The following is a 121,886-nucleotide window of genomic DNA, read 5'->3' on the forward strand; positions in this document are numbered from 1 at the left end:
GCAACCCTGTTTATGAACTCGGGAAAATTCCATCCAGCCTCTAGCCTGAATTTTCTTCTTACCTCTCATCCACCTCCTCCTGTTCCAGCACAGAGATAAAGTAACTTGAAATGTTTAACCCGTTCTCGTTGTGCGCCTGGCTCCAGTCAGCTCTAGGGATCTAGGAGGAATTGGGCAACTATTGGTGATCCAGGGCCGAATGCAACTCAATAGCCAGCCTCCTGCTAAAATCCAGTGTGCCCCACTCTGCTTAGTGCTGGAAGAGGGTGGGTAGGCAGGTGGCCGGAGACAGTAGGACAGCCACCACTTACAGGAGCACATCTCTTGAGCCAGAATCACAGCTTCATAGCTCCGTCCTATTTCAGTGAGGAATAAACTGAGTCAGAGACGTGGAGCTCTGAGTGCAGAACTTCCTGAGTATAGGATGTACGTGGAGGAACCAGCCTGGGACCATGTGTGGAGGACTCTTGGGGCCTCTGTGTGTAAACCTTCTTGACAGCCAAGATGGGGTGGACAAGTGTCAAAGTACACGTGTGGAAGATGGGGACATTCAACATTCGGGCTGAGTAGAAGGAAGAGCAGATACTCCTACTGGATCCATCCGAGTCCCCAGGCCTCTCTGGGGCTCCGTGCCCACCGTTCAGCCTACAGAACTGGTCATACCGGAATAATGATATATTCCTGTCTGATTTCTTCAGGCCACAGTGCTGGCTTGCACTGGGCAGATCTGTGGGAACTGGCTGAAACCTAAGGGAACCTTTGAAAGTCCCCAGCACCAAGTCAAGGCCACACCAGGAATAATTATGTGGTTGACCTAGCAACCTCGTGCAGAATTACATCATCAAGCTGAGACTGGACTCCAGGAAGACAGGGGGCATTTTAACTGTTAGCTCACAAGCAGTGATATAAACGAAATAAAACACAGGTTAACTCAGGATGCATTTGGTGGGGTTGGTGTCACACTCTGTCGGGGAGCTCTGCAGTCGGGGAGAGCAGGCCGGACAGGTCCCCACTGTAGCCAGCACTCTGACATCAGAGCTGGATAGAGACGCCCTAAGGAGGCACAGCTAAAGAAGGAGGAGGGATTGAGGAAGAGTGACCTGGGCCTTCTAGCCAGGCTCTCTTTGTCAGCTGAAGGCTTGGAGTACAACAGTCATGGAAATTTCCATAGGTTTCCTTTCTCAGTATTCAGTTCTCAGCCCCACCTTCTTCTCAGCCCTGCTGATCTAGAGTCCTTAGTGTCGGCTGAAAGGGCTCAGTGAGTTGGGGTTCAGGGCGGATGGGGACAGCTGCCTTGCTCTCCCTTTCTCCTACTGGCAGCTGCTCACCGCTTTCCTGGGGCATGAGGTGCCAGGCTGGAATGAGCCATCCCCAGAAATCCTGCTGCTGCTCATTCTTTGGGAATTTGTCTGTCTGTCCAGAGGCTTATAGGGGAAGAGTGACGTCTGTGAGCATTTACAGCTGCTTGGCCACAGTATCCAGAAGGTTAGTCTGGAATGAGCTCTGGTCTCAGGGTAGTGCAGCTGAGTCTCCAAGCAGAATCAATGACATGTAGTTGGGAGGGTCCCTACCCTTTGTCCGTTGGTGAGGGCTGTGGTCCCCCTTGGCACAGACTTCCTTTTTATTTTTGTACAGGAGCCTGAGGCTTTCCTGACACAACTTCCGCCCCAGAGAAAGCAAGCAAGCCAAGAAGTTACTATTGACCCACATGGGAACACAGAAGTCAGTCAACAAACAAGTCATCATCCCAGGGAGTACGTGCTGGGCAGAGACTGTGTCACTGTGGTCATCATCCCAGGAAGTACGTGCTGCACAGAGACTGTGTCACTGTGGGTGGAGCCCAGGGATGCCTGGAGGTCGAGAGTCCTTGGGAGGAGTGATGCTCTGCCTGTGACTAGAATGACTTTGCTATTTGAAGTTCTGTGCTGGGGCAGGAGTTGGGGGAGGGCAGGGAACATTCCAGGCTTGTTGAATCTGGACAGGGCCAGCATGAGGACACAGGCAGCCTCCATAGCCTCTTCCCTCTCTGTCCTATAACCTATCGCTCTCCTAACTTCAGGACTCCATGTTTTTGGGCTTGGCTCCCAGCGCTGTTCAAAATCAGTGCCTCCCCAGATCAAGGGTGGTCCTTCTGTGTAGGTAACAGTGTCCTTACTCTGTGCAGGTGCCTGGGAGGGAGCCCTCACTCCAGGCCCCATGTCACTTCCCTTGTTCACCCCAACGCCTGGACCCCCAAACCAGTCTTGTAAATTGTGAGGGCATGGACCCTTTCTGTTCTGCCCAGGACACTTTCTACTCTGGCCCCTCATTGACTCCCGTGAGTCCTGCTTATTTCCTTTGTATTTGAGACACAGTCCGTGTAGAGGTCAGATGACTTGTAGGACTCAGTTCTCTCCTTCTACGAAGTAGACAGGGAGGAACTGAACTAGGGTCAGTGGACTCCATGGGAATGTCCTTACCTGCTGAGCTACCCAGAGAGCCTGGATAATGTGACTTTTGGGTGGCAGATATATCCATTGTAAATGAGGGGCATGGATTCGAATTAAAGAATTTCAGGGCAGGGAGAAAAACGTCAAAATTATCTTATGGAACTCTGTTGCAATGCAGGAAATCTTCACTGGGCTCCTGCTGCTTTCCCTATGGAGGGTGTCGTGGGCTTCACAGACCCACTTTGCCTCAAGCCCAGAACAGCTGGGCCCTGTATCCGTCACTGCGGCCTCTGGTTCTCACCTGGCAGTGTCTTAAACACACCTGGCCAAGATCCCGGACATTTCTCTCCAGTAGACTTGCTTCTGTAGGATGACATGCAGTTCTATGAAGAAGGAAGAGGGCTGTATGGGGGTGAGGCGGGGGGACAGGTGTGCAGTATTTAATGAGCATCACGCTGGGGCTGGACAGTCTGGGCCAACATAAATATCCTCCAGAGATCTTAAGCAGGTGACTGAGTACATCAGGGACACAAGAATGCGGATATAAGCCACTTCAGAAGCCTTGCTATTGCTTTAGGCCATTCCAGAAGGTCCATTCAGCAGGCCCCAGGGGCCCCAGCATAGGGGAGGGCTGGCCAAGTACCTCCCTCCCACGGTGCCTCAGATTCAGTGGAAGGACAGCAAGAGCTAAGCCACTCTGGAGAGTGAGTGCTGATCCTGCACTTCACCCACTCCAGCACCCCTGAGGAAAGAAGAGTCGTTAGCTTCAGACACTGGGCAGCACAACACCATTCCAGCCTATTCTGGTGGGATATCCATTCTCAATGCTGCTACTTCCTCTGGAGTGGGTTGCTCTTCCCAACCCCCACTCCCACCCACCCCTGAACTCAGCAACAGCAATGAACTTTGGAGACCCTCTATGGTAGACATACTATGACTGGGTTTAATCTCCATCCTTGTGGGACACTTCTGGACCATTGTCCCATCACAGACACCTCCCAGGGTCACAAGCATACTTCCGGAAGCATGAACTCTTTCAACCGCTGTTCTGGATGCGTCTGTATTTGCTTATTTATATGCTGTTGTTATTGCTGAGGTGGAAGGCTTGCTATGTTGTCCAGACTGGTCTCAAATTCCTGGGCTCATGTGACCCTCTTGCCTCAGCCTCTGGAATGCCTAGAAACTACAGGTGTCTACCCCAAGCCCTGGCTGTGTGTCATACATCTCAAAAGAGCTACCATTCCAGTTTGTTTTGAGACAGAATCTCTGACTCATGCTGGTCTTGAACCCCCTAAGTAGGGAGGATGACCCTGAACTCCTGATTCTTTCGATTCCATCCTTCAAGTGCTGGGATTATAGCCCTGGGCCATCATGCCCAGTTTATATGGTGCTGGGGTTTCCTGCATGCTGTGCAAATATTCTACCAACTAAGCCATACACACCCCTCCTAACTACCTCCTGCTACACCACACACACACACACACACACACACACACACACACACACACACACACAGCTCACTCACATAGTCATTCCTCAGTACACGGGAGCTCCTACTATGTGCTTGGTACTTCTCACACAAAGAAACAGAACATTGGGCCTCAGTGTCTTGGTCTAAGAGCTCTCAGTAGCCTCTTCCTCACAGGGTTTTAATGAAGGATGGAAGCTTTGCATAGGGCTCCCATGTGTTAGAGAAGTGGAATACACTGGTTAAATGTCATGTTCAAGGGATGGCAGAGGGACCAAGGGGAGCCTGGCAGCTATCAGCCAGGGGAGAGAAAGCTAGCTACTCTTCATCCAATACCAACGGGCCCAAAAGAGACTGGAGGGAAAACCCTAGAAACATGACCTACTGGTGTGGACCCAGTCGGAGCCGTTTAGGGTTTGAAGCTGGAGAGGGTCAGAGCCACACCTCTGGAGAATGCCATCTTGCTTTCTGTTGTCAGTCCTCATCCCTTCTCCCTTGGTGTTACCACTGTCTCTACAGCCAGGCCTTCTAGAAAGCTCTACAGACACTGCAAGGCCTACAGCTAATTACACAGTTACTAAACAGCCAAAGGCTCTGAAGCGCTCAGGGCGGGGTCACAGTTGGGTTCCTCCAGACACCTCCTCCCCCAGGAGGCTTCTAGTTAACTTGGAATCTTTCCTATACTTTTTCATTTGTAGAGACAGGGTTTCTCTGTGTAGCCCCATCTGTCCTGGAACTTGCTCTGTAGACCAGGCAGGCCTAGTACTCGGAGATCCGCCTGCTACCATTAGCCAGCTATTGTTCCTAATTTTTTTCTTTTCTTTTTTTTAATTTTTTATTTGATATATTTCTTTACTTACATTTCAAACGTTATTCCCCTTCCCAGTTTCCTGTCCATAAGCCCCCATTCCCTCCCTTCCCCCTCCCCCATACGGGTATTCCCCCTATACGTCCCCCTTATTGCCCCCCTTCCCTAATTTTTAAAAATTGACTTTTAAAAATTTATTTTATGTGTGCTGGGAGGTCAGAGGGCTGCCTCCTCACTCCTGTGGGATCTAAGGCTTAAAGTCAGGCCCAGATTTAACAGCAAGGGCCTTTAACAGGCTCAGCTGTCTCAGGGGCTGTCAGCCAGCCCCTTCCTAAAAAAAAACACTAGAGGAGGCAAATGCAGAAGACAACGAGAAGGCCCAGTGCCTGCTTCTCCTTCCCTGGTTACCTCAGCTCCTGTGACAGGTTGCTGCTCCCCCCTCAACTTGGGATCTGCAATGACGCAGTCAGTTTCCATTCCTGGGCCCAGGTTCTCTGTGTGAAGTGGGCCTCCGTGACTGACTTTTACCCTCTCTCCAGGATACATTAGTTAGCTGTCCAGAGCCCCCAAAGGAAACAAGGCTCTCTCCCATATGACCAACCTCTGCTTCCTTCGTCATTTCTGTAGGTTTTTTTTTTTTCCTGCAGTGGGAGTAGCCCAAATTTGTGCTGCAAACTTAAGAGGTTCACATTGTTCCAAAGATCTTAAAAAAAAAAAAAAAAAAAAAATCAGCCCTGGGAAGGTGGGTGGGTGGATGGGAACTGCAAATTCAGTCTTTAGGAAACAAAGCTGTTTTCTTTGAATAATCTCCTCCCAAGCCCTCAGCCCTTCCCCCTCTTCCCCGCCTGCCCCGTGCCTTACAGATAAGATTCACGGGATGGGACCTAGTAGCACAGGCTTGGGAAGAATGAGTGCCAGTGGACTTGCTCAGTCTGGTCCCTGGTTCCCAGCGCTAAACTAAGAGAAACAGCCATTCCTTCGCCAAAGCCTGATACGCCTTTGTACCCTGCAAGGGCTGGGTGGACTGCAGTGTTCTCCGAGGATTTCTGGCCCGCTGTCTTAATTCTGAATTACTGCTGCTTCAGTCACTTTCAGGGTCACAACTCCTCCAGGCCACAGGCAAGAAGTCTAAAGTCCTCCACGTTCTTTCTCCACCCCTTTGTTTACAGAACCAGCATCATCTGCTGTCTCAACTCTCTGCTTGCACATTAGGAAATTACCACTCCGAAGTCATTGGGTTCATCCCCAAGGTCCCAGGGATGTGTGTCCGCGATGTGCCTGCCAGGAACAGGCACTCGAAGAGCATCTGGTTTTGGCCTGGGCTCCTTTAAGGGGCTGACTAAAATGGCTGTTTCTCCTTTAGTGTCTGTGGTACCCTTTGAGCCAACGAGGACTGCACAGCGAGATGCTCCTTAAAAAAGTAAACAGGAAAAGAGGGTTAGGCATGCAGCTCAGAGATGGGCTGTTTACCTAGCAAGCTCGAGGGCTTGGGTTCAATTCTTAACATTGGGAAAAGAAAAATCCAGAAAAGACCCACTAAACAAACAGAGGCAAGAATCAGAGTGGTTTGGAAACTACTAAAGCCTGTTTGTGAAGTAAAAAGAAGGGGGAAGACAGCAGGCATTTGGGCCCTAGCAATTAAAAATAGGTAGTTCAGAATGTTCTCTAAAAATGTTACTTCTCATGGTGTGATCATTATGAACTTCCTCCCTGCCTTTGCAAACAATGTCTTTTGGGTGAGTTTCTCGAGTGACCCTGCAGCCTGTTTCTCTCTCCAAACCCTGGGACTGGCCCAGTGCTTCACAACCATTCCAACAGCAAGGAAAAGTTTGTATGACCTGTGAAGGAAACAAAACTGGATTTGCGGACAAGCACTTTTAGGGTCTGAGAGAGAGGAAGGTGGATGGCTTGCCTAGTTTACCCTATCTGCAGCGTTACAACAACAACAACAACAACAATAACAACAACAACATCTCTAGTTTCTGACACAGAGTCACGCCTTTAATCCCAGCACCCAGAAGGTAGGCACTGACAAATCTCCGAGTTTCCAGGCTGGCCAGGGATATATAGTTTAAGGACAACTTGGCAGTGAGACCCTGTCTCCAAACAAAACATACCGCGCTATACATTTTAACTTTTTTTTTTTTTAACTTAGGGTCTCCTTTGTCTAGGCTCACCTGGAACTCTCTATGTCGAACATGCTGGCCTCCAACTCGCAGTGAAGCAGCACTACAGTTTTAAACATTGGTTTCATTTCCCTAGCCTCCAGAACGAGTCTTAATTCCCCCCCCTTCCCCCGCCAGGCAAATCAGGAGCAGAAGGTCGGGGGAGGAGAGGGAGGTGGGTTGAAAATGAAGGATGAGAGCCTTCTGCTAGTTAACTTTGCCTAATTTTAGACGAATCACGAATTCCCTAGACTCAAATCCCCGCCTGTAATTTAGGTGACTCAAGTTTTCGTCTTTTCAGAACTAAAATTCTAAAAAATTTCCAGGCCCAAAGCCTCCATCAAGTGTGTATCTAAAGGGAACGGTTTGCACTCAGTAACATTCCATTCTTTAGGGCTTTTTACAGACAGAAAAAGAAAAGTAGGGCAGCTTTGCAAGGGTCAGTTGAAAGCTGCATAAACAAGCCCCAGGCTTGGTAGCATACAGCTTTAATCCCAGTACTTGGATAAGGACCTGAGTTCAAGGCCAGCCTGGTCGACAGAGTGGGTTCTAGGATAGCCAAAGCTACACAGATAAACCCTGTCTCAGAAAAAAAGGAAAAATAAATAAGCAAGTGAGCGAGTTTAAACTGGCCATGGTTAGAGCCCCACCTCAATATAAGGGGGCCTCTCTCCTTTAGTTTTAGGAATAGAGTATTCATGTAATTTCATGTTATTAGTGACCATATCCTCTTAAAGCCTCCCTATTTGCAGGTCCTGGAACGTAGATCTGGGGAGTCGGTGCTGCCAGCCAGTCTTGTGATTGCTAGCTCTGGACTTATGTGTGCCCCGGAGCGCTGTTTCACATGACTCCCATGGCTTCTCTAAAAACAGAGGTAGCCTCCAGCTTACAGGATCAACCCGAGACTCGCTTCCCTTGAAAATTCTAGAATATAGAGTAAACGTAGAAGCATTCAAAGTATGTATGGTAATACTTAATGGATGACATAGAGACCAAAAAAGGCCAGCTCAGTGGGCCCCGTAGGTTGCAATAATGGAGGACCAGGAAACGGCAGCACAGCCACCGGCAGCCGCCCTGCCCCCACACCAGTCATTCCCGCACCTAGATCCAGGCGCTGGGGGGGGCGGGGCGCGCCTGCGCAGCGAAGCTCTGCGGCAACAACTTTGCCCAGACCGGCTGGAACCGGTTAGAACCGGCCGCGCCCGACCGGCCGCCCGCTCCCGATTCTGCGCTTCACAAAGGGAGGCGGCGACTCACGACCTGAGTATCCTTGCGCGCCCCCACCCCACCCCCCTTGTCCCTGTGGCGCGGTTCGCGTTCCTTCCCGCCCTCTCCCTCGCGGGCCGCTTCTCTGCGCCTGGTGATCCTTTCGCCATGGTCCTCTGGAGAAAGAAAAAATCTTTAGTAGCTTCTAGGAACGTCCTTTCCTGTACGTCGTAATTGTAGAAAGGCATGAGAACAGGAAGCCTAAAGTAATGCACATCTCGAAACCCAGCCGCTGAGGGGCTGTGGGGGTCGTGCTCCGCATGGCCGCCAAGGTCACTGTGTCCTCACAAGCAGCGACCGTCGCTTTGCTAGCCTGAGATCATGGCACCACAGCCTTGGATCAGGGGTCGTCTGCTGGGCTTTGCTAGTTTGGAACGAGGACCTGGCAGCCTAAATGGCTGACGTTTGCAAGCACCAAAGCACTCGTTAACCAAGGCTCAGAATAAAGTTCTCGTGGGCAGCCGGGGACTGCAGATCGTCCTACAGGTGGATGTTCTCAGCATCCCGAGCCTAAACCAGTGCTAAGCAAAGTGCTATCACCTCAGGAACAACTCGCAGGGCCAGGTCATTTTCGGAGAAACCTCCATTTTGTTTATGAAATGGCTGCCGCTCCGGGAGTCACAAAATAAAGGAAACTGTCGGGAAGCCCACTTTAACACTTCAAAGAGCAATAAAGAGTATCCACTGTCCTCTCAGGAAAACGCACATCTGAAAAACCTTGGGTTCCCATTTTTAAGAGTTAGTCATGTTTTTCATCTTGTGACTCAAACTTTTAAACTATTTGTACTTGCTGGTACAACTTTAATATTTCTCTGTATTAGCAAGGTCCCGAGGCCCACGCACCATCAGGAAAAATCTAGAAACTTGGAAGTAAGGCTCTATTTTTAACTCTCTGAGGAACTATTTTTCTTCCTTTACCGAGGCGGTGGAGGGTTACTAGGTTCCGGTGGAGTGACGTGTCCCTTCGCAATAAAAGGGGAGCTCCGAGCCTTGCGTCAGGCATTCAGGCAGCGAGAGCACAGGCGGCTGGTGAGGCAGGAGACTCAGCCTGAGGCATTCGCAGATAAGTTTCTATTTAAAAAGATTTAAAAAGAAACTAGAACTCTAAACTTAATAGAGTAACTTACTGAGATAATAATATTTTAATATTAAGGTTTTAAAAGAAAACTATGGAGGTTTATTTAAACAATTTGAAAAAGGAAAAGAAAAAAATTTTTGTACAACCAGACGGAGGCTGACCTGAAGCGTTTATTCAGAGTAGTTTAGAAGATTGTAAAAGGGAGGAATTCTGGAGTTTCAAAAGGTTCTAGTTTGAAGGTCAGCCTTGTTAGGTGTACTTTTAAACGAAGGTTACCTAAACAGAATCTAAATGGCTTTTAAAATTGTAAAGTTGTAGACAGTAGTTTGAAAATGAGATGTAGTTTAAAAAGATTGAAAAAAGTAAGTTGAAGGGCTGTTCTAAGAGTCGACTGACGTACGAAGGCATGAGTTGGAAACACGGGGAATGGAAGTGGTAGGGTTAGTATTTGGAGAAAGAAGATTAGAAAATGGAAGTGGAAAAATGAAGACAAGTTCAGGAAGGTGAAGAAAAGCTGTAGAGAAGATAGGAAAATAGAAGACCGAAGAATCATTAGAAGACAGAAAAGGTATTTAAACACACAGGTAGGAAGAAAACTAGAAGATAGAAAAGAAGCAAGATAGAAAGACAAAAGGAAGTTCAGACAACTTTGGATGCCAGCATTCAAGATAGGCAAAGAAGATAAGATCAAGACCAAAAGGTTGGATAAGGTTAAATCTCAGAAATAAAGTCAGAAGGAAATTATTTTTAAAGCCATAAATTCAAGTTTCTGATGGAGCCCAGCAGTTTAGAAGTGTCTGTAGACAGCCATTTTACAAGAGTGAAGCTAGCAGTCAAAGCTACAACTGAAGTAATTAAAAAGGCAGAATGCGTTTGAAGAGTTAGAAGAATATTAGAAGCCTTAACTTGTAGCTTAATTTTGTTTTGATAACAAAAGGACTTTTGATAACAATTTCAAGATTGTCAGCATTTTGCATTGGACTTGAGCTGAGGTGCTTTAAAAGTGTTAACGACTAGCATTGGCAGCCGACCAAGGTCTACACAGACGTGGATTCAGTGAACCTAGGAAGACAGGAGTCCCGAAGCCAGTTTGGTGAAGCTAGGAAGGACTGAGGAGCCAGCAGCAGCAGGTCATGGTGAAGATAGCCCAGGAAACAGTGCGGTTCGTTGGAGGAAGCTAGGAAGAAGGAGCCGGAATGATGTGGTGAAGCTAGAAAAGAGGATTCCGGGAAGGTGGAGCCAGTTCGAGTTGGTGATGAAGCTAGCTGGCGTCTTGGCTTGTCAACGCGGAGGAGGCGAGCAGGCATTGCATTGTGGAGAGAATAGATAGCGGCTCCTAGACCAGCATGTCAATGTGCAAGAAAGGCTGCAGGGAGAGCATGTGGTGCGGTAACATCCCGTGAGGTCGGCAACGCGGTGGTGGTTTCTGTAACTTGAGGATGGTAACTTGTTTATTTTGCCTTGATATGGGGGAGTTGTAGGCTTCTGTCTGAAGAGAGTCATCTGGGGCTGTAGGCCGCTGCGGGTGTTGGAGGTTTTTCTTTTTCAGGGTTGTGTCCTCTTGCATCTTGTCTGACGCTTTTGAGGGCAGACTGCCAAGGCCCGGAAGAATGGTAGATGGCAAGTTGTCTTAACCCGATCTGAGGGAAAATGAATGGTAGAGCCAACAGTCTCGCCAGTTTTGTAAGACTTTAGTTCTGTGAACAGCTAACCTACTGCAGTCTTCTGCAAGTCTTACTACTGTGTAGGGGAGGTAATTGGGCAAATTGCTTTTGGGGGGGTGTGGGACAAAATATATTTTAAGTTCTTTTCCCCTTAGGTCTGTCTAGAATCCTAAAGGCAGATGACTCAAGGGAACCAGGAAAAAAAGAAAATCCAGTATCAGGATAAGCAGAACTCAACAGGTTTACAGTTTCTAGAAATTAGATGAATAGCTTTCACGTTGCATATGGAGGAGCTGTCCATTGGCGAAATGGCTGGTAGTTTATTCTTTTCCCCCTCCCTTAACAAGACTTGTAAAATTCCTAATCTTTTGAATATTTTTACTTGAAGTATTTGGGAATGGTCTTAACAGGGAGGAGTGGGTGGGGGAAAATGTTTTTTCTAAGATTTTCCACAGATGCTATAGTTCTGTTGGCACACTGGGTTAGAGAAGGCGTGTACTGCTATGCTGTTGGCACGACACCTTCAGGGACTGGAGCTGCCCTTTATCCTTGGAAGAGTTTCCCCAGTGGCCGCTGAAGCACAGCACAGTGCAGCTTTGGTTCACAGTCACCTCAGGAGAACCTCAGGAGCTTGAGTAGGCCAGATGTTAAAGTTAAGTTTTCCAGCACCGTGACTTAAACATTTCATTAAAGGGGAGGGGCAAAACTTAGTTGGCTGTGACCTGTTGTATTTGGGTGGGGGGGGAGGTTAGGTAATTGTTTAGTTTATGATTTCAGATAATCATACCAGAGAACTTAAATATTTGGAAAAACTGAGGAAATCTCAGCTTTCAAGTTGGCAAGTAACTCCCAATCCAGTTTTTTGCTTCTATTTTTTTCCTTTTCTTTTTCTTATGTTTTTGATTTGGGCAGTGAGGAAGATTGCCTTGGGTGTTCCCACTAGTCCAATATTGTGGGCAAGGAAAGTAAATCACAACAGTCGTCTGTTCCCGTGAAAGTGTGTAGGGTTTGGGGGTTGGTCTGATCACTAGAGTGGTGTGGAAGCTACAGTGTGGGGATTCTCTAGAAGCTACCGGATATAGATTGTAGTGTGTGGTTCTCTTTTGAAATTTTTTTTCAGGTGACTTAATGTATCTTAATAACTACTATAGGAACTTCAGAGCAAAGGAAGTGGCTTTAATGACCCTGAAGGGATTTCTTCTGGTGATAGCTTTTATATTATCAAGTAAGAGATTCCATCTCAGTTTTGTATAAGCAAGTCTTTCCTAGTGTAGGAGAAATGAGTTTCCTTGTGACTAAACAAGATGTAAGGTATGCTTATTTTTTGTATATTGTATACTTTGTATTTGCAATTTATAATGTAAGAATTGTGGTAGTTCAGCCTGAATGTCTTTTAGAGGGTGGGCTTTTGTTGATGAGGGAGGGGAAACCTTTTTTTTTTCTGTAGACCTTTTTCAGATAACACCATCTGAGTCATAACCAGCCTGGCAGTGTGATGACCTAGATGCAGAGGGAACAGCTCCTTGGTGAATGAGTGATAAGTAAAGGCAGAAAAGATAATGTCATGTCTCCATGGGGAATGAGCAGGAGCCTGAGAGTCTTACTGCTGATGAAGTCTGCATATGCAATAATTAAGCAAATGAGAGCAACCAGTATAAAGTTATGGAAATCTACCATTAAAAGTTATGGAAATCTACCTTTAAAATTTATGGAAATCTACCTTTAAAAGTTAATGGCTTACCAAGCTTTATCCACAAAAGTAAAGAATTGATGAAAACCAGTGAAGATCAAATGTTCATCTCAACTGCTTTTACAAAAGCAGAATAAAATGAAGTAAAAATTCTACATTAATCCTGGAGTAAAAAGAAGCTGAGCTTACTGAGAGGAGTGGGATCGAGTGGCTTGAGAGGCGGTGCAGTGTGCCAATCTTTCGTTTGCCTCAGACAGGTTTCTCTTCATAAGCAGAAGAGTTGCTTCATTTCATCTCGGAGCAGGAAACAGCAGACTGCTGTTAACAGATAAGTTTAACTTGAATCTGCAGTATTGCATGGTAGGGATAAATATAGCTGTCTTAAGTTAAGAGGAGGTATTGAATGTTACTCACCTGACCCCTTCTTAGGGGGCTCAGAATTGTGAGCAGTTTTCCCATCCAGCCTCTTAAGAATTCTAAGCCTTGTGCCAGTGGGCTTTCATGATGGGATAGTAAGTAAGTAAATAGGCTTTTGCATCCTAAATTTCACCGCAAAAGCCTCAAAACATGATTAGTGCCTGCTTTAATTACATTTTTTACAAAATTAAGGAATCTTTACCTGAAGACCCCATGAAAGGGACATTTAATGTGCTGAAAGTCAGATGTTCATATTGCTAAAATTTAAATGTGCTTGATGTACTTGTGCTTAAAATCATTAAATCATACAAATTAATAAAATACTTCACTAGAGAATGTATGTATTTAGAAGGCTGTCTCCTTATTTAAATAAAGTTTTGTTTGTTGTCTGTAGTTAGTGTTGGGCAATTTTGGGGGGAATGTTCTTCTCTAATCTTTGCAGAAACTTTGGCTTCGAACACTTAAATGGACAAGATCAGGACTTGAGCAGAAGACCGAATTTAACATTCAGGCAGGAAAGACAAATTTTATTCTCCATGCAGTGATGAGCATTTAATAATTGCAGGCCTGGCATAGAGGCCCTTTAACTAAGGACTAAGTACCTTAGGCAGGTTGGAAATGATGGTCAGATAAAAGGTAACTACATATTTTGTTTCCAGAAAGTCAGGGGTCTTATTTGACCATGGCTAAACATCTAGGGTAAGATACTTTCCCAATTATCAAATGTGCATGTTGAGTTTAAATGCTTAGACCATCTCATCCACGTTAGCCTTTTGTCACCTCACTTGAGCCACGAGTTGGGGCATGTGGGTTTTTAAAGAGTTTTCCTTTGCAGAGGCCTCATTTCATCCTTCATGGAGCTGCTCAGGACTTTGATTGCATATAAGCGCTTGCCTCTGTCTTCTGCTCTGCTAGTGAGTGTGTGAGACCTTGCAGTGAGTTTGTTTTTCCTGGAATTGGAGGGAAGGGAGGAGGGGGATGGGGCTTACTTGTTCTAGCTTTTTTTTACAGACCACACAGAATGCAGGTGTCTTGACTTCAGGTCTTGTCTGTTCTTTGGCAAGTAATATGTGCAGTACTGTTCCAATCTGCTGCTATTAGAATGCATTGTGCCTCGACTGGAGTATGATTAAAGTTGTGTTTCCCCAAATGTTTGGAGTAGTGATTGTTGGAGGAGAACCCATGAGTAATACAGGCTGAGTGTTGAGGAAATGGCTCTGCAGCTTTAAGTAACACGTGTTTGTGATTGAAGCCAAGTCCCTTTGCTGTGCTGCTTTAGGTAAATGTTTTTGTTCATTTCTGGTGAGGGGGGGTTGGGAGCACTGAAGCCTTTAGTCTCTTCCAGATTCAACCTAAAATCTGACAAGAAATAAATTCAGACAAGCAACATTCTTGAAGAAATTTAACTGGCAAGTGGAAATGTTCTTAACAGTTCCGTGGTCTTTAGTGCATTGTCTCTGTAGGTGTCTCTCTCCCCTCCCTTGGTCTTAATTCTTACATGCAGGAACATTGAAAACAGCAGACATCTATTCGAGGGCCCAGAGAAGCCAGACCCAGTAAGGAAAAATAGCCTATTTACTTTAAATCGATAAAAGTGAACCAGACATTCCATTATCAATGTGGGGATTGGGAAGCCCTAGTTCTTTCAGATGTACTTCAAACTAGAAGGAGCTTCCAGTTGAATTCACCAGTGGACAAATGATGACAACAGGTGAACAAGCCTTTTCTTGTTTAAGATTAGTTACTGGTAAATTAGTGTTGAATTCTCTTCAGCTTCATGCTGAAGCAGCTAGCATGTAATGTCTTGTTGGCCTTGGGGTGGAGGGGTGAGGTGGGCGCTAAGCCTTTTTTTAAGATTTTCCAGGTACCCCTCACTAAAGGCACTGAAGGCTTAATGTAGGACAGCGGAGCCTTCCTGTGGCAAGAGTCAAGCAAGCAAAGTGGTATCATGGTTGGTTTTGATTAGCAGTGAGGACTACCCTACCTCAACACCTTGCTGGAGTTGAAAGAAACATTCAAAGAGAATACTTGAGAGGCCCTGGGCTTGTTTTAACATCTGGAAAAGCTGTTTTTATAGCAGCTGTTAACAGCCCAAACCTCAAGTTGTGCTTGAAGGGGAGGGAAAAGGGGGAAAGTGGGCAACCAGTTTTCCCTAGCTTTTCCAGAGTCCTGTTACAAGGTCTCCCCACAAGTGATTCTCTGCCACATCGACACCCTGTGCCTTGGGCCTAATCACAGACCCTTCACCCCTCACCTTGATGCAGCCAGTAGCTGGATCCTTGAGGTCATGATGCGTAATCGGTTTCAAGGTAACCATGGTGCCAAGGTCCTGTGGGTTGCACCAGACAGAAAAGGCCATTTTTCCCCTTGCCTGTTAATTTAACATTAAGACCACAGCTCAGTAGCTAAGATGTTTTATATGCATAGCACCTATTCAGACTAAACAAACCAGTCAAGGGTATAGTAATAGCAATGTTTGATACAAATGCTGGGTGGGAATGAGGTCAGCTGAAAGGCAAGCCTTTGTAGGGAAGCTGTTGGGGTGGGATTGCAAAATTTCTCTGCTAAGACTTTTTCAGGTGGACATAGCAGACTTGGCCAAGCTAGCATCTTAGCGGAAGCAGATTCTTCATTAGGGTTGTAAAGGTTTTTCTTTTCCTGAGAAAACAAACTTTGTTTTCTCAGGTTTTGCTTTTTGGCCTTTCCCTAGCTTTTAAAAAAAAAAGCAAAAGATGCTGGTGGTTGGCACTCCTGGTTTCCAGGACGGGGTTCAAGTCCCTGCGGCATCTTTGCTTGAGTCTTAAGATCAGGAGGCCTGTTTTTGTTTTGTTTTTGAGGGGGTTCAAAAGGGTCTGAATATGGGAGCAGACATCACTGGAACACTGCCCAGTCTTAGTGTTGAACTCTGAGTAACTGTTGATAACTATATTGTCTTTTTCAGGTTATGCACAATTTGTGTAGTATTGGGTTGACACATCTACAATACTTGGATTTTATTAAATAAAAACTAATGCTCTCTCTCTCTGCGTGGTTCTTTGTATATGAAACACAGGCTTACGCCTTACTAGATTGAATTTCTGATCTGCCTCATCTTGGGATTGTGAGGCTTTCTTCCCCTGTTTCCTTAGGCTGCATGGTTCTTTCATGCAGATTCTCTAAGGTTAGCTTGGGTGGTCTTAGCCTCTCTTCCTGGGGTGCCTTTCTAGCTGTTTAGGCTGTACTCTGAGTGAAGACATCTGGATTGTCCATGTTAAAGATGTTGGTGCGGGCTGGAGAGATGGCTCAGCGGTTAAGAGCACTGACTGCTCTTCCAGAGGTCCTGAGTTCAAATCCCAGCAACCACATGGTGGCTCACAGCCATCTGTAATGGGATCCAATGCCCTCTTCTGGTGTGTCTGAAGACAGCTACAGTGTACTTGTATATAATAAATGAATAAATCTTTAAAAAAAAAATAAAGATGTTGGTGCTTTGTTCCTGTCTACCTAACACTAGGTGGAGGACGGTAATTTTCATGTAGGGAATACAGGGCTGTACATACATAATCTTAAAAGCCCAAAAACATTCCCAGGGAGAAGAGGAACTTGTGCATGCAATACCTTGTGTGAGTGTGTGTGGAGATCAGAGATCAAACCAGTCCTCAGCCATGGCTCTGTGTTGTCTCTTAAGGCTGTGGGAGAAGACTTGCCATTCCTTAAAGATAAGCTGACTTGGTTAGGTGTGGTGCTGTACACCTTTAAATTTAGCAGACATCTTGAGTTCAAGCCTAGTCTACACAGAAACACTCTTGAAAAAAACAAAAGCAACAGAAAACCCACCTTGGTTTCTCAGGCTTGAAAGGCTGCATGTCTTTCAGATTACTGGCTATTAAAGGACAGGCCCCTAGCTTCCGGGGCCCTTCCTGTTGCTCTCAGTCCTTACTTTGTGGGCAGAAATATCCTGGGTTGATGAAGATTCAGCTCCCAGGGCTGGGAATCTAATGACATCTACCCCAGTTCAAAGGAACTCAGCTTACTGAAGACTAAAACCAAGTCCCCAGATGAGCAAAATGTTCTCTACTCAGACAAGCCTACTCAGTGCCTCTGAGCTCCATCTTGGTGTTCCTGCGGTACAGAACAGCATCACAGCTGAAGTGCCCACCACAGGTCTGCAGACCAATCTGATTTGTGCCTGATAACAGCTGAACTAGACCCTGCCACACACATCTCAGTAAGGGCCTATTCTGAATTTGCTCATGTAAGAAGCTTGTTTCCAGAGCTGAGGCTTTGCTGAGGTGAGGCTCAGACTTCATTGAGCAAGAGATAGGAGCAGAGGTTAGGGCTCACATTTCCTGATTTGGGAGCAAAGTGAAGGGAGCAGGGTTGGGAATTCCCCAGTATTAGACAGATCTAGAGGCTTCACCTTAGCTTTCATTGTGTGGCCAGGGTGACTGAATTTGGGTCTTTGGGCCTCAACTTTGGAAGTTCCAGTGCTGTGCTGTCGGACTGTACGTTTGTGTGCTGTCCATATTGCTCTAGCTGTACAAAGGATACTTCACAAACAATAACTTTCCCCAAACAGCCCCAGCCACAGGCCCCAAAGCAGATTGGTATAGGGCCAGCAACATAGCGTCCTACTAAGACATGAAATGAGAAGGGTTTGGGGAGAAATCCTGGAACATGTGATTTTATATTTTAGGTAGGGCCCTAACATCACCAGACAGGCACTCCTTATGTGGCCCAGCATGGTCAAATGAAAGTTGTGCCTCAGCCTCCTGAGTGCCATTGCGTGGGTGCTCCAGTACGCCTGGTCACCTGGATTGTTGACCCTGAAGCTCAGGTCTTGGCTCCTGTCTCTGGTCAGTTGACAAACTTGAGAATTGCCTGGCTCACAATGCGACCACCATAAGGGTAGCTGGGCAAGTGAGTAGGAAGTGACTGGATTTTGCTGCCATCTAGTGTACAAATGTAGTGCGTGCAATGTTCTTGAACTGTTTTCCTCGTCACAATGGTTTGTTGTTGGCTTTGTGGTTTGTTTGTTTGTTTGTTCATTTGTTTTTGTTTTATTAAATTTTTTAGGATCTCTCTATGTAATTCTAGCTGTCCTGGAATTTGCTATGTAGACTGGGCTGGCCTTGAACTCACAGAGGTCCTGCTTTTGCCTCTTCAGCAAATCCTGCTAGCCTATACTTCCATGATCAGCTAAATATTTTTAAAATGTATTTTAACTGGGTGTGGTGGCATATACCTTCAGTCCCAGAATGTAGGACCCCCCAGGACTGAAATTACAGACACGTGAGCTGCCATGTGTGTGCAAAGAACCAAACCCAGGTCCTCCAGAAAAGCAACCACTGCTCTCAACCTCTGAGCCCTCTTTCTAGCCCCAGCTCCTGCTTTTTAAACACAGGATCTCACTGTGGACCAGGCTGACCTTGAACTCACAGAGATCAGCTTTCCTCTGCCTCCTGAATTTTAGGATTAAAGGTGTGTACCTTGCACAACTACGGTATGTATTTTTATTTCTGAGCAATGTGACTTGAATAAGAATGGCTCCCATATGCTATTATATTCCAATGTTTGGCTCTAAGATTAAAATGGGTAGCCTTCTTGGAGGTGGTGTGTCATTGGGGGTGGGCTTGGAGTTTTCAAAAGTTCATGCCAGGCCACCTTGCTCTCTTTGTCTCCAACTTATCAGATGTAAGCCTGAGCTGCTGCTGCGCGGCACCATGCCTGCCTCCACACTTCTCCTCATGATGATCGTGGACTAACCCTTTGAAATTGTAAGCAAACGTTAAATGCTCTTTTTTTAAAAATTCATGTATTTATTTATACATGTATTAAAAAATTCATAGGGGTTTGGGGTTGAGCCCAGGGGTAAGGCGCTCACCCAGGAAGCCAAAGGGCCCGGGGCTAACCCCCCAGCCCCGAAAAAAAAGAACAAAAAAAAAAAAAAAAAAAAAATTCATGTATACGGGTTGAGGATTTGGCTCAGTGGTAGAGCGCTTGCCTGGGAAGGCATAAGGCCCTTGTTCGGTCCCCAGCTCGAAAAAAAAAAAAAAAAAAAGAAAAAAAATTCATGTATTTATTTATTCTTTTTTTATTTTTTTTTATTTTTTTATTTTTTTCTTTTTCGGAGCTGGGGACCGAACCCAGGGCCTTGCGCTTGCTAGGCAAGTGCTCTACCACTGAGCTAAATCCCCAACCCCGTATTTATTTATTCTTATTTATATAAGAACACTGTAGCTGTCTTCAGACACACCAGAAGAGGGCATCAGATCTCATTACAGATGGTTGTGAGCCACCATGTGGTTGCTGGGATTTGAACTCAGGACCTCTGGAAGAATAGAACAGTCAATGTTCTTAGCCACTGAGCCATCTCTCCAGTCCAGTTTTAGTTTTTTCTTCAAGACAGGGTTTCTCTGCGTAGCCCTGGCTATCCAGGATTCAATTTGTAGAACAAGCTAGCTTCAAACTTTTTTAAAAAAAAGATTTATTTATTTTACTTATATGAGCAATCAGTGCTCTTAACTTCTGAGCCATCTCTCCAGCCCCTGCAAGCATCAAACTTAAGAGATCCTCCTGCCTCTGCCTCCCAAGCTGTTGGATTAAAGACATACCCTACTATGTCCAGCAAAAGTTTTTAATTGTGGAAAATTGACAGTAACAGGTGGATTGATGTAAAATAGATTTATGAAATGGGGGCTGGAGAGGTGGTGCAGCAGTCAGGAGCCTTTCAGAGGACATTACTGAGTCCAGCATCCACAGAGAGGCTACAACCGTCTATGACTCTAGCTCCAGCGATCCGTCACTTTTGTCTGGACTCCTTTGGAGCCAGGCTCGAATGTGACAGGGAAACAGACACCCAGACAAAACACTTATACACATAAACTTTTAAAATGTTGCATATACAGGAGAACACTGTCTTTATCTGATTTTTTTTTTAAGATTTACTTATGTATACAGCATTGCACCTGCATGTACACTTGCAGGCCAGAAGAGGGCACCAGATCTCATTATAGATGGTTGTGAGCCACCATGTGGTTGCTGGGAATTGAACTCATGACCTCTGGATGAGCAGACAGTGCTCTTAACCTCTGAGCCATCTCTCCAGCCCGAGAACACTGTCTTTGTTACTGTTCTGTTGCTGTGAAACACCATGACCAAGGCAGCTTATTTTTTAAAAAAAAGTGAGACCTGATGCCTTCTGGTGTGTCTGAAGACAACTTCGGTGTACTTATATATAATAAATAAATAAATCTTAAAAAAAAAAAAAGAAAAACCCAAACCAAACAAACAAAAACTTTACAGGCAGTGCTACGCATGCCCTTAAAATCAGCACTTGGGGAGGCAGAGGCAGACACAGGCAGCCTGGTCTACAGAGCAAAGTCCAGGACAGTCAGGTCTACACAGACAAACCCTGACTTGAAAAACTAAAAGCAACAAGAACACATATAGTAATAAAGTATTCGCTAATGTTGAAGTGAGCAGCAGTTCTTTGCTTCCGTGCTCTCAAGGGCGCCATACTTGCTTCTGAGCACATCTTGCTCTAACTCTTGTGCTTAAAGCTACATTAAAATATTTTAATAGGGGTTGGAGAGATGGCCTAGCAGGTCAGAGCACTGACTGCTCTTCCAGAGGTCCCGAGTTCAACCACATGGTGACTCACAACCATCTGTAACGGGATCTGATGGCCTCTTCTGGCCTGCAGGTGTACTCGCAGATAGAGCACAAACATAAAATTAAAAAAAAAAAAAAAAAAAGGATGTGGCTGTAAAGCACTTCCTTCCCTCCTTTCTGTTTTTTTTTTAAGATTTATTTATGTATACATTGTCACTGTCTTCAGACACACCAGGCATCAGATCCCATTACAGATGGTTGTGAGCCACCACGTGGTTGCTGGGAATTGAACTCAGGACCTCGGAGGAGCCGTCTCTCCAGCCCTCTGTTTTGTTTTTTAATGAGTGTTCTGTCTGCATGTACACCTGCAGGCCAGAAGAGGGCATCAGATCCTTTCATAGATGGTTATTAGTCACCACGTGGTTGCTGGGAACTGAACTCAGGACCTCTGGAAGGAAGAGCAGCCAGTGTTCTTATGAGCCATCTCACCAACCCCAAGGCATTTTCTTAATTAGTGATTGATGTGGGGAGACCCATCCCTAGGTTGGTGGTCCTGGGTTCCACAGGATCTCAGGCTAAGCAAACAATGAGCAAACCAGTAAGCAGCACCCTCCATGGCCTCTACATCAGCCCCTGCCTCCAGGTTCCTGCCAGTTTCAGTTCTTTTCCTGCTTTCCTCTGAGGATGAGAAGCACTATGGAAGTGTAAGCCAAACTCATTCTTTTCTCACTAGCTTGTTTTTTTTTGTTTGTTTGTTTGTTTTTTTTCTTTTTTTTTCGGGGCTGGGGATTGAACCCAGGACCTTGCGCTTCCTAGGTAAGCGCTCTACCACTGAGTTAAATCCCCAGCCCCTGGATGTGACTTTTTTACTATGATGCCCCTACTGCCTTTCCCTGTCCTGACCTCTTCTGCCTGGCCGTCAGTTGAGCCCAGGATCCTAGGCTCCCATGCACAGGTGCAGCCACCAAGCTCCACGTTTGTGTGTCTCGTCTGCCTTTTTATTTTTAGAGTACTTACATTTATTTTTAATGTTTCTTAGTGTTTTGGTTACATGTATGTATAGACACCACATAGGTGGCCTGTGCCTGCGGAGTTCAGAAGAGCGTGTCGGATGCCCTGGAGCTGGAGTTCAGGACAGTTAAAGGACACACACGTGGATTCTGGCAATTGAATCCAGTTCCTCAGTGCTCTAACCATTGAGCCAACTCCCCGACCCTCAGGTTTATTTTTGTTTTTGTTTTGTATGTACATGTGTGTGCATATGTGTGAGTTTATCTGTGTGGGTGTACATGTTCATGTGCGTGAGAACCGACATTGGGTATATTCCTTGATCATATTTCACTTTATCTACTGAGGCCCAGGGCTTGAGGATTTTGGTGAGTCTAACTGCCTAGCTTGCTCCAGGGAGCGTCTGCCTCTGCCTCCTGAGAGCCTCCAAGCCTACCCAGCTGATTGTTTGTCAAATTGACTACATCTGGAGTCAGCTAAAACCCAAGCATCTGGGCATACCTGGGAGGGATTTTTTTCTTTTTTTTTCTTTCTTTCTTTCTTTTTCTTTCTTTAAGGATTTATTCATTTATCATATGTAAGTACACTGTCACTGTCTTCAGACACACCAGAAGAGGAGGGCATCAGATCTCATTACAGATGGTGGTGAGCCACTTAACCACTTAACCACTGAGCCTTCTCTCCAGCCCCCCATCTCTTCCACCTTAGAATGACTTATTATCATTGTTATTGTGATGGTTTATATGTGCTTGGCCCAGGGAGTGGCACTATTTGGAGGTGTGGCCTTGTTGGAATAGGTGTGTCACTGTGGGCATGGGCTTTAAGACCCTACTTCTAGCTGCCTGGAACCAGTACTCTGCTAGCAGCCTTCAGATGAAGATGTAGAACTCTCAGCTCCTACACTATGCCTGCCTGGATGCTGCCATGCTCCTGCCTTGATGATAATGGACTGAACCTCTGACCCTGTAAGCCAGCCCCAATTAAATGTTGTCCTTGTGAGAGTTGTCTCGGTCATGGTTTCTGTGCACAGCAGGAAAGCCCTAAGACAGTTATTGTGATTACTTTTGAGACGATCCCAGCTTGCCCCTAACTCTCCATCCTCTTGCTTCCTCTTCCCAAGACTTGGGATTATAGGCCTGCCTGGGCCATCATGCTTTGTGCAGTGTTTGAGGATAACTTTGCACATTAGTCTAACACTACCAACTGAGCTACATCCCAGGCCTCAGTGTGCATGGGCGTGTGTGGCCACAGAACAATTGCTGTACCCCAGGAACACCTACTAGCTTATTTTCTGAACTAGGCCTGGACTGGGCTCGCTGGAAGGGAGCTCTGAGGATCTGCCTGTCTCTGCCTCCCCAGCACCAAGGCTTTGCCCGGGTCTATTTAGCTCAGGTCCTTGAGTTACAAGGCAAACCCTTTATCACCTGAGCGCCCCACACCCAAGCCGTTTCCTGTCTAGTTTTTGAGATTTGGTGTCACTGTGCTGCTCAGACTGCTCTGAAGTTCCTGGGCTCAAGGGAACCTTGGACCTCAGCTCCTGGGCAGCGGGCACTGCAGCAGGGGTCACTGTGCCTGCTTAGAGGGAATTCATTCGCTTGTTTGTTCGTTTGTTTGTTTGGAGGGGGGTGAGGCTGGTAGAGCTCGCTCACTGTATAGCTGAGTGTACTGGTTAGGTTTTTTTGTTTTCTGTCAATTTGACACATGCTAGGGTCACCTGGGAGGAGGGAACTTCAATTGAGATGTCCCCATCAGATTGACTTCTAGGCCTGTCCGCAGTGTATGGAAAACAAGCCATTAAGAGCAAGCCAGTAGGGGTTGGGGATTTAGCTCAGTGGTAGAGCGCTTGCCTAGAAAGCGCAAGGCCCTGGGTTCGGGCCCAGCTCTGAAAAAAAAAAAAAAAAAAAAAGAGCAAGCCAGTAAGCGTCCTCCATCTTCTCTGCTTCAGCTCCTACCTCCAGATTCCTGCCTGGACTGATGCCTGATCCCTCCATGATGCACTGGGACTCGGAAGTGTAAATAAGTCTTTCCTCCCCAACCTGCTTTCGGTCCAGTGTTTAGCACAGTACTAGGAACTGGAACTTGGCCAAGGCTAGCTAGAAGCCATGGTCCTGCTGCTTTGAGCTCTCAGATTACAAACATGCTCTGCCAGGCCTCATTTGGAAGGGGGTGAGGGTCAGCTGCCGAAATAGATCATTAACAGCATTTGCTACTGTGGCAGAGGACGTAGGTTCAGACCTCAACACCCAAGAGTCTGTAACTGGGTGTCTGGTGCCCTCTTCTGGCCTTCTCAGGCACTGCTTGTGCGTGGCGCACAGACACACAAGTAGGCAGCAAACCCGTACACGTAAAATAAAAACGAATAAATCGGGGTTGGGGATTTAGCTCAGTGGTAGAGTGCTTGCCTAGGAAGCGCAAGGCCCTGGGTTCGGTCCCCAGCTCCGAAAAAAAGAACCAAAAAAAAAAAAAAAAACGAATAAATCAAGCACGACAGTGGTGGTAGCTGACAGCCAGGGGTTAAAAAAAAATGCCTTCATCTTCCTGGGATCCTCAGGAGCCAAGGCTGACAAAGCTTCCCAGAACAGGACCAGAGCACAGAGGAACTATAGCTCCCTCGTGTGGAAGCAGAAGCCTGAGCCCTTCTCCCTTGAGCTGGAATACTCTCTTAGCTGTGGGATTGTCTGGGTCGTCAGCTTCCCGTGTGGTATCTTTCTTCATCCTTTTCAAGCAGGAAATAGACAAGGACTGTTTGAGTGGATGAAGGAAGGCTCAGCAGAACGTGGGGGTGTCCAAAGCCGGTGAGTATGAGAGTCAGGGGTTCAGGGCCGTCTCCCAATAAGTTCAGTTCTGAAGTTGGGTCTGGAGTAAGTACAATCCTTGGGGAGGCTAAACGTCCTGTGTGGCCAACTGTCGTCATTGCCACTGATGTCCACCAGAGGGCGCATGATGCCCAAGGTGCTGCCATTACCTGACTTCTTTTCCTTGTTTTTTTTTGTTTTTTTGTTTTTGTTTTTGTTTTTTTTTTTTTGTTTGTTTTTTTTTTTTTTTTGGGGCTGGGGACCGAACCCAGGGCCTTGCGTTTCCTAGGCAAGCGCTCTACCACTGAGCTAAATCCCCAACCCCCATTACCTGACTTCTATGCAAACAAGCCAAAAGGCAAGTAAAAGTAGGTGTGTGTGTCTGTGTATGTGAACCAGTCATAAATAATTTTTGTTATTTTTGTTTGTTTTTGAGACAGGGTCTCACTATGTAGCCCATGCTGACTTCATACTCTAGGGATCCCCCTATCTTTGCTTCTGGAGCTGGTATTAAAGGTCTGTGCCACCCAGACTTCCAAAAACAGACTTCTTGTAAAGATTTAATTATGCATTTTATGTATATGAGTCAGATCCCATGATGAATGCTTGTGAGCAACATGTGTTGCCGGGAATTGAACTCAGGACTCTGGAAGAGCAGCTAGTTCTTTTATGCATTGGCCTGTCTCTTCAATCTCCCTCCCCATGAATCCTTAAAAAAAGAAAAAAAGGAAGAAAATGGTTTTGGACTTTGAAAACAGGTTGCAAAGATAGTTTGGCACATCATGTGCCTTTTTTAAAACCAAGAAGCACGCAGGAGGAATTTGCTGTGACATACGATGTTTTGACATTGTTTTCAAGCAAGAACACATTGCTTATTAAACACAACACAGTCTGGAACAAATGGGATTGTGGGGCAGGCTGGGCTGAGTCGGAGCTCAGCTGTGCAGGGCAGTCCTGCCAGGAGAGAGGCGGGGAGAAGAGGCGGGGTCAGGAGTCCATGCTACTGTGTAGGAAACAGGGGTTGTTGGAGGGCGGCTTTGGAACTAGGAAGAGGCTCTGATTGGCTGTGGTGCTGTGGCTGAGGGTAAAGATGAAGCTGTCACTTGATCAGGTGAGATCCAGGGCTTGGAGGCTGGAATGAAGTGGGGCTGGTGGCTGGGTCCCTGGAGTGTGGGAGGAAGTGTTGGTGAGCTACAGATGGGCAACGCTCCACGCTTTGGGAGGAGTCTAGGTTTATGCAGTGGGAAGAGCTGGGTTGGGGGTTGGATGAAGAAGAGACCATAGGGTCTGAGATGGCCTGGAGGTGTCCTGTCCTGCCTTGGCCTGAAGCCAGCTCAGAAGCCCTCTGCTGACAGCCTCTCCCTTCCCATAGCCCGACACCAGTGCCCAGTGTGCCCAGTCAGCCACATGACACCCCCCCTGCACACGGAGCATCCTCCAGCCCCCCTTACCCACCTTTGTTCTCTGCACACCCTTTTTGCTCTTCCAATCCTTCAATTTTTTTCACCAAGAAGGCCCACTAGAAGCTGACACACCCTCAGAAAAGGGGTTGGAGAGGAGAGGAGAGGCACACTGGGCCCCCGTCTCCCTCCCGAGCAGCCAGGGCAATGGGTTCGGGCAAGCCTGGTGTTCCATGACCTTTTCTGGGGACTCTATCCACCACAGACAGACAGGACAGTGGCTGAAGGAGTGATTCCACACAAGCTGGAGAAGCTTGGTGTTGTTACGGTTTGGAGTTTTTTTGTCTTTTGGGTTTTTGTTTTTTGTTCTTGCTTTTTTCCCTCTTTTCCTGAGAGAAATACCTTGAGGTTGGATGGGTAGGGAGGGGGGGATATCTATGAGGACCTGAGGAGAGAGAATATGATTAAAATATAGGGTATGAAAAATTGAGCCAGGCAGTGGTGATCTCACCTTTAATCCCCCACTCAGGAGGCAGAAGCAGGCAGATCTCTGTGAGTTCAAGGCCAGTCTGGTCTACAGGACAGCCAGTGCTATCTGGGTCCTAAAAAAACAAACAAACCATCAACAAAGACAAAAACAAAAACAACACAAAATTAAACACATTTAAATAGAATTACATCATTTCCTGTTCTTGTTCCTCCCTCAAACACTCCCCCCACCGCCCTTCTGTCACTCAAATTCATGGCCTCTATTTGTGCAACTGTGGTGACATATGTGTGTATATGTACACACACACACACACACACACGCACACGCACACGCACACACAATTGGATTGGGGTTACCTTTAGGAGTGCTGGTATCTTACGGGCAGCTCCGTCGCTTCCCCTGAGCAATTGTTAACTGATTGATCACTCATCCCTCTACTTGCAGCCTCGTGGGCACTCTCCCTTCTGCCTTCTACAAGGGACTGTTAGTGACCTGACCTTGTAAGGGTCTTTTCAGATCAGCCCAGGTTAGTCATTTATCTTGTGTGGTAGTCAGAATATAGCAATGTTGAGGGATTGGCTTTCTCCCTCCTCTATGGAGAGCTTTTGGGGCTGCTTCTTGAAACTTGCAGGAGCTTGACATTGGGCTAGGCTAAGGAAGTAAGCTCAGGCGAGGATTTGACTTTGGGCTAGGACAGGGAAGTAGGCTTAGATAAGGATATTTACATTTGGGTTAATCCAGAGCTCAAGGTAAACTCAACAGGGGCATTTCTTTAATATTGGACATCCTGATGAGCCCTAGAAACAGTGATCGTGGGACTTTGTGTATTGCCTTGGTTGTTCCTTGACCTAGAACTGATTCTGTCATTTTGCATGTACTTAAAATGGTATAAAAGCAGACTGGGAAAAAATAAACCTGCTTCAGCCTCAGAACTGGTTGGGCTCATGCTACAGTGTTGTCTAATTGTCCTTTTCTTTTTAATCCTCCCTCTCCCACTCCCTGGAGACCCCATTGGCTTGGTCACTCCTCTCTGTGAGTCTAGGGCATTAAACTCAAGCTTGATGACGAGTGTGTTTACACAGCCATCTTACCAGCCTAATCACAGTTGCTGACTTCAAGATGGTAACAGCTTGGTCATGCCCAGAGGACAAGCATTTCAGATATCTGAGAAGAGAGACATAGAAGGCCAGCAAGATGGCTCAGTGGATGAAGGGTACTTGCTGCTAATCCTGATGACCAGAGTTCAAACCCTGGGGCCCTGATGAAAGGAGAGAACAGTGGCGTATGTGTCTGCACACAGACAAACATACTCAGATTCACAACAAATTAATGTGTGTATATAAAAATGTTTAATGTATAAAATAGATGGAGATATTTAATAAATATTAAAGAGTAAATAAATTTAAAGGGTGTGGAGACAGAGCATGGGGCAGGGGTGCCTCCTAGCCCCATCCCAGAAAAAATCCTGGGGAGTTTGGGAGTCATCAGGTTCCCAGGTTAGCCCATTTTGAAGCTGAGATGGGCCACCCAAATCCCAGATGTCCCTGGGCCAGGGCAGATGAGAGACAAACACATAGTGCTAGACCTGCTTCTGCCCATGCAGATCCAAGCCTGATGGAGATCACAGTGACTATGAATCTATATGAAGGCCAGGTCCCAACCTGCACACTTCCTCTCTCCTAACGGTGTGACAGCTGTCACTGGCTGTCTCTGAGCTAAGATGAGCCCAGATGCTCCCAGCACATCAGCATAGTGATGGCTTATGACTGTTGGTGCCTGGATGTCAGCTTTGGCCCTAAGTGGGCTCATCAGACTTCCTGGAGAAGGTGTAGGGAACCTTGGACACCTAAAGACCAAGTTGTCGGCACAAAGCAGATTTATCTGTCCCAGGTGGACAAAGGGGAGGGGTGAGGGACAAAGACAGGAGACAGAGGACAAGGAAGATGGGAACAAGGGAGAGGGGAAGAAGGGGGATAGGGAGGGGGGAGGGGTATTTGTCCTCCGGATAGAGTGGAGACAGATGTGGTCCATAGGCTGCTGGTGGTTTATAGAGGTAAACTGGAGACCCCGAGTTAGGATGAGGTGTTTAATTTTGATCGGGCGTAGTAATAGGTGAGCCAAGGGAGGTTTTTGATTCCTGGACTTGAATACTTTGATGGCTGACCTCGATAGTCACCTCAGAGGAAGAAATAGCCAAATAAGGGACAGGCCTTGGAGGCTCTCTGAAGTGAAGGCCCCTCTGGAGTGGAGACTTAAGGGTTCTTAGAAAGTCAGTTGTGTTGGACGGTGTCTGCTGGGGCAAACACAGGAAGGAGTGTTTCACTGAAGCAGACACAGGTGAAAGGCTAAGGCAGACTCCTGAGGGGATGTTTTGCTGAAGCAGAACAACCTTTCACCTTGGTCGACTTCAGAGAGACGTTCCTTCCTGTGTTTGCCCCAGGATAGCACCATCCAACACAACTGACTTTCTAAAGAACCCTTAAGTCTCCACACCTCAGACAGACTCACATGAGAAGGTAAAATCATCATGGGGAGAGAACTAGAGGCGCTCAGGAGAGCGCTGGAGACTGTATCCTTAGGGCCTCCTCCCCAGCTCTGGCCTTAAATTTACAGATTTGCCCACCACTGTATCCCGAGTGCTGGGAGCAAAGGCTTGACCATCAAGGCCGGCTTGGTCTGTGTCTACCCACACCTGGCTCGCTTGCTTGCTCTATTTTGTTTGCTTCATGTTTAATTGCACATTTTTATGGAATACAGTGTTCTAGTTGACATAGGGATATATTATTCAGCAATGATCAATTAAGGTAATTAACAGGTTCAACACTTCAGTCATTTCTTTGTTGTGACATCATACAAAATAATGTCTTTGTAATTTGCTTTGTTTTCTTTCTTTATATTTAAAAAATTTAAAATGTATGTGTTTTGCAACATGGCCTGACTATGTAGATCAGGCTGACCTTGAACTCACACACCTGCCTCTGCCTCTTGATTATGGAAGGAATTAAAGATGTGAACCACTGTATCTGGGTCTGTCTTTCTTTGTTTCTTGGTCTGTCTTTCTTTGTTTCTTTGTTTCTTTCTGAAGAATTATTTATTTTATGAATATGAGTCTGTCTTCAGACACACCAGAAGAGGGCGTCGGATTCCACTACAGATGGTTGTGAGCCACCATGTGGTTGCTGGGATTTGAACTCAAGACCTCTGGAAGAGCAGTCAGTGCTTTTTTTTTTTTTTTTTTCAAAGATTTATTTATTTACTTAATGTATATAAGCACACTGTAGCTGTCTTCAGACACACCCAACCCCATTACAGATGGTTGTGAGCCACCATGTGGTCGCTGGGAATTGAACTCAGGACCTCGGGAAGAGCAGTCGGTGCTCTTAACTGCTGAGCCATCTCTCCAGCCCGCAGTCAGTGCTCTTTTTTTTGTGGTTTTTTGGTTTTTTTTTTTTTTTCGAGCTGGGGAATCGAACTCAGGGCCTTGCGCTTCCCTAGGCAAGCGCTCTATCACTGAGCTAAATCCCCAACCCTGCAGTCAGTGCTCTTAAAGGCTGAGTCATCTTTCCAGCCCTGGCTCTTTCTTTTTTTAAGTTAAAAATGTATTGTTTAAGTTAATGTGTCTGTGATTTTATGCTGTGAGTAAATGCAGTGCCCTCAGAGGCCAGAGGGGGCGATGGAACCCCAGGGGCAGGAATTTCAGTGATTGGTGAAGCATCTGATGTGGGTGCTGGAAATCACACTGTGTTCCTCTGGGAGAGCAGAGAACGCTCTGACCAATAGCATGCCATCCCCAGTCCCATTTCACACCTGCCCTTCCCACGACTCTGGGAGCCCATCACCCCTGCCCAGGCAGCACTCGGTGTCTGTTTAGATCTTGCAAATCTTGTCATTAGGTGACAGGATGCCCACCTTCCCCACCTCAAGCCAAAGCTTCCAAGTCTCTTCACAGAAACCACCATCGGGAAAGAGTTTTATGTGCAAACAGGTGCCATTGGATAGACCCAAAAAAGAGGGATTGGCCTGATGCTGTCACGCATCGCCACCTGCTGTGGGCAGGTGTCAGGGTGTGTGGGTGCTTTGTAAAATGTCTGGATTTGGCTTTCCTCCTTTTTTCTTTTCTTTTCTTTCTTTTCTTTTTCTTTTTTTTGGTTCTTTTTTTCGGAGCTGGGGACCGAACCCAGGACCTTGCGCTTCCTAGGCAAGCGCTCTACCACTGAGCTAAATCCCCAACCCCTGGCTTTCTTCCTTTGCATTAAAAGGGATGTGTAGTGCGATTTACCTTGTGTGCCTGGTCTTTAAAAGGATCCCCAATTGTTAATGAATTGGCCCTTTAAGAATTCTTTTTTTTTTTTTTTAATTTTTTTTTCCCCTTTAAGAATTCTTAGGTTAGAACTGCTTGATTCAGTGGCTTTTGGTGTTGGTTGATGCTTGGATTTATTGAGATATAAAAAAAGCCTGTTTAGACCAGGGGAGGTGGGGAGCTGGGCTGGCAGAGCGAGAGGAGAAGGCAGTTGGTGCAGAAGATGCTGTTGGGAGACAGCTGAGTCAGGAGAAGCTAAGCTGAGCAGAGAGGCTGGGGCAGTCGTTATAGTTTGGAGCTGCTGGTATTGGGAAATCTCGGAGAAAGGACTGTGTAATCAGACAGTTGGGGAACTGAGGGAGGAATGGTTGGGAGAAATGTTTGAAGGGGCTGGGCTAGAAACTGGGAGGGGACTGGCTGGGAGTTGAGAGAACTGGTTACTGTTCTAGCATAGCAAGCTGTTTTACAGGACTGTGTTACTTTGTTTCAGTTTGAGAAGCCCTGGCTGTCTAGAACTTGATGTGTAGACCAGGTCCTGGCAGGTCGTGTGGGTAGGTGCACGTGAGTGCAGAGGTGCACTGAGGCACACAGAGGCCCGAGGTGGCCAGGCCCTTGGCATGGAGAGTGGATGAAGTCCTGGCTCAACACGTATTGAATGGCACTGATGTGAGCACTGCCATGTTGAAGACTTCAGTGCGTCAGACCCATGGAAGTGCAAGGCCTTTCTCCCGCCAGGCTCAGGAATTGGCAAAGCCTTCCTGGTCTGAGGAAGTATATTGGTGAGTGGTCCACCTTTGGCTAAACCAAGTGCATGCAGAGTGTCATCTACTGCTTCCTTAGCCAGACGTTGACACTGTATGCAGAATTGTCCACCGTTGCTTTCTCCTCTGTGGGAAAGCTCGGATAATTAAAGTCACCATAGCCAGACAGCCTCTGGGCTCAGCACAAAATGGGAGACTCCTTTGTTACTAGGTTTTCTCCTTCTCTGACCTTGTCCAGGGGAGTGTAAGCACCCTGTCGCCTCTACCTGAGAAAAGTCACAGTAGCATAAAACACCTGGAGTTCTCCGTGATAATGAAGTATGTGGCCAGGCCAATGAGCTTCCCTTCCTGGGCACTCCGTCCTGCAAAAGGTGTTTAATCCCTGTTCACCCTGAGGAAGGTGTGTACATTCACCTTGGCCATCAAAGCATTTTGAACCAGCAAGGACCATCTTTGTTCTTTTCATCAAGGATGGGGGTGGGGGTAGGGGTGCGGGGAAGGTCTTTATTGTAAAGAGCCCTTGCCTAAATCTTGCAGAGAAGACCATCTGTCTTTTACCCAGAGGACGATCTTGGACCTGGGACCCATATTCCCAGCTCCCAGCAGTATGCTAGTGGTGTTCGAGTACAAGGAGGAGCTCGGGAACCACAGTCTCCACTGCAGACTCCACTGTGTCCCATGTGGAAAAACACAGGCTAAGGACTCTCATTACGGACTGTCCTGCCTCCCCTGAGTGGCATGCCCGGGCCACTCCTCCTAGATGACTACACCCTGAGACCCCTACAGAGACTTCCTGTAGAGACAGGCTAACCTGTCTCCCTCTCATTTGGTACATAGTTGGGGTGTGCTGTTAGAGTATCTCCATCAGAGAATTTGGCCTTGGCTACATCCAGGCTCTGAGTAACAGTGGAGAGAAAGAGTGTCAGAAGTTTACCCATTTCTTCCTATTGTAGATTTGTGCGTTTGTGGTGTGGCACGGGCGTGTGTGTGTGTGTGTGTGTGTGTGTGTGTGTGTGTGTGTGTGTACGTGCACACACACACACGCTTGTGGAGGCAACGTCATCTGGGGTCCCTCACCAATCCTGGAGTGTTCCAATTTGGCTGAGATTGGATTGCCAGTAAGTCCCGGGGATCCTTTTGTCTCAGCCTCTTAACCACTGAGCCCCTTTGTTTTTCGGTCCCCCGAGCTGGGGACCGAACCAAGGGCCTTGCGCTTCCTAGGCAAGCGCTCTACCACTGAGCTAAATCCCCAACCCCCCCTTTGTTTTTCAAGATAGAGATTTTTCTGTGTAGCTCTGGCTGCCCTAGAACTGGCCTCAAACTCAGAGATTTGCCTGCCTCTGCCTCCCAAGTGCTGGCACTAAAGGTGTGCGCCACCACTGCCTGGCATTTATATCTTTTACTTTTAAAAACCATGGGCTAGGGCTGGAGAGATGGCTCAGTGGTTAAGAGCACCCGACTACTCTTCCAGAGGTCCTGAGTTTAATTCCCAGCAACCACATGGTGGCTCACAACCATCTGTAATGGGATCTGATGCCCTCTTCTACTGTGTCTGAAGACAGCAACAGTGTATTTATATAATAAATAAATAAACCTTTAAAAAAAACAACATGGGCTAGGGATGTGCTTCAGATGGTAGAGGATTTAAGCGAAGACGTAGATTTAATCCCCAGCATCAAATAAACCAGGCTTGGTGGTACATGGCTGTAACCCCATGCTCAGGTAATAGGATCAGAAGACTGGCAAGGTGGCTCAGTGCAGGGGGGTGGGTGGGGAGGTATTTGCTGCCAACTCTGATCACCTTAATTTGGTCCTTAGAACTCACTTATGGAACAAGAGAGCCCATTCCTGCAAGTTGTCTTCTGATCTCTGCAGACATGCTGTGAGACACACGAACCCACACACATACACAAAATGCATGTGTATGCGTGCTCAGGATAAATACACGAATGTAATAAAAACATTAAAAGAAGTTCAACGTCATCTTCAGCTACATGCTGTGCTTGAGGTCAGCTTGAGATTCCTGAGACTGTCTCAAAAAGCAAGCTTTTCTTTCATCCCATAACAGAATGTTAGGTTTGACCATCACAGCTCCATGAGAGACATTTCTTCTTCTTTTTTTTTTTAATTTTTTTTTTCGGAGCTGGGGACTGAACCCAGGGCCTTGCACTTGCTAGGCAAGCTCTCTACCACTGAGCCAAATCCCCAACCCCATGAGAGACATTTCTAGAAGAGAAGACTTGGTTGGGGATTTAGCTCAGTGGTAGAGCGCTTGCCTAGCAAGCGCAAGGCCCTGGGTTCAGTCCCCAGCTCCAAAAAAAAAAAAAAAAAAAAAAAAAAAGTAGAAGAGAAGACTTAGTTCCTGGCTTTGCCATGCTTCTCCTGGTAGCTTAGTTCAGTGACCAGGGCATTTTCCAGCTCTAAGCTCCTGCAGGACACTGTGGCCAGTAGTTCACCTTGGGGATCTGGAGAGCTTCTAGACATACCTCCTGTCTTAGAGTCACAGTTGCTGTGATGAAGCACCAGGACCAAAAACAGCCTGAGGAGCAGGGTTCATTTGGTTTGCACATCCCAAGGCATAGTCTACTGAGGAAAGCCAAGGCAGGAGCTCAAGCCAGGTGGGAACCCAGAGGCAGGAGCTGACACAGAGGCCATGGATGGGTGCTGCTTACTTGCATTCTCCTCGTGCCTTGCTCAGCCTGTTTTCTTATGGAACCCAGTACCACCACTTAGGGGTCCCCACAATGGCTGGGCTGTCTTTTCTCCATCAGTCACTGGTTAAGAAATGAACTATATCTCCTTCAGTTGCTAATTAACAAAGAGGCTTTACAGACCTGTTTACAGACTTTTCTTTTTGAAAACACTTATTTTGGGCTGGAGAGATGGCTCAGCACTTAAGAGCACTGACTGCTCTTCCAGAGGTCCTGAGTTCAATTCCCAGCGACCACATGGTGGCTCACAACCATCTGTAATGGGATTTGATGCCCCTTTTCTGGTGTGTCTGAAGACAGCTACAATGTATCCTATACCTGAAATAAATAAACAATCCTTAAAAAGACACTTATTTTCATGTGCATTGATGTTTTGCCTCTGTGTATGTCTGCGTGAGGCACCAGGTCATCTGGAACTGGAGTTACAGAGAGTTGAGTTGCCACGTGGGTGCTGGGAATTGAACCTGAGTCCTTTTTTTTTTTTTTTTTTTTTTTTTTTTTTTTTTTCGAGCTGGGGACCAACCCAGGGCCTTGCACTTCCTAGGCAAGCGCTCTACCACTGAGCTAAATCCCCAACCCCAAACCTGAGTCCTCTTAACCCCTGAATCATCTCTCCAGCTCCTGCAGACTTTTCTTTTTTTAAAGATTTATTTATTTTATGTGAGTACACGGTCACTTCTTCAGATACACCAGAAGAGGGCATCGGATCCCATTACAGATGGTTGTGAACCACCATGCGTTCGCTGGGAATTGAACTCAGGACCTCTGGAAGCACAGTCAGTGCTCTCAACCGCAAAGCCATCTCTCCAGCCCTCTGACTTTGCTTATGGAGGCATTTTCTCACTTGAGGCTCTCTTCCTCACAGATCATTCTAACTTGTGTCAAGTTGACATAAAATTAGCAAGCATACTTCCCAAGAAACATAGTTCATTTTCCAGTATGTTCTGCAGGGTCAACACAGCATGTCAGGAACTTCCTCACTTCCCAGTGAAGCACAGCCAGTTGCTTCCTCTCTAGCAGGGTCTAGATTCCAGACTTGGAGGTTGGCCAGGGTCTTTCTGAGACACTATGTCTATTTCAACTTAAAGGCTACTCCCTCTGTTTTTTTTTTTTTTTAATGTATTTATGTATTCATTTAGAGACAGGTATCTGGGGCTGCTCTTCCAGAGTTCCTGAGTTCAAATCCCAGCAATCACATGGTGGCTCACAACCATCTGTAATGGGATCTGATGACCTCTTCTGGTGTGTCAGCTACAGTGTCAGCCACATTCTTCACTAAAATACCACAAAATCAGTCTCTACAACACATACTGAACTTCTTCTCCTCTGACACCTCTTGGGTCAGGCCTGCGCAGTTCAAATTACTCTCAGCAACATCTTCCATAGTCCTACTAGGATGGCTCACTAAATCCCATTTAAAGCGTTTCACCACTTTCAGATCCAGAGTCCCAAAGTCTATGTTCTTTCTTTGAAACAAAAGCTTGGTCAGGCTTATCCCAGCAATATCCCAGTCCCTGGTACCAACTTCTGTCTTAGGGTTTTACTGCTGTGAACAGATACCATGACCAAGGCAAGACAACATTTAATTGGGCTGGCTTACAGGTTCAGAGGTTCAGCCCATCATCATGAAGGTGGGAGCAGGGCAGCATCCAGGCAGGCATGGTGAAGGCAGAGCTGAGAGTTCTACATCTTCATCTGAAGGCTGCTAGTAGGAGACTGACTTTCAGGCAGGATGAGGTTTGTTTTGTTTTTAAGATTTCTTTTATTTATTATATATAAGTACACTGTAGGCTTCTTCAGACACAGCAGAAGAGGGCATCATAATTCATTACAGATGATTGCGAGCCACCATGTGGTTGCTGGGATTTGAACTTAGGAAATTGGGAAGAGCAGTCAGTGCTCTCAACCACTGAGCCATCTCTCCAGCCCAGGATTAGGGTCTTAGTGCCACATCCACAGTGACACACCTACTCCTACAAGGTCACATCTCTTAATAGTGCTACTCCCTGGGCCAAGTATACACAAACCATCACAGGGGGTGTTGGAGCCCCTAAAACTGGAGTTGCAGGAGGTTGTGGACCAGCAGAGGGCGATCGATGAGAGACGTCTCTAGAAGAAAAGGTTTCTAATCCCTGGTCATCATTTCCAGCTCTAGACTCTGGCCAGCACCCATGTCCGCTTTGGAGATAGGGAGTGTTTCTGGACATACTTTTTTTTTTTTTTTTTTTTTTTGATTCTTTTTTTTCCGGAGCTGGGGACCGAACCCAGGGCCTTGCGCTTCCTAGGCAAGCGCTCTACCACTGAGCTAAATCCCCAACCCCTGGACATACTTCTTTAACAACAGTTTTCCAGACCTCTCGGGACAGTTGCATCACCTCTTTCCTGCCTCAACCTCAACCCCAACTCTCAAGGTCTCAAGTTCCTTTACCGTAGTAACTAACTGCTCCTGTCACACTTTCCTCGCTGAGCCCCGAATCTTCCCACTGCCTGGCGAAGGAGCCTTTGGCTTAGAGATAACCATTCTCCTCACTATTCGTACTTTCCCATCCCCATCTTACTGTCAGTAGTAGCCTCTCTTTTCTATCTCTCCATCTCTTTCCAGCTTCCCTCTCACCCCGCCCCCTCTTCCCCGGGTTTAGATGGGCTCTATTGTCACGCTCATTTTGTGGTCCCACCCCCTTCTCATCCTACAACTGTTGCACTCACTACTCTCCTTCACACTCAAGTTTTCTATCTACACAAGGCCACAAGTTCGGAGCATTCAGATGACCGTTTTGGCTCACTCCTCCCTCCGTACTCCGCCCTGCCCCCGGAGGCCTGCCTTCAGCCCCGCCTCTGTCCCGCAAGGCCCCACCCCAAAGAGCCGCCCCAACGCACAGCTCCGCCCACAGGCCAGAGTGGCTCCGCCCTCACCCCGCCCCGCCCCGGCTCGGGCGGCCGGAGGACCCGGAGTGGAGGCTCCCGAGCCCTTGGCGGCGGCGACGATGTGGTTCTTTGCCCGGGACCCGGTCCGGGACTTCCCGTTCGAGCTGAACCCTGAGCCCCCCGAAGGCGGACCGCCCGGGCCCTGGGTCCTGCACCGAGGCCGCAAAAAGGTGAGGTACTGCGCTGTTCTGCAGGCCGCGGCCGACCTCGGCCTTTCCTAGTCTGAATGCCGGCTTCGCTGTGTCGCGCCGGGCCTGACGTGGCGGCGACCAAGGATCTCGGCAACGGGCTGGGGAGCGGGGCGAGCAGTGACGACGTGGCGGGCGGAAGAACCGAGGGATGGACAAGCAAACCGGACGGGAGGTCACGTGGGTCTGGCTAGATCCTTAAGGGCTGTCCTGAGGCGAGACTGGCTGGAGTCCCTTCCCTTCTGTTCTGGAGACGGGCTCAGAGCTGCTGTAGACCAGGCAGGTTGGAATGATCACCTGGCCCGCGCCTCTCAGGTTGCTGTGTCCTCCACCAGGCCACAGGCAGCGCGGTGTCCATCTTCGTGTACGATGTGAAACCTGGAGCCGAAGAGCAGACCCAGGTGGCCAAAGCTGCCTTCAAACGCCTCAAAACTCTCCGACACCCCAACATCCTGGCCTATATCGATGGGTTGGAGGTACCTGTCGCCTGATCTACCCATCTTACTCTCCTCAGGCCCTCACTTTGTACCCAAGTGCTTCAGCACCTTCAGATTTGGTATCTTCTCCACTACCTCTTTCCCTGTCACGTCCCTCATCTTCCCTTCCTCTTCTGGAACCGTGCCCTGATACCCTTTTTCTTACTCAGACAGAAAAGTGCCTCCACATCGTGACAGAGGCTGTGACCCCACTGGGAACATACCTCAAGGCACGAGCAGAAGCAGGTGGTCTGAAGGAGCAGGAGCTGTCATGGGGGTTACACCAGATCGTGAAAGCCCTCAGCTTCCTGGTCAACGACTGCAACCTCATCCACAATAATGTCTGCATGGCTGCTGTGTTTGTGGACAAGGCTGGCGAGTGGAAACTTGGGGGTCTGGACTACATGTACTCAGCACAGGGCAACGGTGGGGGACCACCCAGCAAGGGGATCCCTGAGCTTGAGCAGTATGATCCTCCAGAGTTGGCCGATAGCAGCAGCAGAGCAGTCAAAGAGAAGTGGTGGGTCCTGAGGTCACTGTACCTCGATCTGCCCTGCGCTGGAGGCCCCTGCACCCTCGGAAGCCCTAGACTAGCTAGGAGACCCCTGGCCCTTGCTACCTGCCTGGGAAGGGGAGCAGGATCTTAGGAGGAGGGTGGTTGGTTAAGAAGGACATAGTTTAGGTGTTTGGTGCTTCTGAATTTGAAAGCTGTGTGTTGGAGGCAACTGTCTGTGCTTCTCTGAGCTTTGGTTTCTTTGTTAAATGGGGCTAATGAAACAAACTACTTGGGGCCAAGGGGTCAGTGCAGGGACTCAGCCAGGACCTGTGATGCAGTGGGTGCTTGGGTCCTGAAGCAGGTTGGAGGCATCACTAGTGTATGCTGGGGAGCCCTGAACAGCTCTGGGTTACCACCACAGGTCAGCAGACATGTGGCGCTTGGGCTGCCTCATCTGGGAAGTTTTCAATGGGTCTCTACCTCGGGCAACTGCCCTGCGCAACCCTGGGAAGGTGAGTGCCCGGCTTCGCTGCCTCATCCGCCCCAGGCCCTTCTTTCTTGCTACCCACCCATTACTCTTTCCTTGACATGGAACCTTCTCTTATAGATCCCCAAATCCCTGGTCACCCATTACTGCGAGCTGGTGGGAGCTAACCCCAAAGTACGTCCCAACCCGGCCCGCTTCCTGCAGAACTGCCGGGCACCTGGTGGCTTCATGAGCAACCGCTTTGTGGAGACCAACCTGTTCCTGGAGGAGATTCAGGTGAGCCCCACGGTCCATGCTGAGACCCCTTGCCAGGACCCTCACCCATGCTTTGTCATCTCACACTTGGGTTGTGTGGAGGCAAGCACACTGCTCCCACTCCAGTCTGCTGCGCTATACAACCTAGGGCCACCCGCCCACCCGTATCCATCGCTAATCACAAAAGTGGGCATTTCCGATGGAGGCATTTTCTCAGTTGAGATTCTTTCTTCCCAGATGAACTAACCAGCACAGTGGGGATTGGCCTGAGAGTTGGCAGATGTTCTGATCCTCAAGTAAAATGTCATAGTATTTGCATATAATTTATATCCTGCCATAATGTCATATGTGTGTTGTGTATATATATATGCATATCGATGTGGACTTGCCTGCGTGCAAATGTGCAGAGGCCAGAGGAGGATATCAGGTATCCTGCTCTATCCCTTGTTGCGTGATCCCCATTCTTTAAGGTCTTACTCAGGCCTGAGCCAGCAATTTCCAGTGACCCTTTTGTCTCCATCTCTGTAGCCCTGGGGTTACAGGTGTGTTGGGCTATGCCCAGTTTTTTACATGGGTGCTAGGGATTTGAACTCAGTTCTTCATGTTTGTACAGCAAGTATGTTAACCCACTGAGCCATTAACCCAACCCCTCCTGTACTTTTTAAATTATCTGTAGCTAACTTGGACAAACTTCAGCAAGAAAAAGTAAGCTTTATGTGGTATGGGTGGTGTTTTCTTTCCTGATATTTTTGCTCTCTGGTTGTTGAATCCACTCATGGTAGAGGCAGACAGGGAAGGCTGCTGTGTGCAGTTGAGTATAGCACACAGTAGGTGCTTCATGACTCTTACCCCAGCCCCCCTTCACTGTCACTTCATACTTGCATTGTTGCTGTGTTCCTCACCGGTGCCACACAAAGTGCTGGGGAGGAAGGAGAGTCAGACCTGCCCTGGAGGACCCAGCAAGGAGCAAACAAACAGGTCCCTACCTTTGGGAGTTCTCACTACAGGAGAGAGACAGAAAATGTCACTGAGAAAACCTGTGCTCCCTGCATAAGTGCTGGAAGGAAATGACCCAGTGTCTCTAAGGGAAATGATCCCTTAGAGAAGAAAATTGTGCTAGGACCTGAAAGACTAGAAGGTAGGAACCATCTGGAAGATGACTTAGGAAAGATGGTCCTGGGAGACAGAAGAGCACAGGGGCACTCTGGGTCTGAGCATCCTTGTCAGTGCAAGGGAGAGAGAGTCAACAGTATCCGGCAGCTCTTAGCGGCATAGTGACAAAGGCCTGAGGCTCTGCTCTGACCCAGCTAGATGTAGGGAACACAGAATCAGGAGCTGGGCAGGAGGGTGGCAGACCTCAAGGGAACAGAGTGCATTGTTGGGGTGAAGCAGGAAGGCCAGTATCTTTTCTTTTCTTTCTTTTCTTTCTTTTTTTTTTTTTTGAGGTAAGGTGTCACTATATATCTCTGGCTGTCCTGAAACTCACTATGTTATTAGACCAGGCTGGCCTCAAACTCTCAGAGATCCTCCTGCCTCTATCTGTCTCCCTGAATATTGGGATTAAAGACACGGATTCACCATGCCTGGTACCAAAGTTTTATTTTATTTTATTTTATTTTATTTTTTATTTTTTTATTTTATTTTATTTATTTATTTTTTTTGGTTCTTTTTTTCGGAGCTGGGGACCGAACCCAGGGCCTTGCGCTTCCTAGGCAAGCGCTCTACCACTAAGCTAAATCCCCAACCCTTATTTTTTATTTTTTTTATTTTTCTTTTCTTTTTTTCGGAGCTGGGGACCGAACCCAGGGCCTTGCGCTTGCTAGGCAAGCACTCTACCACTGAGCTAAATCCCCAACCCCCCAAAGTTTTATATCTTTTTTTTTTTTTTTTTTTTGGTTCTTTTTTTTTTGGAGCTGGGGACCGAACCCAGGGCCTTGCGCTTCCTAGGTAAGCGCTCCACCACTGAGCTAAATCCCCAGCCCCCAAAGTTTTATATCTTAAAGAAGCAGCTGGAATTGCTGGGCCCTGATGTCTCCTGCCAGTGTGGAGTTGTTGTTACGTGGAGTTCTCCTCACATGGCTGACTCTGCCAGGCTGCCTGTCCCCTGAAAATGTGCCCCATAGAAAATGGTGGTTTCTGGCTAACTCCCCGGAGACTGTGTGGGAGTAAGAGAGCCCTCTGTGACTCTGGAAGGGTGGCCTTGGCTGTGATCCACTCTCTTTTGAACCTTACTTGTCACCTCTCTGGCTCTGGGGTCAGAGCTTGCTTCCCACACTGGACTACACAGCTTCAAACCACCTAGGCATTTCGTACCTCAGCCAGGGTCACTGCTTCTGGGCCAGGCTGTTCATGAGGTGGCGGGAAAACAGGACACAGGGGGCTCTGGGTATGACTACCCAAATACTTGATTTTCTTTTCCCTGAGGCAAGGCTTCACTGTGCATCCCAGGATGGCCTTGTACCCTCCATCCCACCTTGGTGTCCCCATGGCCTGGAAGCCATGTGCCACATGACCAGCTTCCAACCATGGGACCCGTAACCCTCACTGTCTTCTTTTGTAAATGGAGAGGGACAGCATCTTTCTGCAGCACGCAAAGTCACAGGAGTGCTGGTTACTTCTTAGCTGTGTGTCTTTAAACAAGCTTCCTTTCTCTCTACTTCAGCTTGTCTGTCGGTGGAGCCTATGTGCTTTCCTACCTCGTAACATTGTGGGAAGGGTTATTTGAGATACTGTGTGTGGATGTTTTAGTTTTCTACCTGTGCTCATGAAATTTGTGTTGTGGGTATCTCAGCCTCAGGGTGGGGGTATTAGAAAGACTAATGACTGTCAAGCCTGGTTTGGGCCAGGTCTCGTGGAAGAGTGGGTGCCTATTTCCTGACTTTTTCTATGGCTCTCCAGAAACCCCACTCCGTGTGTACAACCAGGCCAGGGAAAGGAGCCAAGTAAGATCCTTCCCACTTTGAGCCTCAGTAATGGGTTGTTGAGAACAGTAGAGGACATGCAGATGAAGGGCTTTGATCCCTTAGTGATTGATTTCCTTATAGGTTAAGCAGCAGGGAAGGACAGTCACTAACAGACTAACTTTATAGCCCAGGCTGAGCTTGATCTCACTGTGTTGCCTAGGCTGGCCTCCAGCTCTAGCTCTTCCTCCTTTTGCCTCCTTAGTGCTGGCCACAGTGTGGGTGGTCAGACCTGGCTTGCTGGCAGCTTTTATGAGCATTTTCTGGTTGAACCCTCAGAGTGTTGGTAGAGATGTTACACCATTTTGCAGGTGAAGAGTCTGCCCATGATCACCCCGAGGTGGAGAGCTGGGCTCCATAGCATTGCCCCTCTTCCTTCAGACTGGGGGGGGTCCCTGCCCTCATGCAGTTGGAATGTACATGATGTGGCTGGTTCCCCCCTGAACCCTGTCTGTGCTCCCCCAGATCAAAGAGCCAGCTGAGAAGCAGAAGTTCTTCCAAGAGCTGAGCAAGAGTCTAGACTCGTTTCCTGAAGATTTCTGTCGACACAAGGTGCTGCCCCAGCTGCTGACTGCCTTTGAGTTTGGCAATGCTGGGGCCGTGGTCCTCACACCTCTCTTCAAGGTAAATGGGGCCAGGAGCTGTGGGATCCAGAGGTCTGGATACAGCCTTAGGTGAGACGCGTACTCAGGGTAGACTCAAACCCAGTGTCCTCATGACTTAGCAAGCAAGGGCTACCTGCTGGGGGACTTCTTAGCCTAGGGAGGGACAGTCCCTGTGTCTCCAAGTTCTTTTGCTTACACACCCTTGCTTCAGAGCCTTTCTTCCATTTCTTCAAGCCCCACCAGTCTGACCTGTGCACCCTGGTTTTTAGGGCCCAGGAATCTGCTTGTACTCCAGTCTCCTCTCTGACTTCCAGTGGCTCGATCTTCCCCTCTGCCTCTAACTGGCCAGCCAGTGCTTATGTAGGCTCCTCCTCATCCCAGGAGACGCCACCCCTGAAGGGACTTGCTAGAAGAGTCTAAAAGGCAGCTATCAAATGCTGTTTAATCGAAGCCCTCAGAAATTGTAGGCAGAATATTGTGCACATCTCTCGTAGAGGCTCCACTTTACAGGGAGGGGCACTGAGTTCTCCACTGACCTGAAAATATGGAGGAAGGTGAAAATGAGAGTTGCCTGGGGCAGAATGTGGGCCAAGATCCTGCTGAGGAAATGCTTTCTCCACCATCCACTCCTTCCTTCCCTGGGAAGCCAGCAGTGAGCCCAAGCAAGTTGAGGGGACCCCTGTGAAGTTGCCCTAGCCCAGTAGGTGTGGCCAAGCTCTCTCCCTGCTCCTTCCTCAGGTGGGGAAATTCCTCAGTGCTGAAGAATACCAGCAGAAGATCATCCCCGTGGTGGTTAAGATGTTCTCATCCACTGACCGTGCCATGCGCGTCCGCCTCCTCCAGCAGGTAGATGCCTCAGCCAGTCTCTGCCAAGGTCCTCCCAGGCCTCATCCTAGCCCTCGTCACCCCAGCCTTAGGCAGGTGGTCAAACCTAGGGACCCTAGAGACCTCTACCATGGCCACCACACAGGTGAAGGGCCAGGAAAGCTCTCAGGAGGAGGAGCTGGTCCTGGGGCTCCTTGCAGCCTCAGGATGCTCCAGACTCCATCGCTTAGGTCCTTTAGAGTAGGACACAGTTTCTCCTGTCAGTCCCCAGACAGCTGGAGCTACAGATTGTTGACTTCTAGGTTAGAGGGTCCTCTGGAGCCAGAAAGAACTAGTGACTCCCAGGTACCAGGAACCAATTCCTGTCCAACTGTCAAATACACTTCCCTCCCGAGGACAACACACACACACACACACACACACACACACACACACACACACACACACGAGCTGGGCTTCCTCAGGAGGCTATCTGTCTGTCTGCTCTGCACTGGAACAGCCAAAGCCAGAGTGGCCCTGTGACTTGGGTGGGGGGTGCGCGATCTTCTCATGCCCTATCCTGGCCACAGATGGAGCAGTTCATCCAATACCTTGATGAGCCAACAGTCAACACCCAGATCTTCCCCCATGTCACTCATGGCTTCCTGGACACCAACCCTGCCATCCGGGAGCAGACTGTCAAGGTAAGTGTCGTCAGGCCTGGAATGGCTACCCCTTGTCTCCCAAGACAGGGAAGTGGTTCTCTGGAGCACAGGCTTTGGTTTAAGCCTTCAGGTGCAGTGGGAGGTCCATATGTATACATGCAGCCAATCCGATGCCTGGTGTAGCCCTAAGAGTGGGAGGCATCTGGGGGACTCAGCCTGCAGTACTGTCTGCTGACACCAAGCAGCTCTCAGTGCCTTCCTGGCCCCACCCTGGGACCCTGGGACCCTGGGAGCCTGGGACCCAGCACACACCAGCAGCTGTTCTTCCATCTCTGAATGGGACAGACAAAGATTTGTATTTCATCAGAAAGTGAAAGGGAGTATAGAAAGGAGAACTTGGAGCTCTAAATACAGGACTACCTATGTGCCTAGCATGAAACAACTACCTATAATACCAACACCCAGGAGGCACAGGCAGGAGAATAGCTGCGAGTTCTAGGACAGCCTGGTCGATGTAGGGTGTTTCAGAAATGTTTTAAAAAGACTGCTTTAGATAGATGTTGAAGCTCTTGTAATTCCCAGTGCAAGGGAGGCAGAGTCAGAGGGATCATAAGTTCAAGGCCAGCCTAGGCTACATGAAGAGCCTCACAAGAAGGGAAAGGGCTTGTATACAGGAAGAACTGCCTTGATCTAGTCTGCTAGATGTCATGGAAGAAACACGCTCCTTGTAGAAGGATTAGCACTTGGAAAGGCTCAGAGGCTGCTATATCTAGTAATATAGATTAGCAAAGAGGAATCTAGCGTGCTGAAAGGGTGTGGAGCCTGACAGATAATAGTCATTGGAACTCCTAAAACCCTCATTGGAAGTGAGGCTGGAGATGCAGTGGGGTTGGGCAGTGGCAGGGTCTGACTTGCTTTAAAGGTCAATCATTGCATCACTGGGTGTGGTGGTGCACATCTCTAATCCCAGCACTCTGGAGCAGAGGCAGGTGGATCTCTGTGAGTTCAAGGCCAGCCTGGTCTGCAGAGTGAGTTCTAGGATAGTCAGGACTACACAGGCTGTACGTTTTGTGGAGCCTGCTGGCAGGCAGGTAAGGGTGGAAGCTGTTAAGGTCTGTTGGGTGCTGGGGTAATGATGGCCACACCCAGAGAATGGGGCCCTCTGAAACTGGGGCCGACAGTCTTTTCTGGGAGTTAAGGATGACTCTGCGGCTTCTGGGCTAAGGCCCTGGAATGGTCTGAAGGTGAAGTGTGTGAGAAGACTGGGGAGCAGACTGTGAACAGCTGGGCTGCGATTGGGCAACTGTTGCCTGTCGGGTGGAGGCTTTGAGCTGTCACTGACCATGCACATGTAAAGTACAGAGAAGTAGTCTTGGTTAGGGATGGCACCAGGGGACTGTGCTCTCAGCTTACTGCACTGTGAAAAACACCTGAATGACCCAAAAGGGCAAAGATCTGTCACTTCTGGGGTCAGTGTCAGGGCTTTCAGTCCATGGTCACAGCTCTGTTGCATCTGGGCTCATGCGGAGCTAGGCCATGCTGGCAGGGGCCATGAAGTGAAAAAGCAGAACTGCTTTCCTCATCACAGATGGACAGAAAGACAGAGGGGAGGGGCTGGGCAAGTGATAACTCCCAAGGATCCACTGCCTTGAACAAGGCTCACTTCCATAGCTTCCATCATCTCCCAACAACCAGCAAATTCTGAACCCAACAGTGGATTAACTGGTGAGGCTAGAGCGCTCGGGATCAGGCACTGCCCGGGAGCATCACTGCGCAGAAGCAGCCCAGCCTTCGCTGTATGTGAGCATTGCAGATCAAACATCAGGGCGTGCAAGCCACGCAGGGAGAGAGCTGAAAGGGCAGGAGCCTTAGATACAAAAGAAGCTGAAGAGTGCACTTTGAGGTCTCGGACCACCCAGATCTCAGTAAGACGAGCATTCACCCAGGCTGGGGAAGAACTGAACAAAAGCTTAAAGGTGTAGGAAGAACTTGGGGGTATCAAAACTCTCCCTTAGGGTTGGGGTAGTGGTAAACGGGCCCTTGTTCTGGTTCATTTTGTTATCAGTCTGGAGTCATCTAGAAAGAGGGAGGCTCAAAATTCAGACTGGCCTGGGTCAGATCGACTGTGGGGCATTGTCTCATTTCTCATTTATTCCAGATGGCTTGGCCATCCCTGAATGGCTGGTCCCGGAAGCATGCAGGACCTCCTGCTTCCTGCCTCTGTACTCTATCCCACTGCCCCACTTGGCTATTTAAGATGGGATCTCTTTATATAGCTCTGGCTGTCCTGGAACTCATTGTGTGGACCAGGTTGGACTTGAACTCATGGACACAAACCTGCCTCTGCCTCTTTTTTTTTTTTTGGTTCTTTTTTTTCGGAGCTGGGGACCGAACCCAGGGCCTTGCACTTCCTAGGTAAGCGCTCTACCACTGAGCTAAATCCCCAGCCCCTGCCTCTGCCTCTTAAGTGCTGGGATTCTAGGCTTGGTTACCATGCCTGGCTTCTGCCCGCAGGTCCTTGCCTTGCCTTGTCATGACTGCTGTCCATGACGGATTATGACCTGGTAGCTGTAAGAGAAGACAAACCCTCTGCTTCCCAAGTTGCTTTTGGTTAAAGTGTTTATTACAGCAACTGAAAGGAACCTAGAACAGCCATTACATTTAGCAATTTGAAAAATAAGTAAATAAATTTAATGGCTGAGTCTAGGCATGGTGGTACATGCCTCAAATCCTAGCATTGAGGAGGTTGAAGCAAGAGGATTGCAAATTCAAGGATGGCCTTGGCTACAAAATAAAGTTAAATTAAAAATCAAATTTAGGATTTGATTTTTAATTTAACTTTATTTGATTTAGGAGGTCATCAGTGACCTCAACCTGAATAAACCAGTTTGGTAGAGTGAGTGTCACAGTGTGTTGGTATGTAAGTTTGAATGGGGTAGAATGCAGGCAGGCTTCTGTGGTCTTGTCCTAAAAGGAAGTTGGGAATAGGGGACTCCCCCCCCTTTTTTTTTAAAGATTTATTTTATTTATTCCATGTATATAAGTACACTGTTGCTGTCTTCAGACACAGCTGAAGGGGACATCGGATCCCATTATGGATGGTTGTGAGCCAGCATGTGGTTGCTGGGAATTGAACTCGGGACCTCTGGAAGAGCAGTGGGTGCTCTTAGCCGCTGAGCCATCTCTCCAGCCCAGGACTCCCTTCTTTAATATGCTAGCTGAGACGGGTAGACAGCTCTGACAGCCCACTAGCGGCCTGCACATCCTCCCAGGAGTCCATTCCTGCACTGGCTCACAGGACCCTCCATCCCCTCTACTCTACAGTCCATGCTGCTCTTGGCCCCAAAGCTGAGTGAGACCAACCTCAACGTGGAGCTGCTGAAGCACTTCGCAAGGCTGCAAGCCAAGGACGACCAGGGTCCCATCCGCTGCAACACCACGGTCTGCTTGGGCAAAATCGGCTCCTACCTCAGTGCTAGTGTGAGTGTCCTGTAGAGCTGTGGAAGGGTGGCAGCCTCCTCTTGGGCGACAAAGCCTATGTGCCTGGGTCCTCACTGTCCCAGAGCATCATTAGTACTGAGCATCGTTAGGCCTAATGCGTGGGCTTCTTGAGGTGGAGTTAGCTGTAGGTTAGATCACAGCCGGCCTTCAAGGGGGTTGGTCTGGGTTCTGAACCCATGATTCCATGTCTTTACACAACACCTGACATTCTGCCAGGCCTGGCCAGTTAATAAGACTGAGTGAAAGCTGGGCATGGTGACACATGCCTCTAGTCCAGCACTTGGGAGGCAGAGGGTGGGTGGATCTCTGAGTTTGAGGCCAGCCTGATCTACAGAGTCAGTTTGACAACAGCCAGAGCTACATAACATAGGGAGACTCTGTCTCAAAAATAAACAAAATCTAATGATTGAGTAGGGTCAGCAGCTAGGGAAGAAGAGAGGGACGCACTCGGCCTCAGGGTGGCTGCTGTGTACACCTCGAGGCAGTGTGGATTCCAGTGATCCAAGAGAAACCTAGGCCCACACTGTAGGTAAGTTCTCTTCCCTTTTTTGTTTTAAGTTTTTGGTTTTTTGAGATAGGGTTTTTCTGTGTATCAGCCCTCACTGTCCTAGGACCAGCTGTGTAGACCAGGCTGGCCGCAGACTCACAGAGAACCACCTGTCTCTCCCTCATGAGTGCTGGGATTAAAGGTGGGCACCACCTTTGCCCAACATAAACTCTTTTCTTAAGGTTGAGATTGATAGGTTTATATTTTTAGACCTTGGCTCCTGCCTGGAAAGTGAGGTCTGGTAGCTCGGGCTGCTTGTTGCTTCTGTATATTCAAGTATCCTTTCCCTATCCATCTGGGCTTTCAGACTAGACACAGGGTCCTCACCTCTGCCTTCAGCCGGGCCACTAAGGACCCATTTGCACCATCCCGGGTTGCGGGTGTCCTGGGCTTCGCTGCTACACATAATCTCTACTCGATGGACGACTGTGCCCATAAGATCCTGCCTGTGCTCTGCGGCCTTACTGTGGACCCTGAGAAATCTGTGCGGGACCAGGTAAGGCATAGCCAGGGTAGACCTGGGGACTGGGCTCGGAGATACTCAGTCTCCCAGAGACCTGACCATGCGTTGGGATTGCTGGAGCACCCAGCTTGGCCTCTTGCTACTCCACAGGCCTTTAAGACCATTCGAAGCTTCCTGTCCAAATTAGAGTCTGTGTCGGAGGATCCTACCCAGCTGGCAGAAGTAGGTGAGTGGCCCACACTCAGGCTCTCGTTCACTTTGCCATGTCTTTTACTGACTGTCCCTTGGTATGTCCTACCCCATGGGGGCATCTGGAAGCTGGAGAACCCCAGTGAGTCACCATAGATGTTGCGTAGATAGGAGGAGGACTGGGCCAGGCCAGGGAGGGTTTGCCGTGCACCACTGTAGCAGAGCTGACCCTTTTGTCATCTCAGCAGAAGCCCATACTTGTGTATCTCTCACTGTCCAGAGAAGGACGTCCATGCAGCATCCAGCCCTGGAACAGGAGGAGCTGCAGCCAGCTGGGCAGGCTGGGCTGTGACCGGGGTGTCCTCTCTCACCTCCAAGCTGATCCGAACACACCCCACACCTGTGCCGTCTGAGGCCGCTGTGCCCCAGAGACCAGTGCCAGAGGGTGAGTCCAGGGCTCGCCGCATCATGGCTGAGGGCTGAGGGCTATTGTCAGGCTCCCCTGCTTCAGGAACAGAGACATAGGCATGGGGCACTGTCTGGTCACTCTTTGGGCCTCCTTGATACCCCTTCTCCTTTCACTCCTTTCCTGTTAACCACTTTACCCGAGAATCCTGTTTCCTAGGAGACCCTGCTCCAGCTCCAGCCCCTGCCTCTGCCACCCCTGCGACCTCAGGCCACTGGGAGACACGGGAAGAAGACAAGGACGCTGCAGAAGACAGCACCACTGCCGACAGATGGGATGATGAGGACTGGGGCAGCTTGGAGGTAAGCAGGGCTGAGGAGGCCTCACCAGCTCAAGGCCCAGGTTATCCTTCAGAGGAGTGTGCAGACTAGAGTTGGGCCCGCCCTCATCTGTGTGGCGTCCTGGTAGGGGAGCTCTATGGATGGTCATGAGAGGTCAGCAACAGCCACTGAGCCCCTATTCAACTCCAGGGTCCCTAGAGCTAGGTCAGAGAAGAGAGGGCTGGTAGGTCTCAAAACCAGTAAAAACCCAAAGGGCAGAGCCATGGCCAGGAGGGCTCACTGTACTTGGCCTCTTGGGGGGTGAGAACATTGCTGGTCATGCATTTCTCCTTCTTACCCTGCAGCAGGAAGCCGAGTCTGTGTTGGCACAGCAGGATGACTGGAGCGCCAAGGGCCAAGGGAATCGAGCTGGACAGGTGGGCAGGGTCAGGCGGGGTCTGTAGGGAGCACTGTTTGGTCATTTACTCTACCTGGCCTACCTGTCTTTCCTACTGTTCACGCACAGGTCAGCCATTCAGACCACAAATCTCTGGACTCACACTGGAGCAGCTGGGAAGTTGAGGGCTCCTGGGACCAGGGCTGGCAGGAACCCAGCTCTGTGGAGTCACCCCCAGAAGGAACCCGGCTAGCCAGCGAGTATAACTGGGGTGGTGCAGAGCCCAGTGACAAGGGTGACCCCTTTGCTGCCCTGTCCGTTCGTCCCAGCACCCAGGTACTGGCTCACTAGAGCACGGTTCGGAGTACACTGTGCTGGGCGTTGACCCCACTGCAGCCTGCATTTTCCTTTTCAGCCCAGGCCAGACCCAGACTCCTGGGGTGAGGACAACTGGGAAGGCTTGGAGGCTGAGAGCAGTGAGTGTTTCCCAGGAGGAGCTGACGGGCCTGGGTAGCGCAGGTGTGGGACCGGAGAGCTGAGGCTGCCACACACTCATGCTTTCCTTCCTGATCCCAGGGCAGGTGAAGGCAGAGCTGGCCCGAAAAAAGCGAGAGGAAAGGAGAAGAGAAATGGAAGCCAAGCGGGCGGAGAAAAAGGCCACCAAGGGGCCCATGAAGCTGGGAGCCCGGAAGCTGGACTGACAACCCTACCCCCAAACCCCTGGGCATTTCCAACCACTGGAAAGCAGGCCCGGAGGATGTATTTATTGTACAAACCATGTCAGCCTGGTCAGCAGGTCAGGCACATCTAGTGTACATAATCAGAGCCACAATAAATTCTATTTCACATCCTGGGTTCCAGCTCAGCCTAACCCGCCCAAGCAGTAGGTCTTGGTGCTGCCGTCCCAACCAGCTTTGGATGTGAATATCAATTTGCCTTGAAAGCCAAGAGTAAATTAAAGGGGCAGATCTGACTTGGAAGTTTCTAGAAATCATCCTCAGGGAGGAAAGCAGACAGCACTCTGCAGACAGGAGCACCCTTGGTTTTGGGGTGTGGGCAGGAGCTCTGTGGGCCCAGAAGGATCCTTGGGTCCGTGCTCTCATTTGGTCAGAAGCAAAGGATGTTGTTGTCTCCACTTTCAGCGGAGAGTACCCTCGACGGATGATCACTGAGGTGTGGGCTAAGACTGCATCAGCGGCGCCGCTGAGGCACACAGGCGCCGTGAGGGCGGCTGCGGGTGAAGCCAGCTTTGCAGACACAGCGGAAGGAGCCACTGGTGTTCACACACCGCTCACTCTTGCACAGCAGCCCGCGCTGGTTCAGCTCTCGGCACTCATCAATGTCTGCAAGGTGGCACAGCAGACGCAGGCTTGGGTTAAGTCCCACTGTGGTGCACTCTAACCCCCACTGACTCTGCCCTTCTGTCCCTAACATCTTGCTCACCCACGCAGCGGGCACGGGAGGCGTCCAGCTGAAAGCCCCCAGGACATTCACATACTGCCCCTCCTGGCCGTGGCACACAGCGGCCACTCACACAGCGGCACTCATCTGAATCCTCTTCCGAGCTGTCCTCATCTACATGGGCCAGAGGAATGCGGATATCACCATGGGCTCCCACTGATGGCCTCTAATCCACACCTCTGCTCCCTTGGCCTCACTCACCTCGTGGAGACTTCCCCAGTAGCAGGGGACTTGTATCCCAGAAAGAATTGCTCTCACTCTGTGAAGTCGGGCACTGGGACCCTGGAAGTGGGTACAGAGTCAGCAAACCCTGTTGCACCCCTGCACCCTACCTCTAGTCCCTCTGGGGTAGCTCACCAGTGCCACGTGGCGGGCACGGTCTGCACTGGGTACCCCAGCCACGGCCCTGGCGGCAGCAACAGTCGTCGAAAGTGAGGGCAGGTCCCGCCAGGGGCCCCATACACATGCCGTCCTCTCCGCGCTGGCCCCAGCACACTTCTCGTCGCTCTGGGCCATGCTCTGTGGAACAGGACCCATATCAAGAGGAGGGAGGTAGGGACTACCCACTGTTGTCCCGTCCCAGCTGCCGGCTGTGGCCCGGGGGCTCCACCCTGACAGGACTCAAAATCGGCCCAGGACGAATGTCGCCCTCACCCGCCTGGCTCTCGGGGAGCTGGCAGTCGCGGCCGGAGGACCCGGGCACCCAGGGCGGGTGACACTCGCAGCGGTAGGAGCCCGGGAGGTTGACGCAGCGGCCAGGGCGGCAAGCAGCCGGATCCTGGCACTCATCCATGTCTATGGGACATGGAGGGGGTTGGTGGAGGTGGTAATCACAATTCAGCCTGGGCTCTGCTCCCTTCTGCTCCCCGCACTGATCCCCCGGGCCTCACCCATCTCCTCCGGGCTCAGACACTGGCGCTGCGCGGGGCTGTACTCTGCGGGCGGTGTGCAGGCGCAGCGGTAGCCTCCGCGTGTGTTCTCACACACTCCGTTCCTGCAGTTGGACTCATCCAAGCACTCATCCACATCTGCGGAGAGAAGAAGGGCTGGTGACAGGAGCGGGCCTGGCTTAGGCTGCTTCCCCAGGAACACCACTTGCAGATGTGCTCACCCACGCACTCCAGCAGGTTGCCGTCGTAGTAGAAGCCCTGCTTGCAGTAGCACTCGTAGCCGGGCTGCGTATTCACGCACTTGCCCTCCTTGCAGATCTCTGCCCCAAACAATATGCATTCGTCGATGTCTGTATAACCAAGGGAAACGTGAGTGCCCAGTGGCCTCTCCTTTACCTGGAAGTTTACTGGGCCCCTTTGCTGAGACTCATGGGTGGGGCATATTGGGAAAGTTGAACCTAAGACAGGGTTTCTGGTGGGGATTATTGGAACCAAGCTGGTATAAGGGGTGGAGTTTACCCAGTGAGTGGTAGCAAACCAGCACCCTTAAACCAAGCCAAATTGTAAAGGAAGAAGCAAGGGGGTGCCAGGTCAGAGCTTACCACGGTGGGCTGGAATGCCATAGTTCACAATGTTGTTGTCTTGAGTGTAGCCCTTCCCATCAGGACACAAGCTGTGAAATTCAGCTGCAGGGGGAGGGAGGGAAGGAAAAGCAAGGCTGAGCACACAAACCGCACATCTGCTCTCTCCTCCTTTCCCTCATCCACCCAGCGGGATGAATAAAAGGGAGCTCTGGGAAGGAGTGGGTGTATCCCTCTTACCTGAGCTGTAGACTGGACAGGGATAGATTTCACAATGGTCTCCCCAGCCGGCCCCCAGAGAGCAACAACACTCCTGCTGGGTGACATTGGTAGCCAATACACTGTCACAGAACACTGTGTCATCAAAGTTAAGGTAGCACTCCTTCTTGTGGTGGGGCTGCTCCACCTCTGGAGAGAGGGTGACAGTTCAAATTCATGGAGGTAGTAGCTTTGGCCCTGTCTACTGTACCCCAAAACTGCACGTACTCTGGCCTTTACCTGCCCTGGCCCTACCTAGCCCCACCCACTTCTCCCAAGCAAAGAGGATTTCTTCCTGTTTCAGGAATTCAAAAGGGTGGAACTGGGGCACATCTCCAAGCCAGCTGTAGCTCCAAGGGTTACCAAGGGAGTGTACTCACCCTCACACCCATGCTGGTCCTGGGTGAGTGTGAAACCCTCATCGCAGACACAGACATAGGAGCCTTGGAGATTCTCGCAGGCCCCGTGGGGCAGGCACAGGCCTGGGTCCTGGCTGCACTCATCTATATCTAGGAGGTGCAAGGAGACCAGGAAGCAAGGGCAAACTCGGCTGTGGAGAGACCCAGCCCCTCTTTCCCTGGGGTGTGTCTAAAGCCCTTACACAGGCTCAGAACCTGTGCATACCACAGAAGTCCCCTTGGACCCATCTGTGTGGGGAGGTTTGTGACACTGCTGTCAGCCTGTGTAAACCCTAAGGTCCTCCTGGCACTGGAATGAGCTTCTGACCCTCAGCTGACATTTGCAGACCTTCCTGCTTATCTCCTACTACCTTTCAGTTTTGCCATTCCTTGAGGCAATGTCTGTTGCTTGCTATCCTCCTGTCTCAGCTTCCTGTGTAGCTGGGATGGCAGATACATGTTATCAAACTTGGCTCCACACTTTCACTCCTCCCAAATGTTTGCTCAAGTTAGAGTTGTCCCCACCACTCTAAAAACACACTGAGTAATTTGCAACTACTGTTCATGGAGTAGAACCCCACCCAGAGAGACCCTTCCCACCCAGAGAGACCCTTCCCACCCAGAGAGACCCTTCCCACCCAGAGAGACCCTTCCCACCCAGAGACCCCTTCCCACCCAGAGAGACCCTTCCCACCCAGAGAGACCCTTCCCACCCAGAGACCCCTTCCCACCCAGAGAGACCCTTCCCACCCAGAGAGATCCTTCCCACCCAGAGACCCCTTCCCACCCAGAGAGACTCCTTCCCACCCAGAGTTCCTTACTGAGAGAGCTCTTCCCTCCCAGAGCCCCTGCTGAAAGACTCCTTATGATTCAAATCTCAACTCTACAGTCAACTCCCTTTAATTAACTTCTGGGTACCCTCACCCTGAACCTGAGGCCCGCTTTCCAATCTAGGGCCCCAGTTTATTGCTGAAATACCTAGTACACCACTTGGCAGACAGGGGTGCAGGTATCACATGGTGGTGAATGTACATAGAGGTCAGGCAGTTGATGGCTCAGACTGTCACATCTGTAAGGGGCTGAGCAGAGGGGCTGGAGAGGTGGCTCTGCCTTTATGAGCACTGGCTGCTCTTCCAGATGACCCAGCACCCACACGTCCACTCACAACCATCTGTAGCTCCAACGCCCCCTTCTGGCCTCCACAGACATGTGTGCATGTGGTTCACAGACATGATTCAGGCAATCACACATGCACAAAAAGTAAAAACAAGGAACACAGAAACATTGCGGCCAGCAGGGTGATCCTTGTCAGAGAACAAATGCACTGGTGAACCAGTTAGATGGATTGATGGAGGAATGGAGGCATACAAAGACTACAGAAAAGCTACAGTGTGTCAAATAGATAAAGAAAAGCTACAGTGTGTCAAATAGGTAACAGAAAAGCCTCAGTCTGTCAAATAGATACAGAAAAGCTACAGTGTGTCAAATAGGTAACAGAAAAGCCTCAGTGTGTCAAATAGACACAGAAAAGCTACAGTGTGTCAAATACACTGCCCTGCCCCTCCTTTCAGGAGCCTTCTGCCAACTCCTCTTACCTTGGCACTTCCTGCCTCCCACCAGCCGATGGCCTTGGGGACAAAGACATCGGTAGGAACCATTGGTATTGATGCAGTCACCCCCAATGCAGGCCGCGGGGAAGTCACATTCATCAATGTCTGTAGGAGATTAGGGTTTGGAGAATTTCCTGAGTTGACCCCATACACATAGCCCGGAGTTATCTGAGTTTCCTACTCCGAGACCCTTGGGTCACTCCCACACCCTCATGTCACAACTGGGATCTGGATGGGGACTGGACCTGGGCAGTAGAGATCCTGGGGTAGGTAGGAGCAGGCCAGTGCCCAGGCTCTAGGATCCCTCACCCTCACAATGGCTCCGGTCCCTTGACAGATGATAGCCAGAGAGGCACTGACACTGGAAGGAGCCTGGTGTGTTCGTGCAGATGCCATCGTGGCATATGTTCCCGGCCTCACACTCATCCACGTCTGCGGGGCACAGAGAAGTGTCAGGGGACCAGGCTCTGTGGTCTCAGACTTCTGTTACTGTTGTCCCACTGCCCTATGGGGCCTTCATCCTGCCCACACATATGGGTGTCCATGCCAAGTGTTCCCAGGATCCCATGGCCATACTTGATGCTAAAGAGCTCATGTCTTCCCACCCTTCATCCACACTCACCAAATAAGAGGTACCCTCTCTTGATAGACTGGTTAGAGTTCTTTAGCTTCTCAAGTGGTACTCTGAAAGCCCAGCCACCTTCCACTAATGCTACCATGCCTTTACTCCCATCTCCTGATGCCCTTTCATCTACTCCGCCTTCCCTAGCATTGGTGCCGAGAGGCTCTGCTAGACGCTCTTCTATCCAACTCTGTCTCCTTGGCTAAGCAGGCTCGCCTCACCTTTCCGTAGCCCCCATAGTCCACAAACCAGAGTTTCACAGGGACATGTCTGGTTCAAGACTCCTAACCTACAGTGCTCAGCCTCTGGCATTTCTGACTGAGAGACCCAAATGGACCGTCCTACTGACTTATCTAGCATGAAGGGGCTCTCAAACTTCCCTTTTAAAGGGGCCCAATCCCGTTCAATTCCCTGCAACCACATGGTGGCTCACAACCATCTGTACTGGGATCAGATGCCCTCTTCTGATGTGTCTGAAGACAGAGACAGTGTACTCACATATATAAAATAAATAAATAAAAATCAAAGAAGGGGAGTCCAATCCCAGGGACCCTATCCCAAAAAACAGCACCACACATGGAGTCACTGAATCAAACTCCCCTTTCCCTGACCTTGACATTCGGCCAGTTTGTCCTACCATCGAGGCATCTCATGGCTGTCCCAGGCCGCTACCCTCACCCCATCCACCCATTAAGTATGCTGCTCTCTCATTCTTCTCTGCTCGCTACTTCCTACCGTCCTTTAGAGAACGCAAGCCTCCTTCCTTCAGGCCTGTGTCTCTGCTAGTCCACAAATTTGTCAAGTTTCCCAACTTGTCTGAATTCTAGCGTCTTGTCTAGTTTTTGGTACTTAAAACATTACAAGGACAAGGACAATGACATCTTTCCCTTCAAATTATTAAGCTTCCCAAACTAAAGTTTCAAGCCTCATCTCTTAAGAGACAAAAGTTGGTTCAATAGTTAAGGTCATTTACTGCTCTTACACAGTACATACCCACTTAGGAGTTCACCGAGGTCAGTAACCCCAGTTCTAGATGATCTGGTCCTCTTTTTTGGTTTCTGAAGACACTAGGTATGTACGCGATACACATGCACGCATTCAGGCAAAGCATTCATACATTTAAAAAAAAATCCAAGGTCCAGCTGCTTCCCGTAAACCGTAAGCCTCAGTAGACAGCAGAATTGGTCCCCCACCAACTACCCCCATTCTCTAACTTCTGTGAATGAGAGTGCTAGCCTGCCCAGCATTCGGGAGCTCACCTATGCAACTGAGGCCATCCGGTGCGGGCTCGTATCCCTGGGCACACGTGCAACGGTATGAGCCCGGAAGGTTCTCACACCATCCAGGAGAGCAGGGGCTCCCCTCGGAGCATTCGTTGATATCTGCAGGGAAGAACCCCAGTATCAGACTGTGCCCAGCTTACAAACAGCTGGGGTGAGGCTCCCCTCTGCAGGGCTAGGGGCGGAACTCTACTCTCTGGAGGCCCGCCCTCCACGTGGAGCCAGATCCGCTCTCACCACGACAGGCCCCGCCCCCCTGGCTGCGATAGCCAGGCTGGCAGGCGATGCACTTGAAGCTGCCAGGTTTGTTTTCACATTTGCCATCAGGGCAGGTGCTAGGGTCGCGACATTCGTCGATGTCTGCATGGAAGAGAAAAGGACGAGAACAAGTTTGGGGACAACATAGCTGGTCCAGTGCTCTTAGTCCTCGACAGGGCCTCCCTCCGTCACAAATCAAGGCAAAATGGACCAGTTTTAGCTTCCCTGACCCCAGCCTGAGAGGATCAGAGATAGGTGCAGGCCTCTTGTTCCCATCCTAAGGGACAGCTGTGATGCCTGCTTTGGTCTGGAGAGTAACCCACCTTCGCAAACGGGTGGTCGCGAGGTCTTGAGCCGGTAGCCAGGATAGCAGTTGCATTTGTAGTGACCAGGGAAGTTGATGCAGAAGCCACCGTCACCACACAGATGAGGCTTGGCGCACTCGTTCAGGTCTGAGCAAAGACAGGGTGCGATGGGGCGTGGGGCGGGCAGTAGGAGCTGGTCCCACCCAGTATACCCGGGTTAGCCAGGGGCTGGTGGCGCTCACCCACGCACGAACGGCCCCCTGCACCCACGTGGAGGCGGTAGCCTCGGTTGCAGTGACAATTATAGGAGCCACCAGTGTTCATGCAGATGCCTCTCCCGGGACCGCAGGGCTCTGCCTCACACTCGTTCACATCTGGAAGGATCAGTAGGTGAGGGACATCAAAGGCAAGTAGTGAGCCACGACAGTGGCTCTCGGGCTCCTCCCCAGTCAACCCCTGTCCACACACACACACTACACCCCCTAAACCCTCCACCCCTGCTCACCAACACAGTATCGGTGCTGTGGATGTGACCGGTAGCCCGGATTGCAGTGGCAGGAGTAATCCGAGGGGCCAGGCACACACTGTCCATGGCCACAGATGTTCTGGTTCAGTCGGCACTCATCGGTCTCTGTGGCACGGGGGTATCCGGTCAAGGGACTGATCAGGGAATGTGTGTTTTCTGCCACACCCCCAGAGACAGATGCTGGCACCCCAGCCCTACTGACTAGGAGAGCTTGGTCACACAGTGACCTCTGGCTTCTGCACATGGGTATTTAAATCCTAGGAGTTCCTAGTAATTATTTCAAGTAATACTAATGCCATTGTTCCAGAAAGTCTCCAAATAGGACTCTGGTGTCCTTGTCATCCCTGCCACCTTCATTATTTCCATTCCTACCTAGCATTCTAAGAGCCTGACCCCTGTCACCTCAAATCAAACCACAACAGCTAAGTGCCCTATGTCCTTAATATTCTTTCCCAAGAGTCTCTGAGACAACATTCTTGCCAGTCTCCTGTGGCTTCAGGTTTATTAATATCTTCTACCCAGTGACTTCAACACCCTTTGCTCCAAGGACCTGCATCTTCCATTTTTCAATAGTTGACTGTCTCCCCTCCCAAGACAGACACCAGTTGGTTCCTAGGAACCCAACTTGGGCCAGAACTTTGTCCAGCTCTGCTCGTCCTCTGGGTCATAAGCTCCATTTCCTCCTCTTCCCTTTGGTCCCCATCTTTTCCACGAAGCCCAGGGTGATGCTAAACTCAGCGTTGCCAAAATCCACCTGACCAGTGGGCCTGGACGGGCTGCTGCTCTCTGCCTGCTGTGCTGTCCATAGGCTTCCTTGCTCCCCTCCCAGGCACCTTGTCCTCCACATTCCCACAACCCACCTGAGCCCCTCATCTAGGAGCTCATCTAGGTTCAGGGTTTCAGTCAGGGTCAATAACTGTGGCCTTGGAGTCCCTACGACATAGGTTCCTTCTGGCTTCTCTGTGTCCTGGGACAAATTGCTAAACCTCTCTGAACCTGGGCAGTTCTCATCTGGAAACCGAGGTAAGCATTTCCCCTTCAGAGTAAGAGAGCAAACTGATGCTCAGTCAGTGAAGGTCTTCACATAGAGCCTGGCAGAGAAACTGCTCAGTCTGTGTTGGCAATTCCGACACTCGAGTCCTTGCAGACGCTTCTCATCTTTGGCATCAACCCCTAGCCTGTTATGGCGGCTCCATGAAGTAGCTTCCCTGCTTCTCTGTGGTTTCTCCTCCTCCACCAATGATTCATGCTTCTTTTTTTTTTTTTTTTTTTTTTTTTTTTTTTTTTTTTTTTTGGTTTTTTTTTTTTGGAGCTGGGGACCGAACCCAGGGCCTTGCGCTTCCTAGGTAAGCGCTCTACCGCTGAGCTAAATCCCCAGCCCCGATTCATGCTTCTTACACCTTTGCCCAGACTTAACCTCCCTGGAATGTTCTTTTCTGAATCTGCATGCCCCTCCCTCCCCACTTCACTTGAATGTCTAGCAATCTTAAACACACACACGCACACACACACACACACACACACACACACACACACACACACACACACCCTACAACCTCTCATTGTACGATTGCTACTGTTACAATCTTCAGCCTTCCCTGACTTCCTGACACCTTTTCGAGTAACATTTATGAGACATGATAGACTTTGATTATTGCTCTAGTTTGCAGGTCTCACACCATGGCCCAGGCTGACCTTGAACTCTAGGCAATCCTTCTGCCTTCACTTCCTGAGTATTGCGATTACAGGTGCGAGCCACCACACCAAGCTCGATCTGTTTGCTTTGGTTGGGTTTATTTGGGAGACACATAGTAGGTGCTCAATAAATGTAAGTTGAATGATGAAGACTCTCAGATTGAGCTGGCCATCACACTAACAGGCCCACTGGAAAGCAAAGCGACCCCTCTCCTGATCACTGGACCTTCCCCAGCTCCAAGTTCTGGGCAAGTGCTAGCCTGTTAGTTTACGGAGTGTTGGAAGGAGGAACGCTAAGCTGGATGTGTAGCCTGTTCAGGATGTGGCCCTGCTGGCAGGCCTTACCTGTGACCTGAGTGGGGGCGATCTCCACCGCACTTCGGGATGGGGGCAAGTCTGGCAGGAATCGGTGGAAGGTAGGTGGGGAGGGGCGAGAGATCAGCTCTGTGGGCAGAAGCAGGGGCTTTTCAGAAAGCAAGGCTCCTACCTCCTGTAGGCTACACCAAAGCTTTGCCACCCAGTCCTCACTGTTAGCACCCTCCACAAGCACACGCCTCCCAGTGGTTTGGCCCCCACTTGCAGTGCCTCTGCTCACCTGGGTAAGGCCGGGCAGGTGAGGTGGTGGTAGTGGGGTGGCTCTGTTGCACCGATCGCTCCTCGCTCACTGGCTGTGGTTATAGCAATATAAGCCTCCTTGCCTCCTTTGTCTCCCTATCCCTCCCCCTGGGCTCCCATACTTACTGGGTCCAAGGTCACTCCTAAAAGAGAAGATGGAACATTATTTATGTCAGAATGGGAGGTCAAGGATCAAGGTGTATAGCTAGGGTAGGTCTCTGAGAGTTCAAAAGTCATGCCTTTGGGTCAAGGGTCAAAGCTCAGATCCTGAGATTAGGGTACGTTTGCTTAGTAGCCATTGCCTAGAGGGCAGGGAATTGTACAGTGCCAGCCTAGAAGGTGATAGCCCAAGTCAGATAGTGAGAGGGTGAGGGTGAAAGGGTAAGGCCTGGGGGAGGAGGGTGTCCGTGGTTCGGCCTAGGGATTTAAATGTTAGAACAGTGGTTCTCAACCTTCCCGCCTTTACTACTTCCTCATGCTGTGGTGACACCTCCCCCCCGCCATAAAATTATCTAATCGCTACTTCATAACTCTAATTTGCTACTGTTATGGATCTTAATGTAAATATCTGATAGGCAGGCTATCTGATATGTGACCCCCAGGAGGGCCCGACCCACAGGGTGAGAACCAATGCCTTAAGAAGTTAGCCCAGGGGTCTTATCTGTAGATCTGGAGCCTCTGGATCAAGCCAGACCTCTCTCTTCCTCTGTGTCCTCGAGTGCTGGTGCTCGGCTGGGGCTTTCAGGAAGCTGCTGGGGTTTGGGTGGCCCATCAGGGTGCAGGAAGAGGGAGAAGTCACTTTCACCCTGGATGGTGAGGGTCTGGTGGGAGGTGAGGATATGGTACCCTTTCCCAGCCGGGCAGATCTCCTTGAAGGCTGCTGTGGTCAAGATGTAGACACCACAGCAAGTGAACTCCTGGACAGGTACACAGCCCATGTCCCCACCCCACGCCATGCACTGTGCCTCTGCCTCACCTGTACCATCTGCTGGGCAGCGCTGGCACCGGGCGCCCCAGGCTTTACCCACACTGCAGCAGCAGAGCTGGCGTGTGAGGCGGGTGGTCAGTGGGTGCTGGCACTGATGCTCAGTGCTCACGAGGCGGAAACACAGGCTCTTCTCCTCTGGTTTGTCGGCTGCAGAGGTGGGAGCGGAGGGCAGGACCTGAGCATCACCCATGTCCATCTGCCCAGTTGCTTCAGACGCTCCCTGCTTCTCCATTCTGTCAACTCTTGGCCCTGACCTCTGTGACCCCTGACCTCTGTGACCCCCTGACTCCTGATTAGAGTGGCTCTGAATTCCATCTGTTCTTCTCACCAAAACAGTGATGTACAGGACGCTGACTTCCTCCTCTGACCTCCATGATCTCTGACCTCACACCACTGACCCTATCTGCTCTGCGTCTTGTCCTTTCTGCTACCAACCCTTAACCCGCCCTGACCTCATGACTCTGCTTGAAGCCCTGCCCTTCCCATCCAGCCTTGTGAATTCACAGGACCAGGAGTCCCCAAGTCTCACCAATGCACTGTGTGCGCGAGGGACCCAGGCTATGACCAGGCGGGCAGACACAGCGGTAAGAGCCAGGATTGTTGAGACAGTCACCATGGCGACACATGCCGGGCATCACACATTCGTTGATGTCTGTGATAAGCAGTTTGATTCTTGTAGCTGGGGCCATAAGGTAGCAGCAAGCTGCTCCATGCACTTGAGGGTTCTGCCTTCATCAGACCCTTTCTCTGACACCTTGGGACAGTCCCATGACCACTGACCCACCCTACAGCCCACAGACTCTCCAGCTGACCATACCCTGGCAGTGGGTGCTGTTGAGCCTCTTGTAGCCCTGGGGGCAGTCAGCACCCACCTCCCCGCGTACAGGTCCTGGCTTCTGCACCCCTGTATCTGCAGAGAAAGGGCAGACACAATAGCAACAAGACGGGGAATACTGTGGTTCTGCAGGAGAGAAATGAGGGCTTTGGAGAAGAGACAGAGGATTTCGTGGGTTCACCACCAAATTTGGGGGCGGAGCCTGCACTGGGAGGCGGGAGACTCCCGTAGCAGGGATGGGAGAAAGATAGCTGGGCCACCCTGTGGGGGGTACCTCATTGAGCCAGGCACTCACACTGAAGCTGTGGGCACTTGTGACACTTGCTTTGTCCCCAGGCAGTACCGATGCTACCGCAGCAATCTTCCTGCTTGGTGAGGCCGGGCAAAGGGTTGCTGCCACACTGGAGGAAGGGATGTGGAGAGGAATCACCGAGTGGCCCGCCTCAACTTGCCTCCCTCCTGAGGCCCCTTTCTTTTTCCAGCCCCAACCTGTGACACTCAATTGTATGCGGTCATGATGTGACTCAGGTGACCCTGAAATAGAATGACTGTTCCTTTGGAGTCGTGGTTTTACTCACAGGCTGCTTGGGCAGTGTGTCCTGGAAGCAGCGGCCCAGTGGTTTTTGGGTGGGTGGCCTCGGGTGCGGGGGCTTGGGATGCGGCAGCAGGTGCTGGGAGGAGGCTGGACCTTCAGCATTCGGCCCCTCGATGCGGTGCACCTGAACGGAAGCTTCAGGAGGGTGATGGACACGCACGTTCACCACAGGGGGCGGAGCCTGCACTGGGGGGGCGGGGCGCGGTGGCCTCAGGGCTGTCCCGCTTCTGGAGGGTCGCGACGCTGAGCTCCTCCAGGGCCTGGCCCGCGCCCGGATCCGACCACCCTTATTACCCGCCCATTTAAGCACTCCCCGGGGTTCCCAGTCTCCTAGTACCTTCTGCCGAGATTTGTCCTGGCCCCAGGGGCACCAAGAAGGCTGCATGTTGTGCAGGAGGACCCTCCCCCGGCCCGGGAGGATCTGCGATCACCTGCACTGCATAAATGGCGTGTTTGCTAGCCACAGACTCTCCTTCTGGGGCAAGGGGCGGCAGCGGGCCTGTGGACATGGCTCCGGTCCGGGCCAGTCCGGGGCCTGAACTGCCGGTGCCGGCTCCAGTTCCTGCGGCAGGCACCTGGCAGAAGCGCCCCGTGAAATCCGGGGGACACAGGCACTGGTTTCGGGAGGAGCACTGGCCACCGTTCATGCAGGGTAGAGGGCACACCACTAGGGAGGAGACAGGGGTCAGAGCCTGGTTTCTCTTCAGGCCATCATCACCCACGACCTGACTCACTGTTCAGGCTTCCTTGCCACCCGTTAGCTCTGCCCTATTGGGAACCTGACTTTGATAATAGGTCACACACATGACCCTGAAAAGCAAAAGAAAAATAACAGAAGAGAGCCCAGGAGGTGGGAGACAGACAGCCTTTGACAGCTATTTTCCATGATAAGGTTAATATCTGGAGTTTACAGAGAACTAAAAATGCTGACATCTAAAGAACCAATCAGTTAATAGGTAGGCATGAATGGCCTTCTGTAGGTCCCCAAAACCTTTCTTTCCACGACGGATTGTGGAATCTTAAATTCCAGGCTTAACTCCTGGCCATATGCCCTTATGTCTCTGAGAATTTACTTCCTCTTCTCAGGTGCCTGGGCCTCCTCTACGCTGGTAATGTTGCCTGGAGCAGGCAATGTCTATACAGATGCTTACCCCAGTGTGGAACAGAGTGTACAGAAGCAACAACTAATGCTCTCCCCTTAGTTCAGGCTGCAAGTTTCTCCCCTAGCCCATCCTCATATCCAACCTTCATCTTGCCACCAACCCTAGTTCATGCAGCTGCCAATGGCACACCATGTCTAACCGAACCAGTGTCTAGGCCAGGACACTGACAGAACTCAGGACCTCTATCTGCCTGGGCTTACCCCCTGGGAATTCTTGGCTGTTCAGCCACATGTGACTGACCCTAGCATATAATTGCAGTCTCTACAGTGTTCCCTAAACCCATCTCCGGTCTCACTCAGGACCTCTGTCCACAGTGCCATCATGACTAGAGAAACCTGCCTCAGGCAAAGTTCTAGGAAAAAAAACAAAAAACAAACAAACAAACAAAAAAACAACAACACCCTACCCCTTCCCTCATCTTACTGCTCTGCTCCCTGTCTGAACATTTGAGGCCATGTTCCAGAACCTTCTTTTACTCCAACTCCCTCTGTTTGTCTCCTGCACACCCCTGGTGCAGGACCTAGCTACCTCCTACCAGTGTGCTAGTGTCTCCATCCGTTGGCTGTACCTCTATCCGTTCCTTTAGAGTTCTTGCTAGTTGCTTCATGTCCAGATCTGGCCATTCAGGGTCCAGTGTCTCTCCCAGAAAGGAGGTTTTCCCATTCCCCACCCTCTGCCCGGCTTGGCTGGCACTTTCCAGAGTTGTAGTCATATTTGCCTCTCCCAATGTAAAGGGCATTTTTCAGGGCAGAGTGTGGTGGTCCTCAGCTCTGTGTCCCAAAGGAGGTCCCTGAGTTCCAACCACAGCTCCTCTCTTGCTTGTTCTAAGGCCACTCTACTCTCTAGGGAGGGTAGGTGGCTGTGCTATTTCCCTGGACACTCACAGGGGCAGCCCTGACCCATTTCTGATCATGAGGGTAGGAAGAGCATCCCAGACTAGCCTATCCCATCCTGTCTAGTCTCTGGAGACCAGGCCTCAAGGGCAACAGAGGTGTGTCCTGGGCCAGAGGAGGCAGAATCCTCTTCTTCCTGCTTTCCAGTGAGTCACCCATCGTGGTGAGAGTATGACCTCTCAGTGACATCCTCCCACTGTGGCCCGGGCACAGAGCCTGGGGGATGTGGGCAGCATGGACAGAGACAGGAGCCTGCACAGGATGGTCAGGCAGGGGGCCCGAGAGGCTGGGCATGCAGAGTCATCCTGTCACACATACACACTCATTCTGACACAAATACTACGGGCTCGCTGTGTAAACACTCCCAGACAGCGACTGTAGACACACACCCGAAACACATAGAGCACGAGCTAGTCACATCGTGCCATGCCAAAGCCTGTGCGTGTACACACACACACACACACACACAGAGAGAGAGAGAGAGAGAGAGAGAGAGAGAGAGAGAGAGAGAGAGAGAGAGAGAGAGGGAGAGAACCCTTGGTCTGGAGCTGTGAGTGAACATGAGAACGTGTGAGAGGGGCTGTTTTCCTGGTACCATCCTGGGCACGGCCTAATTACCCTGTCCAGGAGGGTAATTACCACTGGGACACCTCCCCCTGCCTAGCCCACAGGGCCCCAGGGGAGGAGTCTTGAGCACCAGGCCTTCTCTTTAGAGAGATGCTAAAGGAAGGGGTGGGCTCTAGGTTGACCAGGAGGCCCTCAGTCTTGGGGTGTGAGCAGCTCTGAGGGCCTTTCAGATGTTTGGAACTTATGAGTGATGTAGGGAACAGACTAGCTGATTGAGGACCCAAATGACCCCCACCAGCAGGCCTGTACCACTATTTAGTACCCTACTTCTTAGGCCTCAAAGCCTTTCTTTCCCCCTCAGATTTTGCCAATAGCTAACTCCTTCATTCCAGTCTCGACCCTAGCTCCGCCTTCCTGAGAACACAGGTGTCTTCTTCCACCGGGCCAAACTTGAGCCAGTTTCAAAAGAATTCTGTATGGGGGGCATATTTACCCAGCTCTGCACGACTTCCTACCCTTGCTCTCATCTGTCCAACCCCTTGTATGCTCCCTCATAGAACTGAGCACCTCTCAGGAATCCTGTGTCATCCGGGACCGCAGCTTAAGCCTCAACCCTTATCCAATACTTAAAAGTCCAAGCTTCCATACAGCCCCTCACTCTGTTTTCCAAGGACTGCAGCCTCTCAAGACCCTGCGATCGCTGTATCCCAGCTTCCCATCTCTTATACCCAGTGCTCCACTCTGTTTCCTGCCTGGTGCTATTGCCTGCCCTTCCCTAAGTCCCCAGCCAGAGCCCCTGGCCCTCACCCACGCGGAAGCCAGAACCGGTGAGCGTGTCGGTGCTGTGGCCGTTCTCTCCGATGAGCGTCATATTGGAGCCCTGCTGACAGCTGTCCCGACACTGGCCCTTCAGACAGGTCCGCTTGCAGATCACCGGCGCAAAGACCACCTTGAAGCGTTCGCGGGCCAGCGCCCCGCCCCCGCCTGTGCCCCGCTCGCCGGCCGGCCCCCCCTCCGCCCCGCCGCCGGGGCCCAGCAGCGCCAGCAGCAGTAGCGCCAGCAGCCCCGATGCCCCCGCCTGGCGCATCGCAGGGGCCAGGCCGCGGGCAGCCCCTCGGGGCCCGGGCATCCGGGGCCGCACGACCCTCGGAGATCGGGGGTGGAGCCCGAGCAGGGGATCGAGTGTTGGGAGCCCGGGAGAGGGCTGCAGAGGGCTGAGCGGGGCCAGAAGCCAAGGGCAGGGAGGGGACAGCAGGAGCGGCCGGGATCCCGGTTGCGAGGGAGAGCGATGGAAGCTGCACTGAGGGGAGAGCGAAGAAACTTCCCTGGCCGGGAGAACTGAGGCCGGAGCGAGGAGGCCGGAGCAAGTGGAGGCGGAGAGGAGGAGCGAGGGGAAAGGAAGGCCGGGCGGCCAGCCCGCTCCGCGCCTCCCCCTGGCCGGGCTCCTCTCCGGCGGCCGCCGGGAAGCAGGGAGCGCGCGGGGAGGACGCAGGGAGAAGTGAGCAGTTGTTTTCCCTGGCTGGAGCGCGCCGGCGGCGAGGGGGGCTGGGACGCTGGCCCCGGGCCAGGGAGACACTTTTTTTTTCTCTCCCTCTCTCTTTTTTTCCTTCTGGTTCACGCGTCTTTCGCTGCTGCCCGGAGAAGCGACGATGTGCGGCAGGGAAGGCGCCGGCTGGAATGGGGGTAGTTCCTCAGGTGCCCGCCCCGCGCAGGAACTGAGCTGGGTCCTTTCCAGAAGAATCCTCACCTGGGGACTCGCGGGCCTGCCCCGTCAGATTCCTCCGGGCGGGTGCAGAGGCCTGCGTACACCTTCCCACCCAGTTACTTTCCCACCCGGTCAAAATGGGGAAACCGAGGCATGTGAGCCTTGCTCAGAGGACCAGAGGTCTGTTAACTTTTGCCCATTGGCATTTGTACACGTAGGGGTCCTCGAAGCCCTGAAGTCATGGGAAGTTATTTCTGGTCCTGCCTTCCCCTTGAAGGAAACGATTTAAGCAGGAGAGAGCACCTTCTGGCCAAGGTTCACTGAGGTCCCGGGAAGAAGCCTGTAGGATCCAGAAGAAGAGCAGAAAGAACAAAGCTAGAAATCTGACTTCCCTGCCAATGCCACACACCCCACCCCTTTTAGAGGGCTTCCTGGTGCCCACCCTGCCACCTCCCCCCTTCCCCTTGTCTGGCCTGGCTGGCGGCGCTGGCTCTGGGCCTCAGACACTCTGGAATCGCCAAGGTCTGAGCTCAGGGCCTGGCCCCCTTCCCAGGCTAACAGCCGGAGAAGGGGAGTACTGCTTGAGTGCTCAGGGGGCTGGGGAGAAGCACAGCAGGGCCCTGGGGCAGGGGTGGACAGGGGCTGGGGAAGGGTCTTGAATTTACTTAAGGCTGGAGAAGAGCTAGGCTTCCTCACTGGTCTGAAAGAGAGGTTGTGGTGAACATGCCAGGAAGCCCCAGGATCCAGTGTCTGACTCAAAAAACTTAGTAGGGCTAAGGGTGTCCAGGGTCAGGACCATGCCAAGTCTGGTTCATGCCAGAACCTCTCCTGGGGAATCAGGGGTGGTAATCTGATGGGAAGAGAGGGCTGGGCTTGGCTTTAGGCACACCTTTCCAAAGAGCTAATGGTTTTTACTTTAAGGCTGAGTTTATTTGGGTAGATTTGGAGGGACTGAGGGAGGCCATTTGATGAGTTCTGCTTGAATTACTCAGTAGAGCAGGGGCCGTTCAGTAGTACCTACTGCAGCAGTTCTGGGAGGGGGCGACCTCTGTGTCCCTTGATGGAGAATCTAGGAGGACCTGTGTGGGGCCCCCTCCCCCCTGCTCTGGCAGGAGGGGTGCTGAACGGTTTACATTCATTTTTCCCTTTGAACGCATGTAAACCTGACCCTGCCCTGCCCAGAGTAGGCCATGGCTCACCTTGGAGCACAGCACAGTCAAATAGTCCAGGCTTGGAATCTCGATCTCTCCAAGTCTTGGATTTCTTGACCATGAAATGAGATCTAGTCACCGAGCTCTGAAACAGGGCAAAAGCAGTGGTGGGCTGTGGGGGTCCAGGATAGCCTCTTTCAAACAGGCTTTTCCATCGGATACTGAAGGGAAGTAATGAGGGGAGCCTTAGGGAATGCTGGGAAGCCGAGAAAGGTGAAAAAGCTGCAAAGAGTCATCAGAGGAACCAGTGCAGGGGAAAAACCCTCTGTCCTTTCCAAGTCAGAGGACGAGCCAGGAGAGGACAGCTGGGGAGAGGAGAGGGCGGTGCAGCTGGGGGCTGAGAGCAGGTAAGTTACTGTGAGGAATTTCGGATCAGCAGGCACTGTATCAGGAGGGCAGGTGAGGAGCTGCCACCTCACCTCTGGGGAGAGATTTAGGGCTGTGGAATGTAGCAGCATTGTGAAGTAGGTGATATGGGAGAAGAGGTGATATGAATAGGTTTTAGGTTTGGCCTCATCCCCTGGTTGGGTGAGAGAAAAAGAGAGGAGAGGGAATCACTATGGAAGTCCCCTTCAAGTCTTCTGAGCAGAGCCCAGGACAGACTGGGACATAGGCTCATTCCTCAGCACCTAGGGAACAGCTACACTGTAGGTGTAGGAAAGGTGACTCAGTTGGTTAGAGAAAAGGACCCAGGGGTTGGGGATTTAGCTCAGTGGTAGAGCACTTGCCTAGAAAGCGCAAGGCCCTGGGTTTGGCCCCAAGCTCCGAAAAAAAAAAAAGAAAAAAAAAAAAAAAAAAAGAAAAAAAAGAAAAGAAAAGGACCCATAGAAACAGGTAAGTCACCATTCCTGCGCACTAGGGAGGAGAGTCATCCCAGAGTCCCAGAAAGGGCATCGGAATGACATGAAAGGAATTTGGTGTGGAAACACCAAAAGGAATTTTCTAGAAGAAGTATATGACCAGCAGCACATGATGCTGTGAGGGGGAGTGTCCTGGGCTGCTGCAGGGACTCAGGGACAGGAAGGAGCAATGAGACCAACTAAGACCGTCTGGCAGCGACGGCCCCCAGATGTGATCTCTGGTAGACAACTTAGGCTCTCAGGGCCTTAGCAAGAAGCGGCTGGTACCCCTCAGGTTGGTGAGTGAAGCAGGGTGGAGGGACTACCTAGGAAAGACACCCGCTTCCCGCCGCACTTGCAGACTAATATCAGAGGGAAGACCTTATCACCATTGAGGAGACTAGGAGAAGGGCTAACTGAAGAGAACCCTGGAGCTGAAGCTGTATGGAGGGCAAGCAACCCTCAGACGACTGTGGGCCATTGACAGATCCCTTAGGCTCCTGAGCCTCTGTAGTTCATCAGAAAGGAGCCCAAACATGGATTCTATCTCTAATCTCCTCCTGTTTCCCATTTTTGCTGGTCCGGACGGTGCGGTAGTGTGACCCTCTACTGTGCAGCAGGGAGGTGAAGTGGACCTGCAGGGTAAACTGAGGCAGTTGAGCACACAGCGTCTGTGACTGCCTTTTCTAGCCTCCTCACCATCCATAGCCATCTTCCTAGAAGGCAAATTCTCCGGTAAGGCGAAGAGACCATGGCCATTGTAGACCATTAAGGCGCGTCGTCCCCAACCACCGTCGTTCCCCTGGCGTGCTCTCTCACTTGCTGTCAGAGCCGTCTTTTATTCATTTTGTGTGTATATGTCTGTGTACTTCTGTATATGTGGGGGACTTGTGTGTGGGGTATGTGTGTATTCATTCAGTGGAGACCAGAGATCAACTTCAGGTTTTTGGTTTTGTTTAGAAATACTTCTCTCAGGGACTGGAGATGTGGCACAGAAGTTAAGAGCCCCTGGTTCAATTTTCGGCACCCACACCATGGCTCACAGCTGTTTCTAACTTCAGTCCCGAATGATCCATTTCTGGTCTCTGTGGGCGCTGCATGCATGTAGTGCACAGACATACTTGCAAATTAAACACTAATACACATAAAAATATTTTTAAACATTTATTTTGAGAGCTGGGCATGGTGGTATTTGCCTTTAATCCCAGCACTCAGGAGGCAGAGGCAGGCGGACCGCTATGAGTTTGAGGCCAGAGCAAGTCCAGGCCTGAGTGTGGTCTACAGAGCAAGTTCCAGGACAGCGAAGGCTATTACACCAGAAACCATGTCTCAAAACAAACAAACAGTTTTGAGACAGAGTCTCATTATGTAGTCCTGGCTGGTCTTGAACTCATAGAGCTCCACCTGCCTCTGCCTTCCAAGTGCTCCGGTTAAAGGCACAGATCTTCATGCTTTGGTATGTTTAATGTGTGCATGTGGCGTGTGCAAGTTTGTCTGTGCACTATGTGCACACCTGGAACTTTCAGAGACCAGAGAGGTTATTGGATCTCCTGAACCCCAGGTACTACAGATGGTTGTGAGTTGCTGGGTGGGTGCCAGGAATCGAACCTGGGTCATCTGGGAGAGAAGCAAGTGCCCTTCCCCCACCCCTATTTTTTTGAGATAGGGTTTCTTTGTGTAGTTTTGTCCGCTCTTGAGATCTGTCTGCATCTGCCTCCTGAGGACTGGGACTAAAGGTGTGTGCCACCAGCACCCAACTGTTTTAGACAGAATCTCTGCCCTTGAACTCCAGGTGTAGCTGAGGATGGCGACTCTCTGACTTCTGCCTCCACAGGGCTGGCCTTACACAGCAGGTTTCTGTAGCGCTGGTAGGCGAGAGTTCCATCCCCAGCTCAGAAACCTTCTCCTGCTCTGTTCCTGTGTTTATGGTCCGTCTCACTCACCTCTCAGGAAGGCACAGTTGTATCTCCAGATCCCAGACAACGGTAGACGATAAGGAGTGCTGCTGTTTATTATCGATTCCATCAAGAGTGGCAAGAATCTGTCATTACAATGTTTAGAAACTTTTTTTTTTTTTTTTTTCCGGAGCTGGGGACCGAACCCAGGGCCTTGCGCTTCCTAGGCAAGCGCTCTACCACTGAGCTAAATCCCCAACCCCTACAATGTTTACACGGTGATGTCATCTCATCCATTCAGTGACATTGCACAGGGGAGTCCAAAGCTCTGAGAAGTGAAACAATTCCATTCAGGTTCCCCAGTGAGTTAGCTGCAGGGATCAAACCGGACCCGTCCACAGCCTGCCTGATGTTAAGGCTGTGCGCGCTCCTAACATGAGGAGTGGGGTTGGAGACCCCACAAACGTCCTCAAAGTAGGTGAGGGGTTAACAAAACAGAAAAGAACAGAGTCCAGACTCAGAGGATGTGTGACTTGCTCAACTCCTTGGGGCTCAGAGAAGGCAATTGCCTAGGGCCACACAGCCTGTCAAAGGTGGAGACATGACTTGGTGTGGAGGCTCCTCATGCCACAAAAGGAACTGGCTCGAGAGAGGTCATGACAGGTGAGTCCAAGGAGAAAGTACAGCATGGAGGTTGCAGCATTGATTACCTGGCTGCACTGTGGGCCAGGTTTCAGTTTTTTTGAGACTGAGTTTCTCTGTGTAGCCCTGGCTGTCCTGAAACTCACTCTGTAGACCAGGCTGGCCACGGACTCAAAGATCTGCCTGGCTCTGCCTCCTGAGTGCTGGGATTAAAGGTGTCTGCCAACACTGCCCAGCACTTCCTCAGTTTAAAAAAAAAGATTTATTTATTCTATATAAGTACACCGTAGCTGTCATCAGACACACCAGAAGAGGGCATCGGATCCCATTACAGATGGTTGTGAGCCACCATGTGGTTGCTGGGAATTGAACTCAGGACCTCTGGAAGAGCAGTCAGTGCTCTTAACCTCTGAGCCATCTCTCCAGCCCACTTCCTCAGTTTTCTTCTTTTTTTTTTTTTTTTTTTTTTTTTCCCCCGGAGCTGGGGACTGAACCCAGGGACTTGCGCTTCCTAGGCAAGCGCTCTACCACTGAGCTAAATCCCCAACCCCCTCAGTTTTCAACAGGGACCAACATGTTTATATTTACAAAATCCTCTGTTAATATTCATGTGAGACAGAGCTGGGTGTGAGTTAGTTCTTTGCATCTTTACCTGGGTCTAGGAGCTACACAGAGCTTCGTGATCTTTGGACCAGTCAACAGGACTGGCTCTGTCTCTGCCACGCTTCCAGACTGTCAGGAAAGACTCAGTTCTGGGATGGTGTGTGGGTGAGAGGGTCTCATTATGTAGTCCTGGCTGTCCTGGAACTCAGTATGTAGACCAGGCTAGTCCTCCTGCCTGGGCTTTCTGTGTGCTGGATTAAAGGCATGTGCCATCACTCCAGGCTGCTCATCAAGTCTAGAGAGAAGGGATGATGCCACAGAGATCTGTGGGGAGACAACTACACCCTGAAGATCTCTCTCCAAAGACTGAATGTCTCTGCCACTCTGTTGGTGATGGGCTTTGGTAATGCTAGGGTCTAACCTAGGCTCTGGAACATAACAGGAAGCAGGCTACCATTGAGTCACATTCCCAGCCAGTTTGTATATTCTAAGTTAGTGTTACAATGTATCTGACTGGCTTTGAACTCAAAGCAGTCCTCCTGCCTTAGCCTCCTGAATGCTGTGTTTGCCATGCATGTGGCCAGGGCTAGCTCAGCTGTGACACTGTGGCTCCTAAGATGATGAGCGCTGACAGGGTTTGATGAAGTTCAATAGACTTCCCTTCACACTCCCACCCTTCCTGGGGATTGGACCCAGAGCCTCAGCATCCTGGGCGAGTGCTCTACAGCTGAGCCACATCCCCAGCCTCTCCACCACTTGATGCGTCAGAGTCTCTGCCACTGGACTCCTCTCGTTCTTCACAGGCAGGAACTGGTGAGAACTCAGACTCAGAGGAGCGTCGCTTGCCAGGATGGAGGGACCGCCCCAGCTGGGTGACCATGGCAATATATCTGTTCCAAGTCTCGATTTCCTTATTTTTTAAAAAGACTTATTTTTTTTTTTTTTTGGTTCTTTTTTTCGGAGCTGGGGACCGAACCCAGGGCCTTGCGCTTCCTAGGTAAGCGCTCTACCACTGAGCTAAATCCCCAGCCCCGACTTATTTATTTATATATATAAGCACACTGTAGCTGTCTTCAGACACACCAGAAGAGGGCATCAGATCCCATTACAGATGGTTGTGAGCCACCATGTGGGTGCTGGGAATTGAACTCAGGGCCTCTGGAAGAGCAGTCAGTGCTCTTAACCGCTGAGCCATCTCTCCAGCCCTTAGTTTCCTTACTTAAAACATTGGAATGAAGGCATGACCTAACTTAGTATCATCCAGAGAATTAACCAAGATGAACCAGGAATCTCTGAGTTTGAGGCCAACCTGGTTTACATACCAGGATCTAGGCCAGCCAGTGTTATGTAGTAAAACCTGTCATAAAATGAATGTGAATACGGAGCTGAAGAGATGGCTCAGCAGTTAAAAGTGTTTGCTGCTCTGCCAGAGGACCTTTGTTCTGTTCCCAGCACCCACATGGTGGTTCTCAAACTTCTGTAACTGCAGTGCCAGGGGGGCTGATGCCCTCTTCTGGCCTCCACGGGCACCAAGCGCTCATAGAGTGTACAGACGTGCATTCATGCAAAATACACATAAAATAAAAATAAACAAAAACAATTGCAAAGACTGTCCTGATCCACAGAGGGCCCAGAGAACCTATCAACCACAGCATTGGACGGTGACTTGGAGCTGATCCAATGACTCTTTTATGGAAAACTGCTGTTTCTCAGCTCCCTGGAAGATTTCTTAGAATAGCAGCCAATCATCTATCTAGTGATGAACAACAGACCCAAAAGTTAGGTAAATCTATTGAATTTCTGACAATTTTAGGGGCAGTTGGTAAGGAAGGATCCAAGGGTTAGGGAGAAGAGCTCATTGATGTCTTTCTTTACAAACCACTTAAGGTATGGGGCATCCCTTCTTGGTGACAACGGTGTTGCTTCCCCTGCTCTCTCACAAAACACATGAATTCCTTTCTTTTTCTCCTTGAAACAGTGTCTTACTATGTAGCCCAGGCTAGCCTGGAACTCACAGAGTTGATCAGACTAGCTTTAAACTCATAGCCATCCATCTTCTTCTGACTCATCTCTCCCACCTTTAACCCAAGCACCCCCACCCTAGACATTTCAACTGGGAGAGTCAGGTAGGAGAGGAATAAGGGTGTTTTTATTAGACTCCCCACAGTTGAGGGACTCAGGCAGTAGAGTATAAAACAGCCCAGCTGTTATACTCATGGTCCAGAACCCAGGTTGGACCAGCAAATGAGTCCTATGATCTGGATTAGCATTAGGCTCCAGCCTCCTAGGCTCTCATTTGATTCCACCAGAGACTGGCCATGGACCACACTGTCAGTGCGAAGTGTCATGTCCTGGAATGGTGAGTGTGAAGCCTGGAATCTTCCAAATTGTTCCAGCTCAGTCTACACATTTCTCAGTTCGATCACTACAGAGGTGTCCTTTCCTTGGGACAGTCAAACACGCGGTGAGGCCGCTTCACTGTTATGAGTGCTCTGTGTGCACATACAGTGCATGTCAGAAGAGGGCATCAGATCCCATTATAAATGCTTATGAGTGGCCATGTGGTTGCTAGAAGCAAGGACCAGAGGTCCTTGAACTCAGGACCTCTGGAAGAGCAGCCAGTACTCCTAACCACTGAGCCGTCTCTCCAACCCCCAGAAATCTTTTTTAGTTGATTTGAGGAAGTCATTTCAGCCCTCAGCAATACAGTACCACAGAGCGATGGCAGGCTGAATGCCCAGGCTATCAGCTACTGTTGAGTCAATCTTGGAGACAAAAAGCCTGTCACCGTTAGCTGTAAAGGGTATGCTCAATGACAGATTCATCTCAAGAACTACAGAGGTATCATTAGAGTTGGCAAACTGTGCTGAGATAAAACCAGTCCACCCCAGTACTGTGAGTGAGCACCACAGCCTGTCAATGGGAACCCGAAGGTACTGTGCCTTTAATATTTCTGGAGTGAGCAGGGGCAATGCAAGGCATACTATGGCTCCCTCATCACAACATCAACATCTGGGAAATGTCCCAAGCTGGACTTGTGGTGGCCTGGGCACCAGAGGCTTAGTATATTTTGTGTTCACACTGGGGTAGTTGATGTTTTCCATTTGCTACGGTGACAGATCAGGCAGAAATGCAGACAATCCCAGAAGAGCCAACAACAGTGAATTAAGATCAGAAGCCCCAGGCAGCCTCCTCCGAGAATGAGCATCTATTTAAGTGAGTCACAGTTCCTGGGTAGCGAAAGACACTGTTGTCTAGAGCCGTAAGTTGTTTGAAGGGCGCTGCTATTGACATTCTCTACTTCACACTGAGAAACTGTACGACTCAGATACTACACTGTCTTTGTTCTCACGGAAATCCACCTGCCTCTGCCTCCTGAGTGACCGGATTGAAGGCATGTGCTGCCATGCCTAGCTATATCTATTTTTGTGTTCGTGTCTGTTTGTGTATGTTTTGCTGCATGCAAACCTGTACACCATGTGCATGTCTGATGCCCTTGGAGCTCAGAAGACGGTGTGTGATCCCTGTGTGATCCCTAGGAACTGCAGTTGTGCGTGGTTGTGGGATATCATGTGAATCTGGGCACCAAAGCCATGTCCTCTGCAAGAGCCATTAGTGCTCTTAAACCGAGACATCTTTCTACTGCCGTTCTTCCTCCTCCTCCTATTTATTTTATTATATGAGAACACTTGCTGTCTTCAGACACACAAGAAGAGGGCATCAGATCTCATTACAGATGGTTGTGAGCCACCATGTGGTTGCTGGGAATTGAACTCAGGACCTCTGGAAGAGCAGTCAGTGCTCTTAACCACTGAGCCATTTCTCCAGCCCTTCTTCATTTAATTACTTGTTGTTCTTGTAAAGAACTCAGGATTATGAGGAGCACTGGTAATTTATTTGTAACCCACTCAAACACGATTATAAGCCATTTTCACTAGCAGGCCTTATAGTCATCGGAGAGGAGGAAACTTTGATTGAGAAAATGCCTCCTTAAGATTCAGTGGGTCCGGGGGTTGGGGATTTAGCTCAGTGGTAGAGTGCTTGCCTAGCGCAAAGGCCCTAAGGTTGGTCCCCAGCTCGAAAAAAAGAACCAAAAAAAAAAAAAAAAAAAAAAAAAAAAGATTCAGTGGGTCCTCCTGTACAGCATTTTCTAATCAGTGATCAATGGGGGAGGGCAAAGCCCATTTTAGGTAGGGTCATTCTTGGGCTGGTAGTTTTGGGTTCTGTAACAAAGCAGGCTGTGCAAGCTATGAGTAACAAGCCAGTAAGCAGCACCCCTCCATGGCCTCTGCACCAGCTCCTCCCGCCAGGTTCCTGCCCTGCTTTTGATGAACATGTTACATGGAACTGTGAGTGAAATAAACCTTTTCCTCCCCCAAATTATTTTTGGTCATGGTGTTACCTCGGCAATAGCCCTAACTAAGTCAGCAGGCTTTACATCAGTTCTAGGCATTGGTAGAAGGTGTACAGACGACAACCAGCATGCAGACAGGGTGTTGAAATAGGCAGAAAACGACCACAGTCCCCTGTGTAGCCTGATCCAAAAGACCTAAAGAGTTTCTGCGCCCTCGCAGAGAACTTTTTATTGCAGTGACTTTTGGGCAGATGTCATTCATGGTCCCGCCTGCCTCCTGCTCCACCTGTGTGGAAAGACAACCCCGAGGGAATCGGATATCTATCTCAACACACGAAAGGGCCACTCCATCTGCGACAAGTAGAAATAGAGACTCTGAAAAGCCACACCCAAGTACTGAAGTGTTACCAGGGAGACGGCGGTACCCATGGTTAGCTCTGGCTAATAGCCGAGCCTATAGGTCAGGGTCAAACGTGCAGTCGACACGCCCCTCTTTGAGTAAAGCGCCAGGAAGACCATGTAAACGTCACTTCCGCCTTCAGTTTGCTACATGAGGGAGGCGGAGCCGCAGTGGGGGGCGCGCCTTATTTGCATCATTTCCGGTGAGCCCAGCAGTGACCACGGCAACATGGCCTTGAACGGTGCAGGTGAGCGCTTGGGTTGTTTGGGCACTAGCCGTGGGATGTGGGAGGCGGTTCCCTCCATCTCCTTGGATCTGACTCCCCTAGATGTCGATGATTTCACCTGGGAGCCTCCGACTGAAGCTGAGACGAAGGTGCTGCAGGCGCGACGGGAGCGGCAGGATCGCATCTCTCGTCTCATGGGCGACTACCTGCTCCGTGGTTACCGCATGCTAGGCGACACGTGCGCGGACTGCGGGGTGAGGCGAGTGATGAGGCTGAGGCTGCGGACTAGGCCGCAAGACCTTTTCTCAGCTCTCTCTTCTGTGGACCCTGTCTCTCAGGCTCACCTGTGTCCATGTACTTTCTGGTTCCCAGACGATCCTCCTCCAAGATAAACAGCGGAAAATCTACTGCGTGGCTTGTCAGGAGCTCGACTCAGACGTGGATAAAGATAACCCGGGTGAGGGGCTGAACGTGCACTATGGGGAGAGGAATGTGGTGATAGTTCCCCAGGAACAGTGAGCCTGGGAGGTGACAGTGGAAATTTCTGCGTGAAGGGGCATTAAGGTGCCTTCTCATTTCAGTCCTAGAGAGGAGATTCATTCAAGAAAAACAACCAGCCTTTTGTTTCTGACACCGTGGCAAGAATCCGAGCCAAATTAGCCATCCCCACGTGTAGAGTGGATGTGCAACACGGGTACTTGTGCATGTCGTGGTGCAAGCACTTTACTACCAAAGTACAGGTCCCAGTTTACAGGCACAGACTTAATGCATAAATGAGGCTAAGGCAACTGTGGAGCAGCTGGTACTCGAGTGTAAAACAGCGGGGCAGTGTTTGGCAATCATGTGTAAGGAGAAAGAAAAGTAGAGACTAGATGGATTGGCCTACACAAAAAAACACCAGACACACAGGGGGATCAGTACAGAGCAAAGGGCTCAGGGCAGCAATGGATCTGGCATCCTGACTATTCCACTTATTTTCTTGTTTTAGCTCTGAATGCACAGGCAGCCCTCTCTCAAGCTCGGGAACACCAGCTGGCCTCTACTACAGAGCCTGCCTCCAGCTCTCGGCCCCCATCCCAGCCACCAGTACCCCGTCCAGAGCACTGTGAGGGAGCTGCAGCAGGGCTCAAGGCAGCCCAGGGGCCTCCTCTTCCTGCTGCACCTCCAAATGCAGACGTGGTGGCTTCCACACAGACAGCCCTCCTGCAGAAGCTAACCTGGGCGTCAGTCGAGCTGGGCTCTAGTGCTTCCTTGGAGACTAGTATCCAACTTTGTGGGCTTATCAGGGCTTGTGCTGAGGCCCTAGGCAGCCTGAAGCAGCTGGAGCACTGAGGCCTCTACCCTCACCCCTGTTCCCCCTGAGAAAAACCCTCTAGAAAAACAGCTTTTCCTCCGTGTGGTCTGTTCCTTTCTTGCCTCTGAGTGTGCATGCAAGCCGAGCTCTGCTCGACGTTTTTTCTTACTTTTGGTATCTCACCTTTCCATGGTCTTTTTCTACCTGAATGGAGAGGTTCTACATTCAGGACAAGATGTAAATGACAGGGATAAATGACACCTTATTTTAAGGAGTGACCTCAGTCCCCTCAAAAGTTGGGTCACTATCATTGTCTCTGATCCTATACTCCCTTCATCCACCTTTTGGACCTGATTGCCATTTGAAGTTTAGTCCCCTTGGTGGTTTCCTTTCCTTCCTTTGACCATTCTGATTTCCATCATCTTGCTCCAGCTTATGGCCATTGCCATCTTGACAAATTGTGGGGAGGGCAATGGTGCACTTTAAGAGCCAGGCACAGTCTTACTGCAGACTCCAGCCTCCTGCATCCCCATGCTTTTAGAATTGTTCCCTTGGGAGAAGAATGTGTAGAACAAACATTGTGTAGGAATGAGGCAGCAAAAAGAGTCGGCCTCACTCCTTCTATCCAGTTCTTCAATGGGTTTTCCGGCTCCAGGGTCATCTCCGCGTTAAGTGTGGCTCCGCCCATGCAGAGGGGTGGAGCATAGGCGGAGTCGGAGGAGTCTGGGACGGAACAAAGCACGGCCTGCGGGCGGCGGCTGGGCTCTCTCCGGAGGCCGGGCCACAGAGAGCGGGTCCTCTGGGCAGCAGTCCGCAGTAAACGTAGGAGGGGTGGAGGCGGCATCGCGGTCCGCGCGGTCTGGCTATGAACGGGCTGCCCTCAACTGAGGCGCCGGGTGGCGCGGGCTGCGCTCTGGCTGGGCTCCCGCCGCTACCGCGCGGCCTCAGCGGCCTTCTTAACGCTAGTGGTGGCTCGTGGAGGGAGCTGGAGCGTGTCTACAGCCAACGGAGCCGCATCCACGACGAACTGAGTCGTGCCGCCCGCGCCCCGGATGGTCCTCGCCACGCCGCGGGCTCTGCCAACTCAGGCTCTGCAGCGGGCCCGCGCCGCCCGGTTAACCTCGACTCTGCACTGGCCGCGCTGCGCAAGGAGATGGTGAGTAGGTGGGCGCCCCGCCAGAGTAGTGGCTCTGAAGAAAGGGCAGAGATAAGTCAGGGACCCGTTCCTCACCTCAGGTTCAGCAGGAAGCATCGGGTCACGGGGCTTTAGGACAGTTCTGATAGTAATGTTTAGCAATTGTTGCATTTTAAAAAACTTGCCTGATTTCGTCCTGCTGGACAATGTTACCCCTTTGTATAAATGAGGGCCAAGGACTGGCTGAAAGGTTTTACAGTTGGCAAATACCATCTGTTCTCAGAACTTTCACTTAAAAGGTGCAGGAAGATTGGATAGGGTTGTCGCCCACGGCGGGAATTTTGGGGGTGGCCTGGAACCCCAACTCCAGCCCACTGTCAGTTGTCCGCAGGTGGGTCTGCGACAGCTGGATATGTCCCTGCTGTGCCAGCTGTGGGGCCTGTATGAGTCGATCCAGGACTACAAGCATCTGTGCCAAGACCTGAGCTTGTGCCAGGACCTGTCATCCTCTCTGCACTCCGACAGCTCCTACCCACCCGATGCCGGCCTGTCTGATGACGATGAGCCTCCTGATGCCAGCCTGCCCCCAGACCCTCCACCCCTCACCGTGCCCCAGACTCACAATGCCCGTGACCAGTGGTTGCAGGATGCCTTCCAAATCAGCCTTTGAAAAGCTGAGGTGGATTGGAGTGCACCCACACAAAAGGCTCAAAACTTGCCCTTCAGCAAGTCCTTAGTCGACAGTGCCTGCTCTTTTACCGGTACCACCTCACCTCACTTCAGGAGGGCAAGGCATTATACCCATCAGGCAAATCGGTCAAGATTGCAGCCTCTACCCGGTGTACTGGGCTAACAGTTCTCCCACATGTGTGCACCCTAGCTTGGCCAGCCCTTAGTCTGACCGTGGGGCCCAAAGCGTCTTGCACTCCCGTTTGCATCTCTGGGACTGGGATGAGTGCCTAGCTTCCATCTCTTTGTCGTCTTTTGCTGCCTCTTGCAGCTACTGGCTCAGGGGCATCACTACCTGTGGCCCCAGGATTTCACTGCCTGGGACAAGGGCTCCAGAACCCACCTCTGTAGCCACCCACGACCAGAAAGGCTAAGGTCTTTATGCTGGATATTTAAGTTTAGCGGTCAGTTCCTGGACAGGGAAATAAACAATTTCAGCATTGTATTGTGATTGCTTGGTTAATTGGTACTGACTGGGTTGGGGATAGTTTTCTGGCAAGGGTAGTCCGCATTCTGCCTGCAGGTGGCGCCCAAAACCCCCTAACGAAAGGCTTAGCGGACGCGGGATGCGAATTTTCCCTCTTGTGGGCAAGACTGGAAGCATTCTAGTCTGCCGGAGCCTGACCCTGCAGCAATATGAAGGCGGTCAAGTCTCCTCCCCTTGGACTATAAGTTTTGGAACCCAGCTTACCCTTCCGCTTTTCTTTGAATCTTCTGGGAAGGAAAGAGCCGCCCATCTGGAGGAGAGAAACTTTCCACCTCCAGTGCTGGGCGGAGTTGGCACAGGAAATGGGTGGGCCGGAGCTGACTGACCCAGGGGCCCATTCCCCTGATTGGGGAAAGGTCTAAGAAAAGCCTTGGCGTTGGTGCCCCAGCCCACAGGAAGAAGCCTGCACATTTTCAAAATTGCACCCGAGCATCCTCATTCCCACCCCTACCTTGCCTGCTGAAGATGCGAACAGGCTAGCACTCCTGAAAGACCAGACAGCCTAACCAAACTGAGGGAGAGAACACATTGATGTGTTGCTCTAGGCCATCTCTCTAACTGGGTATAAAACACCTTGCAAGTCCCATTACAGTTCGGGTTGGATGGGTGAGTGATAAGGAGTCTAATCTAGGTGTTAACACAACAGCTAACGCCCCAGGGACTTCCCGGGGAGGAGGGAAAACACCCATGTACATATTTTCTCTAGTTCTGATAACGGATTGCATTTAATGAGACATGCCAAAATCAGCCCAGCCCTCAGCTAACCGCTTTCCCAGGCTTCAACTTTCAATGACCATAAAAGATAGACCTGTAATTAGCCCCATTTAACAGACTTCAAAACTGAGGCTCAGAGTGTTAGTGCTTTGTCGACGGTGACACTCTTCATTAAAAACTGGTATTTGAACCTTTCACCGCTTGTGAGAACTGAGGATTGTTTTCCCTTGTGCCATATGAGAAATCAGGTTTGGAGACACTAGGTATATCTTACCAAAGCTGGCTCCCGAACCCTGCATTTGTCTTCTCTGGTTAAAGACATGGACGTTAACAAGAATCTCCCACCCAGAGCTAAGGAACGTTAGCTTTGGCTCAGTGAACGGTTCTTTCCCTTTCACAGTCTCTACAATTTCTCTACTTGGAAAATGGGGTACCAACCAATGCCACAAGGTTGCAGGCAGGAAGGGAGACGGCCGAGGCAGCTCTTTTGAAGGGCAGCACCAAGTTGAGGGCTGTTACTTCTTGGAGTTCACACGTCCCCCCAACCCCATCCGGCTCGCGGGCGCCCACCAAACTGTCTTTGCGATCGGGACTCGTTCCCTCCACCCCCAAACCCGGGTACCCGGGTGTCCCGGTCCGGACGCTAGGTCCCGGAAGCAGGGTCGCCCGCCCCGCGCTGCAGCCCCGCCCGCCTTCGGACGCAGGGGTGGGGGGGGGGGGGGTGGGGGTGCGGCTCCAGGAAACGGCGCGCTCGCAACTCGGAGCTCCGACCAGCTCGACGGGCCGCGACGGCCCGGCAGACTCAGCCAGCCCACCAGGCGGACCCCGGCGGCCACCCCAGCAAGCACAGCCTAGGTCCGAACCTCAGACGTATCTACTCGGACGGGGCGGACAGATCAGGCGACATAGAAAGGAGCTCCAGAGACCATGGGGACCCTGGCTGGGCCAGCAGTGGTGGGCAAGAGGGAGTCCCGAGCCTGAGAAGAGGTCTGGGAGAGCTGCTCGGCCATGACTTCAGTGTGGAAGCGCCTGCAACGGGTGGGCAAGCGGGCCGCCAAGTTCCAGTTTGTGGCGTGTTACCATGAACTGGTGTTGGAGTGCACCAAAAAATGGTGAGTAGAAGGGGAACCTGAGGGAGTCACCTAAGACTGATGTGGGATTCAACTTAGTTTGACTCGTTTGAACCTGAAAAAAATCCCCTCAAATCTAGCTTAAGGGGTTCCCGCCCTAGGTATTCCAGTCACCCAGGTACCTTGCAGTTTGGGGGACTACGGGTGTGGAGGACCTTGTGGAGAACTCAGAGGCTGCAGGAGAATCTGCCTTTCCCTGCATTTAAATCAGCTGTGGTCAGGGAGTGAAGGAGAAGTCCTCAAGCCAAGAACAGTGGTCCAGGGTGGCAATGGAAAACAGAACAAGTTTTTAGGTTTCCAGGTGGCCTAGGCTGGGAAAGACTTCATGGTTCTTAGTCCGGTTCAGGATGAAGATGTGGCCTTCTCTTTTTCTGCCCCTCTTCCTTCAGCCAGAGTGGGCCCCAGAGCTGGGGATGTCTCCACAATGTCCTTAAAAGGGGAAACTGAGCTTGGAGAGATGGAGAGGGAGGCGGGGAGAGACTTAAAGGGGCCTGAAGCCCTAGGAGGTGGTGAGTTCAGGAGAGGGTCCGTGGAGGGAAAGAGTTGGGTGAGGGGACAACACCTAAGACAGTACAGGTCTTGTCCTGGACTGTCAAAGGGCCCTGGGGGCATCTGGCTCACATGCCCCCACCGGCCAGCTGCCCAGGCCCCTGCGTCACACCCTAAATATATGTGCTCACTGGTGTCAGCTTCTCTTGGCTGGATTAGGGCACAGCTGTGGGGGCCTCACAGGCCAGGCAGGGCTAAATATAGACTCCCAAGGGGGAAGAGCTGGGGTAGGCCGGAACTATGGGGTCTAAAGGGAGGCGGAGGAGCAGAGGCTGGGGTCTTCGGGCTGGGGCAGTCACCATTAATCTTTGGCCTTGAACATGCTGAGCATACGGGGAGGCCCTGTATGCAGTAAGGGGTGAGGGAGAAGAACAACTAGTTGGGGTAACACAGGGGAGCTGGCACTTGAACTCTGGCCTCTGGCTCCTGCTCCAGCATTCTGGGTGAGGCCAGAGGGACGCTGGGCATGGTTCTGGTGAGCAGACAGTGTCAGTGGGCTGAGTCACAAGCAACTTGGGTAAGGCCTGCTGGGTTTCTTAGCCAGGAGCCCAGGACAGGAAGCTGGCCCCTGCCTAGGTCATGGCTTCCCAAGAAGGCGTGCCGGCCTGAGTCAGGCTGCCCAAGCAGGCCACACCCTCCCTAGACACCCTTACTGTTTCCCTTTTCTGGGAAGGCTTTCCCGGGCTTTGCCTGTGGTTTGGAGCCCGGGGATGGTTTCTTACTTCTGGGTCAGAGGACTCTATAGACTCAGTTGTGTGACCTTATCTAGCCTACTTCTCTGTGTCTCAGAAACCTCAAGGGGTTAACAACCGTAAACCACTTGTCCTGCCTCAGCCTTGAGAGAGATAGTGAGCTGGGCAGACCTAAGCCTCCAGTTGTGGGCCTGGAAACAGGCAGGGAATGCTCTCTCGCTTCCTTTGCCTGATCCTTTCCTTGACCAACCCTACTTTCCTGGGCAGAGGTCAGACACTAACCCAAAGAGGCCCTGTGCTAATGGCCCAGCCCTGTGCAGCTCTCCTTGTGCATCTCTGCCACACATGTCTACCTCCCCCGAGTCTTTGCAGCACATGCTTGATGTTCAGCATAGCTGTCACTGCTTGGCAGTCTCCTCAGATTTTCCTGGGACTCCACTGCCATCATCCCTTTAGAGTGGTGGTCAGTGGCCCTGGCTTTGAGGAAGTAGGGGCGCTGCTGGACCCTGCTCAGGGACACTGAGTGCAGTAAAGGGCTGCCCACAGCATGCCCTCTGTGGATGGGGTATGTGTAATGTCAAGCTGACCCTGTGCTTCTCTGGCCTCACTCCTCCTGTTTACTGTCAGTCAGTCTGCCCCTGCCACTCCCCTACCCTCAGTTCCTCCACCTGGAGCTTCTCTGAACGACTGCACACAAAGCCACCTCCTCCACTCCTGCCTCTGCTCAGAAACCCAGCCTCCAAGAGACCCCAGGCAGGCTCTATTACAGCCCCCTAAGAGTCACTTACTCATTTCTTTTCTTTTTTTTCTCCATCTTTATTAACTTGAGTATTTCTTATTTACATTTCGATTGTTATTCCCCTTCCCGGTTTCCGGGCCAACATCCCCCTAACCCCCCCCCTCCCCTTCTCTATGGGTGTTCCCCTCCCCATCCTCCCCCCATTACCGCCCTCCCCCCAACAGTCACGTTCACTGGGGGTTCAGTCTTGGCAGGACCAAGGGCTTCCCCTTCCACTGGTGCTCTTACATTCATTGCTATCATTTATTTTCTTACACACACACACACACACACACACACACACACACACACACACACACATTTTCAAAAAGGATTTATTCATTTTATGTATGTGAGTACACTGTCACTGTCTTCAGACACACCAGAAGAGAAGAGGGCATCGAATCCCATTACAGATGGTTGTGAGCCACCATCTGTAATTGAACTCAGGACCTCTGCAAGAGCAGTCAGTGCTCTTAACCGCTGAGACATCTCTCCAGCCCATTTGTTTGTTTTTCTTTTCTTTTGTTTTGCTTTGAGACAGGGTCTTACCACATAGCCCTGGCAGTCCTGGAATTTGCTATATAGACCAGGTTGTCCTTGAACTCAAAGACCTGCCTCTATCTACCTCCCAACTGCTAGTATTAAAGGTCCGCACCAGCCAGCCAGACTTCATGCCTAAACTCTTCTTCTACTTTCCTTGTTCTCGAGTCCTGTCTTCTCCTTTGCTCTGCCCTCAGAACAGGGCTGAGCGTCTAGAAGCTCTCCACAAGTATTTCTGAACAGATGGGCTGCTTTATTGAGACTTTGTCTCCCCATGTTTCTGTGTACACACGTGTGTGTGTGTGGCTGTCCCTGTCTGTCGCTGTCTTTTGCATAGGCCTCACTGGGCCACGATGTTCCAATCTCCACTGCCCAGGCCTTTGCCCTTTGCTCCCTGCCCCACCCTACATGAGAGGCTCCACCTACACTCTGTGGCCTGAGATAAGAAGCTGCCCATGCCCTCTCCTCGGGAAGAGGACCAGGGGAGACCCCCTCCGTCCCCGCCATCCCCCCCACCCAGGGAACTAGAGAGAAGAGGAAGGGAAGATGAGGAAGCTGGGTCTGGCCTAACTAAGCGGTGCTTCCCTATCCTCCAGGCAGCCCGACAAGCTGGTGGTGGTATGGACTCGAAGGAACCGACGTATCTGCTCCAAGGTGAAAAAGATTGGCAACTGGGGGTCCAGGTTGGGATGCAGTCAAAGGCCAGGGCCAAGGAGAAGGTAGATGGAGTTGATGGGGGAGTGGACAGGGTCAAGCCACATTGGTGTCTACAGGGAGAAGGAAGATGAGGTGAAAGAAGATAAGGGCGGGGTAGCGATAGGGTAGAGTTGGGCTCAGGAGAGGGCTCTCACTTCCCCTTGCAGGCCCACAGCTGGCAGCCTGGCATCCAGAACCCTTACCGTGGCACTGTGGTGTGGATGGTTCCTGAGAACGTGGACATCTCTGTGACCTTGTACAGGGTGAGTCCTTGGAGCTCAGACATGGACAGGCACAGGCAGAGACTAGTGATGCCGGGTAGCCATGGGCACTCCTGGAGGACTGCTCACCCACAAGAAAGAACTAAATGGTGGAACCAAAATCTTTTCGAGGTTATTGCAAGTGGCTGAAGTGCTCTTGGAGGGGGTAGTGTTTAGTAAGAAATCCTGTAGTAAGAAAGTCACCTGAGATCAGAAGCCAGGGTATAGGGACGCAAAAGATGGCGTAGCAGGTAAGAGCCCGGGTTGCTCTTCCCAAGAATCTGGGTTCCATTCATAGCACCCACATGGCCGCCAATAGCCATCTGTGACTCCAGTTCCAGGGGGGATCCAACACCCTCTTCTGCCCTATAGGGGCAATACCCAAATGTGTCCAGTCACACTCACACATGCAGGCAAAATGCCCAGACACATGAGAGAAAAATAAATATTTTAAAAAGAGGAAAAAGGGGTTGGGGATTTAGCTCAGTGGTAGAGCACTTGCCTAGCAAGCGTAAGACCCTGGGTTCGGGTCCCCAGCTCGAAAAAAAAAAAAAAAAAAAAAAAAGAGGAAAAAGGAGTCCGAGTAGAAGGATGGCTGGAGATGTGGCTCAACGGTAGAGAATATGTGAGGTTTTGGGTTCAATCCAGTACCCCCTTCCCCACCACACACACTCAAAGAAGCTAGAGTGTATCCCAGGGGGGAACAGTAGGTACGGTGGCCCCGCCCCAGCCCCAGCCAGTGCAGATTGTTCTTCTGGTGTTGCCCTCCTTGAAACCCTATGCTCACCAGTACTCCCCTCTCCAGGACCCTCACGTGGACCAGTATGAAACCAAAGAATGGACTTTTATTATTGAAAATGTGAGTGTCTGGGTAGGTTGGACCTGTGATCTCAGGGGCCTCAGGATAGCAACTGATGCTTCTTCCTCTGTCTTCCCACTTCCCCTGCCCACAGGAATCCAAAGGACAGCGGAAGGTACTGGCCACAGTTGATGTGAACCTGGCCCAACATGCGGGGCCCGTGCCCGCTCAGGTTCCACTTCGATTGAAGCTGAAGCCCAAGTCTGTGAAGGTAGTGCATGCTGAACTGAGCCTCACCCTTTCTGGGGTGTTGCTGCGTGAAGGCCGTGCCACGTGAGTACCTACCTGTGTTCCTGACCCTCCCCGGCTAGTGATCTCCGACCCCGGCCTTCACTCCCGAACTCAACCCCACAGGGACGATGACATGCAGAGTCTGGCCAGCCTCATGAGTGTGAAGCCTAGTGATGTGGGAAACTTGGATGACTTTGCCGAGAGTGATGAGGAGGAAGCCAATGGCCCTGGGGCTCCTGAGGTCCGGGCTGGAGGTCCCCAGTCAGGTGGGCTCACAGTTATCTATGGGCTGAGACTGCCAGGGCCCAAGATGGATGTAGCATTCCTGGGTCCCAAGTGCTGGTTGCTCTGGGGCAGGGCTGGTGCATGCCCAGTGACAGGTGCTCAGTACTGCCCGGCAGCTCTGATTGTCCCAGCCTGGTCCTGGTCCTGAGGTTACATCAGTCTTAAACAGAATTCTTTAGAATGGACCCACAGTGTCACCCCATGTTCCTGGCCATCTCATCTCTAGGTGGATGCTCATTTAGTCCCTTCTAGGCCCAAGAAGCTGGGTCACATGATGCGTGGGCTCTGTCCAGTCTCCTACCCCCGACCCAGTCTGTCTTCCCTCTGCTGTCCCTCCCCTCTCCTCCTTAAAGCCTTTTGTCCTTCATTTTTGTGGTTCTTTCTCACTCTTTCTCTTTCTGCATCTGTGGGCCTGCCTCTTCTTCAAGGCCGGGGCTGTGCCCTGAGACTGGGGCGTTTCCCAGGTAGGCCCTGAACTCTAGTTGGGGTCAGGGTGGGGCCAAACCGTAGAGTCCTGCCTTGGTCTGATTATACCCCTCCAATGGATCCCTCCTTCAGATCGGTCTCGAGAGCTGAAGACACTCTGTGAGGAAGAAGATGAAGGGCACATTCAGCCCCAGCAGGCAGGTGAGACTTGGCCTGGGACTGGGGTTGGGGACTGGACCTATGTCACAATGCAGTTCTCAGCGTCCCCTCCCTTTTCCCCTAGCTGCCAGGCCCTCTAGTGCTGAAGACACAAGCTGTGCCCCTGTGAGTGCCCCTGCGCCCCCGGCAAGGGCCTTCCGGGGCCAAGGGTCAGAACCAGCTGCTATAGCCGGGGGCCAGGTGGGGCCTGAAACCCCAAGGCCCCCACCATCCCCACCAGAGACAAGGTAAGGAATCAGCTCCATTGCTGTTAGAAGCAGATACAGACACCCCAGTCTCCACCGTTCTCTCTACTGCTATAACATTCTAAAGGGTGGTGTAGGGCTGAGAGTGCACCCTAAAAGGAGGGAGGCCTCCCAACATTTGTTTTTGCTTTTTCCTCAGGTCAACTGGGCAACCAGATCAGAACATGGTCCCCACCCCAGCCCCTCGGCTCCGGAAAGGCTCTGATGCACCCTGGTCCCCAGTCCCCTGCAGGGGGGATGAGATCCCCAATACCTCAGAGGATCCTCCAACAGGAATGGGCTCTTCTGGGGAGACCCAGACCCAAATAAGCTCTCAGAAAGGGACAAAGGCCCATGGAGCCAGGCCAGAACCAGACATTGAGGTCAGAGGCTCCAAAGACGATCTGGGAGGAGACAGATCCAAAGTTGAAGAGGGGGACACTGGGGACATGCCAGGGCCTAGTAGGGCAGAGAATAGAGAGAAGAACACTAAGAAGTCGTACACCACAGCTGGCGAGGCTGAAGAGAGCTCAAAACTTCATCAAGTAGATGCTGAGCAGAAGTCAAAGGTACAACGTAGAGCCACAGAGGGACCAGAGGCTGCAGGGCTGGTGCCCAAAGCAAGACTTGAGGAAACTCCTGAGGCCCCACCTAGGAGTGCTCAGAGGAGGATGGGGGTTAGGACTCAGGAAGAGGCTCCCAGTGACCTGAACCCCCCTCCAGCTGAGCCTGAAGAGCATCTAGGGGATCTCAGGGATGCCAGGCCGGCAGGCCAGGAGAAAGAAAGCACAGAGGTGAGGGGTAGAGCCCCCACTATTGGGAGGACAGGCCTGGAGCGGGGCCCCTCTGCTGGAGCAGCTGGTGCTGGGCCCCAGGTGAGCTGTTTTCAGGGAGTCCCGTCAGTTGGCCAAGGGGTGGTATCTAGAGATCAGAAGGCCCAGGAGGCAGAAGTTGGGGAGCCAAGGGTTCTAGAAACAGAGGCTGAGTGGGTGCCATGGGAGGTTATAAGGACACCAGAGACAAATGCTGGCACACTAGAGTCCCCAGATACAGACACTGGCACAGCAAAATCTGAAATATTGAAGGCCCAAGAGTCAGAAGCAGCAAGGTCAGAGGTCCTGGAGTCAGGGGCTACTGGAACAGCAGAGTCTGAGGTGTTGAGGACTCAGGATAAAGAGATTGTGGTTCTGGGGATGCTGAGGACAGGAGCTGAGATCAGGGAGCCTAAGGAATTTGGGGTCCAGAAAACGGAAGTTGGAGGTTCTGCAGTTCCAGATACCAAAACAGTAACGGCAGAAACTAAGACATTAGAAGCCCAGGGGATAGCAGATGGTGGGGCCCGTGTGTTGAAGATACAGGCTGAGGTATTGGGAACCCAGAAAACAGAGGCAGGGGAGGCAGAAACTGGAATACTGCAGACCCGGAAGATAGCAGCTGAAGGTTGGCAGGCTCCAGTGGTGGAGGCAGAGATGACAGAGTCTGACGAATTGGGGACGCAGGAGACAGAGGTGGAGATTGGTCAGATTCCAAGAGTAGAGACTGAAACAGCAGGAACCGAGACATTGGGGGTCCACAGAATAGCATGTGAGGATTCTGGGTCCCCACAGATGCAATCTACAATAGTAGGGGACCAGGAGATCGATGTTTCAGTGACAGAGACAGCAGAAGATGCTATACTGGGGACCCAGGAGCTAGCAGCAGGTCATGGAGTACTTGTGATAGAAGCTGAGCTACCAGAATCCAAGATTGACAGGTCCCTGGAGACAGAGGAAAGAGGTTTAGGGGTTCTAGATACGGGGACAGCAGAAACCAAGATCTCAGGGACACCAGAGAGAGCACCAGGAGTTTGTAAGGTGCTGGGAATAGGAACTGAGGTAGCCAGGATCTTGGAAGAGGAGGCTGGCTCTTCAGAAGTCCCAGAGACAGAAGCTGAAGAAACCGAGACACGGGGAGCCAAGGAGCTGTCTGGGAGTTCTGCGGCACTGAGAGTTGTGTCTGGGATACCAGAATCTAAGATATTAGGGACCCAGAAGACAGAGGTGGGAGGCACTGGGATGTCACAGGCAGAGGTTAGAGGGACAGAGGCTGAAATACTGAAGACCCAGGAAATATCATCTGAGGGTTCAGGGGGTCCAGAGTTGGAAGCTAAGTTGGAAGAGTCTGAGATACTGGGGGCCCCGGAGAGAAAAACAGAGACTCGGGAGATCTCAGAGGTAGAGACAGTGAATTCTCAGTTCACTGGGACCCAGAAGGACTTGGAGATCACAGAGTCAGAAGCTAAGACAGTAAAGTCTGAGATTCCGGAAGCCCAGGAGACAGAAGTAAGAGACTTGGGGCTTCTTCGAGGAGAGGCTGAGAAAGCAGAGGCCGAGATGTTAGAAACCCAAAAGACAGAAGCAAAGACAGCTTGGACCCAAGAAATAGAGCCAGGGGATGCTGGGGTCTCCAGGCCAGAGGCCGAGGCACTGAGGGCTCAGTGGACAGAACCTATAGTTTTGGAGTCAGGGGAGGTAAAGACTGACATTTTGGGGGTCCAGAAACCTGGGGCTTGGGGAGCTCTTAAATGTGAGGCCTTAGGAGTCCCTATGACTAAGCAAGGGTTTTCTGGGGCCAAGGAAGTAGTGCCAGAGGCATCCAGAGTACAAGAGCCAGAAACTAAAGTTTTGGGGATAGAAGAAGCCAAATCTTGGACTTTGGGGCAACAGGAAGCAGAGAGGGAGGGGTTTGAATCTCCAGAGAATAAATCTGATGTTTTTGAGGCCCAGGAAACAGAATCTGGGGTCTTGGGAACCATGAAGGGGAAAGAAGCCGATGAAAGCCTCAAGGAGGCCAGCCTGAATAAGGCACAAGTGGCCAGTGAGGCAGGGGCTGGGGTACCCAGGCCCTCAGGGGCCTCTTCCCCAGAGGAGCCTGAAGAGGACAGGAGGCTGCCGGGCAGCCAGGTAGGGTTGGGGGCCATTGGGTGCCAGTCTGCTTTCCCACTAACCTGGGGCTGATTGAACAGTGGCTCTGCATGGACCCACCTGGTGGACTAAGATGTGGGATTTTTTTGGGGGGGCGGGGGGGTTCAGCTTCAAGAGGGTCCATCATCCCTCCTCCCTCAGGATGCCCTGGCCCTCCCACCCTGCTGGGCTGCATGGAATGCATACCCCTTAGCTGATTTTCTGAGCTGACTTTGAGGTGTGGCTGCTGGTGACCTCTGACCTTGCCTGCGTGCCACTGACCTTTTAGGTGACCTTGGCAGATAACTCCACTACCCTAAGCTGGAAACCTTTTTGCCTGGCCTCAATACTCCGGCCAGTAGTCTCCGGTGACCCTTGTAAGCTCAGAGCTTGGGTGGTATTGTGCCAGACCTGAGCTTCCCCCAAAGGGCGTAAGTCATTAGACTACATTCTCTAAGTCAACCCTTGTGTCCCTAGGCACCATCTGCCCTGGTCAGTTCCAGCCAGTCCCTGTTGGAGTGGTGCCAAGAGGTCACCAAGGGCTACCGTGGTGTCTGCATCACCAATTTCACCACATCCTGGCGCAACGGCCTGGCCTTCTGTGCTATTTTACATCGATTCTACCCAGACAAGATGTGAGCTGCCAGGGATATAGGGCTGGATGGGGAGTGAGCCTGCTGGGACATCAGTGCCACCCATACCTGACCAGCACTCTCTCTCTGCAGTGACTATTTCTCCCTTGATCCACTCAACATCAAACAGAACAACAAGCAGGTGAGATGAGGAGGGAGCCATGGCTGGAGACAAGGTCTAGTTAGAGATCGAAGCTGCCGGCCTGAGAATTGGAGTCTGAGGTCCAGTCCCCTGGCCTGGCTTTTAGAAACTTTAAAATCTTTTTGGTTATTAAATTGTTTGTTTCCCTAGTTTTGTTTTGGTGTTTTAAATTTTAAAAGCATATTTTTCCTAGTTTTTTTTTTTTTTTTTTTTTTTTTGAAAACCATCCTAACTGGGTGGGCGATGTACAGTTGCTAGGTAACAGCGAGGGCGGGCCTTGATGTCAGATTTCCCTCTACTGAAGGGCCAAGGCGTTGCTGAGCAAATCCTGGCTTTAGAGTCTCTGGGACCCCCTGGGCTGGCTTGGGTCTGGAGTGTTGCTGGTTGGATGCGGCTTCTGACCAGAGTACACCCTTCCTAGGCTTTTGATGGCTTCGCTGCCCTGGGCGTGTCTCGGCTGCTCGAGCCAGCGGACATGGTGCTTCTGTCCGTACCTGACAAGCTCATCGTCATGACGTACCTGTGCCAGATCCGTGCCTTCTGCACTGGGCAGGAGCTGCAGTTGGTGCAACTGGAGGGCGGCGGTGGCTCTGGCACTTATCGTGTGGGAAACGCCCAGCCGAGCCTGCCGGACTGCCTACACGCAGGAGACCTGGCGCAGCGGCTACGCGAACATGGGGCTGAAGCGTCTACAGAGCCTAAGGAGGCTGTGAACCGCGGGACTGGGGCAATACCCAAGGTAGCCTCCAGGGACACGGACCTGGGCTCCTCCTCTAAGGATGGGGAGGCCGAGGTTGCCCAGGAAGCAGTCCCTCAAGAGGCATCCTCCGACGGCCCTAGAGCCAGGTCGTCCACATCCCCCGTGGTCCCCACAGAGGGGCTGGTGAACGGAGTTGGGGCGCCGGGTTCTGTGAGTGGTGTGAGACTGAGACGGTCCTCGGTCAATGGGGAGGCTGGGCCAGTACCTCCACCCCGAGCACATGGCTCTTTCTCCCACGTGCGTGACGCTGATTTGCTAAAGAAGAGGCGATCCAGACTAAGGAATAGCAACTCCTTCTCGGTGGATGACCAGGACTCTGGAGCTGCAGTTGGAGCAGGGCCTGCAGGATCTGGGGCTGTGGTGAGTACCCCTACTGCAGCATAGGACAATGGGGAGCTTTCAGAAATCGGCCCTGAGCGGCCCCAATGTCACAGCAGGTACAGGAGTGGCAGTTTAAGAGAAGCGGCTTAGCTGGATGCTGGGATGTTGTTCTGTCAGGTGGACCCTGGTGCTGTGGAAGGGGCCCCTGGTATGGTACTGAGCTTCCTATGAGGAGACAAAGCCTACAGGCCCAGAACACCTATACTGCGTTGCCGGTTTTGAATATGTGAGCGGTTTCTAATACTTGGTACCCAATTTGTAGAAACATAGGCTGTATAGGAGGTTTGCAGAAGGGCCCAAGTTTAGTACTGGTCTTTGGGCCTTTTCTTTCTCTGTGTGTGGCCCTGGGCGTCACCTAGCAACTAGGACCCCCTTCCCCCATAGCCAGGGGCAGGGATACTGTCCTCTAGTGGCCCCTGGAGCTCCTCCCAGCATCCAGAGTCTCTGGGTGGAATATTTAACTCCTGAGGCTTAATGAGAGGAGGTAGGACTTCTTGCCTGGAGTGTCTAGGTCTCAGGTCATTTCTCCCTCTCCCTCTTCTTTCACACACACACACACACACACACACACACACACACACACACACACACACACACACACACACTGCAGTGTGCTAAAGGAGAGAAAATACTACAGGAAGCTCAGGGACTGAAGATGAACTTTGGCTATAGGCTATAGGCTTTTAATCTGAGGGTGACAGTAGAAGGGGTCACTGCACACCTGCACACCTGCACACCTGCACACCTGCACACCTGCAGCTGCTGTTTGGAGAGCATCAACGGAGAGCGGCTTTGTGGAGGAAGCAGCTGGTCCTCAAGTTAGTTGGTAGGATATACAATTTTCCCTAGTGAAAAACAAGACCAAGGAAATAGCCTAGGGGTAGAGCGGTTGCCCAAGAGGTCCTGGTTTCAAATGCTAGTGTGGAGGGTCTGGAGAAATGGCTCCTCGGTAAGGAGCACTGACTGATCTTCCTGATACCCGAGTTCAGTTCCCAGCAACCACATGGCGGCTTAAACACTAGAGTCAGTGTAAAACAGCAAAATGCTGGGCTTGGTGGGGGATGCCTGTAGTCCCAGCACTTGGAAGGTAGAAGCAGAAAGATGAGGAGTTCAAGCCATTTCAAAACAAAACAAAAAAGCAAAACATGCCAGGGCCGGGTGTGGGTGTCGGTGTGGGTGGGCTTAGTGGGTAAAGCATTAGCACCACAAGCTCCAGGACCTCAGTTGGGATCCCCAGCACCATGGAAAAAGCCTGTACCAATCTAGGCTCCAGGTTCCACGAGGGATGCTGTCTCAAAAAATAAGATGGCAGGGTGATGGCTTATCAGGTGAAGGTTCTTGTCACCAAGGCTGATAAACTGACCTCTATCCCTGGTATCCACACGGTAAAAGGAAGGAATCAACTCCCACAAGTTATCCTCCTACTGTCACCCACGGCTTGGGGCACACCACCTACTCCCCCATACATAAATAAATCTAATAAGAAAGCAAGCAAGCAAACACAGTGGAGTGTGATAGAAGAAGACAACTGGTCTACACACACACACACACACACACACACACACACACACACACGCATACGCAAGCATACAAGACACACATACATAACATACAATAAAACAGGAGCGAGGTGGGGAGGGAAGGGAGAAAGGAAGAGAGAGAGGGAGAAAGGGAGGGAGGGGGCAGGGAGAGAGAAACAAACAAAAGAAAATGGGAAGGCATGGTTCTCAAATTAGGAGATCCACACAGGCAAAAGGGCGGTCTCAGGAAGTTCAGGTCTCATTTAGGGACTTGAAAGTCACGTTCATGAAGTCCCCAGATGGCAGTGAGGTAGTCAAGGGAATAGGAGCCCTGAGGGAAGGTCAGGAGACGGGGGAATCTGGGAAAGAGAAGTAGAAAGGCATTTCCTGGAGGAGGAGGTGGAGGTGGGACTTGTAGCCCAGCTGGCTAATGTAGGTCAGTGGCCCTTTAAATCACAAAGGGGCGGGTCCCCCCTTCTGGGGCTGAGTCCCACAGCTGGTCTTTCTGAGCCAGGCCCTGCTCTAGCCTCACTGGAGATATTTGATGGGTGGGACAGAGGAGCCTTTCTCATTGGCTGACTTTGCCCCTATAGTTTTAGGAGGTTGTTCAGCCCGACTCCACCCTTGGAAGCTCCCCAAGGCCTGGAGTAGGATGAGATCAGGCACCTTGAGGCTGAGGTGGGGTAGAAAGAGCTGCGTGAGAAACATGGGTGCTTTTAGGGCAGCCCAGCAAAGAAAGTATAGAAAGAGGAATTTGGGTCAGACATGAGGAAGAGGCTTTGGAATTCCCACTAGGGCTGTGTGAGTAAGCACATACGTGGTTGACCTTTTCGTCCTCAGCCTCCTATTCAGCCGGCTCTGCCAGGTGGGCCATCTGCACGATTCCCTGGCTTCCCACAGTGTCCCTTACAGGAAGCAGGACTCCTGCCTTTTAAGGATGGGGATAGTGAAGTTGAGGGAGATGAAGAACTGAGGCAAAGGGTTATGCTGCTCCTGCTATCTGAGTCTGTGGTTCTAATTGTTGCCCTCTGCTGGGCCCTGCAGGGAGTGGGGGGGTCAGGGGTGAAGGGTGGGGGTGTGGGAGTGGGGGGACTGGAGGGTGGGGTCTTTTTCTCCTGAGAATAAGATCAAAATCGTGAAAACACTTTGCAAAGTGGCATGAAGCCACACTGCATGGTGTCAAAATTATGGGCTAAATGTTTCCCTAGATGCCTGACTGGAGTCCTGCATCAGGGCTGGGATCTATCCCCAGTTTTCACACAAAGATGCTATCAAGCCCCGTGGGGTAGTATGTCCAAGTCTGGGAACAAGTTGGATTTTATTTGTTTGCTTGGTTTTGGTTTTGTTCCTTTTCCCTGAGACAGGATTTCTTTGCTCGTATCTCTGGCTGTCCTAGAACTCACTCTGTGGACCAGGCTGGCCTCAAACTCACAGGGATCTGCCTGTCTCTGCCTTCTGAGTGCTAGGACTAAAGGCGTATACCACAACCACCAGGCTGGAAATGAATTTTGAGTCAGACAACCCTGGACCATAGATCAAGTTCTGTGACAAACTTCATTTCTGGCTTCCTCTTGTCTTGTCTGCACAGTGTGACTAATCACTGCCTCAGTGGTCCCTGGAGAGACACCAGTGCTTAGTGCTTAGTGCTTAGTGCTTACTGCCTTTAGTTGGTGTACCTAATGTGTTGGACCCCTGAGCTAGCCAAAGGGTCAGTCTCTTGGGAAGATGGCTCAGGGTTAAGAGTGAAAATTGCTCTTACGAAGGGTCTCAGTTTGGTTCCCAGTGCCCATAGCCAGTGGCTAACAGTGTAAGTCTGTAACCCCAGCTCCAGAAGCTCTGACAGGTTCTTCTGGCTTCCAAGGACACCTGCACTTGGATGCACGTACACATGATTTTAAAAATAAAATAAACCAGGGCTTGGGGGATGGCTTAATGTTAGGAGTGAGTGTTGGTCTTCCAGAGGACTCAAGTTCAATTACAAGCATGTAAGACAGGGAGGTCACAACAGCTTGTGAGTCTAGTTCCAGGTTAACTAATGCCTCTGGTCTCTGAGGGCACTCACCTGTGTGTGGCATGCACGTGATTACAAATAAATATTTAAAAATGTTTTAATATGCTAGGTGGAGGTTGGTGCTGCACGCCTTTAATCTCAGCACCTGGGACGCAGAGGCAGCGGCATCTCTGAGTTCCAGGACATCCTGGTCTACAGAGGGAGTTCCAGGACAGCCTGGTCTACAGAGGGAGTTCCAGGACAGCCAGGGTTACACAAAGAAACCCTGTCATGAACAAACAAACCAAAACAAACAAAACCAAAGAAACTTTAATGGGACTGGAGAAATGTCTCAATGGTTAAGAGTACATGTTGCTAATCCATAGGGCCTGGCATCCACATCAGGTGGTCCACAATTGCCTCTTCCTGCTCTAGAGGGATCTGATACCTCTGGGCTCTGTAGGCACATGCATTCACCACACACACACACACACACACACACACACACTAAAAATAAATTTTAAAAACTCAATCTTTAAAAATAGTCAGGGGGTTGGGGATTTAGCTCAGCGGTAGAGCGCTTGCCTAGCAAGCGCAAGGTCCTGGGTTCAGTCCCCAGCTCCGAAAAAAAAGAAAAGAAAAGAAAATAGATAGTCAGGTGGTGCACACTTTAATCCCAGCACTTGGGAGGCAGAGGCAGGTGGATCTCTGTGAGTTTGAGGTCAGCCTGGTCTACATAGCAAGTTTCAGGTCAGCCAGAGCTACACAGTGAGATCCTGTCCCAAATATATAGGCTGCCTCTAGTTAAAGAGGATGCACGAGGAGGTATGTGGGGTCTGAGCCACGATGAGTAAGTTCTGGGGTGATCTCTGCCTCAGTGTGGGGCCAGACACTAGAAGGCCAGGAAGAGAGGCAGAGGTGTGGAGAGACGTGTGAGGGGCCTGTTTGCAGGAGGGGTCCAAGCTGGGCCAGGAAGGGGTAGTTGGTTTGGAGCAACTCAAGCTGAAGAGTGGTTTCAGATCCAGGGAGTTTTTTAGGGAACTGAAAGGCCATTGCTGTGGCCAGAGGGTGGTGACTTGGTGGGCCTTGTGGTGGGAAGGGAATCGAGGCTGTGCTCCCCAGTCCTGAGCGCTGAGACTGGGGGCTGACATGGGGTATGGAGAGAGTTACACCATAAGTGGATGTTTTGGGGAGGCCTCCCAGTTTGAGTCGGAAGTGAGTGACGGTGGAGCATGGTGGTGACTGGTGGCACCACTGCTATCCCAGTCCAGGCAGGATAGCACCCGAGCCGGGAAGGCTTGTCTGATGGGCACACATTGGGGTGAACAGTTGGGCAACTCCTTTAGGTTCCACACCTCTGAGCCATTAGAGTGGCTAACAGTATTGTTCAAGGAGCCAGACTATTAGAAAGTTAAAGTTAGGCCCCATGAGGGCTAGACAGACAGTAGGCTTAGGGGTTACGAGCACTGGCTTCTCTTGTAGAGGACCTGAATTGGGTTCCCAGCACCCACATGGTGTTGAACCAATTTCTAAGAGATCTAAAGGCCATCTGACACCCCCTCCTGACCTCTGCAAACACCAAGCACCAGTACACCACACATACATACATACTGGAAAAACACTCATACCATAAAATCAATATAGACTATTTTAAAAAATAATCGGGCCCTAGTAACAGGGAGTGGGGTACAGTGGGAGCCGGACAGCCTTTCCAGGATAAAATTCTTTAGTTCCTGCAAAGACCATGGCTGGCTCTAGGTATGGGATCCTAGCAGGTAGGAGGGCGCCCCCTTGTGGCCAGAGGGTAGATGCTGACTCAGGGTAGCCTGGCTTCTGGCTTCAGCAGCACTAACAGTGATGGAGGCTCCCACAAAATGCAAGAGCAGATGACCTGAGGGTGCTCTTTGGAGGAAAGGGGAAGTGGAAAGAAAGGGCCCCCGCTGTGTCTTTCCCAATCTTTTGTCACTGACTAACCCTAAAAGATTTATCAACTCAATGTCCCCGAAGGAGCATTTGGAGGCAGAGAGGTGGGGTGGGTGACCCTGGGCCCAGGCCCTGGATGGGAGTGAAGGCATGGCTTTTCCTTGAGGAAGTCCTTTATCCTGAAGGAGGTGCTTGAGGAACAGGAGAAGCAGCTGGACCAGAGGTCCTCCCTCTGCGGTGTACGAGAGTCTTTGGTTATCTGCAGTGACCTGGACTGTTGGGAACTAAGAGTCCCACTCTCATTAGACTCTTTCCACAGGAAGGCCCAAACCCTGACTCCAGCCTTGACTCTGGCACACTCACAGCCACAGCCCCACAGCAGCCACCCAGTAAGTTGTTTGGAAGGTGGGGGTGGTGACCGAACTCAGCTCACAATGTTCACAGATCCTTCTGAGGGCTTCCGGGGCGGGTGGGTGGGGAAGTGGGGGGAGTGGGGGGGGTGGGGGTGGGGGGGTTCTGCTAGCTGGAGGGACCTATCCTGGTTTCTGTCTGCAGGTGGGAACCCTCCTACTGAGGAATCATCCCCTAACCCCGGGGAAGAGGCTGGCCAGGTAAGGAGGAGAGCTAGGTGGGCAGGCAGAACTGTTGTGGTACTTTGTGAGAGGGCCTGGGATGAGCTCAGCTGTCCTCTCCTTCCTCTTGACCCTTTCAGCAACGGTTCCAGGACACAAGTCAGTACGTGTGCGCAGAGCTGCAAGCCCTGGAACAGGAGCAGGGACAGATAGATGGGAGGGCCGCTGAGGTGGAGAAGCAACTGAGGAGCCTCATGGAATCAGGTGGGACAGGCATTTTGGGGCTCACTCCTCAACAACCTCCCTAGATCTGCCCAGCTCTGCGGCAGTTCCTGACCCTGGGGGGAGCTGGGAGGAGGCCCTGCTAGAGTCCCTTTGGTGGAAGGAGCTTACTGGTGGGGTGTAGCCCAGACCTCAGAGATACCACAGGAAAACAAGCCCCCTTCCCCGATCCCCAGCTGCTCTGCCCTGCCAGGAGGCATCTCTGGTGATTGTCCTGGCCTGATTCAGGTGCCAACAGGCTGCAGGAGGAGGTGCTGATCCAAGAATGGTTCACCCTGGTCAACAAGAAGAACGCGCTCATTCGGAGGCAGGACCAGCTGCAGCTGCTGTGAGTCTGGGCTCTAAGCCTCCTGGGCCAGGCCTCTGTCTGCTCACCCACCCTGCTGGCTCAGGACGGCCTAGAAGGCAGTGAAACTTACTTTGGTTAAGAGTTACCTACTCACTTCTTTCTCCTTTTTTCAAAGATCTTTTGGGAGAGATTTTGCTCAGTCATTTCATTATCATTTTGCCTTGTCTAACTTACTGTAGAAAAGCATACACCTCTTTTTTTTTTTTTAATTATTTATATGTATATGAGTACACTGTAGCTGTGTTCACAAACACCAGAAGAGGGCACCAGATCCCATTACAGATGGTTGTGAGCCACCATGTGGTTGCTGGGAACTGAACTCAGGACCTCTGAAGAGCAGTCAGTGCTCTTAACAACCACTGAGCCATCTCTCCAGCCCACACCTCTTTTTTAGTAATTTATTTTAATGTTATTTTATGTATGTGGTGGGAGGGTGTCAGATCTTCTATAACTGGAGTTACAGACAATTGTGAGCCACCATGTGGGTGCTGGGACTTGAACTCAGGTCTTCTGGAAGAGCAGCCAATGCTTTTAACCCCTGAGTCATTTTTCCAGCACCAAAGAGAATTTGTTTGTTTGTTAGAGACAGGGATTCTCTGCATATGTGGCCCTGGCTGTCCCGGAACTCTCTCTCTGTAGACTGTGCTGGCCTTCAAGTCTTGAACTCATAGAACACCGCCCCACTCCAGCCCACCCCCCCCCCCCCCACCTCTGCCTCCTGAGTGCTGGGATTAAAGTCGTGCACCACCACGGCCTGGCTAAGCATATACATCTTAAGTTGGTACTCTTTAGTGAGAAATCAGGCCCTCCACTTTGACTCTCGCTTTACAGTAAGGAGAATGAGCTGAGAGACATCTGAGCAGGTTCAGAAGTGGGGTGACCAACCCCTCTCCCTACCCTTGCTTTCACCACGCTGCATGCCAGAGGCAGCTTTGCTTCCTGTGTGCAGTTTGAATCATTTCCCCAGAACAATGTTAGCTTACTTTTTCTTCTAAATAATCCTTAAAAAAAAAATAGAAGAGGGGTGTGGGCAGGGAGAAACCTACATATCCACACCGTAACGGAAGGGCACCTGGAACAACAGGGAGCTCTGAGTGGGCATTGGCACAGGACGCCGAGGGTCTCCCAGCCCTCTGTGGAAACTGATAGAAAGGAAGTGGTCACAGCGCTGGGCGCTTGTATCCCACTTCTAACCTAACATACTTCTCTAACAGCATCGAGGAGCAGGACTTGGAGCGGAGATTCGAACTGCTGAGCCGAGAGTTGCGGGCCATGCTGGCCATTGAAGGTAGGAAATAGGACAGCCTAGGCTGGAGGCAGAACGAAGGCCAGGTAGGCACCCTCCTGACTCAGGCTCCTGGTTTCCCAGAGTGGCAGAAAACAGTTGCACAGCAGCACCGGGAGCAACTCTTGTTGGAGGAGCTGGTATCACTGGTGAACCAGAGGGATGAACTGGTCCGGGACCTGGACCAGAAGGAACGAATGTGAGTGGGGGACCTGGATGGCTTTGGAGAGGCCCCAGGGCGCACTCCTGGAGTGCAGTGTTTGCAAGGCTTGCAAGTAGGGTCAACTTTGAGACTAACTTGAACCCCTCGTCCTCAGCGCTCTGGAGGAAGATGAGCGCCTAGAACGAGGCCTGGAGCAGCGGCGTCGCAAGGTGAGCCGGCAGCTGAGCAGGCGGGAACGCTGCACCCTGAGCTGAGCCTCCTGTCCGGTTAGTCGTGGACCCTCCTCGTCACTCCCCCGCCTGTACGGCGGAGGACAGGCCCCCCCATGCTCCTTCAGCGGGCGGAAGCAAGACCGATCAGGTTCTCGGACTGGAGCAGTGAGCCTGCCAGGCAGTATTTATTTATCGGAGTGTATGTGAGTGTGTGGCGGTGGCCAGGATCCCCCAAGCAAGGGATGGTGTGGGAACGACACCCACGTCCTCCTTCCCTTCTGAAGGGAGCAATAAAGTTGAACTAGAACAAACCAGCGCCCGCCCTTACTCAGTAGGGCTTCAATGGGAGGAAGAGGGTGGGACTTAGGCTAATAATGCGGATGTGTACAGGATTCTCAACCTGGAGCCGCTGAGCTTGGCGGTGCACAGAGGCGGCCTTTCAAGGATTGAGGACCCGAGGGTGAACACATTTTGAAAGAAAATCTGAAAACACAAGTGTGATGGTGTACACATATAAAACCTTTAAATACAGTATTTGGGGTGATGGTGGAGGTAGAAGGATCAAGAGTTCAAGGCCACTCTCTACTACATTGATGGTGGCACATATAATTCTAGTGCGAGGGAGGCAGAGCTCTGTGAATTCAAGGCCAATCTGGTTTACATTGTTCTTATGTTTGGTTTGTTGTTGTGTTGTTGTTGTTGTTTTCTGAGACAGGGTTTCTCTGTGTTGCCTTGGCCATGCTGGAACTCACTCTGTAGACCAGGCTGGCCTTAAACTCAGTGATGTTGTTCTAAAGAAAAAAATATTGAAACAGGTCATTAAGATGAGGTGGAGAGGGTTGGAGAGATGGCTCAGTGGTTAGGAGCACTCACTGACTGCTCTTCCAGAGGCCCCGAGTTCAAATCCCAGCAACCACATGGTGGCTCACAACCATCTGTAGTAAGATCTGATGCCCTCTTCTGGTGTGTCTGGAGACAGCTACGGTGTCCTTATATATATTAAACAAATAAATCTTTTTTAAAAAAAAGATGGGGTGGAGAGATGGCTCAGTGGTTAAGAGCATTGACCGCTCTTTCAGGGGTCCTGAGTTTAATTCCCAGCAAACACATGGTGGCTCACAACCACCTGTAATGGGATCTGACGCCCTCTTCTGGTGTGTCTGAAGACAGCTACAGTGTACTCAAAAAATCAATCAATGAACCTTAAAAAAAAGATAGCTCAGTGGATAAAAACATTTGTTGAGCAAGCTTGAGGATCTGAGTTCAATCCCTGGGACCACCTGAAGGTGGAAGGAGGGAACCAACTTCACAAAGCTGTCCTTTGACCTCCAAACATGCTCAATGCCTCCATGCCTGAGTGTACCACCCCCACTAGATTGTTCGGGGGGGTTAACATAAACACACTCTCACAGTTGAATTTTTTCTTGGTGCTGGAAGATCTAGCCCAAAGCCTCTTGGTGTAAAGCAGTCCATTTAATTTTTAACATTGACATCATCCCATGACATCTTCATTCCCATAACCCTTTCCCCCTGTGCTCTTCAGGCCTCCTTAGGGCCTCCTGCTCAAGGTCCTCCAATGACGGAGCTGGGTTGCTGTCACCTTACTTGCATCAGCAAGCTGGTGTCTGTTGTGATGCTGATGCCGGGATGGTTTGTCCCATGACTGGGGCGTCAGGTGGCATGGTGCTCAGAGCCAGCTCATCTTGGCCTAGGATGCCATCTCGGTCTTCATCGGGTCTAGAGTTACTGGGCCCAAAGAATTTCACCACAGCTCGGACCTGTGGCAGCTCTGAGAACGTCTCTACTGCTAACAACATGGCCAGGAGCCCCAGGAGCAAGTAACCTGGGAAGAAGAGGCGGTCAGGGCAGCTCTTAGGATACTCAGAATGTTCCCCACCCGCTTCCCATGGTGACCATCCACCACGACACTACTTGCAAACTCTCAACATGTCTCCCAGTGTTCTTTGGACTACAAATACCCATTCTGTGCCCTAGAGTAGGATCTCTTTGTGGATTGTAGCCCCTAGTGGTCTATGGGAGTTGTAGTCCAGACCCCTCTACCCTCCTCTTTTCTGAACTCACCAAGAAGTGCAAATTGCCCAAGGCGATAAATGGCTGGATGCAGGCCTCTTCCCTGGGCAGGCAGCAAGTCTCCTAGGCCGATAGTGCTGAGTGAGCCGAAGCAAAAGTAGACGGCTTCTAACAGGCTGCAGTTGCCCTGTATGCCCCACAGCACCAGTGCCGGCAGCAGCATGAAGACACAGGCCACCAGGAGGCCCAGTCCTGCTGCCTGGAGCAGAGCAGCCTGTGCTGGTGCCAGCTGCCAGCGAGCAGCTACCCAGGCACCTGGGCAACTGAACACGGGGAGCAGGCAGCGGCGCAGGGCAGCCACAAGTGCTAGAGAGGCCGGCAGCCCAAGGGCCGCGTAGACCACACAGAAGGCCTTTCCACCTGAGGAGAGTGGGGCCATACGGCCATAACCTGGAAGAGAGAGGGCAGCGAGCTTTGAGTGGGATGCCATGGCGGTCACTCTTTCTCCATCACCTCCCACACACGTATGCCTTTGGGTGATGTCATGAATGCTTCAGGCTGGGGTCCTCATTCGCTGCATGGTGGACTGGTTTCTTAACCTCACTGGGTTACTCTTGGCTTCTCTGGAAAATTAACCCTGAAGACACATGCCCTAGGCTAGCTGGAACAATTTAAAGCTGACATTCTGGCTTTGAGAGGTCCTTCCTCTTTCTCTGCACTTCAGATGAACTAGGGAGCCTTATGCATCCTAGGCAAGTGCCCTACAGCTGGTGAATCCCTAGCCTGATGCTGGCTTCCTGGGGCTTATCGGTTCTTATCCTAACCAATGCTTCCAAATCTTCAACCTGCCATCTGCTTTCTTTCCCCAAATGGGTATCTGCCCGGGCCCTGGGTTACCGTGAGGGAAGCCGGCGGGAAAGAAGACGTTCTGAAAAGAGGCAGTGTATACACAGCATTTAGAGCCAGAGAAGCAAGAAAGGGAGAGGGAGGAGAGTGGGGCATGCTGGGAGAACAAGATCACAGGGTCCATGGGTTACAAATGCCAAAGCCCATAGGAGTCAGATGTGAGGTAAGGGAGTAGTGAGGACTGGGTGGGCCAGCGGGCATGTATTCTCGAGACAGGTTCCGTCCTGTTCCAGCTAATTGGAAGAGAAGTTAGAAAGACACATTTCACTTTGAAAAGTATTTAGACTATTTGCAGGACAACGAAACCAAACCAAACCCCTAGGACTATTTCAGTGCCTAAGCACATCTGTTCTCCTAGCCAGAAATTTCACTAACCCTACCCTGTTTCTGCACCCTGTTGACTGGGCTCCAAGCACATCACCACTTCCTCTTCTCAGCCTCTCTTGAGAGGGTGACTCTAAGCTGTGCTTCCTACGGCATCTCTCTAGCCAGAGTCTATCCCACCCTGATGTACTTATTCCCTGCCTGGCTTTAGGCCTATGTGACCTGGGCTTTTGCTGGATTCAGAGTACTGAGGGGTAGGGCTAGGGAGGCCAGACCTCTCCTGGCAGCTTAAGTGGAGGCACCAGTTGGGGTGTGTTGTGTGGGGAGCCCTAGTTGTGATGTCAGGCCTGATAGAGCCATGGCTTTGTCTGGAGCTTTGGGGTGGGGGAAGGGCTTGCACCCTATAGTTCTTGGATCCTCCTCCTGATTTGCCTGGTGGTGGTGGTGGCCTACCGGTGGTGGTGAGGATGCTGGCTGTAAACAGCAGAGCTGAGGGCAGATCCCAGTTGCTTGTCTCTGAGCCGTTGCCCAGGCTGGAAACTCCGTGGGCCTGTGCTGTCAGGACCGCACCTAGCAGCTCCTCCAGTGCTTCAGGTGGCAAGCAGGCCCTGTGCTCTGCCTGGAAGGCAGCCAGCTCAGCCTGGAGCTGGGCCTGGAGGTGGAGAGCTGGAGGGCCCTCCAGGGCCTGAAGCACCACAGCCCCAAGGCCCATGGCTAGCAGGTGGGCCATAACGAGGAGCAGGTATCGGGCCCATGGTTTCAGAGTTCCCATAGCATGGCACTCTGAGCCTGGGAAGGTGAGGGAGTAGCCTAAGCCATGGCACCAGGGAGGGGCTGTGAAGGGCGTGGCTGGGAGGAGGTGCTGCGTGGGCAGGTGGCTGAGATGACTAGGGTGAATGTGAACGAGGGAGGTGAGCTGGGCACGCCCAGTTTCTGGGGCAAGACATGGCAGCTGTGCACTGGGGGTGGGTGGAGGAAGACACTGGTGAGAAGATGACTGAGTGAGGAAATGCAAGCCTGGAGAGGGCCTCACACCATCGCAGGCAAGGTCACACCTCCTCAGTCACGTATACGTCACTCATTCAGACACCAGGGAGGAAGACAGAGGTTTGTCCTCTCCTGGTGCTCCCACAGGAACCTGCTGACAAACCAGCAGGGAGCGGTCCTCAGGAGGGCAAGCTTCCCAGGGAAACTCTTTGAAGGAAGTAATATTTCAATCCAAGAACGAGCTAGTTATGGCCCTGGAAAGAGGACCTGGGTTTGATTCCTGGCACCTACATGGTGGCTCACAACTGCCTTTGACTCTAGTTCCAGGGCATCTGACAACCTTCCTCTGGCACAAGTGTCCCAGGCACGCTTGTGGTAAAGACATACACGCAAGTCAACCATCTATATGAAAACTATAGGGCCAAGTGTGATGGCGCATGCCCTCAACCCCTGCACTTGGGAGGCTTCAGAAGGGCGAGGTTTCTCTGAGTTCAAGGCTATCCTGGTCTACAAAGCAAGTTCCGAGTCAGTTAGGGCAACAGAGTAAGACCATCTCAAATACAATTCAATAAAAATTTAAAGATAACATCAGGGAAAAGTCAATCATCCGAGGCAGAGAGTAGCCATGAAGGGACCGAGGAGATAGGGCTTTGAGGACAAGCAGACCGAAGATCTCTAGAGGATGCGGTGGCATTCTAGGTGGGACAGTGGCCCTCTGAGCAGAGGGTGGATGAGGCACCGTGGGACTCAGATGGACAGTTGGGGAGAATATGAGGTGAGGGCACTTACACATCCTGTTCGCACCCCGAATGGCTACCTTGTGTAAACTGGGGGACTTCACTCATAAACTGTGGAAGGACACTGCCCTAAGGCACCGAGTGGGAGCCTCAAGGCCAGGTCAAGAACACCAGGGTTGGTCACCATGCTGCCGGTAGTGGGTTCGTTCATATCCAGGGCATGGACTAGAGACAAACCCTTGAGATGTTCCCCAGAGGGCTACAGGTGAAAGATCTACCTGGGGCGGAGGCAACGGGTCCTGGGAAAGATTCCTAGAGATCTTGCAGCTGAGCCCAGAAGACAGGCAGGGCCCACCAGGCAACAGGGAAGAGTGGGGCAAAGCATCACTTGAATGGTGGAAATGGCTCAAATAAAGATGTGGCGTGGACAAGGCCTGGCAGGGGTGAGGAGCTGGCTGGGGTGGGCCCTTAAAGACTGTCCAGTCGGTGGGCTTGGTCCTAGGAGAGGAGTGTGGTACGAGGCATCCTAGCTTTGCCTCGGCCAGTTATCTGCCCATTGTTTTAGGGGCATGAAGACAAGGACACCAGATCACCTCCAGAGAAGTGAGAGACTGTGTTTGGGGAGACAGCTTACAAGTTTATTTGGCTTCATTGGCTCCCCAGGCCAAGGCTCCAACCTTGGCTGGGGCAGTAGAAAGGCACCCAGAGAGCCCCGGCTCCAATAACCTCCAGGGTAGGGGGTCCAGGAACTAGGCCTTGGAGACAGGGGCCACAGTAACAGGACTTGGTCAAAAGTGCTGGTGACACCTGAGGTCGGCCCCTTTCCCCTGGACCCCCTCCCTGCACCACTCCTTGGGGGGCAATTCCCTGAGACAGGCTCTGGTCCTCCTAACCAGCTAGGTACAGTGTCAGGCCCCAGTGGGGCAGGTAAATCAGGGGGACCTACAGTTTGTAGGCATGTGGGGTGTAGCCCACATCCAGTGTGAAGGCTTTCTGTGCAGTGTAGTGTTCCTGACCGCCAAAGGGTCAGGGTCCCTGGGGGAAACCAAGGCAGCCACAGAGGCCTTCCTGGCTCCTCTTCCAGTGTATGCTATGCCTCCTCTGAGGCAGCTGGAGCGCGGGGGGTATGGTCTGGCCCACTCAGGGCCCTGCTTCTGGTGCCCATGGCGCCTGAGCACCCACGTCTTTGGTCTGCGTCCTGCAGTCCTGGGAGCCTCCCCGGAAGGGGTTGGCAGGTGGGGAGTCCCAGAAGGGATCTGAGTCTGGGAATAAGGTCCATGGTGCCCGTCGGGGTGCAGGCTGTGGAGAGGGCAGGGGTGAAGGCCGTGGCCCAGCTGACACAAAGCTCCATGGGTCAATACGGTTACGGAGTGGTGATGGCCGAGGTCGGCTGATGAGGCCCAAAGGTGGTGAGCGAGGGGTTCCAGGGGTGCCAGGAGCAGAGCGTGATATTCCTGGTGGAGGTGAAACAGTTCTTCCTATGGGATATAGAGGGGTGCATGGTTAGGCATCCACTAATTCTTAGATGTCTCTTGGAGGAACTGCCCTGCTCTTGCCTGAGCTTCTAGCATTTCAGTGAGTTATGTGATTGCCTCGTGGGTTCTCTTCATGTCCCAAGATATGTCTGTTCATTCCACAGTTCCAGGGTCAGGTTGTCTTAGCCCTATGTGGGCTTGGCGACTTACTGGCTGCCCCTCTCCATTTGTATGCTCTGTGCTCCTTACATCCCCCATCTCGGCCGCTGAGACGGCTTAGCAGTCACAGGGGCTCACTGCCAAGACTAACAACCTGAGGTACCTGGAACCCGGTGGTGGAAAGTGAGAACTGACTCCTGAAAGCTACCCATATGTGCTCTGTGGCATGTGTGCCACCCACAGTGAACACATAAATGTAAAAATAAATTAATCTCCTCATCCAGCCTTGCGTGGTGGGACCCGCCTGTTATACTGGAACTCGAGATGCTGAGACAGGAGAACTGGGACTTGAGCCCAGCCTGGGCTATACAAGACCTTCTTGCTACAAACAAACAAACAAACAAACAAACAAACAAACAAACAAACTTCATCTAAGAACTGGGCATAAGAATGCTTCCTATACAACTTCTATACAGAATGGTTACAGCACTTTGCCCAATCAATCAATAGGAGTCCATCATTAGGGAGATTTCTGTATTTCACAGATGAACATAGAGCTCTACCAACAGCCACAGAGCCTAAGAATCTAGTTTGGGAACCAGCAGCTGTCTGTGGTCCTGAGTTCCTAGCCATTCCTCCTTTCTCCGATGGCTTCTATCTCCCCATCAGTCTTACATCACTCACCACGTGTCTCTTCCCGCCGAGGGCTCTTGGCTGATGGCTGGCCAGAGGAAACACCTAGGTCCAGCAATAAGGGTGCAGGGGTGAGTGGTCCACGGGCATCAGGTGTTGCTTGTGAGAGGTGGATGAGCGGGGTGGAGGGCAGGTCAGGTGGGCAGGGTGAGGGCATCTGTGCAGGGGGTGGTGCTGTCGGGGACTCTCCACGTTCACGGCTCAGGCCCCCTGGAGGCTGCAGGTCTCGGCCAAGGCCTAGGGAAGCCAGCAGAGCGGTCCCCCGGAGCAATGCACGTTGGATCAGTTTAGGCGTCCCAGAGCTATTGCCCCGTTCTGTGGGCCCAGACCGCCGTGGCTCCTCTGGCTCAGGGCTAGGCCTTGGAGGATTACCTGTGAGTATCAGTGACACAGGTTAGAGTGAAGCTAGCCCGCCTGCCAGGTGAGCATCCTGGGTGGCTTAGAACAAGAACTGAGCTCTGCTTCCCAACGCTGTCTTCTCCAGCTCTACCTGTAAAGCAGCCCTTCCTCGTCTGCTGAACCTTTCCATCACACACATCTGCCAAACAGAAGGGATCTGGGGCAGGGGCAGCTATCAGGAGCAAAGCCTGGCAGTAGCTGCTGTAGAAGACAGTCCTCCGAGCAGAGCAGTCCACTTCCTGGGAGTAGCTGTAACTTCTTCCAAGAGACCCTCCCTCATCAGGCCTGTCCGTGGTCCTATGGAGGAGGGTCTGGGGAGGCTCCTTGGGCCTTCACCTGACGTTCTTAGGTGCTCTCTTCTGTACCCCCCAGCCAACTGTCCTGACAGTCCTTCACTGTATCCCTTCAAAGCCCTTCCTGCTCTAATCCCTTCTGCCCTGCCCTTCCTCCTGCCAGGCACCCAGCTGTCAAGTCTGGAGTTCTGGGTTGGCTGGAGAAAGACACAGAAGGCTGGGGAATGTGATATTCTGCTGTGAACAGGATTTAGCCTGGAGCTCTGTGGGCTCAGGAGCCCTCTTGTTAAAAAAATAATTTATTTGTATGAATATTTTTGCCTCCATGTGTGTCTGCATACTACCACACAGGCCCAGTGCTTACAAAGGTCAAAGAGGGCATGGATTCCCTAGAACAAATTATTAATAAAAATGTAAAAGAGAATCTAAAAGTATTAAAATAAGCAAGAGAAAAATGACAGAAGAAAGTGAGATTGGAGACTGGAACCTAATAGGGTGGGTGGCAGTTCCTGAAGTCAGTTCTGAGGTCCTTAAAGTTAAGTGACTTGGGTTGGGGATTTGGCTCAGTAGTAGAGTGCTTGCCTAGCAAGTGCAAGGCCCTGGGTTCGATCCCCAGCTCCGGAAAAAAAAAAAAAAAGTTAAGTGACTTGTCCACAGTAACATATCTAGAATTTAAAGTTGCCTCTAAGGTTCCTGAATGTCTGAGTTAGCGACCCTGCTGGTGAGGAGATGATGATTGTATGAGAGGCTTGACCTGGAGATGAAGCAAACTTGCTTCCACAGTGCTCTGGGTTGGTGAGTGGCTCCTGGCAATACCCTTCAAGGCAATTTTCTGTCAGTGCAGGCTGACTGCAGACTGCCTAAGAGCAATCACAGTGATCAGGTTCTCAAGGGCCAGAACCTCTATCTAGGGATAAGGTGAGTAAAATCCTTGATAGTGATCTCTGCATCCTCTGTGTGACCCCATTCCTTGACTCTGCCAGCTTCCTGGCTGTGGTATTCGGAAGGCTGAGGTCATGCATCATCATAGACCCAGACGGCAGCATGAGTGCAGGCTTGGGCTAGGGAGCCACAGCTTGCTCAGCACCTAGGCTGGGCTGATGGCACCATCAAGATGAGGGAGAGCAGTATGGGGTCTACGTCTTGTGTCTCTTTTTCTGGGACCTCAGAGGGCCCGGCAGGACACAGTCGAGGATTGATCTGATCTACACCTGGGTTCTAGGCCCTCAGATTCTCCTTTGGTCCTTCTGACCTGGTACATTTGAGAACAAATGCAATCCCCTTGGTCTTCCAGCTTTCAGTTCAGCCCTCATACAACAGCCAATGGTGGGCTATAACTGCTGGAGCAAAACATGTGGGAACTGGAGAGATGGCTCAGTGGTTAAGAACACTGGCTGTTCTTCCAGAGGACCTGGGTTCAGTTCCTGGCACTCACATGGTGGCTCACAGGCATCTATAATTTCAGTTCCAGGGATGTGATGCCCTCTTCTGGTTTTCCCAGGCAATGCACCCACACAGTGTTCAAACACATTCAGAGTAAATATATATACATATAAAATAAAACAATAATTAAAAAATTCTTAGTCCTGGGTTCGGTCCCCAGCCCCGAAAAAAAGAAAAAAGAAAAAAAAAATTCTTAGTAAAGGGCCTGCCTCTGGATTAGATCAACCCTGGTTCAAATCCTGTTCTGCCACTTAAGTGAACTACTTAACTTCTCTGTACCTCAGTCTTCTCCTCTGTAAAAAGGAGCCAATGATGACATCTACTTGGCAGGTAGGAGAAGGCAATAAATATTAGCTACAATTATTACAGAAAAGGGCGGATGGAGGTGACGGCTATGTGTGTGGGTGCTGAACCGGCACGGCTAAACCGTTTGGTGAACAGGGCTCTAGCCTAAGAGCCATTAAAGTAGGCTCTAGGCCATGCTTCCCAACCTTCCTAACACTGATGCTTTAGTATAATTCCTCATGTGGTGACCCACAATCCTAAAATTATCCATTGCTACTCTGTACCTATAACTTTGCTCCTGATATGAGTCATCATGTAAATGTCTGTGTTTTCCAATGGTTTGAGGTGACCCCTGTGAGAAGGTCACTTGACCCCCAAAGGGGTCGTGACCCACAGGTTGAGAAGCACTGGCCTAGGGTCTACATCCTGCTGTGTGCAGAAGGTGGGGCTGGGACCCCCTGAGGAGGGTCCCTAGGTTGGTACAGGATCCCCCAGACAAACCACAACTTTGACTCTGTGGAGACTGGGTAGCACTGAGCTGAGCTGAGCCCTCATCCTGCTGGTGTTGGAGCCCGACTTAGCTTTGTAAATAGTTTGTTTAGAAGGAAAGCTTCCTAGGAAGCCCACAGAGAATGTAGAAACCACATCATCTGTGGTTAGAGTCCTTAGCTGGGGTGAGGAAGCTTATTCCCCTCTTTTAGCCTCAATTTCTTTACCTAAAATGGGGAGAACAATGGCTCCTCGCTCAGGGGTCAGACATGTTGTCTCCCTCCTGGTGAGGCTGTTACCACTGCAGAGAACAGAACCGCCCTGGACGTCCCCAGATGCAGATGAGGGTCCTGGCTCTTCCTGTCTCCTTCTCCTCCTTTCCACCCAGCAGCTCCCCAGAAGGGACTGGGAAAAGCACTGTGGAAGCTTCTGGGTACCAGTGGAAGAAACCACTCCCTGTTTCTTGTCCTTTCCAGAGTCTGTTGAGGGTACAGTGCTGCCCAGGGCCCTAAAAGTCCTAACAGGAGGACTAGTCTCTAGAAGCCCTGAGGCCTCAGGTAAGTCCACTTCTGCGGGCCTGGTGACCTGGGTTCTAGGTCTGGTTCTGTGCAATCTCAGCGTTAGTTTCCTTGTCTTGAGTTCATAAGGCATTTCTGCTGCTGGCTCAAAGTCTATCCTGGTGCCCTCAGAAAGAATTCAGCAAGATCTGATGGGAGAACAAAATTCCTTACTCACCGTTGAGTGCTGGGGGAGTAGAAGGAGACCCTAGTGGGGATGAGTCATCTGAATCTAGGTACCACGTGGCTTCATCCATGCGGGACCTTCTCCTGGAGAGGGGACATGCTTGTGAGTCTTAGGGCTCTAAAGAGTAGAGTGACAGGGTGTGGAGCACTGAGGTACTTACCTCCCATTCTGGGCCTCCCCAGGCTTGGGGGAACTGGGACCCCAGGCCCAGCAAGCACGCCTCTCTCCATTGCTTGAATCGTCAAGACGTCTAGGGGACTGGCGACCCCAAGTCTGGCCTGATTCTGCAGGTTCCACTGTAAGGGAATGCCACAGCTCAGAGTTCATTCTTGTCCTCCTGTATCCTAGCAGCTAGGATGGGTGGGGTGGGCTGGGCTAGCAATGAGGAAGTCTGAGGAATATTTGCTCTGCCTCTTACTGACCATGTGACAAATTACTCTTTTCACATTTCTCACTGATAATTCACCAGTATCATAATTCTCACTAGTAATCCACTAGAATTATTGAATTAATATTTGCAAAGCATTCAGGAAAATAAAGAATATATGATCAAGTGTAGTGGCACAGGTCTTTAATCCTAGCATTTAGGTAGATCTCTGAGCTCCAAGCTGGCCAAGGCTACAAAGTTAAGACACCTGTCTCAAAAATGAAACAAAAACCCCAAAAGCATGATATGATACAATTACCTGAGGAGAGAGGGAATTGTTTTTGGAGGGAACTTAAAGGTAAACGTCAGGATAAAGGGGAGGAAGGCCTGGAAGCAGAGTATAGCGAGGGAATAGTATATAGTAACTGGGTATAGTGAGGGAAGGCAGATACATCTCTAGACATCAGGGAGTTTTAGGGGTTGTGGGGAAGGCAAGGCAGATCGTTTCTTACACTGGATAGCTCGGAACCGAGGGAAGGTGGGCGAGTCTCCAGCCCCAACCTCGAACACATTTCTCCTCCGGTCAAGGCCTGGAGAGGCCTGCACAGTGATGCGGTGTTTGAAGTCTGGAATTTGGGAAAGGAAAGGTTTTAAGGACGCACCCTTAGGAGGCTCCCAGACCTCTCCCACAGTGGCAATAGTAGTTGTGTCCTTGGGGGTGCTTCACTACATTCCAGTCTTCAGGCTTTCAGTAAAGAGAGCCTAGTGGTTGGCCCCCATTACCAGCACTAACTGGTGGAGAAATTAGTTTACTGTCTGGGCAGGCCGGCCCCACCCTCTAGTCCTCAGCACCACTGGCAGCCCGACATGCAAATATCCGTCAAGACCCGCCCAGAGACCGAAAAGAAAATCCCAGCCCAAAAGTAAACCCCTCCTTATTCCAGCTGGTCAGGCTCCAAAAGCCTTTACCAGCATACAGGCTTGATCACACGCCAACAGCCAATGGCAGAGAGGCGTCCTGCTGGAGCCCCGCCCCTTACCCAGGGGCATGCTGATGCGTTCTCCGCCATCCCTCGCTCGGAGCTTGCTCCGCTTGAAGGTGCCGCGTCGGCGGCGCACGTGTGGCCGTTCTCGGTCCACCTGCTGCAGCAGCAGTGTCAGCTCGCGCTCGAACACCTCCAGTTCCCACTGCGCCAGCAGGTGCTCGCGCCGTCGCAGCTGCTCTGCCTGGGACCGCTGCTCGCGTGCTGCGCGCGTCAGTTCCTCCTCGCGGCTCAGTAGTTCCTAAGCTCCGGAGCAGCGAAGGAGGTGGAGTTAACTAGGCATTGACCCAGACTCCCCACCTTATTCTCTACCCCACCTTGTGTCTTCCATTCTTCCCACCTTTTCCTTGGCCCGCAGCTCATCAAAAAGGCCCTGGATCTCGCGTTTCCAGCCCTCCTGCATGGAATGGAAGGAGTCCCGTGGCATCTCCCTCAGCACCTGAGCCTCTAGAGCTTCCAACTGCTGCAGGATGGAGGCGAAGTCGGGCCTGCGGTGGGGGTCCTGTGCCCAGCAGTCTAATGGGGCAGGAAACAGGTATTTGTGTCTGGGCCCAGGGAGTTCTGCCCCTCACCTCTCCAGCCCTATCCTCTTACCAGCCATGAGTTGTGCGAAGGGCTCAGGGCAAGTGGATGGGATGGGTAATGTTAACTTGTTTACAGCCACACCATAGGCTACCGCAAGACAGTCGATACCACGGTAGGGTACCTCCCCAGTCAGCAGTTCCCACAGCAGCACCCCAAAGCTGTAGGGGACACAAGAGATTTATATGTTCAACTCAAAGCATGGAGGAATTAAATGGTTTGGGGTCCTGCCTTCAGCCTGTCTGGCCACCCCGGTCTTAAGCACCCCTTCTCAACCCTCTGTAGCCCCACACTGTTCAGTCCCAACCCAGGCTTTACCTCCAGACATCGCTGCCCTTGGAGAAGGTAGATGCCTTGATAACCTCAGGAGCCATCCAAGCATAGGTCCCCGCAGCACTCATCTGTGTGGTTTTGTGCCACTCTCGGGCGAGGCCAAAGTCAGTAATCTTTAGGGTCTTGTGCTCCATGTCGTCACCTTCAATGGGCTGCAGCAGCAGAACTGGGGAAGAAGTGGAGCAGGATTGTGGGGGTGGAAAGGAGAGGTAATGGGGCTGGGAGAAGAGCCCGGAGGTGCATCTGACAGACATCCTGGCCAGATACTGAGTACACAGAGGTGGCTGCTGAGGACCCTGCCTTGAGAAGTCCCAGCTGGGGATGGGGTGGGGGCTTAACTACTCAAGTACCAACTGGCACACATTTACTGGCAAGAGATTACTACGTTGCTGCCCCTCGAGCACTAGAGGCCAAATTTTTACACTTAGTTCTAACTAAAACAGATGAACTAAACCAAATGAAACAAACGAGTGAATGCATGAATCGTCAACATCGTCTCACAGATGAGGAAACAGCAGGGAAACAGTCATGGTCACAGCAAACATTCTCTTAGCCTGTGGCTCCAGAGCTGATGTTCTAGCTCTTTCCTAACACTGAATGGAATAAAAACTGTGTTGTGGTGGTTTTCAGTGTTGGCTCTGCTTTCAAGAGAAACCCAAGCCAGGCTTGATGGCACATTCCTTTAATCCCAGCACTCAGGAGGCAGAGGCGGGTGGATCTCTAAGAGTCCAAGGTTCAAGTCCAGTTCCATCTACAAATGGATTCTAGGACAGCCAGGACTACACAGAGAAACTCTGTCTCAAAACACACACATGCATGCATGCATGGAGAGAGAGAGAGAGAGAGAGAGAGAGAGAGAGAGAGAGAGAGAGAGAGAGAGGAAGAAGGAGAAGGAGGAGAAGAAGAGGAGAGAGACTCCTGTGTTAGAACTTAGGCTAGGGAATAGGGGAACAGGCGGGAAGCCCTTATGAGCACACAAGGTCTCCTGGAGGTCACAGCACTGTGAGTAACACAGACTTTCACCTCAGAAGACTTCGGAAGATGTCTACAGCGGGAGTTGGGTGTGAAGAGAGAGGAAGAGTGAAAGCTCTGGTTGGCAGGCAGGAGTGTTTAGCTTTGACAAGAAGAACATCTTAGAACTCTCTTGTCAGGATAAAAACAGTTCAGATGAGAAGCTCAGCGCAGCAGAGGACAAAGTCAGAATCATCAAGGGTCCATCTGTAGTGAGCAGTGCCTTCTGTTTTGAACAAGTGGCAAGCACACCCCCCAGCCCTCTTACACAGGTATCAGTCGGGGCTGCAATGGGACAGGATAGGTATTGAGCATGAGGAAGAGGGGGAGGGCACCTATGTGGCCAGGTGAGCTAGGGAGGGCTTCTTGGAGGAGGAGTCACACCAGGCTTTTATCTTTGAAGGCCTGAAGCCAGAACCCATTTCTGCTGATGGTCAAGCCCTGCAGTTTCACGGGTGATTTGGCATTAGTGCCCAACCCCTACCCACACCCTCCATTCCCAGGGCCTCTTCTGCTTGACTCTTTTCCCTTGAGGGCCCCTCCCACTCTCAGCTGCTTCAACTCTGGTGCTCTTCAGAGCTCAGACTCCATCACCTCTGGGCCGCCTCTGTCTACTCCAAGCTCCAGCCCCCTCTAGGCAAGACAGCAGGGGCATGCCCTACCTACTATCAACATGCGGCATGGCTTTTCTTACACCCCCACTCCTGGCAGACTTCCTTTCACTATCTCCTGGGTCAGAGAATGGTGCTGAACCCCACCCGCCCCTCTTCTGCACTGCCTCAGACAAGGCAGAAGATGACAACAAATGCAGCTCACGGGGTTGTGGAGGAGTCTGAGGCCAGTCAGACCACTGAAAAGCCTTTAACCTGGGGCCTGACATGTGGCAGAACTGTTCTCAGTGCCTTTCAGCCTAGAGATCCTGAGCTCACGTCTGTCAGAGCCCACTCTTGCTCTCCACCCTTAATCCTAACTTCCGCCCTCCAGCCCTAGGTCAGCCTGCCAAAGGCGGCAGGGACCCGTTGTGTTGTTAGGCCTGTGCAAGCTCATCTCAGGAGGAACCCCAACAGGCTGGGGCAGGAAGGAGGACAGCACAGGTTCTCTCTGGAGCCAGGACCCACCCTCCACTGAGGACCTCTTACTGCCTCTAGCCTGGTCTCTAGCACACATGGGTGCCCACAGACAGGCAGCGCACATTCTGCATCATATTCTTAGGCAGGGAGCCAACCTGCCTCTTTTTTGGTTGTGGAATTTTAATGGTGAAGAGGCAGCCATTCAGCGCCCCAGGACTTTATCAATAGCTGTCCTGCAATCTCCCGTCTGCACTCTGGTTTTGCCAAGCACCTCACCTCTGCACCCTCAGATGTCCCTCCAAGTTGTTTTGCATCCTGCCTGGGTCCTCAATTCTCAAAACCTAAGTTGTTTGATGTTTGATGGAGATCTTGGGCATGGGAGGTCAGGGGCCACTCAGACGCTAGAGAGCCCAAAACTTGGGGAAGCCTCATGGTCCTCTCCTTACTGTCCCCTCACCCCCTTCTGGCCTTTGTCAGGCTACGGACAGCCTGGCCAGCTCACACCTCTTCCGCTTCCCTCTCATGGTCCCTACTTCTCCTTTCTAGGAGGCCTGGGCCAACTTGTGTGGGGGGGTGTTCTTTGGGGGCAAATTGGGGGAGGTCAGGTCCAGGCCGGGCTGGCTGGTCAGTCCTGTGACTCGTGGGCCTGGAGAATTCCCCCCTCTCTCCCAGCCAGGCTTCCTCACAAGGCCCCCATTGTCCAGGAAAATCATGCCATTGTTTCCTGCCTGATTCCCCCCCCCCTCCAAGCTCAGGGACTCCCCCCACCCCAATCCCACAGACAGCAACTCGGGCCTAGGACTGGGTCTGTGAAGTTGGATGCCGGGCTCAGAGGCTGAGGGCACCTTGCCTGCACCACCACCCAGACTCTGAGAAGGAACTAGTGCCTGGTGGGGGGGGGGCACAATCCCTGGCTCCTTCCTCTCCCAAAACCCTTCCACCCCCAGCTCTTTCCTCCCTTGCAGGCAGCTGGGCCAGGGAGGGAACAGGGGCTGGAGCTGGGGCAGGAAGCCAGCCCAGGGGCAGCAGGAAACACAGGAAGCCGTGTGGAGGGTGGGGAGCAGGGGCCTGGACTATTGTTCCATTTTTTTCTGGAAAGAACGGAGGAAAAACAGAAGGCAGGAGCCCCCACCCCCTGGGCCTTCGGGGAATCCCCCCCAGGCTAGTGGAGGGAGCATGTGTGGGGGTCCCTGTATGCCTCGGGCCCAACATTGTGCTCTGTAGATGATAGGCGCGCTCAACTGACAAGGAACTGGGTCTCCCTGGCTCTGCTGCTGTTTTCCTCTGGCCCTGCTTTACAGTGAGCCAAGGCCAAGAGGCTCAAAATGTCTATGCTGATGCCCCTAAGAATCTCTATACTCTTCTCCAGTCATGCCACAGAGGACCACTTCCTCTACGTTTCCTACTGTGCCCAGCCTGTACCCTCTGTTCCAGCAGACCCAGGTCCTGGTGTCCCCACATTGCTGGACTCTGCCTCTGAGCCTGCACTGTGGTCAGGCCCTGCCCAGACACCCATCCAACCAAGTTCTTCACTAAATGACGCCTGTTTTGGTATGGCTTGAAGCCTGCCCACTTGAGGAAGCCGTCTGAACCTGTCACCAATTTTTCCTGGGCCTATGACAGCAGCAAACGGGAGTCCAAGATAGTGAGCGATGGAGTCTCCCTTCACTAGGCTTCCTAGCCCTACTGCCAGAAAATATTTACATCCCTGGCTGGGAGACCCACTGCTTGCTGGGCACCCAGTGTCAGGGCTCTGGAAGGTCCTTGAGCTGCTCTGGCCTCACTGTTCCTGTTCTAGAAGGCTGAAATTGAGGTTCTGAGTTAAGTAGGCATCTGGAGAACATGTAGTCAGGAAAGAGTGGGATGGACCAGCCTTGATCTCCAAGCAGGGAGGAGGGTCTTCCCTTCTGAGATCTCTGTTCTGAAGGAGCTGCCTATGGGGAGGGAGAGCCGCAACACCATGTTTATACATTTCAGGGAAGGGGAAGACCTGAGAAGCAGCTTCCAGGAGTCTTCCCTGAGGTGGTGACCATGGGTAGGCAGGATGCTGAAGGCCCTGAGAGAGCTCAGTTTTTAAAACTTGTTGAAACTTCAGCTAAATGCTGGGACAAAGAACTTCGAAGACAGAGGCAGAACTCTGCCAGGTCCTTGGGATTCTTGCTTTGGGGTCACTGATAGGTCACAGGTAGTTCCTAGATATCTAATACTCCTCTAGGGAAGGAGCTCTTGATTCCAGCATCTCCCTAACTAGGCTTCCCGGAGATAGGAGATGTGTGCACCTGGGCCTTGGCTGAGCAGTGCTCCTGGCCTCCCCATTCCCATTTCATGCCCCTTGAAACTCACTGTTGTTGGACTTCAGGTCTCGGTGTATCACAGGCACTAGAGCCTCACAGTGCAGGTAGTGCATCCCTCGGGCAATCTGCACAGCCCAGTTGACCAGCACATGAGGGGGCACACGCCGACCAGCCAGGGCACGGCTAAGAGGCCCACCAGCTGCATACTCCATCACCAGGCATAGGTTTGGCTCCTCCAGGCACACAGCTTTGAGGGCAATGATGTTGGGATGTGCCAGCATGGCAAAAAGCCGGGCCTCCTGTCGAACACTCTCAGCTGTTACACTGATGTCCTCATCAGGATCCTGTCGAGCTGCTTTCACAGCCACCAGCTCCCCTCGCCAGCTGCCACGGTAGACCTTGCCGAAGCCACCGATGCCGATCACCTCCTCCAGACGCAGCTCCTGGAAGCTGGCCACCTCACAGGGGGGTGGGCCTCCACCCCGAGATACATAGTTGGATGGAAAAATGCCCACCTGGCCACCCACCTGGCCCGCCCACCAGCCCTCATCTCCTGAGATGGCTGCATCCCTGGACAGCACCTCCACACGGTCGCCCTTCCTCAGGGCTAGTTCGTCCTGCCCATTGGGCTCATAGTCGAACAGGGCTGTCCAGACAGGGTTGGCATAAGCTGCTGTTGCCTTCGGGGACCCCTCTGGCCGGACTCCACCAGTACCCCCGCCGCCCCCACTGCCACTGCCGTTCCATGACCCCAGCGGGCTCTTGAGGAAGAGGTTCTTCAAGGGCTCCATGGCAGGGAGCCGGCGTTGGAATGTGTGGGGAACCTTCTTCGGGTGCCCGTGGTATCCACCCCCGGTGGCTTGTGAGGCCCTAGTGCCGGAACCTGGGCATCCGGGCCCTGGCCCTCAGCCCCAGACCCACGCCTCTCTGGGGAGCCAGGAGTGTCGCCTCCCGGCCCCCCGCATCTCGGGCTTCTGGAGGAGGGCACGGAGGGCAGTGTGGTCAGGCTGGAGGGGTGGGGCCCATTGGCCTCCGGCGCCTCACCATGGCTGAATTGGAGCGGCAGTGAGTCCCTCGGTCCCGAAGTAGTCCTGGGAACCTGGCTCTAGCGCCCGCCTACTGTAAGGTGGGGCCTGCCAGGGTCGGCGCCTGGACTCTGGTTGTTGTCTTGAGGTACAAGAGGTAAGAGAAAGTCTCCAATAGAGCCGAAGCTACCTCTTCTCGGGCTAGTGCCTTTGGCCCCGACAGCTCCGACCCCGTTCCCTTCTTCCTCCTCCCTTTGTACTTTGGCCCCGGGGGCGGGAGGCAGAGGTGGAGGGTGGAGTTTCACTTTTTTCCGCTCTTCTCCCTCCTGCAGGAAACAGCATCAGATGACGCGAGCGGGTTGCACCGCTCCCCTCCCGGAGGCTCCCGGCAGCTGTGCCCGGGAGTTCCCGGGGAGGTTGGCCAAGAGAGGTAGAAGGCGGGCAAGGTAGGTCCTCCTGCCTCTCCAGCCCCCAAACACACCATCACAACTCTAAGAAAAGCCTTACGTTAGGAGCTCCGCTGCTCAGGGTCGAAGTGGATCTCTGCAAAGACAGATAAGAATCCTTGTGTCTGAATCCTCAGCAAAATCACCCTTGTGATTGCGCCCAAACCCAAATCTGGTCTTGGCTACGAAGTTGCAGAACTCTTTAAGCTTCGTTCTTTTCATATATGAAATAACAAGATACCCCGCTTTTCAATGCTAGAGGGGGAGGTGAATAGGGAAGTTTGGAACTTCAGACTTGGCTTACACCTTAAGCTCTTGGAACCATTTAAAATTATCTTCCTTTCACCTGAGAGGCAATCCACTTTTTCGTGTCCTTTCCCCAAGAGGCAAAAACCTGACACTGTTGTTCAGAACTTTGCCTGGGATTCGATTCAGAGTTGAAGGGCCTTCAAGAACTTCGTTAGTTTATCACTTGTCTTGTGTCGGTCACTTTAAGCATGCCGATATCATCCTGTTCGACTACTCAAGTCTGATTAGGATCCTTCTCTCCATCGTCTAAGCTCTGACCCGGAAGTAGAGGCGTAAGTCAAGCGACGACTTGACTTACGGTCAACCAGTAGGAGAGGCGGCCCAAGTTAGAGGTGTGACCCGGTAACGCAAACTGGAAGTAGCCTTGAGGAGTTCCAGCCTCCTACTTTTCTCCGCCTCCTGTAACGCATTGGAAAAGCTTTGCGCCAATCATTAAGTCGTTACCCAATGGCGACTCATCCGGGCATGCGCATGAGCCAAATCCCGTCCCATTTTTTTTTTTTTTTTTTTTTGGACTCTCTAGAATTTGACTGCGCGGGCGCCAAGACATCTCCGCATCCCGTCTTTTCGCTACTTCTCTGCGCTTGCGCATTTTTGCCACTAGGTTTTTCCTTTCCGGGTCCCAACAGGTTCTAACGGGCGCATGCGCCAGTGCAGGCTGGCAGCTCGCGGCTCCTTCTTCCGGCCTCCCCTTTGCGCCGGCACCGGTAGAAGCGGGGCGAACGCAGAACCCCAAGCTTGTGACCTGCGACCCCGGAAGTGGACCTCAGGGTCCCAAGGCTTTCTCCGGTCCGGAGCCAAGGGACCCATCACTGGCACTCCGAGAGCACCTATTCCACGCCCACCTCTGGATGCCGCCGACGGGTGCCCAGCCCGTGCCCTGCGCCTGCCTTCA

General features: G+C 51.4%; 7 protein-coding genes and 1 long non-coding RNA gene across 14 annotated transcripts; 5 read left to right on the forward strand and 3 right to left on the reverse strand.

The window, feature by feature from the left end:
• Positions 1-36,943: 36,943 nt before the first annotated feature.
• Positions 36,944-50,592, forward strand: Scyl1 (SCY1 like pseudokinase 1). Of its 2 annotated transcripts, none has more exons than XM_032891114.1 (17): positions 36,944-37,138; positions 37,492-37,632; positions 37,803-38,152; positions 38,550-38,640; positions 38,736-38,891; positions 42,296-42,454; positions 43,174-43,281; positions 43,830-43,943; positions 47,229-47,384; positions 48,260-48,448; positions 48,566-48,641; positions 48,885-49,049; positions 49,230-49,372; positions 49,696-49,767; positions 49,857-50,063; positions 50,143-50,203; positions 50,304-50,592. In XM_032891114.1, the coding sequence occupies exons 1-17, from the start codon at positions 37,028-37,030 to the stop codon at positions 50,426-50,428; spliced, it is 2,424 nt and encodes an 807-aa protein (XP_032747005.1). In that variant the 5' UTR covers positions 36,944-37,027; the 3' UTR covers positions 50,429-50,592. The 2 variants fall into 2 exon arrangements, with proteins under 2 accessions (XP_032747005.1, XP_032747006.1); XM_032891115.1 differs by having other exon boundaries at positions 49,699-49,767; positions 50,304-50,581.
• Positions 50,477-66,675, reverse strand: Ltbp3 (latent transforming growth factor beta binding protein 3). Of its 2 annotated transcripts, XM_032891112.1 has the most exons (28): positions 66,075-66,675; positions 62,982-63,311; positions 62,628-62,830; positions 62,345-62,450; positions 62,032-62,124; positions 61,744-61,866; positions 61,203-61,361; positions 60,921-61,106; positions 60,353-60,369; positions 60,207-60,279; positions 59,957-60,055; positions 57,896-58,021; positions 57,633-57,764; positions 57,409-57,537; positions 57,065-57,187; positions 56,807-56,929; positions 55,235-55,357; positions 54,911-55,030; positions 53,298-53,426; positions 52,900-53,067; positions 52,681-52,764; positions 52,300-52,428; positions 52,079-52,216; positions 51,843-51,983; positions 51,546-51,707; positions 51,390-51,470; positions 51,171-51,302; positions 50,477-51,070 (listed from the first exon to the last, which is right to left on the reverse strand). In XM_032891112.1, the coding sequence occupies exons 1-28, from the start codon at positions 66,394-66,396 to the stop codon at positions 50,919-50,921; spliced, it is 3,903 nt and encodes a 1,300-aa protein (XP_032747003.1). In that variant the 5' UTR covers positions 66,397-66,675; the 3' UTR covers positions 50,477-50,918. The 2 variants fall into 2 exon arrangements, with proteins under 2 accessions (XP_032747003.1, XP_032747004.1); XM_032891113.1 differs by lacking the exon at positions 51,843-51,983 and having other exon boundaries at positions 66,075-66,672.
• Positions 66,676-77,052: 10,377 nt separating this feature from the next.
• Znrd2 (zinc ribbon domain containing 2) lies at positions 77,053-78,535 on the forward strand. The gene is made up of 4 exons (XM_032891116.1): positions 77,053-77,163; positions 77,245-77,396; positions 77,515-77,599; positions 78,131-78,535. The coding sequence occupies exons 1-4, from the start codon at positions 77,067-77,069 to the stop codon at positions 78,472-78,474; spliced, it is 678 nt and encodes a 225-aa protein (XP_032747007.1). The 5' UTR covers positions 77,053-77,066; the 3' UTR covers positions 78,475-78,535.
• Positions 78,536-78,542: 7 nt separating this feature from the next.
• Fam89b (family with sequence similarity 89 member B) lies at positions 78,543-80,751 on the forward strand. Its single transcript, XM_032891117.1, has 2 exons — positions 78,543-79,592; positions 79,963-80,751. Exons 1-2 carry the CDS (start codon positions 79,302-79,304, stop codon positions 80,239-80,241), a joined length of 570 nt encoding a protein of 189 aa, XP_032747008.1. The 5' UTR covers positions 78,543-79,301; the 3' UTR covers positions 80,242-80,751.
• Positions 80,752-82,226: 1,475 nt separating this feature from the next.
• Ehbp1l1 (EH domain binding protein 1 like 1) lies at positions 82,227-101,857 on the forward strand. Of its 5 annotated transcripts, XM_032891125.1 has the most exons (20): positions 82,227-82,613; positions 85,790-85,847; positions 86,057-86,152; positions 86,955-87,008; positions 87,103-87,281; positions 87,363-87,505; positions 88,083-88,151; positions 88,234-88,396; positions 88,554-90,714; positions 90,790-91,335; positions 91,813-91,970; positions 92,061-92,109; positions 92,531-93,229; positions 99,003-99,072; positions 99,239-99,294; positions 99,396-99,519; positions 99,766-99,865; positions 101,101-101,174; positions 101,256-101,370; positions 101,489-101,857. In XM_032891125.1, exons 1-20 carry the CDS (start codon positions 82,510-82,512, stop codon positions 101,586-101,588), a joined length of 5,118 nt encoding a protein of 1,705 aa, XP_032747016.1. In that variant the 5' UTR covers positions 82,227-82,509; the 3' UTR covers positions 101,589-101,857. The 5 variants fall into 5 exon arrangements, with proteins under 5 accessions (XP_032747016.1, XP_032747015.1, XP_032747017.1 ...); XM_032891124.1 differs by having other exon boundaries at positions 88,554-91,335; XM_032891126.1 differs by lacking the exon at positions 90,790-91,335 and having other exon boundaries at positions 88,554-89,268.
• A 1,143-nt stretch (positions 101,858-103,000) lies between these two features.
• Kcnk7 (potassium two pore domain channel subfamily K member 7) lies at positions 103,001-105,629 on the reverse strand. The gene is made up of 3 exons (XM_032891165.1): positions 105,261-105,629; positions 103,629-104,027; positions 103,001-103,389 (listed from the first exon to the last, which is right to left on the reverse strand). The coding sequence occupies exons 1-3, from the start codon at positions 105,577-105,579 to the stop codon at positions 103,157-103,159; spliced, it is 951 nt and encodes a 316-aa protein (XP_032747056.1). The 5' UTR covers positions 105,580-105,629; the 3' UTR covers positions 103,001-103,156.
• Positions 105,630-107,147: 1,518 nt separating this feature from the next.
• Positions 107,148-120,564, reverse strand: Map3k11 (mitogen-activated protein kinase kinase kinase 11). Its single transcript, XM_032891133.1, has 10 exons — positions 119,261-120,564; positions 114,822-115,002; positions 114,516-114,664; positions 114,262-114,437; positions 113,919-114,162; positions 113,391-113,504; positions 112,672-112,807; positions 112,503-112,594; positions 108,850-109,230; positions 107,148-108,009 (listed from the first exon to the last, which is right to left on the reverse strand). Exons 1-10 carry the CDS (start codon positions 120,000-120,002, stop codon positions 107,672-107,674), a joined length of 2,553 nt encoding a protein of 850 aa, XP_032747024.1. The 5' UTR covers positions 120,003-120,564; the 3' UTR covers positions 107,148-107,671.
• LOC116890730 lies at positions 114,371-115,461 on the forward strand. Its single transcript, XR_004386780.1, has 2 exons — positions 114,371-114,456; positions 115,280-115,461. It is a non-coding gene; the product is annotated as an uncharacterized LOC116890730 (long non-coding RNA).
• Positions 120,565-121,886: the final 1,322 nt, after the last annotated feature.

Source organism: Rattus rattus, chromosome 2 (genome assembly GCF_011064425.1).
Source record: "Rattus rattus isolate New Zealand chromosome 2, Rrattus_CSIRO_v1, whole genome shotgun sequence".
Lineage (NCBI taxonomy): Eukaryota > Metazoa > Chordata > Mammalia > Rodentia > Muridae > Rattus > Rattus rattus.

Bases quoted from the DNA above. Each gene is read 5' to 3' on its own strand.
- Scyl1 (XM_032891114.1), top strand. From the start codon at position 37,028: ATGTGGTTCTTTGCCCGGGACCCGGTCCGGGACTTCCCGTTCGAGCTG. The intron at 50,064-50,142 runs GTACTGGCTCAC...TTTCCTTTTCAG, and splicing joins CCGTTCGTCCCAGCACCCAG to CCCAGGCCAGACCCAGACTC. The intron at 50,204-50,303 runs GTGAGTGTTTCC...TCCTGATCCCAG, and splicing joins AGGCTTGGAGGCTGAGAGCA to GGCAGGTGAAGGCAGAGCTG.
- Ltbp3 (XM_032891112.1), bottom strand. From the start codon at position 66,396: ATGCCCGGGCCCCGAGGGGCTGCCCGCGGCCTGGCCCCTGCGATGCGC. The intron at 52,765-52,899 runs GTAAGAGGGATA...CTCCCCCTGCAG, and splicing joins CTGTCCAGTCTACAGCTCAG to CTGAATTTCACAGCTTGTGT. The intron at 52,217-52,299 runs GTGAGCACATCT...TTCTCTCCGCAG, and splicing joins CAACCTGCTGGAGTGCGTGG to ATGTGGATGAGTGCTTGGAT.
- Znrd2 (XM_032891116.1), top strand. From the start codon at position 77,067: ATGAGGGAGGCGGAGCCGCAGTGGGGGGCGCGCCTTATTTGCATCATT. The intron at 77,164-77,244 runs GTGAGCGCTTGG...TGACTCCCCTAG, and splicing joins CATGGCCTTGAACGGTGCAG to ATGTCGATGATTTCACCTGG. The intron at 77,600-78,130 runs GTGAGGGGCTGA...TTCTTGTTTTAG, and splicing joins CGTGGATAAAGATAACCCGG to CTCTGAATGCACAGGCAGCC.
- Fam89b (XM_032891117.1), top strand. From the start codon at position 79,302: ATGAACGGGCTGCCCTCAACTGAGGCGCCGGGTGGCGCGGGCTGCGCT. The intron at 79,593-79,962 runs GTGAGTAGGTGG...AGTTGTCCGCAG, and splicing joins CCGCGCTGCGCAAGGAGATG to GTGGGTCTGCGACAGCTGGA.
- Ehbp1l1 (XM_032891124.1), top strand. From the start codon at position 82,510: ATGACTTCAGTGTGGAAGCGCCTGCAACGGGTGGGCAAGCGGGCCGCC. The intron at 86,153-86,954 runs GTGAGTCCTTGG...TCCCCTCTCCAG, and splicing joins TCTCTGTGACCTTGTACAGG to GACCCTCACGTGGACCAGTA. The intron at 99,520-99,765 runs GTGGGACAGGCA...GGCCTGATTCAG, and splicing joins GAGGAGCCTCATGGAATCAG to GTGCCAACAGGCTGCAGGAG.
- Kcnk7 (XM_032891165.1), bottom strand. From the start codon at position 105,579: ATGGGAACTCTGAAACCATGGGCCCGATACCTGCTCCTCGTTATGGCC. The intron at 104,028-105,260 runs GTAGGCCACCAC...TCTCTCTTCCAG, and splicing joins CAGCATCCTCACCACCACCG to GTTATGGCCGTATGGCCCCA. The intron at 103,390-103,628 runs GTGAGTTCAGAA...TCTTCTTCCCAG, and splicing joins TGGGCAATTTGCACTTCTTG to GTTACTTGCTCCTGGGGCTC.
- Map3k11 (XM_032891133.1), bottom strand. From the start codon at position 120,002: ATGGAGCCCTTGAAGAACCTCTTCCTCAAGAGCCCGCTGGGGTCATGG. The intron at 115,003-119,260 runs GTGAGTTTCAAG...CTTCTTCCCCAG, and splicing joins AGACCTGAAGTCCAACAACA to TTCTGCTGCTGCAGCCCATT. The intron at 112,808-113,390 runs GTAAGAAACGAT...ATTCCCTTACAG, and splicing joins TCGGTTCCGAGCTATCCAGT to TGGAACCTGCAGAATCAGGC.